The sequence below is a fragment of the Dasypus novemcinctus genome, chromosome 21 (assembly GCF_030445035.2).
Source record: "Dasypus novemcinctus isolate mDasNov1 chromosome 21, mDasNov1.1.hap2, whole genome shotgun sequence".
NCBI classification, from domain to species: domain Eukaryota; kingdom Metazoa; phylum Chordata; class Mammalia; order Cingulata; family Dasypodidae; genus Dasypus; species Dasypus novemcinctus.
In genome coordinates, this window is record NC_080693.1 from 14438015 (window position 1) to 14573519 (window position 135505).

Here is a 135505-nt window from a genome sequence, read left to right on the forward strand (position 1 = left end):
CCACCCCCGCACACGCCCAGGGGTGCCCCCGGCCCCCCCCCCCCCAGCACTGCACGCACTTGCCCCCGCCGCCCGGGGTGAAATCCAAGGCGGCCCGCGCGGGCGGGGGATGAATTATGGATTCACCGCCCGGGAGCCGCGGCCTCGCCGGGCGCGCCCCGGGCCAGTGTCCGCCGCGCCTCGCCCGGGGAGGCCGCGCGTGCGGCCGGGTCCCCGCGCCTCCCAGCCCCCGCGGCCGTCGCCCCCCGGCGGGCCCAGCGCGCGGCCGCCATGGCGAAGGAGGAGGACGAGGAGAAGAAAGCCAAGAAGGGCAAGAAGGGCAAGAAGGCGCCGGAGCCCGAGAAGCCCAAGCGCAGCCTCAAGGGGACGTCGCGCCTCTTCATGGGCTTCCGCGACCGCACGCCCAAGGTGTCCAAGAAGGGCCAGTTCCGCAGCGCCTCGACCTTCCTCTGGGGCCTGCACACCGGCCCGCAGAAGACCAAGCGCAAGAACCAGGCGCGCGCCGTGCTGCGCTCCACGTCCAAGCTCATGACGCAGATGCGGGCGGGCAAGAAGAAGCGCGCCATGCGCGGCAAGAAGCCGTCCTTCATGGTCATCCGCTTCCCGGGCCGCCGCGGCCACGGCCGCCTGCGCCCGCGCGCGCGCGCTCCGTCAGCAAGGCCTCCACGGCCGTCAACTGGCTCACCAAGCGCTTCCTGCTGCGCCGCGCCCAGGAGGCGGGCGCGGGGGCCGCCTGGCCGCGCCCCGCCGACGCCCGCGTGGGCTCCCGCAGGCTGCCCTTCCCGTCGGGGGCCGAGATCCTGCGGCGCGGCGGGCGCCTGCGCAGCTTCCCCCGCGCCCGCGGCCCCGCCGAGGCGGCCGAGCCCCTCGGCTTCCTGCCCTTCGCCGACGCCGCGCCCTTCCGGGCCTCGGGCTCGCGCCGCTCGCTCTACGGCCTCGAGGGCTTCCAGGACCTGGGCGAGTACTACGACTACTACCGCGAGGGCGACGACTACTACGACCGGCGCTCGCTGGACCGGTACGAGGAGCACGGGCCCTACCTGGACGGGCCCCCCGCCTGGCCGCCCCACGGCGACCCCTACGGCGCGTACCCGCCCGAGGGCCCCTACGACGGGCCCCTCTACCCGCCCGACGCCTACGGCCCCGGCTACGGCTACGACGACTACGGCCCCCCCTACGTGGCCCCGGCGGGGTACGGGGGCCCCTACGGCTACTACGAGGATTTCGAGGACCAGGCGTACCCCTACGGCTACTACCTGGACCCCTATGCGCCCTACGACGAGGTCTACCCGCCTTACGACACGGTCTACCCGCCCTACGACGCGGTCTACCCGCCTTACCACACGGTCTACCCGCCCTACGACGTGGTCTACCCGCCCTACGACCTGCCCTACGACGGGCCCTACGGCGAGCCCTATTACGACCCCTACGGCGTCCCCTTCGGCGTCCCCTACGCCGACAGCGTCTACGGGCCGGGGGACGAGGCCGGCTACCCGCCCCGGGTGCCCTACCTGTCCCCAGAGGAGCCGGCCCTCCCGTACCCGTGGGTGCCGCCACCCATGCCGGTGCCCCACAACCCGTACGCGCACCCCATGGACGACATCGCGGAGCTGGAGGAGCCCGAGGAGGGGCCCACGGAGCCGCCGCCGCCGCACGCCTCCTTCCGCCTGCCCAGCGCCGCCTTCTTCGAGCAGCAGGGCATGGACAGGCCGGCCCGCTCCAAGCTCTCGCTCATCCGCAGGTTCCGCCTCTTCCCCCGGCCGCAGGTGAAGCTGTTCGGGAAGGAGAAGCTGGAGGTGCCGCTGCCGCCCTCCCTGGACATCCCGCTGCCCCTGGCGGACGAGGAGGACGAGGAGGACGAGGAGGCGGCGGCGCCGGCCGCCGGGCCCTACGCGCCCCCGTTCTGGGGCTTCCTCGCGCCGCGCCAGCGGAACCTGCAGCGGGCCCTGGCGGCCTTCGGGGCCCCCGGCGACCTGGGCTTCGGGCCCGGCTTCGGCCGCCCCCCCCGCCCGGCCCGCCACCTCGCTGGCGCGCTTCCTCAAGAAGACGCTGTCCGAGAGGCAGGCTGTGCAGCGGCTCGGGGGCGGCCGGGGGGCCCGGGCGGGCAGGCCGGCCGTCAGGGAGGCCGCCTACAAACGCTTCGGCTACAAGCTGGCCGGCATGGACCCCGAGCGGCCCTCCACGCCCATCGCGCTGCGGAGGGTGCAGCCGCGGGCCCGCAACAACAACAACTCCCACCGCCCGCCCGCGGCCTCCCCCTGGGCCGCCCTCCTGTCCCCGCCCGCCGCCCGCCGCGCCCCCGGCCCCGCGCCGCCCGCCCACCCGGGCCCCAGCCGGCCCGTGTCCCCATACGGCTCCCTGCATCACCACCCGCCATCCTGGGCCGCCCTCCTGTCCCCACCCGCTGCCCCCCGCGCCACCAGCCCCGCGCCGCCCGCCCACCCGGGCCCCAGCCGGCCCGTGTCCCCGTACGGTTCCCTGCGCCACCACCCGCCACCCTGGGCCGCCCCTGCCCATGTGCCCCTCGCACCCCCCCAGGCCAGCTGGTGGGCCCTGGTGGAGCCCCCTCCTGGGAGCCCCTGGGAGCCCCCTGACCTGCTGGGCCTCCCCGGGCCCCTGGGCCCCCCGTGGCCCTCGCCACAGGCCTCGCGCAGGCTGGCCTGGGCTCCGAGCCCTCACGGCCCCGGCTACGGCTCGCCCTGGGGGTCCCCTCGGCCATCCCTCCGCGCCGGGCCCCCCTTCCGGCCGCCCTTCTCGCTACCGCCGCCCCGGCCCCGCTCGCTGCGGGAGCCCCCGACCCCGCGCCGGGCCTCGGGGCGCCTGGGCCCGCCCCTCTCCCCGGGCCAGTCGCGGCCGCCGTCGCCCCCGCCCCTGCTGGGCCGCTGCCTGCGGCGCCACTCGCTGAACCTGCCCCCGCGCCTGCCGCGCGGCTGGAAGCGCCTCAGCGAGCCCCCCACGCGGGCCGTGAAGCCGCGGGTGCGCCCCTTCCGCCCGCCGGCAGCCGCGTCCCCCGGGCGCGCCGAGGACCAGCGTGAGCCGGGGGACCCGGGGACGCCCTGGACGGTGCCCCAGCTGGCCCCCAGCTGGGACGTGGACCTGCCTCCCTCGCCACGTCCACCCTCCCCCTGGCCTGGGGGCGCCGGCACCCGCCGAGGCTTCTCCAGGCCACCCACTGTGCCCGAAATCCCCTTCCTCCAAAGCGGGGACCTGGGGCCACCTCCTGCCCCCCAAGCTGAGGAGCCCCCCACAGACTCGCCCGGCGTCTTCCTGGGTAGACACCGCGACCCCGGGCCCGGACAGCTCCCCAAATCGGCCAGCCCCAGCCCTGAGAAGGCAAGAGAAGACCCCCAGGCACCGGCCGAGCCCCCCGGGCCGACGCCGGCCGACGATGCCCCCCCAGAGCGGAGAGCGCTGGGACTCAGTTTCTCGTACCCACTGGCCGCCCACGACCAGACGCGGGCCATGTGGCCCCCCGGGCGCCGCTGGGGGACGCTGCCCAGGGCCCCTGCCCCCCTGGCACCCAGAGGAACCCCAGGGCCCCTGCCCGAGGGGAGCGGGCGGCGCCGGCCGGGCCCCGGGCGTTTCGCCGTGGTCATGCCTCGGGTGCGGAAGCTGAGCGCCTTCCAGCGCGCGGGACCTGCCGCCCCGGAGACCCCCGTCCAGGCCCCCCGGGGCCCGGAGCCCGGCCCCGAGCCGCGAGCCCGGAGGCTGCCGTGGCCCCGCCTCTGGCTGCTGGCGCGGGCACGCCGACCCTGGCCGCCGGCACAGGCCCAGCTCCCACCCGCCTGTCCAGGCCCCAGAGCCACCGGCCTGCCCCGCGGGGGTCCCCGCGAAGAGATGGGCCCTGGGAGCTGGCGGAGCAAGGTATGGGGCCCGGGTCAGAGGGAGGGCCTGGAGATCGGGGCGGGAGACACCTGGTGGGGGTGCCTGTGTGCACCTGGTGCGCTGCTCCCCATTGGGCCTCAGTTTGCCCCTCTGTGACTTGGGGAAACAGGCGTGGCCTCACGGAACCGCGGAATGAGGGTTGCAGATGTGACAACTCCCGGGTCCTTTGGGAAGAGAGCTTGTCTGTGAGCCCCAGTTCGGCCTCTGGGAGGCTAAAACCCCAAAGTTTTGGCAAAACTGCAGGACTTGCTTCTCTGCCCCGTCTTACCTCCATGCCTGCATCCCTGTATGTCCTTCGAACCCTCCCCTAAATTGGGGTGTTCTCTTTCTCGGAGCCCCTGCTCCCTTCGTAGACCCCTGACCGCACTGAGAGCGAGGGTCTGAGGACCCAGCCTCCCAACCTCCTCCCTGTGGAGAGGGAGACAGAGGCCCAGAAAGGGCGAGTCCTTGCTCGAGGTCACACAGCGAGCCAGGGACGGAGCCAGGAGGGCGCCTGGGCCCTGCCACGGGGTGTCTGGCTCCACACCCGTGGTGGAACGCGAGCCTGGACGCCCTGGGCAGAGGGGCACGGTCACCGGAGCCTCCCCCGGGACACCCGGGGTGGGCGGGGCTGGCAGGGGCGGCAGGCGCCTCTCAGCCTGCGCAGACGGCGCCCGGGAGAGCGGGCAGCCGGGGGGAGCAGGCAGCTGGCGGGCCCGGCCATGGCGACGGGGGCAGCCTGGCTGCTGGGGGGACCCTGGCCCCGGCGGCGGGTGCCCCGCGCAGTGTGGGCCGCGGCGCTGCGGGAGCGGGCCGCGGGGCGCCCAGGGGCGAGAGGCAAGGACGCCTGGGCCCTCCTCACCCTGGAATACGTGAGTGGCTGAATTATTCAGGGCCCGCGGCTGCCGGCGGGCACGTGGGCAGGCGGGCGGGCGGGAGGCCAGGCGCAGGGGATGCCGGCCGTGCCCCACTTAGCAGCACCCGCGATGGGCACGCCACGCCCGGGGCCTCCCTCCCGGTGTCCCTTTCCTCGCTGCGCCGGGGAGGGGCGGGCGCTGGGACTCGGAGGGCGGGAGAGGCTGGCAGCGGGCCGGCCTTCCTGTGGCCTGTACGTGCTCCTCGAAGAGGACGGCGTGCGCACGTGCATGCAGACAGGGCCGCGTGGGGGCCGGGGCGCTTTGTGCACGCCGGCCATGTGCACGCACATGTCACGGACGGGGGTACGGCTGCACGCCCAGCGGCTGGGCCTTCCTTTCCAGGAGCCGCAGGGGCTGGCAGGGTAGCCCCAGCAGTACACGTACACGTGAGCGTGGCCCCCGGGCACGCGAGAGTGCGGGCCCGACACGTGTGCTGCCCTTCGGGTCCCACGGGCGTGTTCCGGGACCACGCGTGCGAGCGTGGGCCGCAGGTGCTTGTGCGTCTGGGTTCCCGTGCCGCCTGCGGGCCAGGCGCAGGGCTGTGGTGCTCCCTGGAGGTCCCAGGACACAGCTGACCACGGAGCTGTCGCCCTGCACACGCGCTGGGCGGGCGAGGAGGTGTGGGAGCCGTGAGAACGACAGGCCCGGGGCTGGGAGGGCTTCCCTGGGCGGGGAGCTCCTCAGGGGCGCGGGCGTGCGGGTGCCCACCGCAGCAGGTCACGGGTCTGCGCGCCAGCTCGGGCGGGCCACAGCGTCCTGCCCCGAGCGCGGCCGAGGAGACCTGCAGGACGCGCCCGGCCAGCCTCGGCGTTCCCGCCACGACCATGGGCGCAATGCTCCCTGCTCGAGGGGCCGAGGAGGGACCGTGAACCCCCCGGGGTGTCCCCGCGGGGTGGCCTCCCACCCAGCCAACCCACACGTCTCCCGCAGATGCACTCTATCCGCAACCTGCCACGCGGGCGATTCCGTGAGCAGCGCCAGGAGGACGGCGTGGAGGATATGACGCAGCTGGAGTGAGTGGGGGCTGGGGCAGGCGGGGCGGGCTGGGCAAGGGGTCGCCACATGCCCCCCTCGACACCAGGAAGTGACTTTTCACCTCCCGGGACGTTTTCGGAGCCTCGGTTTCCCCATCTACATAACGGAGTGTCGAGAAGACTCAGCTCTGAGTCAGATGGGCCCAGGCTAACCCCGTCATACCTCTGTGCCTCGGTTTCCCCATCCATAAAATGGGGGTGGCGATAGTCCCTCCCTCCCACCGTTATCATGAGGTGCCCAAAATGTGAGGGCCTCCCCACCACCCCCCGGGAAGGCAGGACTGCCGTTTCACGGATGAAGAAACGGAGGCACCGAGAGGCTCAGTGGGTGGCCCCAGGTCTCTCCCAGCTGGTGGGGGTCAGCGATGGGTCTTGAACTCGGGCCCCGTCTGACCAAAGGCCAGCGCGCCACGGAGGGCCCTGGAAGCAACGGGCTGGGGCCCTGGCGGCCCCTGCCCTCACCGCCGCCCCCTCCCACCCCTCCAGAGACCTCCAGGAGGCCACCGTGCTAGCCAACCTGAAGAACAGATTTGAGCGGAACCTCATCTACGTGAGTGCGGGCGGGGCCCTGCGCTGACCCCCTCGCCGGCCAGACCCCGATTGCTCCTGCCAGCACCAAACCTGGCCTCTGGTTTGAGCACAGGAGCCGGGGCTGCGAGCCCTAAAACTGGAAGTCCTGGCACACAAGCGCCGTAGACCAGTGGGTGCGGGAGGGGCCCAGGAAGCCGGAGATGCGTGCTCCCACCGGGCACCCGGCCTCCCAGGGCCCAGGTCGGGCAGGCCAGAGAGGTGGCACCCCCGGGGTGCGGAAGGCAGGGACCCCCCAAGTAGCCCCCAACTCCCTCCCCACTCCAGGGAGGGGAGGTTTGGCCTCAGCACGAGGAAGAAGTTTCCGGAGGCAGCGCCCGACTGTATGAATAAACGTGGCTCGATCGGGGCCAGTGATTCCATCATGTGTTTCGAGGGACCAGGGCAGCGGATGACCGTCCTGATGGCCCGGGGCTCTGGGAGCGGGGGTGCGGGGAGGGCCGGGAGGAGCCGCACACCGAGACCCCCGCCGCCCCCTCCCACCCCAGACCTACATCGGCAGCATGCTGGTCTCCGTGAACCCCTACCAGATGTTTGGGATCTACGGCCCGGAGCAGGTGCAGCAGTACAGCGGGCGGGCTCTGGGAGAGAATCCGCCGTGAGTGCCCTGGAGCTGGGGACGTGGGGGTGCCCCGGGGGCTCTTGGGTCCCACTCCCCCTAGCTTGGCGAGTCCCCAGCGGTCCCTTGGCCTGACAGCCCCTTACTAGGTGGGCCACAGCCCTCGCTGGGCCCAGGGCCCCTCCTCACCAGGGGCTGGGGGCCCCGGTGGTCAGACCAGGATGGGGCAGGGAGCACGTCCCCCGGGGGTGAGGGCTGGGGGCAGGGCCTGCTGCTGGGCTCCCCAGAGATGCCCCCGCACCCCTGGAGGGCCTGGGAGGGCCAGGGCAGGGCCCGCTGCCCCACCACAGCCCCCAGCCTCTCTCCCCAGGCACCTCTTCGCGATTGCAAATCTCGCCTTCGCCAAAATGCTCGATGCCAAAGAGAGCCAGGGCATAATCATCAGGTAAGCGGGGGGAACGCCGCGCGTGGGTGCCGGTGAGCGTGTGCGTGGGTTGCCTGTGCGCGCGTCGTGGGGGGGTGCTCCCGTGTGCATATGGGCATTTGTGGGCGTGTGTTAATTGTGGGTATTTGTGTGTGCGCGTGCACGTGTCTGTGCGTGCATTGCGGGGTGTGTGCACACATGCGTGTGAATGGGCATCTCGTGAGTCTGTGTGCGCATTGCGGGTGGGTGTGCTGATGGGCGTTTGCTTGTCTGTGCCTGGGCGTGCACTTGGGGGGGAGGGGGCGAATGGGGGGGGGCCTCGGGCACCAGGCCGGCCCTGCTGTGTGGCCTGGGAACGTCTCTGGGCCTCTCTGGACCGGCACGTGGCCCGTGGCCCCTTGCCTCCCCAATCCCGGCTCCACGGTGGGGTGGAGGGCGCCCAGAGGAGGCCGCCCACAGGCGAGGCTCACTGCCCCCTTTGCCCGGTCCAGCGGAGAAAGTGGCTCTGGCAAGACCGAGGCCACCAAGCTGATTCTGCGCTACCTGGCCGCCATGAACCAGAAGCGCGACGTCATGCAGCAGGTGAGTGTGTCCGCGCGTCTGTCTGCCTGGGAGCCCCGGGTGAGAGCCCCCCGTGAGCATGCCCCCTACGCTCCCCCAAGAGGCCCCACTTCAAGGACGGGGAAACTGAGTCCCCGGGGGCCGGGCTTGGCCGGGGGCTGCGTGGGGAGGGGTTATGGGACCCTGAGCTCTTCCTGCCGCCGCCCCCAGGACGCGCCTGGGATCCTGGGAGCAGCCAGGGTCTCGCTCCACAGCCTCACGCTGGGGGCCCGCGGGCTTCGGGGACAGGAGGGGCGGGCCTGAGTGTCGGGTGGGGACCTCACGGACAAGCAGGGAGAGGCGGGGGACCCCGGGGGGCCGGGCCGGCATAGGACCGGGGCTTGCTGACAGGCCAGTCTACAGCCCCTGAGCTCCCAAAGTCAGACCCCCACCCTCACCCTCAAGAAAGGGCAACGGAGAACCGAGTGGAGGCCGAGAGCCGCGACTCAGACAGACAGACGTCCCTGCCCTCACGGAAATCGCTTCTTTGTCGGGGAGACAGACGGAAAGCAAAGGATGAGGAGTTGGGGTGGAAGGAAAGGGGGGGGACTGGGGCTGGCGGGAATTTTCCGCGGGGTGGGCAGGATGGGCCCTACCGGGGCCCACAGGGGAACAGTGACCCAGGAGAGCGAGTACAAAGGCCCTGGGGTGCAAGCAGGCAAGGAACCCGGGAGGACGGCGGCCCGGACCAGGCGGCCGTGACGAGGGGCGAGGAGGGACTCCCCCAGCTCAGACTTCACAGCCGCACCCTCGGGCTTCGCCACGAGGTTTGGAGTGACACGGGGTCCCTGCCAGTAGGGCAGCCAGGAGGGGCTCAGCCAGGCCCCCTTCGAGGCCCACCCTGGCCCACCAGCAGCCCTCCCTTCCCAGCTGGGCCTCTGGGTGGGCAACCGGGCCAGCCCTCTCTGTCTCCAGGCAAGGTTTTTCAAAACCTTTAAGGGTAGACTTCCGGAAGGACTGGCTAGGTAGGCAGGGAAAGAAGTAAAGGCACGTCCAGCCCCGACTCTGTGCCAGGGGTCCTCGGCTGTGTCCTCACACCAGATCCTCACAGCAATCCCGTGGAGTAGGAACTGTTGGACCTACTACACAGAAGGGGAAACTGAGGCTCGTGAGGACGGGGGACTTGCCCGAAGTCCCAGATGAGGTGGCGGAGGAGCTGGGCTTTGAAGTTCTTGGTCAGAGAGCTCGTCTGGACAGGGGTCAGGGAGATAGGCGGGCCGTGGGACGTGGCTGGACACAGGAGAGCTCTGTGCCAGTGCACAGTGGGCTGAGGCCACCTCGGCTAACCGGTGCCCACGGGGCTTGCCTTCTAGCCCCTGCTCTGGCCCTCCTCCTGCAACGGGTCGGTTTCGGGCATGGCTGGATCCAGGTTCTTAAAGAGCGCCCCATCTTCGCGCCACCCTCCCCTCCTGTCTCCTGTTGGTGGACAGGCCAGAATAAGTCTCAGCATTCTCTCTCCTTGGGCCGCCTTTGGTCAGTGCCCTCAGTCGAACCAATCGCGTCACAGGGGGAGTGAATGCCAGGCCCTGATTGGCCGAGGCCTGGGTCACAGGCCCCGCCCCCTGGGCTGGGTGTGAAAAGGGCTCCTGTTTGGGGGGCGGGGTGGGAAGGCCCCCCCCCAGGTGCCGGAGGGTCACCCAGTTGGGGCCCTGGTCCTCACACCGGCCCCCCGCTGGGTGTCCCGCCCGGAACACAGAAGCAGCTGCCCCGCCCTCGTGGGCACTCACGGGGCTTCCAGACTAAGGGACCGTGCGGGGAAGGCCTTGGGCAGCCTCGGACGTGCTGAACAACGCCCCCAGGTCCCTGGCCCTTTCTGGGCCCAGAATTACCTGGACCAGGTGGGAGTGGGGTGTGACCATTGTCCCCAAGATCACAGATGTTATTTCTCTTTTTTTTTTTTAGATTTATTTTATTTATTCCCCCCCCCCCAGTTGTCTGTTCTCTGTGTCCATTTGCTGTGTGTTCTTGTCCGCTTCTGTTGTCAGCCGCACAGGAATCTGTGTTTCTTTTTGTTGCGTCATGTTGCTGTGTCAGCTGTCCGTGTGTGCGGCGCCATTCCTGGGCAGGCTGCATTTTCTTTCGTGCTGCGCGGCTCTCCTTACGGGGCGCACTCCTTGTGCGTGGGGCTCCCCTACGCAGGGACACCCCCGCATGGCACGGCACTCCTTGCGCGCATCAGCACTGCGCGTGGGCCAGCTCCCATGGGTCAGGAGGCCCGGGGTTTGAATCGCGGACCTCCCATGCGGTAGGCAGACACCCTGTCCATTGGGCCAAGTCCGCTTCCCACAGGTGTTATTTCTGCCGTGACAAGACCTCCTCTACTTCTTCCCTAAAAATTTTCTACTTTTTTGTGGTGACATCTATAGAAGACAGCATTTCCCATTTCAACCACATTCAAGTACGCAGGGTATTAGCAGAACTTCTCCATCACCCCGAAGAGAAACTGTGCCTATGAAGCCCGGGCTCCCATTCCCCATTCTGCACATTCTGACAAGTTCATGTACGTGTGAGCGTACGACAGTGCACCCTCTGTGTCTGGACTCGTTTGCTCGGCATCATGTTTTCAGGGTCTATCCATGTCGCGGCGTGCTTCAGCACTTCACACCTTTTAAAGGCTGAATCATATTCTATCCTATGGCTAGACCACATTTTACTCATTCATTCATCCATTGTGTTCATCCGCGGACACTTGGGCTGCTTCCCTCTTTGGCTGGTGTGCTAACGCTGCTCTGAGCACACGTGTTCAAGCACCTGTGTGAGACCCTGTTTTCAACTCTTTGGGCTATAGAGCCAGAAGGGGGATTGCCAGAAGCCTCCAATAGCAAAGTCTCAACCGGCCCCGCTTTCTGCCGGAGTCTGCAGCTCTCTGGCGCTGGCTCGCGGCAATCCTTCGAGTTCCGTGGCTTGCATCTCTGCCTCCGTCCCATGGCCGTGGTCTCCTCCTGCGCATCCCAATTTCCTCTGTCTTATAAGAGCTCCAGTCGTAAGGATTAGGCCCACATGGATTTAGTTTAGCCTCATGTAAATAGGATCTTCAAAGTTCCTGTTTACAATGGACTCCCATAAATAACATCTGCAGAGGTCCTGTTTAGAAACTCATGTTCTAAATTAGAGGACAAGGATCCACAGGAACGTGGATTAAGACTTGGGTGTGTCTTTGGTGGTTTGTGATTCAATCTGTATATCTGATTATGTATGCAGATATATTCAATCAGCAGCTAGAGCAATCAGCGTACACAGTATACTCAGTGTGTTAGTTTGCTAAGGCCTGCCAACGCAATATACCAGAAGTGGGTTGGTTTTTATAATGGGAGTTTAGGGTAAACGCTTATGGCTCCAAGGCTGGGAAATTGTCCAAATCAGAGAAGCCGGCTCACACAGGCCAGCTGCTGGCGTCCTGGCCCCTGGCATGGCGAGGCACGATGGCAGCCTGTCCTGCCGCCTCCCCCAGGCCCCGGTCTCCCTGCTCTGCCGTGGGCGCTCCGGCTCGCGGCTGGCCTCGCCGCCCGCCGTGGGCGCTCCGGCTCGCGGCTGGCTGCCCGCCTTGGGCGCTCCAGCTCGTGGCTGGCTGCCCGCCGTGGGTGCTCCGGCTCGTGGCTGGCCTCGCTGCCCGCCCGCCGTGGGTGCTCCGGCTCGTGGCTGGCTGGCTGCCCGCCGTGGGTGCTCCGGCTCGTGGCTGGCCTCGCCGCCCGCCCGCCGTGGGTGCTCCGGCTCGTGGCTGGCCTCGCCGCCCGCCGTGGGCGCCCCGGCTCGCGGCTGGCCTCGCCGCCCGCCGTGGGTGCTCCGGCTCGTGGCTGGCCTCGCCGCCCGCCCGCCGTGGGTGCTCCGGCTCGCGGCTGGCCTCACCGCCCGCCGTGGGTGCTCCGGCTTGTGGCCTCACTGCCTGTCACTGGGCCTCGCTGCCTCAGCCTCAGCTGCTCCGCCCCTGGCCCCGCTCAGCCTCTGGGTTTCCCTGACTTTCCGCGGCCCTAGGTGGCCCTGGTGCCCTCCCGCGCGGCAGGGTAGAAGGCGGCGCCTGCTCTGTGTCCCACTCACGTAAGACTCCAGGGAAGGACCAGGCTGCACCCCGGGCCCACCTCTAACCAAAGGTCCACCTGGATCTAAACGTGCAACAGGCTGACGCCACGGGGATGGGTTAGCCTGAGGATGTACTTTTCTGGGGTCCCAAAAGACTCAAACCAGGCCACTCAGCATTTCAATAACTTAAGCATGGGTGCTCATGGCCGGGGGGGGGTGTCTCCATGAGCAGGTGACAGGTGTGCAACGTCCCAAAGGAGCGGGAGCATGAGCCACCCAGGTATAGAAAGCCCCGGTTCCAGGCACAGGGACAGCAAGCGCAGCTGCCCAGAGGCAGGAGGGGGCCTGGGTGTCTGGGTGCTGCGGGGAGGGCCGTGGGGCTGAGGGCAGAGCCAGGGAGCGGGGAGGTGGGGGAGGGGCCGGGGGGGGCTGGGTTGTGCCGGGCCTCGAAGGTCACGGCGAGGACTGCGGCTTTGGCCCTGAGCGCGGTGGGAGCCCGCGGGGAGCCTGGCCTGGCACGGCTTGGAAAGGACCCCTGTGGGTGCTGCATTCAAGGCCACCCTGTAGGGAGCGAGGGCGAACCTGGGAGGAGCCGCCCACGCGAGTCCAGGCCGGTGGCGGCAGTGGGGGTGGGGGGAATCCACCCAGCAGGTCTCGCGCGTCCTGCGGCCACGCCACGGGCCCCGCGCCTGGACACCTGGGCTCCCGGGTCTGCCCTCGTCAGGCGCTCCCCCGCCTACCGCGAGGAGCCCAGAGGGGCCCCCGATCTGGTCCGGGGTTGGTGGCGGCCAGGCCGGCCGGTGACCGCTTCTGGTCTCTCTCTCTCCTTCTCCTCCGGCCCGGGCGTTCCTGAAGATAAAGGTACTCGGGTGTGCGTGCCCGCGTGCGCAGTGGGTGGTGGGCGCCCGAAGGCCGCTGCTGGGCGGGGGCTGAGGTGGGAGGGAGCCCCGGGGTGATGGGGGGCCGGAGGGGGTAGCCCAGGGCTTGCGGGGAGCCCCCAGGAGGGGTAAGTCGAGGCAGTGGGGGCATTAGGAGGTGCTAGGGAGCCCATCTGCGGTCACCCCTCGCGAGGGGGTCCTCGGGGAGATCTGCATCTGGGGAAACCCCAGAAGGGCCCCCCCAATCCCCAATTCCCACATCTCCAGATCCTGGAGGCGACACCCCTCCTCGAGTCCTTCGGGAACGCCAAAACCGTCCGGAACGACAACTCCAGCCGCTTCGGGAAGTTCATGGAGATCTTTCTGGAAGGGTGAGGGGCCAGTGGAGGGGCCATCCAGGGGGGTCGGCCCAGCCCCCAGAGCCCAAAGGCTAACAGCAGCTGCCCCCTGCCCCCCCCACCCCTCTCGAGCCGACCTGTGCTCCCCCCACCCACAGGGGCGTGATCTCTGGTGCCATAACCTCCCAGTACCTGCTGGAGAAGTCCAGGATCGTGTTTCAGGTGAGCCACCCCCCCCCACTGGGACCCTCGTGTGCCGGGCGCGAAGGGACAAGGCTCAGAGCCGGGCGCCTGGCGGTGCTGGGGACGCGTGTAGCGAGTGAGCGAGCACCTGTGTGTGGGCTGTGCATCCATGTGTGTCTGTGTGTCCAGCGAGCAGACGGGCTTGTCCGCGCCCCTACCCTGCTCCCCTCCGGCCACACTGACCCCGCATTCCAGAAGTACCTTAGGCAGGCTTCTACCCCAGGGCCTTTGCACCTACCCAGCCGCCTCCCGGAACACTCTCTCCCCAGCCGCCCACGTGGCCAAAGCCCTCACCGCCTCCGAGCCTGCCCTGGGGTGTCACCCGCTCTGCGGAACTGCCCCCACTTGAGAGCCCAGCCCCCACTCCCACCCTGCCGCACCCCCACCCCTCCCTGCGCCACTTCCGTCGGGGCACGCATCGCCCCCCGGCGTAGTCGATGATCTACCCAGGGCCTTGCGGAGCGTCTGCCTCCCCGGGAGGTCGGGGGTCCAAGGGACTCGCGCACAGCCGGGGTGCGTCGGAGGTGCTCGGCCAGCCGGGCCGGTGGACCTGGCAGGCACCGTGTGCGCCCGTGCGGGCAGGTGTGTGTGTGTGTCTGTGAGCTTGCACACGAGAGAAGAAAGGCAACTTTCTCTTATTTCTCCAGACAAAAGAAATCCTAGGGGAAAAAAAAGGATAAAGCCCAGCGCGGAGCCCTCGCGTTCCCGGGGTGCCCCTGTGCCAGGCTGGGGCCCCCCTGGTCCTCCCAAGGGGCGCGCCTGGGCCTGTGTGTCTAGGGGGTCACCTGGGTGGGGTGTGACCCCGCAGGCCAAAAACGAGCGGAACTACCACATCTTCTACGAGCTGCTGTCGGGGCTGCCCGCCCAGCTCCGGCAGAGCTTCAGCCTCCAGGAGGCCGAGACCTACTACTACCTGAACCAGGTGGGGGCGGCGGGCGGCGGGGGGCACGCGGGGCGCAGGGGGGACCACGGGGGCAGGGCGGCAGGGGCGGGGCCCAGGCTGCACGGCCAGCACCTGGGAGCAGCATGGGGCACCCCAGGGCCCTGGCCGCCCACCCCTCACCCTCATCTGCTCCTCGCTGACCTCGACCCCCTGGCCCGGACTTCCCGTCCACGCCCCCTGCCCGCTCCCCCCGCCCCGGGCAGGGCCGAGAAGCCGGGTCCCGCCGTCCTGACCGCCGGGCCGGGGACCCCGGGGCTCGGGGAGCGCGAGTTTGGATTGAAGGCAGCAGGCGGGACAGAGAGCGGCACGGGTCAAAGCAGGGCCAGGCAGGCACCTGCCTCCTCCCCTCTCCGGGGCTACAGATCCCCGCTCTGTGCCTCAGTTTCCCCATGTGTAGAAAGGGGCTCGGGGCAAGGGTGAGGACCAGCAGCACCCGCTCCAGGCCTCCGGCACGGGCCCACCAAGTGCCCTGCCAGGCCCCTGACCCCTGACCCCTGACCCCAACCCCCGGCCCGGCCCAGGGCGGAAACTGCGAGATCGCGGGGAAGAGCGACGCCGACGACTTCCGGAGGCTGCTGGCGGCCATGGAGGTGCTGGGCTTCAGCGGCGAGGACCAGGACGGCATCTTCCGCATCCTGGCCTCCATCCTGCACCTGGGCAACGTCTACTTCGAGAAGTACGAGGTGAGGGGACTCGGGGGCCGCCGGGGCGCCCCGCACCCGGCCCCGAAGCCGCGGGGTCCGCTCTCAGGTCACCAGACACGCTCGTTGTTCCGCCTCTTCGGTTCCGTCGGGGCGATCGTCTTTTCCTCGCTGCTGAGTGAGAACTCCCTACACGTGCTCAAGAAAGCAGCGCTTCTGTCTGACAGGGCACATACATCTTTCCGTTTTCCACTGACGTTTTGACTATTTACAGGGCTGGTTTTCTGCCATGCCGATTTCTAGGCGGTTCGTTTATCCATGTGTTCTTGTCTGCGTTTTGGACTTTGTATCCTCTTTAGACACTGAAATGATAACAGCCTTCTCCCATAGGCTTTTCGTTTTGCTCTTTTCTTTAAAAAAATTATCACGGTGACATCTATATAACATAGCGTTTCCCATTTTAACCACTTCTCCAACAGTTTTTTTGAAACCTTTCATGGTTTTGTTTCTACATTTAAAATCTTTGATTTTAATGACATTGTTTTTTTTTTTTTTAAGATTTATTTTATTTATTTCTCTCCCCTTCCCCTGCCCGCCCCGGCTGTCTGTTTTCTGTGTCCATTCGCTGTGTGTTCTTTCTTTGTCCGCTTCTGTTGTTGTCAGTGGCACAGGAATCTGTGTCTCTTTGTCGCATCATCTTGCTGCATCAGCTCTCTGTGTGTGCGGCGCCATTCCTGGGCAGGCTGCACTCTCTTTCACGCTGGGCGGCTCTCCTTACGGGGCGCACTCCTTGCGCATGGGGCTCCCCTATGTGGGGACACCCCTGCTTGGCAGGGTACTCCTTGCGCGCGTCAGCACTGCACATGGGCCAGCTCCACACGGGTCAAGGAGGCCCGGGGTTTGAACCGCGGACCTCCCATGTGGTAGACAGACGCCCTAACCACTGGGCCAAGTCCGCTTCACTTTAATGACATTCTAAAGTTGAAAAAAAGAAAAGATATTTGACTTATCAGGAAGTTATCCTAGTTTAAAGTGTGAGATAGGGATCCAATTTATTTATTTGTATTTTTTTTATTTTTTAAATATTTTCTATTGAGGTCAAATTTACGTAACATAAAATCAGTCATTTTTTTTTTTTTTTAAGATTTATTTATTTATTTAATTTCCCCCCCTCCCCTGGTTGTCTGTTCTTGGTGTCTATTTGCTGCGTCTTGTTTCTTTGTCCGCTTCTGTTGTCGTCAGCGGCACGGGAAGTGTGGGCGGCGCCATTCCTGGGCAGGCTGCTCTTTCTTTTCGCGCTGGGCGGCTCTCCTTATGGGTGCACTCCTTGCGCGTGGGGCTCCCCTACGCGGGGGACACACCTGCGTGGCAGGGCACTCCTTGCGCGCATCAGCGCTGCGCATGGGCCAGCTCCACACGGATCAAGGAGGCCCGGGGTTTGAACCGCGGACCTCCCATATGGTAGACGGACGCCCTAACCACTGGGCCAAAGTCCATTTCCCAAAATCAGTCATTTTAAAGTGAGCAATTTGGTACCTTTTAATGCATTCACAGTGTTGCACAGCCATCACCTCTATCTAGTTTGAAAACATTTTCATCATCCCAACATAAAAGCTCATTCCCAACAGCTATCACTCCCCTTTCCCTCTCTCTCCAGCTCCTGGCAAGTACCAGGCTGCTTTCTGTTTCTGTGGATTTGCCTATTCTGGACATTTCATATAAATGAGATCACACCAGATGTCATCTTTGCATCTGGCTTCTTCGCCTCAGCCTAACGTTTTCAAGGTTCCCCGTATGGCGACGTGCTTCAGAACTTCATTCTTTTTCACAGCTGTATTGTATTCCATTGTATGGACATCCCACATTTGTTTATTCCTTCATCCATTGTTGAACATTTGGGTTGTTTCCCCTTTTTAGCTATTGTGAATTGTGCTGCTATGAACATTTGTGTAAAAGTGTCTGTTTGAGTCCCTGCCTTTGGGGTATGAACCTAGAAGTGGGATTGCTGGGTCATGTGTAATTCTATGCTTAACTCCCCACCCCGATGGCTCCTTCATCTGTCTGCTCGTTGTATCTGCTTGTTGTCTATTCGTTGTCCACTCACTGTGTCTGCTCGTTGTCTGCTCCTTGTGTCCACTCGCCTGCTCGTCTTCTTTAGTAGGGACCAGGAACTGAACCAGGACCTCCTGTGTGGAAGACAGGCACCCAACGGCATGAGCCACATTTGCTTCCCAGTGCTCAACTTTTAAGAAACTGCCAAACTGTTTTCCACAGCTGCACCATTTAACAGTCCCCAGAGCCATGCATGAGCGTTCCAGCTTCTCCATGGCCTTGCCACCACTCGTTATTTTCTTTTTTTTATGATAGCCATGCTTGCAAGTGTGAAACAGTGTCTCCCTATGGTTTTAATTTGCACTTCCCTAATAACTAAGGATATTGAGTGTCTTTTCCTGTGCTTGGCAACCATTTGTATGTATTCTTTGGAGAAATGTCATGTTATTTGAGTCCTTTGTCCATTCTTTAAATAGGATTGTTTGTCTTTGTGGTGTTGATCCAGTTTGTTCTTTTCCAGCTGGTTATTCAGTTGTCCTCTTCTCTTGATTTGAAAAATACGTATTTATCATGTATGAAATTCCTATGTACTTTTACATCTAATTCCAGACTTTCTATTGTGCTTCGTTAGTCTATTTATACATTGGTTTCACAATAATTGTAGCTTTATGATATGTTTTTTCTTTCTTTTCCCATGATACGTTTTTTAATAAATCAATTTTATTAATACATATTAATAGAGCATACAATTCATCAAAAGTGTGCAAAATTTGGTGTAATCACAGTTGTGCCTTCTTCACTTCAATCATCATTAGAGCATTTTATTATTTCAGTGATAATAATAATAAACAAAAAACCAAAGAAGAAAATTCTTCACCCCTCGATCTCCCGATGCTTCCCCTGCTATACATAGCTGTTATTTCTGGCTATTCTTATATAATTACTTATTTATTTATTAAGCAGTTTTTATTGAGATATATTTATATACCATATGCTGTATCCAATGTGTGTAATCAATAACTTTTAGTATAATCACAATGTTAGGCATCCACCACCTCAAAAAATTTTGGAGCAATGTCATTACTCCAAAAAGAAAACCTCCACATCCCTTAGCAGTCCTTCCCCAGCCCTACATAACCACTAATCTAATTTCATCTTTATGAAACTGATTTTATTTACATTTTATATAAATGGAATCACCATTTGTAGTGCATTGTGTCTGGTTTCTTTCACGTAGTATAATGCGTTTTTTTGTTCCGATATTAACATCTTGTAGTATTAAATTACACTTATTCAATTTCAAAGAAAAAGTCTTTTCTTAAAGAAAAACAGTCCTATATATGCAATTTTACACATATTCATATTTTACATGTGGTTTTAGTATGCTGTACAGTCCCATATTATATTTTTTAGCTTTCCTTTTAGTAATATACAGAATCTTAGACTTTCCCTTTAAACCACTTTCATATCCACATAATAGGACTGCTATTTACAGAGATTATGCTGGGCTTTTACCTTTTCTAATCATTTCCAAAGATTAACACGCACCCTTTTTACCAATGCTGCACAAGTTAACCCTCAGCTTTCCATTCTCTAGCGTCACTCTATTTTCTGGTAACCCATATTCAAGTTATTAATTCCATGAGATTGCACAGCATATTTAGTATCTTTAATTCATAGTAGCACAATCACACAGTACTTGTCCTTTTGTGTCTGGCTTGCTTCACTCAACATGTCTTCCAGGTTCATTCGTGTTGTCATATGTTTTACGACTTCATTTCTTCTTACAGCTGCATAATATTCCATTGTGTGTATACACCACAGTTTATCTCTCTGTTCACCAGTTGATGAAACCTGGGTTGTTTCCATCTTTTAGCAATTGTGAATAATGTCGCCATGAACATCAGTGTGCAGATGTCTGTGTGTGTCACTGCTCTCAGTTCTGGGTATACACCGAGTAGTGGTATTGCGAGGTCACACGGCAAGGAAGTCTACACTCAGATTCCTTAGGAACTGCTAAAAAGTCCTCCACAGGACTTTTGGCTGTACCATTCTGCATTCCCACCAACAGCGAATAAGTGTTCCTATCTCCTTGCCCTCTCCAACATTTGTGCTTCTCTGTCCTTTTAATAGTGGCCATTCTGATAGGTGTGAAACAATATCTCATTGTAGTTTTGATTTGCATTTCCCTACTTGCTAGTGACATTGAACTTTTTTTATGTGTTTTTTGCCATTTGTATTTCTTCTTTGGGCAAATGTCTATTCAAGGCTTTTGCTCATTTTAAAAATTAAGTTGTCTTTCTGTTGTTGAGTTATAGCATCTCCCTATATGGACATTAAACCCTTATCAGATATGTGATTTCCACATATTTTCTCCCACTGAGTTGGCTGCCTTTTCACTCTTTTGACAAAGTCCTTTGAGATGCAAAAGTTTTGTGAGGAGGTCCCATTTATCTAATTTTTTCTTTTGTTGCTGGTGCTTTGGATGTGAGGTCCAAAGAAACCATCACCTACCACAAGTCTTTAAGATGTTTCCCCACATTTTTTTCTAGTAGTTCTATGGTCCTGGCTTATTACATTTAAGTCTTTGATTAGTTTTCTTTTCTTTTCTTTTAAGCTTGTTTTATTTTTTTCCTTTCCCTCTCCCCTGCTGTGCTTTTTGTTTTTTGTTTTTTGGTTGTTTTTTTTTTTTGCTGTGTCCATTTGCTGTATGATCTTCTGTATCTATTTCTCTTTTTGTCTTCTTTTCTCATCTTTCTCCTCTAGGATTCACCAGGATTCGATCCTGGGTACCTCTGATACGGAGAGAAGTTCCGTGTCAATTGTACCACCTCAGTTCCTGGTCTCTGCTGCACTTCACCTTGACTTTCCCCTTCGTCTCTCTTTTGTTGCGTCATCACCCTGCTGCGTGACTCACTTGTGGGGCACTGGCTACTGCACAGGCACTCGGCTTGCTGCGCAGGCACTCGGCTCACCACGTGGCACTTGTGCAGGCACTCGGCTCACTGCGCTGGCACTTGTGTGGGCACTCGGCTCGCCACGTGGGCACTCAGCTCACCACGTGGGCACTCGGCTCGCCACGTGGGCACTCAGCTCACCACATGGGCACTCGGCTTGCTGCGCAGGCACTCGGCTCACCACGTGGGCACTCGGCTCACCACGTGGGCACTCGGCTCGCCACGTGGGCACTCGGCTCGCCACGTGGGCACTCGGCTCACCACACGGCACTTGTGCAGGCACTCAGCTCACTGCGCTGGTACTTGTGTGGGCACTCGGCTCACCACGTGGGCACTCGGCTCGCCACGTGGGCACTCGGCTCACTGCATGGGCACTTGACGCACCATGCAGGCACCGATTTGCCACATGGGCAGTGGCTCGCAGTGCAGGCATACTTTTCCTTCTTCTTTTTTTACCAGGAGTCCCCAGGGATTGAACCCGGGCCCCCCCATGTGGTAGGCGAAGGCCTTATCACTTGGGTCATAGATAGGGAGTGAGACGGGCCCTCTTTCATTCTTTTGGTAATGGATATCCAGTGTTCCCAGCGCCATTTATTGAAGAAACTGTTTTATCTCATTAACATGGCTTTGGTAGGTTTGTTGAAAACTAGTTGGCGGTTCTATGCCACTGACAAAAGTGTCTTTCTTTATGCCAATAACATGCTATTCTGATCACTGTAGCTTTGGAATATGTTTCAAGTTCAGGCAGTGAAATTCCTTCCACATCGTTCTTCTTTTTAAACTGCTTTTGGCTATTTGGGTGCACTTTCCCTTTCAAATGAAATTGGTAACTGCCTTTTGTAATTCCGTAAAGTAAGCAGTTGGGATTTTGATTGGTATTGCATTGAATCTATAAATCAGTTTGGGTGGGGTTGACATCTTCACTATATTTATTCTTCCAGTCCATGAACACAGCATGTCTTTCCATTTGTTTTTAGGTCTTTGTTGATTTCTTATAGCATTGCTTTGTAGTTTTCTGCATATAGGTCCTGAATTTCTTTGGTTAAATTGATTTCTAGTTTTTTTAGTCTTTTTGTTGCTCTCATAAGTGGAAATTTTCCCCCTGATTTCCTCCTCAGATTGTTCAATACTAATATACAGAAACATTACTGATTTTTGCATGTTGATCTGGTATCCTGCCACTTTGCTGAACTTGTTTATTAGCTCAAGTAGCTTTGTTGCAGACATTTCAGAGATTCCTAAATATAAAATCATGTCATTTGCAAATGGTGTTTTACTTTTTTTCCTATTTGGGTGCCTTTTTTTTTTTCTTGTGTTATTGCTCTAGCTAGAACTTCTAGCACACTGTTGAATAGCAATGCTGACAGTGGGCATCCTTGTCTTGTTCCCGATCTTAGAGGAAAAGCGTTCAGCCTTTCCCCATTGAGTACTGTGCTTCCTATGGGTTTTTCTTTTTTTTAATTTATTTTATTTTTTGAATTTCTCTCCCCTTCCTTCTGCTCCCCCCAGTTGTCTGCTCTCTGTGTCCATTTGCTGTGTGTTCTTCTGTGTCCACTTGCATTCCTGCCAACGGCACTGGGAATCTGTGTCTCTTTGTTGCATCATCTTGCTGCATCAGCTCTCCATGTGTGTGGTGCCACTCCTGGGCAGGCTGCACTTTTTTTGCATGAGGTGGCTCTCCTTCAGGGATGCACTCCTTGTGCGTGGGGCTCCCCTATGCGGGGGACACCCCTCCATGGCACGGCACTCCTTGCGTGCATCAGCACTGTGCGTGGGCCAGCTTATCACATGCATCAGGAGGCCCTGGGTTTGAACCCTGGACCTCCTATATAGTAGGCAGAAGCTCTATCTGTTGAGTCAAATCCTCTTCCCTGGGTTTTTCATATATGCCTTTTATCATATTGAGGAATTTTCCTTCTATTCCTATCTTTTGAAGTATTTTTATCAAAAAAGTATGTTGGAGTTTGTCCAATGCCTTTTCTGCATCAATCAAGATGGTCATGTGTTTTTTTTCCTTCAATTTGTTGTTGTTTTTTTAAAGATTTATTTTTATTTCTCTCCTCTTCCCTCCCCCCTCGCACCCCCGAGTTGTCTGCTCTCTGTGTCCATTTGCTGTGTGCTCCTCTGTGACTGCTTCTATCCTTATTAGCAGCACTGGGAATCTGTGTTTCTTTTTGTTGCATCATCTTGTTTTTATTTCTATCCACAATGTGGTTTTTTGTTTGTTTGTTTGTTTAGGAGGTACCCAGGATTGAACCCAGGACCTCATGCATGGGAAGCAGGTGCTCAACCACTGAGCTGCATCCGTTCCTCAGTGAGAGTTGGTTTTTTCATTTTTTTAAATTTATTTTTGTTTGTGTGTTTTTAGGAAGTACCAAGGATCAAACTTAGGACCCTGTACGTGGGAAGCAGGTGCTCAACGACTTGAGCTACATCTGCTCCTCCCACGATATGTTTTAATATCTAGTAAGGTAGCCTTTACTCATCTTCTTATTCAGAATTTTCCTGGCTACTCTGACTTTTTCTGTTTATGTATCTATGAACTTAAAACTCAGCTTACCTAATTTTTAAAATGCCCTGTTAATTAGAACCTTTGTGCATTGCCGGTGGGGATGTAAAAGAGTATACCTGCTTTGGAAAACAGGTTGGTGATTCCTCAAAAAGTTAAATGTAGAATTACAAGTAAAGACTCAAAAGAATTGCAAGCAGGGACTCACACAGATACTTGCACACCAGCGTTCACAGTAGCAGCGTTCAGAATTGCCAGAAGGTTGAAGACAGCCCTAGGGTCCCTTTGCAGATGAATGGACACACAAAACGGGGTCGAGACACACCGTGGAGTGTTGCTCTGTCCTAAAACGGGATGGAGGTCTCGTACGTGCTGCATCAGGGACGGAACTTGAGGACACCGTGTGGAGCGGAACAAGCCAGACAGAGAGGGACAGACAATGTATGACTCTGCTTATGTGAATTAAGTATGTAAATTAATAGAGACAGGAGGCCGGAGGGGACCAGGGCTGGGGGAGGGGAGGGAGGATGGGGCGTTATTGCTTAGTGGGTGCAGAGTTCATGTTGGGGTGATGGGAAAGTTGTGGTGACGGGTGGTGGTGAGGGGCGCACTCTGCTGTGAGTGTAATTAATGCTGTGGAATGTAGGCTTAAAAAGGCGAAAAGGCATGTTTCATGGTCTCTGTATGTTACCACAACACAACTTTCTTAAAAATCAATTTTATTGGGGGAAATGGACTTGGCCCAGTGGTTAGGGCGTCCGTCTACCACATGGGAGGTCCGCGGTTCAAACCCCGGGCGTCCTTGACCCGTGTGGAGCTGGCCATGCGCAGCGCTGATGCGCGCAAGGAGTGCCGTGCCACGCAGGGCTGTCCCCTGCGTAGGGGAGCCCCACGCGCAAGTAGTGCACCCCGTAAGGAGAGCCGCCCAGCGTGAAAGAAAGAGCAGCCTGCCCAGGAATGGCGCCGCCCACACTTCCCGTGCCGCTGACGACAACAGAAGCGGACAAAGAAACAAGACGCAGCAAAAAGACACAGAAAACAGACAACCGGGGGAGGGGGGAATTAAATAAATAAATAAATCTTTAAAAAAAAAAAGAATTTATTGATACGTATTAGTAAAGCATACAATTCCTCCAAGGTGTACAATCAATGGTATTTGCTATAATCACGTAATTGTGCATTCATCACTTCAATCATTATTACAGCATTTTCATTATTTCAATAATAATAATAATAAAACAGACAAACAAGAAAATTCCTCACCTCTCAATCTCTCTATGCTTCCCTCACTGGACATAGCTGCTGTTTCTGGCTATTCTATTCAAAGTGTGTAATCAATGGTTTTTAATATAATCACCTTGTTGTACATTCATCACCTCAAAAATTTTAGAACAATTTCATTACTTCAAAAAAGAAAAGACTCCAAACCCCTTAGCATTTCTTCCTCGGACCTACATTACTAGTAATTTTTCATCTTTATGAATTGACTTAGATTTACATTTTATATAAATGGAATCATATAATACGGAGTACTCTGTTTCTGATCTCGTTCACTTAGTAATGTTTTTTTTTTGTCTGATATTAACATTGTATGGTATTAACTTACATTTGTTCAGCTTCAAAAAAAGTGGTCTTATATATGCAATTCTACTCATATTCACATTTCACATAATGTATTTGGTTTATAGTAGCACAAGCATACAGCATTTGTCCTTTTGTGTCTGTCTTGCTTCACTCAACATAATGTCCTCCAGGTTCATCCATGTTGTCATATGCTTCAGGCTTCATTTCTTCTTCCTGCTGCGTAATATTCCATTGTGCGAATGCACCATGGTTTGTTTATCCATGCATCAGTTGATGGACACCTGGGTTGTTTCCAACTTTTGGCGATGGCGAATAATGCCACTATGAACATTGGTGTGCAGATGTCTGCTCGTGTCACTGCTCTCAGTTCTTCTGGGGATGTACCTAGTAGTGGCGTTGCTGGGTCACATGGCAGGTCCATATTCAGTTTCCTTAGGAACTGCCAAACAGTCCTTCACGGTGGCTGTACCATTCTGCATTCCCACCAGCAGTGAATAAGTGTTCCTATCTCTCCACGTCCTCTTCAGCATTTACAGTTTTCTGACTTTTTAATAGTGCCAGTCTAATAGGTGTGAAATGATATCTTTGTATAACAGTTTTGATTTGCATTTCCCTAACTGCTAGTGATGTTGAAATTTTTTCATGTGTTTCTTAGCCGTTTGTGTTTCTTCTTTGGACAGTTGTCTTTTCTAGTCTTTTGCCCATTTTTAAATCTGATACTTTGTCTTTTTATTGCTGAGTTGTATGATCGCCTTATATATCATGGACATTAAACCCTTATCAGATACATGATTACCAAACATTTTCTCCCATTGAGTCGGCTGCCTTTTCACCCTTTTGACAAAGTCCTTCGAGATATAAAAGTGTTGAATTTTGAGGAGGTTCCATTTATCTATTTTTTCGTTTGTTGCTCATGCTTTGGACATAAGGTTTGAGAAACTACTGCCTACCACAAGATCCTGAAGATGTTTTCCTACATTTTCTTCTAGGCGTTTTATGGTTGCTGTTCTTATATTTAAATCCTTGATCCATTTTGAGTTAATTTTTGTATAAGGTGTGAGGTAGAGGTCTTCTTTCTTCTTTTTGGACGTGGCTGTCCAGTTCTCCCAGCACCATTTGTTGAATGGACTGTTCTGTCCCAGCTGGGTGGGCTTGACAGCTTTGTCAAGGATCACTGGACTGTGGATGTGAGGGTCACTTTCTGAGTTCTCAGTTTGGTTCCATTGGTCAATCTGCCTGTGCCTATGCCGGTAACACGCTGATCAGTTTGGGTAGCGTTAACATCTTAACCATCTTTATCTTCCGATCCGTGAACACGGAATGCCCTTCCCGACACAACTTTTAAAACAGCCACGCCCTGCCTGTGTCCCCTAGACGGACGCGCAGGAGGCGGCCTCGGTGGTGAGCGCCCGGGAGATCCAGGCGGTGGCAGAGCTGCTGCAGATCTCCCCCGAGGGACTGCAGAAGGCTCTCACCTTCAAAGTGACGGTGAGTCTGCGCACCAGGACTCGGGCAGAGCTTCCCCCTGGGATCTGGGCTCCGCTGCCTGCGCCCCAGCGCACTCTCCTGTCGACCGAGTGGGGCCCTCTGCAGGCCTCTGGGGAAGGAACCTCGAGCCCCAGAGCATCAGGTTCCCATACCCCCAGGCCTTCGCAGAGGCTGTTCCCTCTGCCGGAACGCTCTTCCCCTTTTCACCTCTACTCACATGCCAAGGCCCAACTCAGCCACCCCCTCCTCCAGGAAGCCTTCCATGATCTCCTCTGGACTCACAACCCCCAGGCCCTCCCCTCCCTTCCCAGGGCTGATCTTCTGTTGTCAGGCCTGCTTATGCCTGCTTCCCCCGTTAGACCAGGAGCCTCCCAACACACACACACACCCCCCAAGCAGCCAGGCAGAAGGGAGGCGCGGGTGTCCCTTTCCTGTGCATCCGCCCAATTCCCTGGGACTACCTGAAGGCGAGGCGGGCGAGCGCGCAGCTCAGGGCCCATGCCCCTTCTCAGGAGACCATGCGAGAGAAGATCTTCACGCCCCTGACCGTGGAGAGCGCCGTGGATGCCAGGTGAGCCGCGCCCCGTGCTGCCAGACCCCGGGCCCCCACCCGGGCCGCCCCCGTGCCCGCCCCGCCCTCGCCCCCGATGCGCCCCGCCCACCGCCCCACTTCCGCCGCAGGGATGCCATCGCCAAGGTCCTGTACGCGCTGCTCTTCGGCTGGCTCATCGCCAGGGTCAACTCGCTGGTGTCCCCGCGGCAGGACACGCTGTCCATAGCCATCCTGGACATCTACGGCTTCGAGGTGGGGGCCCCACGGCCGGGAAGGAAGGGGTTCCCTGCTTGTCTCCAGGACCCGCCGCCCCGCGCAGGCTCAGGGTCTCTTCCTGGATCCCCTTCCTCACTCACGCGCCCTCCAAATGCGGGTGCAGACCCGGGCCCAGCCTCAGCACAGCCAGGGAGGCCGGGTGGGGTGGGACACCGACGCCGACAAGCCCGTGTGGGGTCAGAGCTAAGGCAGCGTAGCCCCCAGGGGAGGGGCAGCCAGCGGAGGGAGGCTTCCTGGAAGAAGAGGAAAGAGCCCTGAGCTAATTGCTTAAGGATCAGTAAGGGCATTCCAGGTGGAGGAACAGCATCTGCAAAGGCCTGGCGGGGTCTGGGGTCAGGGGAGGTGGGGGACGGTGACTGCTGTGCTCCCCACAAGTGGGGGAAATGGTGGGGGACCAGGCAGGATCCTAACGGAAGTGAGAGCAAACGCTTATGGAGCACTTCCTCTGTGCCAGGGACGGCCCTCAGCCCTCTCTGCTTATTAATTCACTGCGTCCTCACAACAACCCATTCTACAGATAGGGAAACTGAGGCACAGTGCGGTTGCCCTAGATCACACAGCTTAAACGTGGCAGAGTTGGGATCTGAACCCAGGCAGAAGGCTCCAGAGCCCGTGCCTTTAGCTACTGCCTCTGTCGGGACCCTGAGCGGCGGGCTCTACCCTGTGCACAGCGGGAGCCACGGAGGGTTCCGGGCAGGGGGCTGTGGGCAGAAGACAGGAAGGGCTCCGGCCTGGGCTGGAGGAGATGGGCAAGGCCAGGGGCTGGCACAGGTGGGCTGCTAACCCTCGCCACCCCCCTGGCAGGACCTGAGCTTCAACAGCTTCGAGCAGCTCTGCATCAACTACGCAAACGAGAACCTCCAGTACCTGTTCAACAAGATTGTCTTCCAGGAGGAGCAGGTGCGCAGAGCCCCGCGCTCTCCCGTCCTGGCCTCGCCTGCCCAAGAGGCCCTGCGGGGCTCCGCGGAGACAGACCAGGCAGCCCTGGCCCCTTGCGGGACAGATCCCACCTTGTCAGCAGGGGAACGGGGAAGAGGCCCTCCAGGGCAGAGGGAAGGCAGTGAGGAGGCCCGACCTGGAAGGGAGCGTGAGGGGCGCTGAGCTCAGAGCGGAGCCCCCCCGGGGGGGCCTTCTCGCCCTCTGCAGGGCTGTCGCGGGTGGGAGGGGCAGCGGGGGCCCCCGAGATGGTTCATGGAGTCTGCTAGGCAGGGAGCTCCCTGTTCTGGGAGGTGTGCAAGCAGGGGGGTCCCTGGCCAGGCCCCTCCAGAAGGATTCAGCCCCCGTGTGTCTGGCGAGGGGGAGATAGGGGGTGCAGGCCCCGGGCAGGGCAAGGAGCCAGGGCCCCTGCGCCCGCCGCCCGCAGGAGGAGTACGCCCGGGAGCAGATTGCCTGGCAGGAGGTGGCCTTTGCCGACAACCAGCCGTGCATCAACCTCCTCGCGCTCAAGCCCTACGGCATCCTGCGCATCCTCGACGACCAGTGCTGCTTTCCCCAGGTGCGTCCCTGAGCCTGCGCCCTCACCCCGCAAGGCGTCCTCCGTTCCTCTCTGATCTGGCCTGGGGGCGGGGTTTGCCACTGACCGGCTGGATGGGGGTTTGGGAGACTCCAGAGGAGGGGCCACATGAGCCTGGCAAGTCAGAGAGAGCTTCCTGGAGGAGGTGACCTTGAGATTGGAAAGCAAAGTACACATGTATGGGTCGTGGGACTGGAGCGGGCAAAGGCAGCTGGGCTGGGGGGGAGGCAGCTGGGAGCTGAGGCAGCCATGCCTGTCTGCAGGGGTCCACTTAGGCCTCAGGTGCCTCACCTTCCCTCCCCACCCCCACTCCCACCCCAGAGCAGTAGGCAGACCCTGGGAGCTGTGAGTTTGTTCTTTCCTGGGGCCTGCTGGGAACCAGTCAGGGCTGGGAGATTTGCCACCCGGCCAGGAACAGGGCGTTTCCCCCAAGCGCCCAGGTCCCTGCCTCCCTTCACTGACCCCTGCCTGCCCCCAGGCCACAGATCACACGTTCCTGCAGAAGTGCCACTACCACCACAGCGCCAACCCGCTCTACTCCAAACCCAAGATGCCGCTGCCCGAGTTCACCATCAAGCACTATGCGGGAAAGGTCACCTACCAGGTGAGACCCAAGAGACAGCCGGCGTGGCCTCCCAGGACGGCAGCCCCCTGCCCCTCCCCATCTGTTGGAGCCCTAGAGGCCCCATGTGGGCTCCAGACGCTCAGTCCCGGGTTCCAGTTCTGGCCCTGCCATGTCTGAGCTGTGTGACCTTGGGCGAGCTGCTTACCTTCTCTGAGCCTCAGTTTCCCCACCTCGAAAATGGGGATCATGACAGGGCCTGGAGTGAGTATGATACAGACTGGCCCTTAGCGGTGGTGTTACACCGTGGTCACCACATCACTATTACGGGAAGCACCTCCTCGCCCTGGAGGTGTCCCAGGCCGGGTCTCTATCTGGGACTTGTTTTCCGTCTCTGTAGAATGGGCACAGGAGAGTGAGGACAGGAGCCGAGACCCAGGCAGGTCGTGGCTAATCACCCACCCCCTCCAGGAGTGGGGAGAGGGTGGCGGGGGCCCGAGGGGGGAGGGCCCAGTCCTTCCCGGAACAGGCAGCGAGACGGAGGCCCAGAAGGGGCAGAGCCGGGGTGCCCGGGGCCGGGCTGTGAGCCTCAGACCCTCCCGCGGGACGGAGAGAAGGACGAAGGGAGGGGAGAGCAGGCGACGTGGGCGGGGGCGGGATTGGCCCCTACCCCGCCCGCCAGGCTGCGTGGGACGCGGGAGGTCCTGCGTGAGTTCCCCGCGTCTCCTTTTCTCAGGTGCACAAGTTCCTGGACAAGAACCACGACCAGGTACGGCAGGACGTGCTGGACCTGTTTGTGCGGAGCCGAACGCGGGTGAGCGCGCCCCCAGTGGCCCCGCCCCCAGTGGCCCCGCCCCACACGGCCCTCGGGACATGGCCCCGCCCCCAGTGGCCCCGCCCCCAATGGCCCCGCCCCCAGTGCCCCCGCCCCCAGTGGTCCCGCCCCACACGGCCCTCGGGACATGGCCCCGCCCCCAGTGGCCCCGCCCCACACGGCCCTCGGGACATGGCCCCGCCCCCGGCATGGCCCCGCCCCCGCCCCGTTCAGGGAAGGGGGAAAGGACAGTCTGCCCCTGGCTCACCCCACTCCCAGCCCTAACCCTGTACCCACCCAGCCTTGCAAGGCCTTGGCCTCCCTCCTCCTGCCCCGCCCCCTGGACGACCGGCCCCAGTCCGATGGCCCCGTCTCTCCTGCCGAGCCCACCCCAGCCCTGCCGGCCCCTCGGGCCGCAGCTCCCCCTTCCTCCCCTCCTGCCAGACTCCTCGCCTAGCTCCTCCCCCCAGCCACGTGCCGACTGAGTCCCCCTTGTCTGTGCAGAGCCCTCCCCAAAGCTGCAGGGAGGCCGCGGGGAATCTGGGGGAGCCCCGGGGGGTCCCCTGGAGGTTGGCCCTGTGAAACCGCAAGCCTGGTTCACATCCCCACTCCTCCACTCCCTTGGTGTGTCCCCTCCCCTCTCTATCAAATGGGCACCCACCTCCTGAGGTCAGTGTCCAAATTCATGGCCACGTGTAGGACAGGCCACCTCCGGGCCAGGCACGCAGTCAGGGCCAAGCTGTGTTCTCCGGACCGAAGAAGGAAAAAGAAACAGGAGCCACCGGGTCACAGGAGGGGTCCCTTTGGAGGTGCCGAGCACCCCGTCTTGAGAGGCATGCAAGCGGAGGCCTCGCAGAGAGCGCTAGGTGTTGGCTCTCTCTGGCCCAAAGCCTTGCTCCTTTTTCTCTTCTCGTCCCCTCTCACTGTCTCTGTGTCTGTCTCTTGCCCCCCCCCATCTCTCCTCCTGGGTCTCTCCCGACTGCCTGGCGCCCCTCCCTCGGGGTCTCGACCCCTGCCCAGGTGGTGGCACACCTCTTCTCCAGCCACGCCCCGCAGGCGGCCCCTCAGCGCCTGGGCAAGAGCAGTTCCGTCTCCCGGCTTTACAAGGCACACACAGTGGCTGCCAAGTTCCAGCAGTCGCTCCTGGATCTGGTGGAAAAGATGGAGAGGTGGGCGTGGCGGGTGGGCGGCACCGCCCTCGGCCGTGAGCGCCGTGGCCGGGGCCTCACACTGCGCGCTCCCGCCCCTGCCCAGGTGTAACCCCTTGTTCGTGCGTTGCCTGAAGCCCAACCACAAGAAGGTAAGTCACGGCCAAGGCCCCTGGCAGAGCCAAGCCCTCCTCCCCATGCTGTGTGACCTTGGGCCGGTGGCTTTGCCTCTCTGGACCTCCAGCCTCCCAGCCTCCCAGGGGGACCGTTCGCCACCGATAGCGCCGTTTGCACACGGAAAGCGTGCAGACTTCCTGTGTGGGCCCTCCTCCCCCAGGAGCCGGGCCTCTTTGAGCCGGACGTGGTGATGGCTCAGTTGCGCTACTCAGGGGTGCTGGAGACCGTGCGTATCCGCAAGGAGGGCTTTCCGGTGCGGCTGCCCTTCCAGGCGTTCATCGACAGGTAACTCGGCAGGTCGGGGTGCTTTCTTAGCTTCCCAGACCCCCCAGGAACACGCAGCCCAGGCAGAAGAGGGCCTGGGGCGTAACTGCGCATGCGTGCCACGCTGTCCACAGCAAGTGCACATGTGTTCTTCTAAACCTCCCCTGCCTGGGTGAATGCATTGTTTAATATCTGAATCATATCTTGGTTGATTCCAAATAGGGGTGATTTGGTAGTTACCGTGACATGTGTCCAGCCGGTGGCAGCACAGTGTCTTCTTGTTCTACTGAAATCACCTATTAGGACAGTTTGCTGTCACCCAGAAGTAAAGAGCCTTGAGAACAAAGTGCTTTTCTTTTCCGATGAGAAGGCAGGAGTGGAGCTCGGGGACCCGGGGCCTCCTAGAGACAGGGGCCCTGGGGAGGCGATCGCGGGGTCTAGCAGGCCCCCGGGGCGGGTGCCTTGGGCGCAGGCTTAGCTCGAGTCCCGCAGGTACCGCTGCCTGGTGGCCCTCCAGCACGACCTGCCGGCCAACGGGGACACGTGCGTGTCGGTGCTGAGCCGCCTGTGCACGGTCATGCCCGACATGTACCGCGTGGGGTTTAGCAAGGTGAGCCCCCCCCCACTCACCCACCCCCGCAGGCCCCATTTCCAGGCCTCCGGCCAATCCAATCGGAAATGCCGGAGCTAAAGGCAGGCGGCCACAGCGGCGCCCAGGCGAGCACGCTGCCCAGAGCCCGCCTCCCGCCTCCGGGCCCCGGCTGGAGCCCGATGGCCCGCCGCCTGGCCCGCCGCCGTCCCCTTCCACCTGTCGGAGCCCCAGCCCTCCTTGCGCCCAGCTCCGGGGGGGCCTGTCCTGTTGCTGGGGATCTCTAGGGCGGGGAGGGCCCCCGTCCCGCCGCCTGGCCCTTACCGGCCCCCTGGGGCCTGCCTCCTGTCCCCAGCTCTTCCTTAAGGAGCACCTGCACCAGCTGCTGGAGAGCATGCGGGAACGCGTCCTGCATCTGGCAGCGCTCACACTGCAGCGCTGCCTCCGGGGCTTCTTCATCCGGCGCCGCTTCCGCTCCTTGCGCCACAAGATCATTCTGCTGCAGAGCCGGGCCCGGGGCTACCTGGCCAGGTGCAGCCCAGAGAGGGCAGGGCTCCCTGGGGCCCTACTGGCCGGGCTTGGGAGAGGCTGTGCACAAACCCCAGAGAGTGAGCTCCCTGTCCCTGGAGGCATGCAAGCCGAGGAGGCGGGCCTCTGCAGGGCGAGTGACCGGCTTCGCTGGGTCTCTACTTTGGGAGGCCCTTCCCACCCACCCCTTAGGACTGGTGGGTGGGAATCAGTTCAGTCAGGGGGACCCCGGGACACCAACTTTATGAGCAGGACATGGCCGGCAGGTTTAGTCCTTGCTGTGTGACCTCAGCTAGGTCAAGCCCCCTCTCTGAGCCCCCGGGTGGAGTGTGGGCTCTGGCTCCCAGGCCAGGCGCGGCGGGCATCTGTGCTCTGCCCCCCTGAAACGGCTGCCCCCCCTCAGGCAGCGCTACCAGCAGATGAGGAGGAGTATGGTGAGGTTCCGGGCCTTGGTGCAGACGTACGTGAACCGGCGGCACTACCTCAAGGTACAGGCCGGGGCCGGGCCGCCTGCCTCGGGGCCCCGGGAGCGGGAGGAGACCGCGGGGGCCTGAGTCCGCATCCCCGCTCTGCCGCCCTCAGCCTCAGTTTCCCCGTCTGCCCTTGCGCGGTGGAGGGAGCGAAGTGGGGATAACCGGGTCTGGACGCCAGGACACGGCCTGGCGCGGGCTCGCGGCGGGGCCTCGGGTTACTGGGCGCGGCGGCGGCTCAGCCCGCTGCACATTCGGGAGGCCGGAGCGCCAGCCCGCCCCCCCCCCAAACAGCACCCGTGGCCAAAGGCGGGTCTGACCGCCAAGCGCCCAAGAAACACGCAGCTTTTTTTTGGAAGACTAAGTATATTTTATTTTATTTTTTCCTACAATCCCTCTTTTTTTTTAAATGTTACATTCGAAAAATGTAAGAGGCTCATGTATATGATATACTTCAATAAAAATAAAAACTAAAAAAAAGTTTTAAAAATAAATAAATAAAACATGAGGTTCTCACATCCCCGCCCCCCCACTCCTCCCGCATCAACAACCTCTTTCCTCATTGTGGCACGTTCACTGCATCTGGTGAGTACGTCTTGGAGCGCTGCTGCACCACATGGATAGCGGTTTACATTGTAGTTTACACTCTCCCCCGTCCACCCAGTGGGCCATGGCAGGACATGCAATGTCCAGCATCTGTCCCTGCAGCACCACCCAGGACAACTCTGAGTCCTGAAAACGCCCCACAGCACACCTCTTCCTCCCTCCCCCGCCCTCGGCACCTGCCGTGGCCGCTGTCCCCACACCAACGCTGCAGTTTCTTCCATTGCTAGTCCTGAAGGTTTCCTGGTGCATCAGAGGAGGGTCCGTCCCTCGGCCACCTCCCGGAAATCTCCCCCCCCCACCCCCACCCCCACCACCTCTCTCGTCCCTCCAAAGTCTTGCTCCCGCTGCCCTTGGCCGCCGCCTCCCTCTCGCTCTGTCCCTGCCCCTCACCCCGGTTCCCAGGCACACGTCTGCCTCGCCCTTCCCGCCTGTGAAGGGGGACAGTGGCCGCGGCTTGGCGAGCAGGCTCGAGGGGCCGCCACCCGCTCTGGGCCTGCCGCGGCCACCGCCGGCCCTTCCCGGCCTTGACCGTCTGCTCTCCTCCAGCTGAGGGCGGAGCGGCGGCGCCGGGCGGAGGAGGCGCGGCTGCGGGAGCAGGAGGTGGGTGCGGCCCTGGGGGGCAGCGCGGGCCGGAGGGAGGCGGGCGGTGAGGGGGGAGAGGGAGGCTGGGGGAGGTTGGGGGAGGCTGGGGGAGGTTGGGGGGGGCTGGGGCGGGCCTGGCCCTCACCGCACTCCCCCCCCCGCCCCCCAGGAGTTGAGCAAGCGGGAGGTGGTGGCCGTGGGGCACCTGGAGGTGCCGGCGGAGCTGGCCGCGCTCCTGCGCGCCGCGGCAGGTACGTCCCGCCGGGCGGTGGGGGGGGCCGGCTAGGGAGCAGGTGCCCCGACACCCCCCTGCTCTCCGCAGACCTCAGGCCGGCCCCGGCGCCCCGGGTGGCACCCGTGCGGACGCCCCGGCTGCAGGTGGAACCCCGCGTCTCGCTGCCCCTCGACATCAACAGCCACCCCATGGCCAAGTTCGTCCGGTGCCACTTCAAGGTAACGGCCGGCGTAGGTGCGAGGGGCCCTGGCCAGGGGGGCGCCGGCCAGTCCCAGCCGGCCCTGCCTCCCCCTGGAGCAGGGTTCTGGCGGGTCCCGTGGTTCCAGGTCTGGCCCCTTGCGGCCGGGCCTCAGGGGAGTCCGGGGCGGGCTCTCGGGTCTCGGGCGATGGCAGCTGGCCAAGGTGGCTGGAAGGTTCTCAAAAGCCGAGGAGTGGGCAGAGCCCCGCGTGCCGGACCCGCCCCGGCTGGCCTGGGGCTCCCCCGGCTCCCCCCACCGGCGCCTAAGGGCCAGTGTCTGCCCCGCTCCGAGCCTCAGTTTCCCCACCCGTTTGCTGGGGACCAGGCCCCACGCGCCCGCCCTCGCCCGCAGGAGCCCGCCTTCGGGATGCTGACGGCGCCTCTCAGGAAGCCCCTCACCTGGCTGCCCCCAGAGTTCCACGCCGAAGCTGTGGGCGTCTTCAAGCTGGTACGGGCCGGCCCAGGCCACCCCCACGCCGAGAGCCCCGCCTCAGGCCAGGCCGCGAGGGCCCCGCCCGCCCTCCCGGGCCCCCCAACCCCCACATGCGCGCCCTGTGCCTCCTCCTTGGGGGAGGGGCTGTAACACCAGCCAGCCGGCAGGGTGCCTCAGGGCCTCCCTGGAGCCTCTTGGGGACACCAAAAAATAAGTCCTGGTCCAGTCTGATGGGGGAGGCAGAGCAGTCCTGGCCAGTGAGAACCCAAAGTGTGGACAGAGGGAAGCACAGGGGCTTCTAGCCCAGCCCTGGGCAGTCAGAGAGGGCTTCCTGGACGAGGGGGTGTTGGAGCTGGACTGGAAGGAGGCATCAGAAATTTCCAGGCGGGGAGAGTGGAGAAGGCACAGAGAGCAGAGAAACCGATGTGGCCAGAACAGAGTCAGGTGGACAAGGGTGAGGGGTCAGCGAGGCCACCGTTGACAGACTCCAAGCTCAGATTTCATCCCAAGGGCATTAGGAAGCCAAGGAATGCGCTTAGCATGGGAGGGATGTGGTCACATCTGAATGTTAGAAAGACCCCTCTGGGGCCCAGAGCAGGAGGCAGGGGCTGTGGAGGCCCGCGGTGCAGGAAGGGCCTGGGGCGGGAGGGGAGCCACGGAAGGGAAGAAAGTCATTATTGACTTTGGATCTTGAGTCATCCCAAAGCTGGGATGAATCGTCTGATCATTTGGCATAGAATATGGCAATTGTATTGTGACATGGGGGGGGGACTTTTATACGGGTGGGGGGATACATGTTAAAGAGTACAGGGGACTTTTATATGGGTAGGGGGACGAATGTTCGAGTTGGGGGGCCTGCCAAGAACAGCCTTCCGAGAGCCCCAGGAGAACCCCTCTGTGGCCCAGATCCTGCGTTTCATGGGGGACCCCCAGCTGCGTGGCGCGCAGGAGAACATCTTGGGGAACTACATCGTGCAGAAGGGGCTGGCGGCGCCCGAGCTGCGGGACGAGATCCTGGCGCAGCTGGCCAACCAGGTGTGGCGCAACCCCAACGCCCGCAACGCCGAGCGCGGCTGGCTGCTGCTGGCCGCCTGCCTGGGCGCCTTCGTCCCCTCCCCGCGCCTCAGCAAGTACCTCCTCAAGTGAGCGGGGCGGCCGGGGCCGGGCGGGAGGACGGGGGCGGGGGCAGCAGGGCCCGGGCAGGCCGGGGGGCAGGTCTGCTTGGACGCCCCCCCAGGGAGGCGGGGGCTGCTCTCTGTCTCCGTGGGGCTCAGGGCAAGGGACACAAGGAGGACCCCACGGCAGAGGGTGGGTCGGAGTCAGGCAGACTGGACGAGGACTTCCAGAGCCCCGAGGACGGCAAGGTCAGGATGTAGGAAATTTGGAAAGGTCATAGGAGAGGAGTTCAGTGCATTGGCTGTGGCCTCCAGCAGCCGGGGTTCAAAACCCAGCTCAGCCGGGTGTGAGCTGTGTGACCTCGAGTAGATTATGTAGCCTCTCTGGGCCTCAGTGTCCTCACCTAAAAAATGGGCTCATGATGGTACCCACTTCCTAGGCTGCTGTGAGGCTTCAACACGGGAAGTACTGGGAACAGAGAAGAGCTCGGGCAGGCCCAGGGGCTGCAAATCCCAGCTCTGATCCTTACCAGCTGTGTGACCTGGAACGAGTCCCTGGCCCTCTCTGTGCCTGCTCCCTGCCTGGCCGGGGCGCAGCAGGCGGGCAGCTCATTTGGCCAGCCTTGTAAAGACTCTCGTGGCAGCTGTGGCTGGCTGTCGGGCACCTGCCTGTCTTCCCGGGCCCTCCTGGGCCCGGGCCTGAGGTTCCCTGTGGTAGCCACCCAGGCACCTGTCACCTGCTTCTCCCTCAGGGGTCAGGACAGAAGCCAGGCGTCGGGAGTGCCTGCCCCTGGCCAAGGTGGGGCTCGTGGCCCTAGTTCCCCAGCCATCTCCCACTGAGGCTCGGACAGGACAGATGGCCCACCCAGGGCTGCCTGGTGAAAGAGGGAGACACACGCCTGAGCAGGTCTGGTTCCAGGGCTCAGGGTCTTGTCCAGTGTGGCTGCAGACCCCACCCTGCCAATGACCTTCTGCTCCAACAAGCTTAGCTGGGCCAGCCTGGATCTGCTTTGGTCTATCCTTGGACCTCTGTGTGGCTAGCCTGGGAACCCCTTCAGCCCAGCCCTGGAGCTCCGGGCTAGCCTGAGACCCTCTTTAGCCCAGCCTGAGCCTTTGGAACCTCACCTTAGAGCTTTGGGCTAGCCTCAGCTCCCTCTTCCTCCCAGCCCCAACTCCTTTCCCCCCAGATTCGTGTCCGACCACGGGCGAGATGGCTTCCAGGCCGTGTGTCAGCACCGTCTCATGCAGGCCCTGGGCCGGGCCCAGCAGCAGGGCCCCGGCGCCGCCCGCTGCTTCCCCCCGACCCAGCTCGAGTGGAGGGCCACGCAGGAGAAGGCCGCCATGGCGCTGGATGTGAGCTGCTTCAACGGTGAGCCGCCCGCTCCCCTACCCCTCCTCCGCTCCTGGGATCAGAGGGGGCCACAAGCAGCTCTTGAACTGGCCCAGAGCTGGGGAAGAGCCCGCTCACACGCGCCTCTGGAAAAGAAGATGGGGGGGCTGGAGAACCTGGGACGGAGGAGGGGCCAATAAGGACACAGGGTCCAGGCGTCCAGGACGAGCGTGGGGGTGCCTGAGAGGAGGAGGAGGGAGAGGAGCTGCGAGGCCAGGCTTCAGACGCCCCAGAGCGAGCCGGCACCTGCCGCCCCCAGGGGACCAGCTCTCCTGCCCCGTGCACTGCTGGAGCACGGGAGAAGAGGTGGCTGGAGACGTCCTCAGGCACAGGTTGGCGCCGGGGGTACCCCCAGCCCAGCGTCCACCCCCGTGCCCCTGGGGGGCGGGAGCAATCCCCTCGTTCCCCAGGGGGGTCCACCCCGGCCACGCCCGGGGCTGGCTCACCTTCTCCGCCCGCGGGGCGGGGGGGGGGGGGGCCGCCCCCTGCTCCCGCCCGCCCCTCCCGGCTGTCCCCAGGGGCCTGGCGGACGGCTGGCGGGGCTGGACGGTGGCCCTGAGGCACGGGCTCCAGTGGGCGGAGCTGGCGGGCCACGACTACGTGCTGGACCTGGTGTCCGACCTGGAGCTGCTCGGCGACTTCCCGCGGCAGAAGTCCTACTTCATCGTGGGCGCCGCGGGGCCCCCGGCCGGCAGGGGGCGCCCCCGAGCGTAGGTGGCTCCCCGGGCGCCCCCTCGCGCGGACGGCCCCCCACCCTGGGCCACGGGCTCCGCCCTGAGGTTCCAAAGGGGGCTCCTCATAAAGGGAGAGAGTCGCCCCATTCCCGGGCTCAGGGGAGAGCTGGATGGGGGTGATGTAGGGGGTTGTGGGTCCCTGGGGGGGGGGTCCGCCGCTCCACGCCCCCTTCCCCACAGGGTATTTGGGAGCAGCTGGGATTCAGATGAGGAGGCAGCCCCCGGACCCCAGCCTCAGGAGCACACGCCCAAAGCGGCGCCCGGCCCCGATGGGTCCCGCAGCCACAACGAGGACAGTACAAATGGGGAAACTGAGGTCCAGAGAGGGACGGCAACCCACCAAGGTCACCCAGCCGCGGGCGGCCGCCTGGCTCGTGTGTGACCCTGGGGGCCGGGCGGGGGGGGAGTCCAGCGGGAGGAAAGGGCTTGACTTTGCTGTGTGCCCCCCGCCTCGCCCCACCCGCCAGGCTCAGACAGCTCTGGAGAGCCCCCCACGCCCCCCAGGGCGCTGGACTGCTACCTGGACAGCCTCTTCGACCCCGTGTTGTCCTGCGGGGATGCGGTACGGCGGGCAGGGGCCTAGGTACCCGCGCACGTGCCCGCGCAGGGTGGTGCGTCCGCGCAGCAGGGGCCATGGGGGGCGACCTCACCTGTCCCTTTCCTGGAGCATAGGCAAAAAGTGGGGGGGCGCTCACGGTTGGAAGGGCTCCTGGCTGACCCCAGAGGGACCCCCCACCCTGCCTGTGGGCGGAGCCGGCCCCCGGGCCATGGAGACCTAGCTGGCTGGGACGGGCCTTGGTCTCCAGGCTCTCGGGTCCCAGGTTTCAGAGACTCCCCAGGTGTCCTTGCCCACTCCAGGAACCCCCAGGGACCCCCCCCCCCACGACCCTCCCAGGGGCCCCCTGACACGCTGGGCATCTCTGAGCGGGACCCAGCCCCCCTGTGAGCTCAGTTTACACCCCGTGGAAGGGGGGATGGGTCAGAGCTTGCAGGGCTGTGAAGGGTGGGACGCACCCCCCCCCCCCCCCGGGGCCTGGGAAGGTGGCCGGTGTCAGATGCCCGTTGCCATGGACCTCGGGAGTTCAGGAGGAGGACACTCGAGCCACCCGCCCTCCGCAGGACTTGGAGAAGCCCACAGCCATCGCCTACCGCATGAAGGGCGGAGGCCAGCCTGGTGGAGGCGGCGGCGGCAGCCCCAGGGACGCCCCCAGGAGGCCCCCAGAGCCGAAGCCAAGTCAGTGCCCCCCCCCAGGGTGGCCCCAGGGTTGGGCGGGGCTGGGGCTACTTGCCCGTTCTCAGGTGCTAGAACGGAGGCCAGGATAGGGGGGACCCAAGGCGGGCAGCGTGGATGGCCTGCCACACCCCCCTCCCCCGTGCCCTCTCCTGTCCCCTCAAGTCCCAGGGCTGGACGCGTCCACGCTGGCTCTGCAGCAAGCCTTCATCCACCAACAGGCCGTGCTGCTGGTGAGCAGGCGGGGGCCCGGGGGGAGCCCCGGGAGCGGGGGTCGCCCCTGCCGCCAGGTCACACCCGCCGCCTCTCCCCAGGCCCGGGAGATGACCCTGCAGGCCCTGGCGCTCCAGCAGCAGCCCCTGAGCCCCGCCCCGGGATCCGCGCCCCCCGAGGTGAGCCCGGCCACCCCGCCAGGGGCCGAGGGGGCCCTGGAGAGCCGTACGGAGGCGTGCTGGGCCGCTCTGGGCGTCTCGGCCCCTCTCTGAGCCAGGACCGCCCTCGCCCTCTGCAGAAACCTCTGGCGCCAGAGGCCCGGCCCAAGGCTGTGGGCACTGGCCCCCCTGCCAAACCCGTGCTCCTGCGCCCCGCCCCCAAGCCCGTGGCCCCGGCCCCCCTGACCAAGGCCCCACGGCCCCCCGCCAAGCCCGTGGCGGCCCCCATTCTAGCTCAGGACTGCGCTGCTTCAGAAACCAGTGAGTCCCCGGCCTGGGGGGTGCGGGTGGGAGCTGGGCCTTGGGGCAGCGACTGGTGACTGTCACTTCTCTCCTTCCCTACCTGCCACCCGCAGCCTCGCCCTCCCCAGAGCTGGTCCGGCACTCGACACTCAACTCCCAGCACTTCCCTCAGCCCACGCAGCAGATCAAGGACATCGTGAGGCAGTACCAGCAGCAGCCCCGGGGCGGGCGGCCCGAGGCCCGCAGGTGAGCTCCAGCCCTCCAGCCGCTTCTGCTCGGCCTCAGCGTCCCATGCCGGTGCCAGCTGGTTCCTCCAGGCTGGGCCCAGCCTCCTCTAGCAGCCGATGAGCATCCTGGGACAGAAGGAGGCCCAGACACAGAGGTCTGTGCTGTGTGACCTCAGGCCAGTCGCAAACCCTCTCTGGGTCTCCCCCGTTTCCTCCTCGTTTATAATCACGGGGGATGGGGGCAGACGTTCCCTCTTATGGGAAGTCACGGCAGGGAGGGAGGGGGAGGCTCAGTGTCCAGCGCACCACGGCATGAAAACGTCTTGCAGGAAGGACGGTGGGAGGGTGTTTGTGAAGCGGCCAGACCCCCACGAGGAGGCCCTGCTCATCCTGAAGGGGCAAATGGCGCACGCGGTGGCCGCACCTGGCATCCAGGTGAGCGGCGTGGGAAGGCGGGGCCCGGGGTGGGACAGAAGACAACGCCCGGAGCTGGGGCGGCCTCGGAAACCAGCTCTTTCAACAAACCCTGCCCCCGCCCCCTGCCCCTCCGTGGGGCCCACCTGCCACGCCCTGAAGACCCTCTGTGGGGTGGGGACAGGTACCCAGCGAGGCTGTAGCTCTGGTGAGGCCGGTGACCAGTACCCCGAGGCCGTCTGTGGGGCCCACCCCAGGTGAGGGGCCCAGGAGGGGGGAGGGGCGAGTGGGCAGGGTGTTTGGGTGTCTGTGGAAGTTGGTGTGAGCACAGGTGAGCCCCACCTGGGTGCCAGTGGTGTGTGTACTTCGGGATGCCTGAGAGTTGTGTCATCAGAATATCAGCTCCTAGCACTGACTGCAGGCCAGGTCCACCTTGGTCTATACCACCGGCATGTTACGATGGAAGCACAGAGAGGTTAAGTGACTTGCCCAAGGCCACACAGCTCTGGAGTGTCGGAGCGGGGCTATAAACCCAGGCCTCTTGGTACAGAATGGGCGCCCTAACCTCTACCCCTCTGTTTCGCAGCAGCCACAATGACCTTAAAAGATATAAATCAGCTCACATGATGGCCCTGCCAAAAGCTCCTCAGCGGAGCCTCTGAGCGCCTGCGTGGTCTGCTTACCTCCCCAGCGTGGCTGGTCTCCAGCGCTCAGCCTGGCCGTTGCTGGCTGTGCCTGGAACGCGCCAAGCCCACGCCCGCCTCAGGGCCTTTGCACTTGCAGTCCCCACCGCCAGGAATGCTCTTTCAGCCCCTCTCTGCGTCCTCCTCATTCAGGACTCAGCTCAAACGCCCCCTCCTCAGAGCCCCGGACCACCCTGACGGGAGGACCCCCCTTACCACGCGCCCGCCTCCCCCCACCCCACTTCTTAGCGCCATGTGGTCGTTTCTGAGTAGGCTGTGCTCCCCACACCTTCCGTGAGATGCACACCGGCGGGGCTTGTATACAGAAGGCGCATTATAAGTGTGGAATGAAGGGGCTGGACCATAGGAGTGTGTGTGTGGATGAGGGGGGCGGGGCTTGTGGCCCGGCCCCCTCCCCAGGCTGCCCCTCCGGGCCGACGCGCAGCCCTGCCCCCCAGCCCCGCCGTCGCGGTCGCTGGAGCCCCCGGAGGAACCCGTGCAGACGCGGCTGCACCGCCTCGACAACCCCACCTTCTACGGCTACCAGGACGCCCCCTGGCGGATCTTCCTGCGCAAAGAGGTCCCCGGGCCGGAGCCAGGGCGGGGCGGGGCCAGGGGGCGGGGCCGAGGACGAAGGGGGCGGGGCTGAGGGCGGGGCTGGCGCTGAGGGCGAAGGGGCGGGGCTGCGCCCTGGGGGCGGGGCCTGGCTGGAGCCCGGCGAGGTGGCCGCTGGCAGGTGCCCACTGAAGCGTCCCCCGCAGGTGTTTTATCCCAAGGACAGCTACAGCCACCCTGTGCAGCTAGACCTCCTGTTCCGGCAGGTGAGGCCCCGCCTTCCCTTTCTGCCTCGGTCTCCCCAGCAGGCAGTCCACGGCTCAGAGAATAGGCTGGCTCCAATTCTGCCTCCTGCATTCTGGGACTTGGGGGCCTTGCCCGGGGTGCAGGGCTGCTCTCCTGAGACCCTCGGCCCCGCAGACAGGGTCAGCAGCCCCCCGATTCGATCTAACCAGAGTCACAGCTTGTGCAAAGGTTCGCTGGGGCCCGAGGTCAAATCCGAGCCCCACTGGATAGTTTGGGAGTCTGCAGCCTGGGAGGGGTGGCATGCCCCTGTGCGGATAAGGAGACGAGAGAGGCTTCCTTGAGGTGGGAGCTGATGGACACGGATGCTTGGGTTTACAGGTGGTCATCTGCATAAACACTGTTGCATAAACAGGATCCCCCCTCCCACGATCCCACCTACCCCAGAACAGCCCAGCCTGGGCCACCTGGCCCACCTGCGCCGTGCCCGTTCCCACAGATCCTGCATGACACGTTTTCAGAGGCCTGCCTGCGGATCTCCCAGGACGAGAGGCGCCAGATGAAGGCCCTATTTGGTATTGCAGGGGGAGGGAAGGCGCGTTGCCCCCCGGGGGGCAGCCAGAGCCTCAGCCTGCCTCCACTTTGCCCCCAGGCCCCCTGCTCGCTGTGCCCTGGCCTCTCACAAGGGGCCAGGCATGGGCCCCGCCCCCGACCTGCCGGTGGGCCTGGCCACCCTGCCCGAGCCTGGGTCTCAGTTTCCCAGCATGCCCAGCGAGAACACACTTCCTGCTGGGTGCCGGGGTGCGGTGGGGAGAGGGTCCTGACCCCCCGCTGGCCTCCTGTAGCCCAGAACCAGCTGGACACGCAGAGGCCCATGGTGACGGAGAGTGTGAAGCGGGCGGTGGTCAGCGTCGCCCGCGACAGCTGGGAGGTCTACTTTTCCCGCCTCTTCCCCGCCACGGTGCGAGCCGCCTGCCCTCCTCCCGCCCGCCCACCTGCTTGGCAGATTCGGGGATGAGGCTAGAAGACCCTCACGTGCCCCCCTTCCCCACCCCCAGGGCAGCGTGGGCACGGGCGTGCAGATCCTAGCTGTCTCCCACAATGGCGTCAAGCTCCTGAGGATGGCCAAGGGCAGCCGCGAGGCCAGCGGGCAGCTGCAGGTCCTGCGCACGTACAGGTGACCGGCACGCGGCGGGAGTCGGACTGCCCGGAGCCTGGGACCACGGGACCTTGGGGCAGCTGCTGACCGAGAGCCTGTGATGTGCCAGGGCCTGTGCCAAGCCCTTTCATGGAGCCCGTTTTAGAGAGGGGGGAAACTGAGGCACAGAGAGTCTTGACTCTCACACAGCCAGGAAGGCAATGAGTGAGAAGCGCACGCCCCCATCCTATCTCTGAGACCCCACCCCAGCCTGCTGGCGCAGTGGGACAAGTGCGCTGTAAATTACCGAACTTTGGTATAATCGGCCAGCAGCCCCTTTTTTTCTTTATAACCCAATGACAGGGGAGGAAACTCGCTCATCCGCTGGGCGAAAGCTTGGAAAGATGGAGAGGATTTGGCCAATGGGTGAAAGAGACAGACTTGGGCAGGCAAAACCTGGGAGGGTGGCCCACACGGCAAGGGGTGAGAGGGGCAGGAGCGTGGATTCCCAGGGCGAAGGGCAGTGAGGCTGGGGCCACCAAGGGGTAAGAGAGGAGAGGTCGCACGGGGGCTGGCCTGATGGGGCTGAGAGCACCGGGAGGCAGACAGGTGAGACCGGGTTGGCGGGTAGGGGCAGAGGGAGGGCAGGAGCAGCGGGGTGGGGGGCCCCCTCTGGCCATGGAGGCCGCGCCCTCACGCCACCCTCCCGGCCTGCAGCTTTGCGGACATCCTGTTTGTGACCCTCCCCTCCCAGAACATGCTGGAGTTCAACTTGGCCAGCGAGAAGGTCATCCTCTTCTCAGCCCGAGCCCACCAGGTCAAGGCCCTGGTGGACGACTTCATCCTGGAGCTGAAAAAGGTCAAGGGATCCCCTGCCCAGGCCCCCACCCCCACCCCCACCAGGGGTCAAGGGCACCCAAGAACAGGGCTCTCCCACCCTGGACGTACACCAGCCACGCCTGCTTAGGGACGTGTGCACGCGTGAGTGTGGGCCGGTGCCCGCTGCTTAGACTTGCTGATGCCTGCGGGCCTTTGCTCACGCCTTCCACCAGGAATGCCCTTTCTGCCTTTGCTCCTTCAGCAAACCTTTCTTTTATTTTCTCCCCCTCCACCTCCCCTACTCCTCCTCCGCCCCCACCCTGCTGTTTTTGCCATCTGTGTCCATGTGCTGTGTGATCTTCTGTTTCTATTTCTCTTTTTGTCTCCTCTTCTCGTCTTTCTCCTTTAAGATTCACCGGGATTCGATCCTGGCGGCCTCTGATGGGAAGAGAGGTTCCCTGTCACTTGCGCCACCTCACTTCCTGGTCTCTGCTGTGCTTCACCTTGACTCTCCCCTTCCTCTCTCTTTTTTGTTGCGTCATCATCTTGCGGCGTGACTCATTTGCGCGGGCACCAGCTCACTGCCCAGGCATTCGGCTTGCTGTGCGGGCACGCAGCTCGCCGCGCGGGCACTTGCGCGGGCACTCGGCTCACCATGCAGGCACTCATGGGCACTCAGCTCACCGCGTGGGCACTCGGCTCGCCATGCGGGCGCCCACACAGGCGCTCAGCTCGTCGCACAGGCGCTCAGCTCTCCATGTGGGCACTGGCTCGCCGCTCAGGCACGCTTTCTCGTCTTCTTTTCCACCAGGAGGCCCCAGGGTTCGAACCCGGGTCCTCCCATATGGTAGGGAGAGGCCCTTTCACTTGAGCCACATCTGCTTGCCCAGCAAACCTTTCTCTTTTTTTTCTGTTTTTCTTTTTTTCTTTCAGCAAACCTTTCTTGGTGCCTCTGGGAGGGGTGGGCAGAGCATCTCCTCTGAGCCCAGTAGCTAGTTGCGTCCCTCACTCGCCAGCACTGATCACACTGCCCAGATTGGGCAGCTGCCCCCCAGGCCTGACGCAGGCCCCCTCTGTCCAGCAGCTGGCCCAGGCAGGCCTTGCTGGGGGAGGTTGGATGAGCGATTGGGGGGTGAGGCGTTTGGGTGTGTCCTGCTGGCCTCCTGCCCCCAGGCCTGCGCCAGGCTGTTCCTTCTACCTGGAATACCCTTGCCCCTACTGGCCTAGGGAATGCTTCCTCCCCTCCCCCTGCCGATGATGGACGAGCCCACGGGAGGGGCCGGCGAGTGGCGCCGGGCCTCGGAGGGGCCTGAAGCCCCTCACTCTGCGCCCTGGCTGGCCCAGGACTCGGACTACGTGGTGGCTGTGAGGAACTTCCTGCCGGAGGACCCGGCGCTGCTGGCCTTCCACAAGGGCGACATCATCCACCTGCAGCCCCTGGAGCCGCCCCGCGTGGGTCAGCGCCGCGTGGGGCGGGGCGGGCCCTGTGTGTGTGTGTGTGTGTGTGTGTGTGTGTCCGCGCTGACGTAAGCCCCGCCCGCAGGCTACAGCGCGGGCTGCGTCGTGCGCAAGAAGGTGGTGTACCTGGAGGAGCTGCGGCGCAGGGGCCCCGACTTCGGTGGGCATCCTGGGATACCCCCAGCTCTGGAAACCCAAACAGGGCTCCTCCGGGCTCCACGCATTTACACCGCAGACACCTCCGGGGGGCGGGGATCTCGGGGCCCCAAAGGGACCATCTCCTAAGATGCCCTCCTTGGCCCGCCTGTCCCTCCTGGTAGCCATCCAGTCGGGCCCCCTGCCTGCGTATTTGGGGGTTCACTGCGGGCTCAAGCCTGTCCACGTTTGTGGTCTGAGGCTTTTTCTGGTTCTTTGCCTATCACCGCTCATAAAAGCTGCTTTATCTTTTGCACCATCTCCCCCTACCGTTCTGAGCCCTGGGCCTCAGTGTCCTCATCTGTGAAGTGGGCTCCAGGGACGGGTGAAGGAGACACCGGCATGACCCTAAAATGCCCCCAATCCCAAGACAGCCCCCCCCCCCCCCCCGTTTGCTCAGGCCCTTCCCCCGCCCCCTAGGCTGGCGGTTCGGGGCCGTCCACGGGCGCGTGGGCCGCTTCCCCTCCGAGCTGGTGCAGCCCGCGGCCGCCCCGGACTTCCTGCAGCTGCCCGCAGAGCCGGGCCGGGGTCGGGCGGCCGCCGTGGCCGCCGCCGTGGCCTCCGCCGCCGCGGCCCGGGAGGTGGGCCGCCGGAGACAGGTGCGGCCGGGCGCGGGGTGGGGGCAGTCCTGGGCGGGCGGGGACGGCGAGGGGGCAAGCGGGCCCGCGGGAGGCGGAGGGGCGGCCGCAAGGTCAGCCCGGGCCCCTGGGGCGGCGAGACGGGGTGGGGAAGAGTGCGGGGCAGTGGAGACCAGCCCCCTCCAGGTGAAGCCACCAGGATGGGGCGGGGCCAGGTGAGAGGGCCAAGCCAGGCTTTTGGGGTGCAGCAAGTCAAACTAAGTAGGGACGGCGGGGTCAGCGGGGACAAGGACGTTGGGCAGCCAATGGGGGCAAAGGAGGCCTGGGTGGTGGGCGTGGCCAGTGGGACGGGGCGTGGCCATCCGCAAGCGGGTGTGGCCAAGCGGAGTGGGCGGGACCGGCTGGACGGGGCGTGGCCATCCGCAAGTGGGTGTGGCCAAGCGGAGTGGGCGTGCCCGGCTGGACGGGGCGCGCGGGGCCAGGTCTGCAGCCCCTCTCCTCCTTCCCGCAGGGTCCCCTAGCCAGGGCCGACTCCGCTGACCGGCCTGAGGACGGCCTGGCCCCGCCACCGCACACGATGCTCGAGTTTGCCCAGAAGTATTTCCGAGACCCTCAGAGGAGGACCCAGTGAGTGGCGGGGCCATCTGGGGCTCCTTGCACCTCCCACGCTGGGGGCGGCCCGGTGGTCCCGCTTCCGGTGGGCGGGAGACGAGACTCCCCTGGGTGTGAGGCGCAGCCGCAGCTGCAGCCTCTGGGGGCGCTACCTGCCTGGTTGACCCGCATGGGGTCCAGAGCTCTCCGGCCTTCCCCGCTTGGAACGAAGGATGAGGCGCCGGGCAGGGAGGCAGGACTGGCCAGCAGCCTCCACCTCCTGTCGCAGGGATGGCCTCAGGCTGAAATCCAAGGAAGGCCGGGAGTCCAGAGCCTTGGAGGACATGCTTTGCTTCACCAAGGTGCCCTGCCCTGGGCCTCGATTTCCCCACGTGGAAAATGGTGATGCCAGATCCCCCTCCCGGGCCCTGTCCTCCTGGAGACCCCCTCCTCCCCAGCTCTCAGACCCAATCGCAGCACCCAGAGGGGCCCGGACTCCTCGCAGGCGTCGGGCTTTTGGTGGCATGCACCCTCCTGTGATTATCTGGCCTCGAAACACCCTGCACGCCCCTCTGTCCTGACCTGCTGCATCACAGCCCCTCCCCCGCCCCTCAGACCCCGCTCCAGGAATCCCTCATTGAACTCAGCGACAGCGGCCTCAACAGGATGGCGGTGGACATGTTCCTAGGTGGGTGGGGGGCGGCGGCCGGGGCCCTGGGCTGGTGGGATCCCGGGCTGGGTGGCCGCGTCCCATCACCACTGCTGTCTGGTTCTCAGGCCGCGGGGCCTCTTGAGGAGAACAGAAGCTCCCTGCTGCCCCTTGCCGGAAGCCTCCCAGGGAGGGCCCCCCGGGGGCGGGGAGGGCGGGGCAGGCCTGAGTGGGAGAGGTCTTCCCACAGCTGTGATGAGGTTCATGGGCGACGCCCCGCTGAAGGGCCAGAGCGAACTGGATGTGCTGTGCGCCCTCCTGAAGGTGGGTCCTGCCCGCCCGCCTCCCCGCTCCTGCTCCGCGACGCCGCGTCCCCACCTGCCACCCAGAGGGACATGGGGGCGGGAAGTCTCTCCTGTGGTCCAAAGAGGAGTGCCTCCCGTGGGTGGGCCCCGTTCTCATGCACCTGCTATGTGGCACGCCCTCCTGGCACCTCCTGGCCGTGTGACCCAGCCTGTCCCCTCTCCAGCTGTGTGCAGACCACGAGGTCATGCGGGACGAGTGTTACTGCCAGGTCGTGAAGCAGGTCACCGGTAACACGAGCACCAAGCAGTGAGTGAGCCTTGGCACCCGCCTCCACGGTCCACAAGCTCCGGGAGGGGCCTTCCGTGCCCGGGCCTGTCCCAGCCCAGCTCCTCTCCACCTCGTTCTCTTCTTCACTCACATGTTCTTGGGCACGTGGGGCAAGTCATTCCTGCTCTCGTTTGTATATTGTTTTTTATTTTAGGAGGTACCGGGGATTGAACCTGGGACCTCGTACATGGGAGACAGATGCTCAACCATTGAGCTATACCCACTCCCCATTTCTGTTCTCTGAGCTTCAGTGCCCTCCTCTGTGAAATGACAATGATGCTGTGTAAGCCGGGACTCTTGGTTGCAAGTGACAGCAACCCAACTCGAGCTGGTTTAAGCAAAAAAGGAAAGTGAATGGTTCAGGTAACAGAAAACTCGGTGAGCATGTGGCTTCAGGCATAGCTGGACCCAGGTGTCACAGGAAGCAGCCTTCCTTCATCTCTTGGTCCTGCTTTCCTCTGCACTGGTGTCATCCCCAGGCAGCCTCTCCATAGGCTGGCAAGGTGGCAGTTCCAGGGAGGCATCTGAGCTAGCAAACCCAGGGGAAAGGAAGATAGCCAGAACAAATATTTACAACAAAAGTCCCCAACCCACCTGACTTTCTTTGGCCTGGCTTGGTCACCAGCCCTCCCTGAACCAAACACAACAGGGGAGGTACAGCATTCTGATTGGCTAGACCCAGGTCACATGCCCATCCTCAAACCAATCACTATAGAGGGAAGCTGTGCTCTAATTGGCCAGACCTGGATCTTTTGGCCATCCCTAAACCAATTGCTGTGAGTGTTCTAATTGGCAATGGTCCACGCCCATCTCCACAACAGTTTGGGCAACTACTTAGAGAGGGCAGTTTCTCCCCAAAGGAAGTGCCCAGACACCAGAAGTCCCCACATATGACACCCTCATCCCCAGGGCAGTGTGAGGACAGGTTACTTCATCTCCCACAGGGCCAGCATACATTAGGTGCCCAATGTGTGCCCTGCTCTTGTTACCACCAGGCCCACTTCCCTCTACTTCTTGCACTTGCCTTCCAGCCGCTCAGGACTTTTTGAACCGCCGTGCTTCTCCCTCCCCTCGTCCCCAGGCCAGCTGCCTCTGCGCAGCCCGGCAGATGCCAAACCCGTGGCCTCCTGCAAGGACCTTCACCCAGAAATGTCCCCAGAGATGTCCTCCCCCGGGGAAGATCAGTTTCTTTCCCCCAGCCCTCTTCCTTCCCTGGCTTCCCAAGCGTAGCTCGCCTTCTGCATGCCTGGGAACTGGAGACCCCCAGACCCATCCCAAGAGACCCCTGGCCCGGCTCTCCAGTGCATGGCCACGTGTGACATGGCCCTGTGCGTGTGTCCCCGCAGGGACAGCTGCCAGCGAGGCTGGAGGCTGCTGTACATCGTGGCTGCCTACCACAGCTGCTCGGACGTCCTCCGGCCCCACCTCGTCCGCTTCCTCCAGCACGCCAGCCGGGCCCCAGGCCTGCCCTTCCAGGGTGAGGGCTCAGCGAGCGGGATGCACAGCTGGGCGTCTCTCCGCCCGGGGCAGCTGGGTGGGCCGCCAACGGGAGGGCGGCCTGCGCCGGGTCTCCTCATCCGAAGTCACTGCTCAAACATCTGTTAAGTCACTGCTCATCTGTAGAGGTCCCATGGGTGCGGGGCACGCGGCGGGCGGGGGGAGGGGGGGCTTCCTGGTGGAGGAGGTTGCGCCTGGGTCCTGGACACGTGGGAGCGGCCTCCAGGTGCAGCAAGGGTCAGGAGCGCAGGCTGGAAGGTGGGAATGGGGGGTGCGAGTGAGAAGGGAGAGTGAGGCGGGGGAGAGCCTGCAGCGCTGGGCTGAGCCCAGCTCCTCTGACTGTGGGGCATTGGCAAGGCTTCTTTTTAAAATTCAAACGTTATTTCAAATTCAAACATTAAAATAAGAGGCAAAAGGCAGCTTAGCAAGCTGTGGACCCCTCATAGACCCTGGCCACTCCGTCCCACTTAGAACTCTTTCCGGGGTCAGGGTAACCCTAACAGGCCTCCCATTGGACCCCTGAGAACTAAGAGGTGGGGCTCGTGAGGTGACCAATCAGAAGAGCACACAGCTGGGCCCCCCACCATTAGGAAAGGGAGGGGGGAGGGTCCCAAAGGCCCCACCCGGGGCCCCACGTGCATCTCTCTGCCCGTAGCACGCTGGGACCCGTGGCTTGGGTTGTGGACTTACCTCTTTTCTCATTTCTTCATAATCTCTCTATTCCCTCGCCTACCCTAAAAAACAACAACAAAAACAAACAAAAAACTACGGAAGCCTTACTCTAAAAAGTTCTGTCGGGGCGCTTTTACCTCATCTGCCTCTAAACCCAAACGCAGGGGGAGCGGGTGGAGAGCAGGTGGTGGAGCGCCTGGCGGCCACGTCCAAGGTCCTAACTCCAGCCTCCGTACCTCCTGAAAATAAACCAACAAAAACAAACTCAGTGTTCCCGCCGGTGTTCAGAAAGATGCACAGGTGAACACGGATTGGTTAAATAACATGTTCAAGGTCTCCTTGCTAATGAGGGAAATGAAGAAGAGAAAAAAAATCATATTCACGTCTCATGAAACCCAACCCCATTTTTTTTTTACCTTTAGCATTAATATAGTACCTTCTTTGCTTTTGTGACAAAAATATTACAATGTTGTTGTTATTTATAGTGTCTAGGTTGTACTATTTTTGCAGCAAGGCTTTTGAGTGGGTCTGGGCAAGGGGAGCCCCAAAGCTGGTTGACAGAGTGTCCACCTTCCCCCACCTTGGAGTATGGAGGAAGGGGCTGCTCCCCAGGTCCCACACCCAGCCCTGTTTCCATAGCAACCCCTTCATTCACAGAGGCTGGGGCTCCTGCAGGCTGCATGGAAGCCATGAAGGAAGTAGGGGTCCTCGTCCCCTCTGCCATTGAATCAGCCTCTTTGATTCAATTAGCAAACATTCCCAAGCCCAAAGAGGGGCTCCCAGCTCCGTGACGGCAGCAGAAGGGCCCTGACCCCTCGGCTCGTCCCCTTCCTGGTTGAAGCCCCATTTCAGAATAGTCATCGGGGAGGACACTGCTCACCCCAGAGAAATGGAGCGGCGAGGGTGGGCTTCTCGGTCCTGGCGTGTCGGGGCGAGGGAGGGGTTGGCTGGGGGCTCCCCAGCTCAGGGCCAGCCATGGCGTGCAGAGCCGGGGCGGGAAGTCGGCTCGAGACAGGACCCCCCTGCCGAGGCTGCCCCCCCTCGCATGCACGTGGTCCTACCTGAGCATGCCCGGGATCCCCCCGGCTTGGGGACCGCCAGGGCCCCGGGCCCAGCCTCTTGTCCCACGGCATCAACGTGGGCACCAGCCGTTTCCAGAGCTCACAGGCAGCCAGGGGGACTTGGGAGCTGGGCAAAAGGCCTATCCATGCAAGGAGTGGAGGGGGGTGCTCTGAGTTCGAATCCAGCCCTTCGGCTCTGCTCATGCCCTGGGGCGAATCTCTGTACCTCCGCTCTAAAATGGGGGAGAGGGTGTGGTGGACTCAGGACTGCAGCCCACCACGGGCGAGGATGTGACCCCCTGTCTTTGCAGGGATCGCCAAGGCCTGTGAGCAGAACCTGCAGAAGACCCTGCGCTTCGGGGGCCGCCTGGAGCTCCCCAGCGGCATGGAGCTTCGGGCCATGCTGGTGAGCCCTGGCCCGGGGCGGGGAGGTGGCGTGGGACCAGGCTTCCCTGGTACATGCCTGTGGCCCTGCACGAGCCTGCCCTGGACTCCTGGGCTTGGGAGCCACCAGCACCCTGGGCTCATGACCCAGCCTCTCTACCCTCCCGCTCCCCCAACGCCCAGGCCGGCCGAAGTTCCAAGAGGCAGCTCTTTCTTCTTCCCGGAGGCCTCGAACGCCACCTCAAAATCAAAACGTGCACCGTAAGTTAGGCCCTTGGGCGGGCCGCCGTGGAAGGGCGGGGGCGCCCCAGCCTCCTGCGGTGGGGGCGGGCCCCCAAGGGTGCCCAGCCTCTCCCGGGCTCTCACACGGCCCCGTGGGCAGGAGTTGTTTCGCAAAAGCATGAACCGAGGCTCAGAGAACTTACGCCTCCTGTCGGGCGCAGAACGGGGGAGGTGGGACAGAATTCGAACTCACGTCTCAGACTCTCAGGGCCATTCTCTGTCCCTGCATGAGGCTGGTTTTCAGAGACCTTGGGGGGCTTGGTTCTCCACCTCTGTGAAGAAGGGGTGAGGAGCTCAGGGGGAACAGAGTCAGCCCCCCCTGCACACCTTGCCCCCCCCCACAGGTGGCCCTGGACGTGGTGGAGGAGATCTGTGCAGAGATGGCTCTGACGCGCAGCGAGGCCTTCGACGAGTATGTCATCTTCGTTGTCACCAACCGAGGTGAGCGGCTAGGGAGACCGAGGCTGCTGGGCTCACTCTCACCACCAGGCTTTGCCCGGGAGGCCCCTGGGCCCCAGCCCGCCTCCGCGTGGAAATTCCTCTCTGCGCACCAAGTCCCCCCAGCCCTCTGACTCCTGCTCTGCCTTGTTTGGGCTACGAGCCTGTCTCACCTCCCAGACGGAGTGCATGGAGGGCAGGGGCCCTCCGATTCCTTGTTCGGTGCCGTTGGGGCTGGGGGGGATGTGGGATGACATCACCCTGCCCTCCAGGAGCTTACATCCTGGGGAAGGTTTCCCTTAGTAGGCCGAAAAGTCTGAGCACTTTTCCAGCATCCTAGTTCTTAATTGTGGCTACAGGACTCCCCTCCTGTGGTCTCACCAGGGCCCGCTGGGACCCTGGGGGACCGCCGGGCCATCCAAGCCCTGTCCACCTGCTGCCCGCCCCCTTCCAGACCTTGGCCTTGCCTCCAGCCGCCTCCGACCAGCTCCTCCCACTGCCATCTTCATCCCCCAACCGTGCACCCTCCAATCTGCAGGAGTGGGTCCCCAAAAGGTCTCCATTGCTGACATTTCCGGGGGCAGATCCTATGTCCCAGCAGGCCCAGTCCACAGCACATCATTCTATGAGCTGTATTTTTTTATTTTTTAGATTTATTTTATTTATTTATCCCCCCCCACCCTTGCCTATTGCTTGTGGTCTGCTGTGTCCATTCACTGTGCATTCTTGTCTGCGTGTCTCTCTTTGTTGCGTCCATCTTGCTGCACCAGCTCTCTGCGAGCGTGGGCCATCAGCTCTCAGCGGCACATGGGCCAGCCTGCCTTCACAAGGAGGCCCCGGGACGTGAACCCAGGGCCTCCCACATGGTAGACGGGAGCCCAGTCGATTGCGTCGCATCCGCTTCCCTCTATGAGCTCTTTTTTTTTTTTAATTTCTCTCCCCACCTTCCCTGTTGTCTGCTCTCTGTGTCCATTCACTGTGTGTTCCTCTGTGTCCGATTGTATTCTCATCAAGCGGCACTGGAGATCTGTGTCTCTCTTTGTTGCATCATCTTGCTGCATCAGCTCTCCGTGTGTGTGGCACCACTCCTGGGTAGGCTGCAGTTTCGTGCGAGGCAGCTCTCCTTGCACAGGACCCACTCCTTGTGCGGGGGGCACCCTTATGCGGGGACGCCCCTTGCGCGCATCAGCACTGCATGTGGGCCAGCTCACCACTCGGGTCAGGAGGCCCTGGGTTTGAACCCTGGACCTCCAATGTGGTAGGCAGACGCTCTATCTGTTGAGCCACATCCGCTTCCCTCTATTGTGGGCAGCTGCGGGCCTCTGGGAGGGTCGACGCGGATGGCCGGGTGAGCTCTCCGGACGGGGGCTGCCCCACGGTTAAAGGAGAGGAGGGGAGTCGGCACGAAGCCGTTGGGCCCTCGCTCTCTCCGCTCAGGCACGAGGGATGCGCGGTGCAAGCAAAAACACCACGGAGACGAGGTCTAGGCACAAGTCTGATTTATTGTAGAAGGGGACATGGTTTTATAGGGTCTAGGGATACGTAAAGGGACTTGATTGGTGCCGGCGGGTGCTGTTGCTTGCGTAGGCGGTTACTGGACAGTAGGCAGTTACTGGACAGTAGGCGGCTAAGGGGTTAGGAGCAAGGGAGGGGAAGGGGAAAGTGTGGGCTGTCTAGATAACGGCTAGGCGGAAGACGGAGAAGGAGAGAAGGAGGGGCAGCGCCGGCTGCCATACTGGGCGGGAAGGAGACGGAGACACTCTATGAGCTCTTTTAATCGCCATGACAACCCTGTGACGTGGATGGGGAAACCGAGGCCAAGGAGGTTGTATTAGTCGCCTATCGCCACTCCAACAAATGCCGGCAAACTTAGTGGCTGTAACCACAGGTTGGTGTGGAGGTGAGACCTCCTGCAATTCAAGTGAGGGCAGGGCTGCCTTCCTTCTGGGGCTCCAGGGAAAAGCCGTTCCGGGCGGCTGCCCGCGTTCCTCGGCTCGTACCTCTCTCTCCATCCTCGCAGCCCGCAGCCCGGCATCTTTAAATGTCTCCCTCTTTAATTTAAGGCAGGATTTCTCTATAAGCCTACAACTTTTCTTGAAAATAGGTATCTCCCTCCCTCTCTCTGACTGCGGCTTCCGTGGTCACATCTTCCTGCCTCCCTCTGCTCGAGTTGCCGCATTTCCTTCTCCAGCCCCGACCGGGCGACAACCCTCATGGTGATAGTGGGACCCCTGGGCCATCCAGGATCATCTCCCCACCTCGCGGCCCTTCAGTTAATCCCATCCGCAAAACCCCCTGTTGCCGTGTAAAGTCACACCCACAAATTCCGGGGGTTCCGGGATTCGGATGCGGGTATTTTAGGGGGCCGTGATTCAGCTGAGACAGGCCAGGCGACTTACTGGAGGTCTCACCGTTGGAATTCGCGCCCGGGCCGCGTGGCCTCCGGAGCCTGGGCTCTTGTCATCTCACCGTTTTTCCTGTCTTCGGTAAAAAGTTTCCGAAGGCGTGGGGCGGGGGTGGCAGAAATGTCGGTGCGGGACGGGAAACCCGAAGCCTCCCGCAGGCGAGCACAGCGCCGGTGCCAGACGCGGGCCTTCCCACCCCCTGGTGCGTTCAGACCTCGCCTCGGGCACCCCTCCGGAAGGAGTTTCCCCGGAAGGCACCCCCTGGTCCCGGGACCTGAAGTCCCTCGTGCTTCTCTTTGTCCCTGGTCTCCTCTGGAAGGAGCTGGAGCTTTCTCCGAGCATAACCCAGGGCCCTTTCCCAGACACAGGCTGGCCTCCTCCTCGAGCCAGAGGAGTGTGGCTTGTGGCCCTGAACTGTGACCCGACGCCGGGCACCCCCCGCCACAGCGCCCCTTTCATAAGGAGACCGGCGCCCCAGGCGAGGCGTCACCTCGGGGGCTGGCCGGGGTCCGCCCGCGCCGCCAGCCCTCGCCCCGGCCCTCCGCAGGCCAGCAGGTGCGCCCGCTGGGCCGCCGCGCCTACATCCTGGACGTGGCCGCGGAGATGGAGCGGGTGGACGGCGGCTACACGCTGTGGTTCCGGCGCACGCTCTGGGATCAGCCGCTCAAGTTCGAGAACGAGCTGTACGTGACGATGCACTACCACCAGGTCAGGCGCTCTAGAACCTCCCGGGCCCGCAAGGTCAGACCCCTCAGCCTCGGCGTTCGAGGCCTTGGGGATCCGGGCCCGCCCCCCCTCCCCGGAACTTTCCCTAGAGACCAGTCAAGTCTCTGTCCCCTCCCCGCCTGCCCTCTGGCCTCTGCACGTTGTCACCTCCAGTGGGTCTGCCCTGTCTGCTCTCCTGTGTCCCTGCTTTTCTCAGTGCCCCCTCACCCCCCCCCCCAAAAGGCTTCCTACCAAACAGCTCCTCTTTTCCTCTTTTCCTCCCTTCCCCAGATGGCCTCTTCCTCTGAGCCCTTGACCTGAGCTGGGTGTGGCTAGGATTGTTATTTTTGTCTTCCTGTTCTTTTCCTTTGAGACTTGCCAGTCCTCTAAGTCAGGATCAAGGGTTTTTTACAAAATCGCCTCCTGTCTTGCAGAGGTTGGGTCTTTCTATAGGTAGTCAGGTGTGACGAGGACGAGTGACCCCAGGGACGTGTGAAAGAAAGGTTTATTAGGACGTACGGCTCCTAGGACAGACCAGAGCCGCCGGCTTCACGGGGTCCCCCGGGAGACGCGTCAGGAGGCTGGTGGTGGCAGGAGCCCAGCTGGGATGCAGGGAGGAGCGAGAGAAGCTGCTTACCTCGTGTTAGCAGGTGTCAGGGGTGGTCGCCCCGGCACCAAACAGCTGGGTCTAAGATGCCGAGGCAAAAAAAACAACAACACAAAATTAATTCACCAAATGCAAGGAATGTGCAGTGATGAGGGAGTTGTTGATGTGGGAGGAGTAGGGGGTGGGGTATGTGGGAACCTCTTGTATTTTTTAATGGAACATTTTTTGTGATTTATATATCTCTTTAAAAAAAGACAATTTAATAAAAATATATATAATAAAAATACAATTTAAAAATTAAGTATTTAGGAGGGAGGCATGCGACAGGGTGACAAGCCCCTCATTTTCATCCACCACACCCCCTGTGCCAAAATACGCGGCAGGCACTTGGGATGGAGCGCAGGTGTTTCCGTGTAACTGGCGCTTCCTTTTATGGCAAGTCCAGGGACCAATGAGAGTCACTTCACTTTTGCGGCCACATGGTGTCGCTATGGAGACGCGCCCCGGGCAGCCGGCTCGGGCGCCACGCCGTGTAGGCTGTGGACTCAGCGGCCTCCCAGCGGGAACTTGTTAAGATGCAGATTCTCAAGTCCCACCCCAGATGTGCCGGATGAGAATCTCTGGGGTGCAACCCTGCAGTCCCCTGGGTTGTTGGTTTTTTTTTTTAATGGAGGTAAGATCCACAGAACATGAAGGTAACCATTTTAAAGTGCACAATTTCGTGGCTCTTCGTATATTCACAACGTTGTGCAACCATCACCTCTATTTAGTTCCAGAACATTCCCATCACCCCAAAAGGAAGCACCCATGAAGCTGTTACTCCCATGTCCCACTCCCCAGCAACCACTGCTCTGCCTTCTGTCCCTGCGGGTTGACCAGTAAGCTGTAGTCCCTAGCCCTGTAGGTGACTCTGTGATCTAGGTGACAGCACTGGCTTGGTGCACCTGCTGGCACCAGCCTAAACCCTGCCCGGGAATGTGACAGGCCATCTCACCTGCAGGAGCAGACTGGAGCTGGCGCAATTAAAACCGCCTGTCTCCAGATGGCCTCCAGTGGGAGGCCCGAGCTCGTGCGGGCCAGCCCTCACCTGAGTGACCCCCACAGGTGCTGCCGGACTACCTGAAGGGCCTCTTCAGTAGCGTGCCGGCCAGCAGGCCCAGCGAGCAGCAGCTGCAGCAGGTCTCCAAGCTGGCCGCGCTGCAGCACCGAGCCAAGGACCACTTCTACCTGCCCAGCGTGTAAGCACCGACTCCCCGGCTGCCCGCCTGCCCGAGCCAGGATGGGTGGGCAGCCCAGCGCACCCCCACCCCTTGCACTGGAGCTGCCCGGCCCTCCATGCTCCCCTCTCTGAGTGCTGAGCTGTGGGGCTGCACTGACCTTGGGGCCAGGTCCTTCTCCTCACCAGATGACCTTGGATCCTGCCACCCTTGCTGGGGCAGATTGCTTCTGGCTGGTACTAAAACCTCAGAGCACATTTAAGTATTTTTAAAAAACGACACAAAAACTTTCGAAATGTGCATACCCTGTGATCCAGGGCAAAATGCTCATTACGGCGTTATCAAAAGCCGCAAAAGATTGTAAATAACCTCAATATCCAAGCATAGGGGATTCGTCGAATAAATTATGGGGAGTTAGGTGGCCTTTAATGGATATTCTCAAAGATGTGATTAATGCTAAGGGTATATATCAGTCATTCTCAAACTTTTAGTCTCACGATATATATATATATATTTTAAGATTTATTTATTTCTCTCCCCTTCCCCCCGCCACCTGGGTTGTCTGTTCTCTGTGTCTATTTGCTGCGTCTTCTTTGTCCGCTTCTGTTGTTATCAGCGGCACGGGAATCTGTGTTTCTTTTTGTTGTGTCATCTTGCTGTGTCAGCTCTCTGTGTGTGCAGCGCCATTCCTGGGCAGGCTGCACTTTCTTTGGCGCTGGGCGGCTCTCCTTACGGGGCGCACTCCTTGCGCGTGGGGCTCCCCTACACGGGGGACACCCCTGCGTGGCAGGGCACTCCTTGCGCGCATCAGCGCTGCGCATGGGCCAGCTCCACACGGGTCAAGGAGGCCCGGGGTTTGAACCGCGGACCTCCCATGTGGTAGACGGATGCCTCAACCACTGGGCCAAGTCCGCTGTATTTTTTTAAACACATGTATTCTTTTAAACACAACGATGTACTTTTTAAAACACAATATTTAATTGTCTTATTTTACAGGATCCAAGGAAATAGAATTTTTCAAATATATATTAAAGAAATATATACTTGTGAGATACTACTCTAGAAATCAGTAATATCAAAGTTCAATAAGAACATCAATTAAATGACAGCAATAAAACTAAAATGAGATTAATCAAAATTACTTTTTCTTTTTTTTATTATTGAAGAAGCTTTACATTATGTAAATGTTGCATTTAGAATATAGGGGATTCCCATATATACCCTCCCCTCTCCCCCCTCCCCCACTTCCCCCCATTAACAACATCTTTCATTAGTGTGGTACATTTGTTACAGTTGGCAAACAATATTGAAGCATTGCTGCTAGCCATGGCCTATAGTTTACATTTGAGTTTATACTTTGCCCCCCACCATTTTATAGGTTTTGACAAAATATGTAATGGCCTATATTAGTCTTGGGATCTTTTTACTCTTAAAAATAGGACCCCAGAGAGCTTTTATTTGTGTGGGTGACAGCTATAGATTTTTACCCTATTCAAAATGAAAACTGGAAAAAAAATGTTAAATGTTGATTTATCAATTCAGTTAAAATAACAATAATATACCCACCCCACATTAATAACTCATATTTTTATGAAAAATCACTATTATTTTTTAAGTGGTTTAATGAGAAGAGTGGGACCATTTTATTTTTTGCATGTCCTTTTACTGCCTGGCTTCATAGAGGCAGCTGGATTTGAACATCTGCATTCCATCTGTTTTGATATCACACAGCGTGTTGCCTCTGGAACATTCCACTGTACACTCAGGAGAGAACGAGACTGACAAGGGAAGATGACGTCCTAGGGTTGTCACGAAAATGGCTTTAGCCTCCCAGACCCTTGCCCACATTTGGAGAGCCGCTGGAGTCAACAACAGTAAATGAGAGAATGTATGTTTCAGTGTATATCCCAGCGTCTCTGACAGTCAGGGCTCAAAATGTAAGGCTCTTTCCGTGTTATAATTTTAAAATTTGGAACAGTTCTAGGTTTACAGAAAAATCATGCAGAAGGTACATAGTTCCCATATACCTCTCACCCATATACACATACACAGTTTTCCTCATTTTTTTTTTAAAGATTTATTTATTTATTTAATCCCCCCCCTCCACCGTTGTCTGTTCTCTGTGTCTATTTGCTGCGTCTTGTTTCTTTGTCCGCTTCTGTTGTCGTCAGCGGCACTTGAAGTGTGTGCGGTGCCATTCCTGGGCAGGCTGCACTTTCTTTCGCGCTGGGCGGCTCTCCTTACGGGGTGCGCTCCTTGCGCGTGGGGCTCCCCTACGCGGGGAACACCCCTGCATGGCAGGGCACTCCTTGCGCACACCAGCACTGCGCATGGCCAGCTCCACACGGGTCAAGGAGGCCCGGGGTTTGAACCGCGGACCTCCCATGTGGTAGACGGACGCCCTATCCATTGGGCCAAGTCCGTTTCCCCACAGTTTTCCTCATTATTGAAATTTTGCGTTAGTGGGGTACCTTTGTTACAATTAATAAAACAATGTCACTATAATTTTGTATTATTAACGATAGTCCATAGTTTACCTTAGGGGCCACTCTTTGTATTATACAGTTCTATTTTTAATTTTTATTCTGGTAACATGTATATGACATCACATTTCCCATTTTAACCACTTTCAAGTAAATAATTCAATGGTGTTAATTCCATTCACAACGTTGCGCTACCATTACCCCTCTCCATGACCAAAACTTTTCCATCACCCTAAACAAAACCTCTGTACCTATGAAGCATTAACTGCCCTCTCCCTGCCCCCACCCTGGCCCCTGTAACCTGTATTCTAATTTCTGACTATGGATTTGCATATTCTAATTACTTTGCATCCGACAATATCTGTCCTTTCCTGTCTGGCTTATTTCACTCCATGTGATGTCTTCAGGGTTCACCCATGTTGTCACATGGCTCACAACTTCACTCCTCTTTACGGCTGAATAATATTCCATGGTGTGTCTCTCCTGCACTTTGTTTACCCATTCGTCGGTTGATGGACACTCGGGTTGCTTCCACCTTTTGGTTGTTGTGAATAATGCTGCTCTAAACCTCCGTGGCTCTTTTTGTGTTTTTGTTTTATTATTTTTTACATTTTGTTTTAGTTTTAAGTGAAAACAGCTGGAAGCACACGAAGGTATCGTCTGAATCCTGGATAAAAAGCCATCGAGTTCCTTCTTTCCTGCAAAGCACTGTGCATGCACTATCTCAGTTAATCTTCCCAGCCACACTTTGTTTTCCCCTTTCAGAGATGAGGAAACTGAGGCCCAGAGAGATCATTTGGCTGACCCAAGTTTACCCCACTAAGAGGTGGGGGAGGCAGGATTCAACCCTGGGGGGCTGGGTCCAGATGCCAGGTCTTCCTCTCAATGAGCAGAGAGCGGAGGGGAGGCGTGCCCGGGGGCTGTCTGCAGGAGATGGCTCTTCTCCTGGCTCCTCCCGGCACTGCTGCCCAGGGCAGCCAGGACCCGGGGCCACTGGTGAGATTTTCCAGATGCTCAGAGAGGGAAAGGGGCTGCCTTGGGGGAGACAGCGTGTGTCAGAAAGAAGGACCTGGACCTGGAGAGGCCCAGTACCCTCCCACCAGCCCGGGGCGGTTGCTCTGCCCACCTTGAAGTCCCCCCCACCCCACCCCATGTGCTTCTCACTGTCCCAGCTTGGGTTTCTCCTGGGGGACAGGACCTACAAAGGACAAACTCACCTTCGGTTCAGGTCTCGGCTCCCAGCCTCAGCCACTGCAGGACCCCCGCCCAGGCGGGGTGAATTTCTCAGAGCCTCAGTGTGCCGCTGGTGGTCCCAGCCAGCGGCGATTGAGCACCTGCTGTGTGCCGAGGCCCAGGTGGGCCCATTCCACTGATGCCTGCGCAAACTGTAATCATTACACCGCGTCTTGCAGGTGACGCTACTGCCTGCCTCACAGGTGACCCTGTGGGGGGTTGACTGAGGCCGGGCTGCAGACCAGCCGCCGCTGTGACACTCAGGAGTGGTTTTCTCTCGCCTTGCAGGCGGGAGGTGCAGGGGTACGTCCCGGCCCAGCTCTTTGGCACGACAGCGGGCTCGGCCTGGCTCAGCCTCATCAGCCAGCACCGGCAGCAGACTCAGGCGCTCAGCCCCCACCAGGCGCGGGCCCAGTTTCTGGGTAAGCGTCTCAGAGCCTCGGCCGACGGGGCTTGGTGGGGTCCTGGGGGCTGGAAGCTGGCAGGCGGGCCTTCTGTGGGAAGGGGCTGGAGGCTATCAGGCCAGTGGGACGTTGTGGGAGCCCAGCCTGTGACTGCAGCTGCTGGCAGGCCTCGAGCGCCGAGCCCAGAGCTTTACCCTGGGGGCTCCCGGGAGCCATGGAAGGACGTAAGTAGGGGCAGGGGTCTCATTGGGTTTACACATGGTGGGGAGGGGCCAGGGCTAGGGCCCCGGGGTGCAGCCATCCAGCATGGAGAAGATGGGGGCTGAGCTTGGACAGAGTCCCCATGACGGGGGGGGGGGGGGGGGGGGTGGTGAATGGATGGAGTCAGGAGACCGTCAGGAGACAAAATGGACATGCCTTGGAACAGCTATGTTGGGGGAGGGAGGAGGCCGGAGGAAGGCCCCAAGAACTGGCCTGAGGATGGGGTGAGGCGAGGACCGGTGGGTCCCTGGAGGCAGCCGGGTCTGAGGCTTGGTGCCACGTCCGGGAGGGAGATTGGGAATCCTCAGTGCACAGATATCCCTGCAGCCCTGGGGACGGGGAGGGCTGCCGTGGACAGTGGTGCAGGTTGAGCACTGCACAAGGGCCCCTGAGCAGGCAAGTGGGGGCTGAAATCCAGTTCACCAAGGGCTGTGTTTGCTCAGGGCAAGGTGTCCCCCGAGAAGGTAACTTTTTCTACCTCTCCCATCCCAGAAGGATTTCCTTTTTCTCAAGTCACTTTTCTCTGCCAGCCGATGTGCCCGGAGAGGGCACTCTCGCCCAAGTGCTCATCCAGGCTTCCCCTAGACTGGGGGTGGCCCTGGGCCGAGCGAGCTGGAAAAGAGACACAGAGCTGTGCTTGGGAGAGAGGAAGAGGCGGAGGTGGGGAGGCCGGCGAGGTGGGGGCCCCGTGGGGGGACCGCGGGCGCCCTGCCCGGCACGGCGGGTGACCGCAGCCCGTTCCCGCCCAGGCCTCCTCAGCGCCCTGCCCACGTTCGGCTCCTCCTTCTTCTTCGTCCAGAGCTGCAGCAACGTGGCCGTGCCAGCCCCCTGCATCCTCGCCGTCAACCATAACGGCCTCAACTTCCTCCACACCGACACCCATGTGAGTGGCCTCCCCGGCACCCCACTCCATAGGACACCCCTCCCACGGGGCGGCCGAGGCCTCCGGCCGTGGGCGCCCGGGGCCACCGCGCAGGGCCTTGGGCGTGTCTCCTCCCCTCTCCCAGCCTCACTTTTCCTCCTCTGGAAAGCGGGGGGAGCCGTAGCACTCCCCTCAGAGCAGGGCTTCTTAGCCAGGGCTTAGCGGTGAGCTGGAACTGCAACTGAGAACATTCTCCTCGTGGGCGCGTGTTGGCGCGGCTGTGACGTATTTATTAAAATGTACACAGCACAGCGTGGCCTCAGGAAGGGGTCCGGGGTTTTCGCCTGACCGGCAGAGGGCTCCGTGGAACAAAGAAGGTTCAGGGCCCCTGTCTTGGACGGTGGTCTTGAGAGTAAACTGAGGCAACGCACTCAGTCAGCGCTCAAACGGGACCGTTACCCCCGTCCCAAAGTGGGCACTGAGATAAGCATTCCAGGGCAAGGGATTTATCTAGAGGCGATTTTAGAAAACCTAGAAGGGGAGTGAGTCAGGGAAGGGATGGGGCGAGCAGGGTGTGTTAGCCCAGTTTCCGCCCTGGGCAGCTGGAGCTCAGGCTGGCTGGGGGTCCCCAAGGGGCAGTGTGGCCGTGCGCCTCACAGCTACTTCACCCGCAGGCCGAGGGAGCTGGGGCGTTGATTCACGTGTCCCTGCCTGTCGCTGGTGGAGGGCTCCTTCCTGGGGCGTTCCTTAGCTCCCCACCACTCGGGCTTGCCCTCCGTGGCGTCCAAGTCTGCGTCTAGGACCGGGAATAAAGGCCCTGGACGGAGAGTTGCAGGTGTTCCTCAGAAGCAGCTGTGACGTGTGGAGGTGACTGTCAGGGCCCCAGCAGCATCTCCAGGTCCCTCTGGATCCCAAGCATTTAAAACCATGCCTGGCGCATTGGGGATCCGCCGCCAGTATATGTGGAATCACAAGTGAGGAAACTGAGACCCAGAGAGGCTAAGTGACTAACTCGAGGTCACACAGCGTGCCGTTGGGGAACGAGTACCGAAACCGGGGTCGCCTGACTTCTAGTGATCTGATTGCAGGGGTGGGGCGTGGTTGAGAGCCCTGGGCCAGAAGGGGGACAGTCCCACACCCACCAGCCTGTCTTGGCTCGGTTCCCCCACTCCCAGGAGCTGATGGTGAAGTTCCCCCTGAAGGAGATCCAGTCGACACGGACCCAGCGGCCCACGGCCCACTCTAGCTGCCCCTACGTGGAAATCGCCCTGGGCGACGTGGCCGCGCAGAGGACCATGCAGCTGCAGCTGGAGCAGGTGGGCCCCGCCCCGCCCACCCCGTCCAGCCAACCCTCCTGGCCCCGCCCCTCCTGGCCCCGCCCTACGCCCTACTCCCCTCCTTCCAGTCTATCCCCGCCCCTCTTCCCCCGCCCTGCCCACCCAGCCCCTGGACGGCCCGCCCCACCTGGCCCCCCTCACCTGGCCCCCCTCTGCCCAGTCTATCCCCGCCCCTCCGGGCCGCCCCGCCCACCCCGCCCAACCAATCCAGCCAACCTCTGCCTGGCCCCGCCCTCCGCCCATCCACGCAGTCTATCCCTGCCCCGCCCACCCTTCCCACCCAGCCCCTGTCTGGCCCCGCCCCTCCTGGCCCCGCCCCTCCGCCCGCCCACCAGCCCTTCCCCCCCCTACGCCCCGCCCCACCCACCCAGCCCGGGCACTGCCCCGCCCCGCCCCCGCCCTGCCTAGTCCCTCAACCCTTCCCTCTCATTCAATCGACCTCCACCAGGGTTCTCTGAGCCTGGCTCCAGGAAAGGTCAGCTCCTGGCCGTGCCCCCAAGGACCGTCCAGCCCCAGGGGACAGACTAACCCCAACGCCATACATTAGGGTGATCTTCCAGGGGAGCACCTTGATAAGGGGGTCATGGGAAAGCGTTCAAGATGTTTGCAGACTAGTGGGGAGTCTGATGGGAGGCATGGCCAGGGAAGAGTAGGTCTTGGAGGGCCTCCCATGCCAAGTGAGGAATCTGGGGCTTTCTCTGGAGGGCGCTAGGGAGCCCTGGAAGGCTGGAGAGAAGGGAGGGACCTGCAGGTTTAAGGATGCTTCCCCGGCCCAGGCATGGACGTGAGACTGTGGCCTGGGACTGAGGTCCTCATGTGACAGACAGGGAAACTGAGGCTCACCTGCCCTGCCCCTTTTCACCCACTGTGGCTGCTCAGGTGATCCCCAGAGCCCCTGTCCAAACCTTGTAGCCCTCGGTGCGGGGCGGGGAGACAGGAGCAGAATTTTCACCCCATCATAGAGGGCCCAGAGAAGGGGTACAACTGGGACTGGAGCTCACCCACATCTGCCCTTTCCAGCTGCTACAGCACCTTGAGATCTGGGCCCAGCAGCCCACCCCCAATGCCCCCCTCCAGGGCCTGTCTGGGAGGGGCTGCTTTCCCAAAGCATGAGAGAAAGACGTTTCCACTTGCGCAGCCCTGCCTCTGAGGACAGGCTAGCACAGAGCCCCTGGGCCCCTCCGCGCCCCTCGGGGGACCTGAGACTCAGTCACGCCACCCCAGTCCCCTTTCCACCAGGCCCAGGCCTGCTTCTGCCGGGCCGCCCGCCTCCCTGACGTCCTCTCCGGCAGTGCTGGGCACGGGGTCCTGCCCCCTCCCTGGTGCCCTCCCCTTGGCCCCCCCTCCCGCTCTCCTCCTTCCACCTGGCCTCCCCTTTGCCTCTCTCCTCCGGCACTGCCTCCCCTGGCTGATCTCTAAACGTCACGGAGCTGGGACTTCTTGCCAGGGTACTGTGTGTGGCCGTGAGACTTTCAAAACTGTCCCTGTCAGGACAGCCCCCTATTTCTCTCTCTGCCCTGATCCTCTGAACCCCAGGCCCCCTCAGCACCTCCTCTGGAGGCCAGTAGGCCTCTCCACTGTGCCTTCCAATGCCCCAAACCTGCTCCTCCCCGATCCCATCGTCCCCAGCTTCCCAGACCCAGGAGTCCTGGTTCCCCTTCCCTTCGGTGATTCTCTCCCTTCTGGCTCATTTCTTTCTAGCCCCTCTGGCCAAGTTCGCCCTCCCCTTTCCTCCCCTGCCCCAGGCCCTTTGCACTCACTGTTCCCCCTTCCTGGACTGCTCTGCCTTGATTCCTCACAGGGCTCCCTCCCTCCCTTCACTGGGGTCTCAGCCCAAATATCACCTCCTCCAGGAAGCCTTCCCTGACCGTCCTCCCTACTAATTCACTCTCTCTGCCTCCCTAGCCCGCATCGTGGCTTGCAAGTCCTGCAGATATTTGTCTTTTGCATATTGTCTGTTGGCCTGGCCAGAATGTCAGCTCCAGGAGGGCAGGGCTGCACCTAGCAATTCAACACTGTGACCACAGCACAGGGCCCGGCCGGAGCAGCTCCTCCGGGCACGCCTGTTGAGTGGGGGGCGGGAGGCCCTCCAGGCTCCCTGCTCCTGCAGCCACTCTGGCCTCCTCCTGCTGCTGCCTCTGCTTCCCGTCTGTCTGTCTAGAGGGACGTGTTCACTCGTTCATTCATTCATTCACACATTCCTTCAAAGTGAGCAGCTTCATGTCGCCGGCTCTGCGCTGGCGGCAGGGAGACTGAAGTGACTGAGCCTCCCCCCACCTCAGCCCTCACCCTCACAGGGCCCCGAGTCTCAAGGGCGAGACAGATGTGAAAAAAATGTCCCGAATAAGGGGTCAGTGCTGAGAGGGTGCTTGGGGTGGGGTGAGGGGGCTGGGCTGCCTGGGAGGTCATCAGGGAGGGCTTCCAGGAGGAGGTGATGTCTGCATGCAGCAGCATTGCAGCTGGCAGGCCTGTACCCCATCCACCTCCCCCCACCCCCCCCCGACAGACTGTGTGATCTTGAGGCACCCCCACCGCTCATGGAGCCTCAGCTTCCACACTGGCCATGTGGGACAAGAGCCCCCGAGGGCCTGGGCCAAGCAGCATGTGGGAGAGATGAAGGATAGGCTGGGGTGGGGGGCAGACGCTACCCCCCGCACCCCGAGGCACATCCTTGGATTTAATTAGCCAAGGTGTCCTCCTCCCTGGAGGGGCAGGGGCAGATGCAGCAGACCTCAGCCAAGAGCATTTCAGAGGGTAGCCTGGGTTCAAATCCCGCCTCCTCCTGGCTGTGCCATGTGGGGCACGTGGCCTCCTTCTCTGGCCTCAGTGTTTCCACCTGTCGAATGGGTGAAGAGAACCTGCTCAGAGGGACGCTTGAGACCTCTAGAGCTCGCTTAGTAGCTTCCCTGGGCCCCCAGAGAACCCCTCCTCCTGGACTGTGTGCTTGCCAGGTGATAACCATGGCAACGCATAATTAGAAACTGTCACCCTGTGTCATTGGCTGATATTTGACTATTCCGGTTTTCAACTCCCAAGGAATTACGCACAGTAAATGCTATTTAATCCGCACAAGTAGACCCTACGGGGGAAGCTGCCATGGTGTCCTCAGCGGGGGGGACGTGCTGGCTCGGGGGCCCCCAGCTTCACTGGCAGCGAAGCGGGCAGGTGCTCCCCTCTTCCCCCCGGGGCCCCACCCCGCGCGCAGCCCGCCTCGCGGGTCCTCAGGTCCCAGACGCGCCGCTTGCCGCCAGCGAGCGCGGGCTCTGCTGTGTCTGCCGCAGGGCCTGGAGCTGTGCCGCGTGGTGGCCGCCCATGTGGAGCGCCTGCTCAGCGCCCGCGAGAAGCGGCTCACGCTGCCGCCCAGCGAGATCACCCTGCTCTGAGCTGCCCTCCGCCGGAGACAACGCGCGGCCTCAGGCGGAGGCAGGGGGCCACGCGGGGCCAGTGACCTCTGTCGGGCCTGGAGCCTTGTGGGAGGGCAGGAGGAGGCAGGTGGAGTGACCCAAATCTGCGGGAACCCCGACAGCCGATCCAGAGGCTCTGGGAGGGAGCCGTGGCGTGGGGCTGGGGGTCAGAGTGCAGGGGGGATTCCAGTGCTGTCCCGCAGTGCGTGGCGTGGCAAGCAGGATCCGTGGCGTGCCGTGGACCACTGCACACCCCACCCCTGGCTCCTGCCTGTGGCGGGGAGCGCCGCATTGGTGGCCCAGGGGACCCGACTTCGCAGTTGGTTTTCCCCAGGGTCTGATACCCGAATGGGCTCTGGCTCCAGCCCCCGTCATGTCTCCTTAGGTGCCCCCCACCCTGTGTGCTCCTTCTCGCCTGGATTTGAGACCCTTGGTCATGTCTGTGCAAAGAAAAGGTGTGCCCAGCAGGCATTTCCTTCCTGGGTTGCTAAGTGGCTGGAAAACAAGCTGGAGGGAGGAGTTAGAGTCCCAGTTGTGCCCGTGGCTCACTGCTCATGAGCAGAGCTTCCAGCAGAAACATCTGTCCTTCCTTCTTCCTGCAGACTCCTGTTGCCCCACTCTGATGCCTCTGAGCAGCCCCTATCCCAGGCCCCGTCGCTGAATGGGCCGCACATAATTTGAGAGTGGTGCAGTTCCATCCCTGGGGCTGGGGAGGAAAAGTCTGGGACAGGGCTTCCTAGGGAATGGGACACTGGGGCTGGGTTTTGAAGGATAAAAAGGAGTTTGCTATGAATAAAAGAACAAGGGGGGGACGGACATTCCAAACAGAGAATATAGTGCTGGTTCCCTGCCCTATCACCCAGAGCCTAGGGCGATGCCTAACACAGAGTAGGCCCTCAAAAAATACTTGTGACCTGAATGAAAGAATAAATAAAAGAATTTGACGGACAGTGTTGTCGGTGCTTTGGGGAGCTGGTGGACTAAGGAAGCGCTAGGCCTGGGGGTGGGAGAATGGTGGGCGGGAGCATGGCTGAGGGGAGCCCTGGGACAGGCTTCCTTTAGTCAGTCATTCCACTCCTACTGAGCCCTACTGTGCACCAGCAAGGGTCAACACACAAAAACCAGGGGTGTTTTCAGCCACCGACAATGAACAATCTGAAAAGCAGATCAAGAAAACAGTTCCGGGAAACGGACTTTGGCCCAGTGGTTAGGGCGTCCGTCTACCACATGGGAGGTCCGCGGTTCAAACCCCGGGCCTCCTTGACCCGTGTGGAGCTGGCCATGCGCAGTGCTGATGCGCGCGGGGAGTGCCGTGCCACGCAAGGGTGTCCCCCGCGTGGGGGAGCCCCACGCGCAAGGAGTGCGCCCCGTAAGGAGAGCCGCCCAGCGTGAAAAGAAAGAGCAGCCTGCCCAGGAATGGCGCCGCCCACACTTCCCGTGCCGCTGACGACAACAGAAGCGGACAAAGAAACAAGACGCAGCAAATAGACACCAAGAACAGACAACCAGGGGAGGGGGGGAAATTAAATAAATAAATAAATCTTTAAAAAAAAAAAAAAAAAAAAAAAAAAGAAAACAGTTCCATTTACCAAGCAACTAAAAGAATAAAATAGCTAGGAATAAATTTAACAAATGATGTAAAGGACCTGGACATGGAAAACTTTGCTGGAAGAAATTAAAGACCTAAATCAATGGAAAGTCATTCCGTGAACATGGGCTCGAATACTTAATATCCTTAAGATGTCAGTACTGTACTACCCAAAGCAATTTCCAGATTCAGTGCCATTTCAGTTGAAAATCCAAGGGCCTTCTTTGCAGAAATGTAAAAGTCAATGATCAAATTCATATGGAAGGGTAAGAGGCCCCAAATAGCCAAAAACCATTTTGACAAAGAATAATGGAGTTGGAGGACTCACACTCACCCAAAACTTTATGGAGCTACAGTGATCAGAAGAGTGTGGTGCTGGGAGGTGAACGTGGCTCAGGCGACCAGGCTGCCCAGCTGCCACGTGGGAGGTCGCTGGTTCCAATCCCAGTGCCTCCTAAAGAAGACGGTGGGCTGGCACGGCGGGCTGACGCAGCAAGAGACGTGGGAAGGAAACACAGAATGAGAGACGCGACAAAGCGGGGAGCGGAGGTGGCTCAAGCAATTAGGCGCCTCTCTCCCACATTAGAGGTCCTGGGTTTGACTCCTGGTGCCTCCTAAAGAAAAAAGGAAGACGAACAGACTCAGGAAGTGAAAAACAACAAGGGGTGGGGAGAAATCAATCAATCAATCTTAAAGAAGACACAAAGACAATGGAAGAGAAGTGAGAGTTTAGAAATCAACCCTCACATCTATGGCCAACTGATTTTATCACAAGGGTGCCGCGTGCACTCAGCCGCGGAAAGGAGTTGCTTTAACAAATGGTGCTGGGAAAGCTGGGTCTTCACATGCAAAAGACTGAAGGTGGACCCCAACCTCATGCCCTATACAAAAAATAACTGAAAATGGATCAAAGACCTAACTAGAAGAGCCAAAACTTTAAAACTCCTCGAGTAAAACATAGGGAAACATCTTTAGGACATTGTGTTAGGCAATGGTTTCTTAGATTTTATACCCAAAACATAAGCAACAAGAGAAAAAAATAGATTACTTAGACTTCGTCAAAATTGAAACCTTTTGTGCATCAAGGGGCATTATCAAGAAAGTGAAAAGGCAACCAAAAGAATGGGAGAAAATACTTGGAAACCATGTATCTGGTAAGGGCTTATCATCCAGAATATGTAAATAACTCCTACAACTCAACAACAAAGTAAGACAACCCAAATGAAAAATGGGCCACGGGCTTGATTAGGCATTTCACCAAAGAAGATATGTAAGTGGCCAACAAGCACATGAAGAAAGGCTCAACAGCAACTACTGGGGAAATGCAAGTCAAAACCAAAATGAGATACCACCTCACATGCACTAGAATGGCTAGTATTCAGAAAGAGAAAATTACAAGTGTTGACAAGGATGTAGTGAAATAGGGACCCTCGTGTGGCTGGTGGGAATGTTAAATGATACAGCTGCTATGGAAAACAGTTTGGCAGTTCCTCAAAACTTAAATATAGAAATACCATATAACCTGGTATTCCCACTTCTAGGTATAGACCCCAAAGAATTGAAAGCAGGGACTCAGTACCTGTACACCAACACAGCAGCATTATTCACATGAGCCAAAAGGTGGAAACAACCCAAGCGTCCATCAGGAGGTAAATCGGTAAACAAAATGTGGTCTAGCCATACAAGGGAATGTGAGTCAGCTTTAAAAAGGAATGGAGCTCTGACAACTCTACAGTGTGAATGAACCTTGAAGACACAAGTTGAAGGAAATAAGTCAGACACAAAGTCCCTTAAGTGAAATACTTAGATAGGCAAATTATAGAAGCAGAAAGTAGATGACAGGTTTCCAGGAGCCATGGGGAGGGGGAATAGGGGGCTGGTGCATAATGAGTGCCAGGTATCTGTGAGGGTGATGGGAAAGTTCTGGTAAGTGGTGGAGGTCAGGGTAGCACAATATTGTGAATGTGATGACTTCCACTAAATGCTACGCTTGGGACTGGTTGAGATGGGGAAGTTTGTGCTGTATATCGAGAAAGACTAAAGAGATGACAAATAAATGCCACACATGATCCTGAGCTGGATAGAATAGTAGAGGAGAAAAGGTCTTATTAGTCAGCCAAAGGGGTGCTGATGCGAAGTACCAGAAATCTGTTGCCTTTTAAAAGGGTATTTATTTGGGGTAAAAGCTTACAGTTACAAGGCCCTGAAGAGTCCAACTCAGGGTACCATAAGAGGTCCTTCCTCACCCAACGTCTGTTGCCACATGCTGAAGCAAGATGGCGGGCGACGTCTGCGAGGGTTCAGCCTTCCTCTCTTAAGGGTGTGGGGTCCCAGCTCCTTCTGGTCTCAGCTGTAGGTTGGAGGGCTCGTTTCCTTCCGGGCCCAGCTACTCTGTTCTCTTCACAAGATCAGCTATCAACTGTCAGGCAAATGGCCCATCTCTCTTCCCAGGGCCTCTGCCGTGTCCATGGAGCTGCCTCTCTTCCTCTCTGTGTCTGCTTCTGTGAATGTCTGTTCATACAGCCCACCAAGGGAGCGGGGACTGTTAGACTCTGCTGATGTGGTCGAATCAAACTAATGTAATTTCAGCTGAATCTAATACAATTAAAGGGTATCATGCCCAGAGGAACAGACCAGTTTACAAACATAATCAAATATATTTATTTTTTGGAATTCATAAATAATATCAGGCTGTCACAAGGCCCAAGAGGACACCACTGGGGCAACTGAAAAACTGGAATAGACAGTATGCTTTATATCAATGTTAAATTTCTTGATCTTGATAATGGCATTTAAGGTGGTAATATAAATAAATATCCTCGTTGTTTGGAAATATACATGGAAGTATTAAGGGTTCAAGGAGTGTGATATACTGAACCTACTCTCAAATATTTATAATAGAGATACATAGAATGATCTAACAAATGTGGCAAAATGTTAAAAGTTGGTAAATCTTGGTTTCTGGGTACCATATATTGGGTTTCTCTGTATTGTTTCTGTATTATTTTTGCAACTGTTCTGTAGGTTTGAAATTATTTGCACACACATACACAAACACAAAATAGGAAGGAACTCACTACTGCCTCCATGTGGGACAGCGCCTAGGGCTTGGCTAGACTCGGGGTCCACATACTCGCCCCCCTCACTTTTCCCTACCAAGGGTGCCTCCTCCTGCCCAGGACTCACAAGACTCTTAAGGGAATCTTGCCCTGGTGGTTGATAGCCCAGGCTCGAGCCAGGGGCCTGGGTTCAAATTCCACCTGTTTGCTGATTGGCTTGTGTGGACAAGTTGCTCATCCTCTCTGAGCCTCTGCTTCTTTCTTTGTAAAGAAGCACGGATAGAAGTTTTACCAAAAGGATTGGTAATCATTATGGTCCAGCACATCATGCAAATGGATGTCTGGGGTGGGCGTCAGACGTTTTGTAAAAGCTAATTCTTAACCTAGCTTTCACTATGTGCCAGGCACTGCACTTTATAAGTACTAGCCCATTTAATCCTCAGAACATCCCATTAAGGTACAGACTATCATTCTCGTTTTATATATGGGGAAACTGAGGCCCAGGGAGGGGAGATGGAATCACCCAAGACCACACGGCCAGTCCATGGCCCAGCAAGGATTTAAACCCAGACAGGGGGTTCCAGAGCTTACTGCCAGGGAAGAGGCTCAGAGCACACAGTGAGGGAGGAACACATGAAAGCTTCCGGATGGGTTCCTGGGATGGGAGGGGCTGTCTCAACCTGGATTAAAGGCAATACCCATTTTTGCCTGGATGAGTGCAGCTGGGCTGTGTAGGAGTCTTTGGGAGGACTTTCTGGTTCTGGAGGTAGTGAGTTCCCTATCAAGCAGGTATGTGGGCAGAGTCTGGGGCTCCCCAGTTGGAGAGAAGTTGAGATAGGAAGGTGGACACTGGGCCCAGGGTGTTTGGCCTTGGCCTTTCTCATTGCCTGCAGTTGCATTTCTCTCCCCACGGCCGCCCCCCTCCCAGGCTGCACCATAAAATGGGAGGAGCCAATTTTACTGCAGGTTTCATGCCTGCCCCATTTTCCCCTGCTCATTCTGCTTTTGGGAGGAGAGGGGGTTTGGGGACAGCGTAGCCCAAGGTAACGGGTCTGGGCTTCCCCACTCCACTGGCCTGGTTTCCAACAACCACCACCGCATTCCAAGACTGGGGGAGCCCTCAGTTTATAGATGGGTAAACTGAGGCCCAGACTCCAGATCGGCGATACCTTCTGCGTAACATACTCATTCCATCCGAGTGAGGTGGGTACTCAGGTCACCCCCTTTTCACAAAGAAACTTGAGGTTCAGGGAGACGAAGTCACTTGTGCAGCGTCATACAACCCGTCCTAAGGTCGAGACACCCACCCACGGCTGTCAGATTCTAGGATCAGAGCTTGGGCCAGGACAAGGTGGGCGGGATGGTGGTGGGGACACCGGCCGGGAGGCAGGGAGCCAAACGGCCAGGGGGATGCGGCTGAAGGCAGCCGCAGGAGTTGGATCAATAACGAATTTCACTTCAGCGAGAATCTGGGACGGCTACTCCGAGGTGAAAAGCCGAGGCTCAAGGAATCAAAATGAAGGCGATGGGTGGAAGGGAGCTGGCTTTTCGGTGGCCGACGCAGCTCGGGCAAAGGTCCGGAGGAGAAGCAGTGCCTGTTTGCAGACCTGGCGGTGGAAGGGCGAGGCTAGGGCTCAGGGTACGCGGCAAGAGGGCAGAGGGGGCAAGGCAGTGAGGGTCTGAACAAAGGCCCCGAGCTCCACGCAGAGCAGCAGGACTTGTTCATGGGGAGCCTCGAGAGTTTTCCGAGCTGGAATCCCAGGGCCCCGCCCCAGCGCACCCCCGGCGCCAAGGCAGCATGGCTTCAAAACTTTTCAACCGTCTGCAGCAATCATCTCTAGATCTGCCTCATCCGTGCGTCTGCTGCTCGGCTCGAGCTTCTTCCTGCCCTTCCCGGAAGAGAAGCCCACGTCGTCGTCTCCAGTCCCCGCCCCGCCCCCAGCCAGGCGCGCGCCTGCTCGTCGCCCGGGGGACGTGACTCGTGGAACGTCCGCTCCCCAGCGGCCGCGGCTGCGGGAGGGGCGCCCCGGACAATGCGTGACCAGCTTCTGCGGCCGCCGCCCTCTTGGTCCGCAGCTGGGGCCCGGGGCTCTCGGTCCCGCAGTCTGAGAAGTTCCCGCTGGTTTTAGAAGTTTGCTTTAGCGTCTCCACGGCTTCCATCCGGCCGGGTATTCCTTCAGGCACTTACTTAGCCATCTGCTTGCCCTTCAGGGGTCCTCGCAGCCCTCCCCGCCGCTAATGAAGTGACGGACGCAGTAGCCAAGGAGACCGCCTGATTGACAGGCATCATTACCAACCGACTTCCGGGAGCTCCCGTCTGGGCCCGCCCGGCGCTGGGCCGGCGACCCAATTAAAGAAATGGAGGCGCCAAAGGGGGCGGGCACGGGGCAGCCTAGGTTGTGGCGGTTCCCCGGTGATTGCTTGCGGGGGGCTGAGGCGTCTACGTGCATTCGGGCAATGTCGTGACACGGCCCAGCGACAGCATCAACGGCGTGAGCACACCCCCGCGGAAGGAGCCCCTAGGCTCCGTAGGCGTCGCGGCGTTGAGGCGGGCTGCTGTTGGGGGGTGCTCCCCCGAAGCCCTTCGACGAGTGGGGGAGGGGCGGTGGACGACGCGCGGCGGGGGGGAGACACCCTTCCGCGCCTGCGCAGGCCTTTCTGCCGACTGGCCCCACCCTCCCGCGCATGTCCGCAGCGCGCGGAGCCGCGGTGGCCGGCGGCACTGCGCGTGCGCGCCGAGGAACCCGCTGAGGAGCGGCGCTGGCGGACGTCGGCGGGCGGGCGGCCCGTGACGTCGTGAGGAGCGCTTTAAAGTGCGGGCCGGGCCGGGCGTCCGAGGGTCCGGCCGGGAGTCGGCCTGAGCCCCCCGCGGCGGCCCTGCGCGGCATGAGGCGCTGCCGGCGCCCCTGCCCCCCGGGACGCGGAGAAGGCGGCGGCGGCGGAGGAGGAGGAAGCCCGGTAGCCGCCACCGCTGCCTGACCCGCCGCCCCTGAGGCCCGATCCCGCGCCCGACCCCCCTAAACGCCCCCCCGCCGGTTCCTCCGGCCACGCATGGGGGCCCGGCGCTGAGGACACCCTCCCCTCCGGGGGCGCCGGGGCGCGTCCCCCGAGGGCCATGCCCGCCCGCCCCGCCCGCCCGGGAGGACCCTAGAGCAGCGGCGCGGGGGCCATGGCGGCCGCCAGCGGCTACACAGACCTGCGGGAGAAGCTCAAGTCCATGACGTCCCGGGACAACTACAAGGCAGGCAGCCGGGAGGCGGCCGCCGCCGCCGCCGCTGCCGTGGCAGCCGCCGCCGCCGCCGCCGCGGCGGCCGAGCCCTACCCGGCGCCCGGGTCCAAGCGCAAGTACCAGGAGGACTCGGACCCGGAGCGCAGCGACTACGAGGAGCAGCAGCTGCAGAAGGAGGAGGAGGCGCGCAAGGTGAAGAGCGGCATCCGCCAGATGCGCCTCTTCAGCCAGGACGAGTGCGCCAAGATCGAGGCCCGCATCGACGAGGTGGTGTCCCGCGCCGAGAAGGGCCTGTACAACGAGCACACGGTGGACCGGGCCCCGCTGCGCAACAAGTACTTCTTCGGCGAGGGCTACACGTACGGCGCGCAGCTGCAGAAGCGCGGGCCGGGCCAGGAGCGCCTGTACCCGCCGGGCGACGTGGACGAAATCCCCGAGTGGGTGCACCAGCTGGTGATCCAGAAGCTGGTGGAGCACCGCGTCATCCCCGAGGGCTTCGTCAACAGCGCCGTCATCAACGACTACCAGCCCGGCGGCTGCATCGTGTCCCACGTGGACCCCATCCACATCTTCGAGCGCCCCATCGTCTCCGTGTCCTTTTTCAGCGACTCGGCGCTCTGCTTCGGCTGCAAGTTCCAGTTCAAGCCAATCCGGGTGTCAGAACCTGTGCTTTCCCTGCCGGTGCGCAGGGGGAGCGTGACTGTGCTCAGGTAACCCGCCCGGGAGGAGGGGGCGGCCCAGTCCCCTCCTGCCTTTAGCTCCCCACCTGGCCCGGGAGGCAGCAGCCAATCGGCGCCCGGGTTCCTCACGGTCCCCACCAACTCTGTGTTCTTGTATTTGTAGGTGGTGGAGCACGGCGGGCAGGGGGAGGGAGGGGCCGGTGTCACCCGAAAGGGTTGGGGAACCGATTTGGAATTCTGTGTCCCCCAGGCAGGTTTGACTCCATCACGGATTTGTCTGAGAGTTCATGCAAAGGCATCTCTCCCGAAGGCAGGCAGCCTGGGAGGGTATATCGGAAGTCCAGGATTTTAGGCATCTTTCTTGTGAGATTTTTTTTTTTGCAAGTCATTTTTCCATTATGGGCCTTCATTTCTAAATGTTTTTTGTTTTTGTTTTTTAAAAGAGAGTTGAACTTAATCAAAAGCCTTCCATGCTATGATTCTTTGTCTCTTTAACAGAAAACGCTCATGGATTCCTTAACAGAAAGTACACCCAGGCGAAGGCCCCTGAGAGCGCTTAATTGATGCACGGTCTTCTTTCCCCAGAGACAGCGTGCCTTCCTTCCCTGGAGTCTCACAGCTTAGTGATTGAGCCAGGAATAGGGTTCAGCACACTTTTAAAATTATCCCCTCTTGGTTGCAGAAGAGCCCATAGGTCCTTCAGAAGAAAATCACGAGCGACTCAAACCACATAAAGTTGGGCTTTTGGCCTGGTATCTGGCCTGGAAGTCATATTGGTGGCAGAACTTGGGTTCTTGGCCTGTTTTGGGTCTCAGACCCTGCAGAGAATTAGCTCAGTGCCCTGGCCCAAGAGGAGAAGGCCTGCTGGAGAAGTCTTTGTTTATTTGAAGCAGAAAATTTATTTGCAAGCTGTCTTCTTCCAGGCCTGAAACAGGTAAACCTAGGCGTATACTTTAATAATCCCTCAAACCTCTTAGGAGTCTAGACTGCAGCCATTCAGAACAGCTTGGTTGACCACGATATTAAAGTGTAGGATTGGGACACACCGGGGATTTGTTCTGAGCAGCTTAACCTCTGCAGCACTGTCGGTTCCGTGCTCTGGCCACAGCCATGGGGAGAGGCAGTCCCTGGAGCCCTCTTAATACGTGCGGCAGGTCGGCCGTCTCATTTGAGTAGGACAGCTGAGGCTGCTTTCCTGCCTGCGGATGGCAGCAGAATGTCTCAGGTCTCCTGATGGGAAAGACGGAAGGCTGGTGGCAGCAGAGACAGCGCTTAGGCTTCCTTATGCATCTGAAACACGGCACATGCCCACCTTGGGAGCCTGGAGGGCTGCTCACCAGTCAGGCCCTTTGTCACCCTTCAGAGCTCCTTGCAGCTACATGCTGCTCCCAAGTCCGTGTCTTCTCAGAACCCTTTACAGTGGGATTTTCAGGGCAGCCTTCCTCTGGCTGCTTTATCTTCTGCTCTCAGTGCTACAAGGAGCTCACACCAGAACCAGTTGGTTTCTTTCTTAAAAAATTTTTACTTAATTGCTTTTTTAAAAAGATACATAGATCACAAAAAATATTGCATTAAAAAAATATGAGGTTCCCATATATCCCGCACCCCACCCCACTCCTCCCACCAGTTGGTCTCTTTAACAGCATTAGTTTTCCACTCAGTTACAACTCCTCAGGATTGTGTTCAAGAGCTATAGCAGTGACCGTATATGTAAGGGGGAGATCAGGAGAGGCAATCTGTGACTTTGAGGCACCCCCACCCTGCAATACACACGCTCCTGTACCGAAGAGCAGAAGTTTTAAGTTTTTAAGATACAGGTCTGTTAGCTATCAGCAACAGAATTGCATCATCAGGAAAATTCTCTTGGTCTTTTCCTAGGAATAGTCAAGTCCCAGGGCCTTCCCAGCCTCTTCCAGCGCCTGCTGGGTTCAGCCTTGGCTGTGGAGTTGGTATGGGAGGCCCAGCCAGGTCCTGCAAGCACTGCTGCAGGCTCTCAGTCCAGCTCTGCTCTCATTGGCTTTGAGACCTTGTGGGTGTTCCTGGGCTGATTTTCACATCTGTCAGGTGGGGGTGATGCCAACTTCCTGGAGCCTTTTAGAGTGCAACGTGGAGGTTTTTAGTGTCTTAACACAGAGCCCGGCACAGGGTGGGCGCTTGAGTAGGTATCTACTTTCACATACCACCTTTCACCCATCCTCTCTCTCGTCAGCTAAGGGGCTAGTGAATGCAGTGGGACATGAAACGAGCTCTCTTCCTGGAGGGTGACTGCAGGAGCACAGTGAGGGGGTCATCTCACCCACTGTAAGCTGGAACTTGAAAGGTGACTAGGAGTTGGCCAAGTAGAGAAGTGGGGCAGGGGAGTGGGGCAGCAGCAGCGTCTTGGACGGCAGTAGCAGTGGGGCAGGGGTGGGGGTTCCAGCCACAGGGAACAGAATAGGCAAAGGGAAGGAAAGGGCTGACTTGCCACTGATGGAGTTCATTGTCAGTCCTCAGAGCCTACCTGAGGCAGAGGCCTTGGTGGAGGATCCCCGGATGAAGCTAGGTCAGGGCTGCTCAACAGCACCACTATTCACATTTTGGGCTGGCTAATTCTTCGTTGTGGGGGGCTGTCCTGTGCGTTGTAAGATGTTTAGGAGCCTCCCTGGCCTCTGTCTACTAAATGCTAGTTGTACTTTCTGTGACAAACTAAAATGTCTCCAAATATTGTCATGGGGGGTTGGGGTGGTGGTGGCAAATTACTCGAGTTGAGAACCACGCTGTCGGGTTCTGGGCACTGTCCCTCATTTAAATCTCTTAGCACTGTCTGGGCGCTCTCAGCTTGCTTGTGTGCAGGTGTTAGTGATATCCCTTTTCAGATCCTGCCGGGGCTCTTCCCCCAGCCGGGAGGAGGGATGGAGCTTACTCTTCCTTCCTGTACTGATCCCAGCCCAGCGCTGGTGAGCTATGAAGGGAGAATTGGAAGGGAGGGACTGCTAAAAGACAGCCCCGCTTTGCAGAATGGGGAGGGAGTCTACTGAATTCTGACTTGACTTCCCTTAGCTTTGAGTGTGGGGGTGTCTGTTCCTGTCCAAGGCGACATGGCAGGAACACAGTTTGGTATTTGAGCTTTGTCAGTGCGAATGTTGGTGTGTAGCAAACATTGACTCAGCAGTGTCCAAGCCTGGGCATTTAGAGCAAGGCCTCGTAAACCTTTCTGGAAGTGCTTTCAGACTCTTTTCCTTTCCAAGCCTGGTTGGCAGTTATTTCTTTGTAACCTTCCTATGGTGGGCCTGGATAGTCCCTCTAAATGCTGTTCTCTGGGGAAACATCTTTACCTCTACTTCATGTCAACTCATCCCACACACACACTGCCATTCTCTGTAGGGTGAATGGGGAAGATGAAAACAGATTCCAGTTGGATTAGCTGCAATAATTACCTCAGGGCTAATTGCTTACTTGCTGTTGCTTTTAATCGCTGCTTCCTGGTCTGTAACTGTGGTGGCCGTTTTCCCAGAGACCCGGGCCTTGGCTGCCCATCTGGAAATGACTCAAGTCTCCGTAATGCCTGTGCCGGGGGGCGTGTGGTGGTGAGTTCAGCCAGTGGCTCTCCAGTTGAGAGGTGGTGTTGGGTGGAGCAGGTACCCCTGTCATTTCTGGGCTAAGGGCTTATCTTGTTCAGCTGGATACAAGCAAAATTTAGCTGTCTGGCTTAAAATAGTTGGGAAAGTAGGGCAGGTAGGTCCTGGGCCACATCTCCTGGGTGGAGTATTCTGAGTCCACGGGAGGGGGAGGCACGACAAGAAGAAGGCGGGCTGCGCAGTCTCAGGAGGGGCCCTGAAGCAGGGGCTGTGGCTGCCCTTGGCCTGCCAGGCCTGCCGAAGGCAGAGGGCAGCAAAGGAAGGAAGCTGGCAGGCGAGCCGTGGTCTTCATCAGGAAGCTCTGAGCAAGCAGAGCATAAATAGGTCATAAAAATTTCAGGGCTGCTAGCCATTTTAGGCTGGGCAGTTGGTGTGCAGCCGTTGCCGAGATATGGTGCTAATGCAGGGCGCGGGCTTCTTCACAGGGCGAGTGGTTCCATTCATGGCTTCTGCGGAGACTAGCGAGGCCCCCCCCCAGGACATAGTTGGACCTTGTCACCAGAAACCCCAGGTTTACTCTTCCTACCCCTCATTTCATCTGCCCCATAACACACAGCCGAAAAACAGTGTGGCATAGACACAGAAACCAGGAGCATGGTATAAAACGTGGTTGAAGTTCCAGCACCACCACGTTTGCTGTTTGACCGTGGACAAGTTACCTAACTTCTAAACCTCAGTTTTCCTTGCCTGCAAAATGGGCCTACAGGCACTGTATAGAATTGTTAGAGAAGATTGAATCTTTCTTACCCTACTGAACACTTGAAAGTGTAGCTGAAATTGTCTCCAGAGGTGAGCTGCCTTCTGTGCTCAGCTACCGTGTATTCATGCTTGAATGCGCACAGAACTGGAACTCTGGGTGGGTTCCTGGATTTAGAAGGCCCCAGGATTTCTCATCGTCAAGTTAGGCCTCGTGTCTTCTGGGAGGCCGGGGTCTGAAAGTAACTTGTTCCTGAATTCGTGATTACGCCCTGCATCCAACTGGCTGGCTCCTCGGCTCTGCGGCCGGCCAGTGGGGAGGCAGACAGTGGGGCTGCCCCGGCCAGGTAACCCTTGCTGGAGGGAGGCTGCCTGCGGGCTGGGATCCTGGCCAGTCTCCCCATCTCTTGTTCCCTCCTGCCCTGGGTGGGGCCCGGGGAGATGGTGTGGTGGCCATCTTGGAAACGTTCCTTGACAGCTCGGTTCCCAAGGCTGGCTGTCCCCTGGAGGAGAGACGTATAGGGTTTTTCAGACTTCCCATTTAATCTCTGAGGAAGGGCCTGCTGCAGTCTCTATTTTGTAGATCTAGAACTGAGGCTCCAAAGCAGTAGAGAAAAGTTCAGCTCCACCGTGTGGAGAGATGGGAAGGCTTTTGTGGAGTCTTCAGTGGGAGATGTGATTTCCTTGAGGCCAAGTATAGTAGAGAGGCATCGCTGGATGTGGACTGGCAGTTGCGGGCGGGCGGGGGGGGGGGTACCCAGCAGGAGCGGGGGGCGTGGGGAAAGCTTCCCAGAGGAGGAGATGGACATGGACATGTCCGCTTCTGCAAGAGCCATTTTAAAGGTATAAAGCTGGTGGGTTACCCCTGCTCTTCCTGAATATGTCCCTGATGCTTGGTGTGAGAGGGGGAGCTGCAGGGGGCTCTGCTGGGCAAGGGGCGGGCTGACTGACCCGCATGAGGTACTTTCTTTCTTGTTGTGAAGACGAAAGAACAAGAGGCACTGAAACTTTTCTTCTTGCCAAGGTTAGGGCTGGGCCCAGGGCTTATTAAGTTTCAACCTGGCCGGTTGGGGCTCTCAAACGGTTTCTCTTAACAAGTAGGTTCCTTAGCAGTAATATAACCTTCTTCTGCTCTGCTGGACACTTGCAGCTGAAGGCTGGACAAGAAAAACTTCCCATGTTCAGAACTTGGTTTCCCCACTCCCTGTAGTCTCTGAGGAGGGGTCATTTGCCTTTGTTGTAGTTGCCAGGAAGTTCTGGAAGACCAGTACTAGTGAGTCCTTCGGGTGGGATCAGTGCCAAGGTCACTTTCATGGGCCTGTAAAGCCATCCCTCTACACTGGTTTTCCAAAGGCCTTCTGGACTTGGTGGCAGGAGCCCAGCATGGTATGTTCTCATTGCTAGAGCCCTTTGGAGAATGGGGGCAGGGGATTTGGAGCAGTTATACAAACATCTGGATTTGCTCCAGAACTGCATTAGGAGGAGAAGTTCCTTGTTGGAGATGAGAAGTTGGGGCTTTGGGTACTGCCTGGAACCGTGTTACACAGATTGATAGTACTGTTTGAATAATGGGGAAGGGTGCCTTTAGCCAGCATCATGGTCTCAGGCCTTAGAAATGGGTTTTGGAATGCGTTTGGGGAGCTTGGACTTAGCTCTGTAGGGAAGTCGTATGTGTATATATGGGACTGTTGTGCAGCCTTGACCCCCTCCCCTGTGGGGAGTCTCAGGAGCACAGGATGAGACCAAGCCAGAGCTTCCAGCCCTGGGAATGGGGCCCAGGAAGCCTCTGCTGCTGCAGGGAAACCCAGCTCATGCCTAGTTAGTAGAGGCTGAACCCAAGGCTCTGGCTGGCCCTGGGACGGTGCCTGGTGATGGAGGGCTGTGCCAAGCCTTCTGTACTGTCCAACAGTTCTCAGGTAGGCCTCCCACTGCCCTGCTCCAGGAGGGCTAGCCATGGTCATATAACTTTTTTTTAAAGATGTATTTATTTATTTGTCCCCCTTCCCCTCCTCCTGCCCTTCTGTTTTTTGCTGTCTCTCCTCATTTTCTGTCCTCTAGGATTCACTGGGATTCCATCCTGGGGACGTCTGATGGGGGGAGAGGTTCCCTGTCAATTGTACCACCTCAGTTCCTGGTTTCTGGTGCACTTCACTTTGACTTCCCCTTGTCTCCCTTTTGATGCATCTTCATCTTGCTACATGACTCACTTGCACGGACACTCACGCGGGCACTGGCTTGCCGTGCAGGCACGCTCTTCTTCTTTTTCACCAGGAGGCCCCAGGGATCGAACCCAGGTCCTCCCACATGGTAGGCGGAAACTCTATCACTTGAGCCGCATTCACTTCCTCCATATAACTCTTGATTCTACCTGGAAGGGAGAAGGTGCTTTCCTTTTAAAATCTTGTCGTCTTCAGTAGCCACAAACAGAAAAAAAAACGGCATTGCTGAGTATCGCAAAACGAACACCCAAGAATCTACTGCTATCCTTAATACAGATGAAGAAAGAAGTTTAGGCTTGGCAAGTGACTTAGTTGAGGTAACAAAGCTGGGGCTGGAGCCCAGGGTTCTTCCCCATCACTTGGTGGCAGTTCTCACTGTGTGCTGAAGGACATTAATAGGTACTGTTTGAGAAAAATTTCCTTCATTGGCGCTCACTTAAACAAAGCCAGCAGGTCTTTAGTAATGCTCAGAACCTTTAACATACTACTAATGTTTTTAAATATGCTCTGTTATTTTCCAAATTGATCTGACTTTGGGAGTTTGTCCATAGTCTCTCATGGGACTGGTGTTCACAGAGCAAACGCTGGAAAAATTCTCCTATAGGAGCAGCGTGGGGGAAAATCCCTAAAATAAAGGCTCTTTCCCCTATCCCAGCATGGCTTCAAATCAGATTTCCAAATTAGAAGTGCTTCCATCTTGGAGCTGGGCCAGAAGTAGCGTGGCTTTTTATCTCTCATTTGCTTTTGCATCTAACTCTTGCCCACAGTTGGACCGGCCTGGCCACTTTGAGGGGTCCTTCCTAGGCCCACAGCGTTTCTGGCTGTTAAATGTGGGTCTCTACGGTCACTCTTGAGAAAGGGAGCTTGTTAGCAGCAAGCAGAGAAGAATTTGCGGTCCAGGGTGGCCAGGTAAATCCTGAGCAGGTGGGCAGGCCACAAAGGTGCTCGTTTCCCACCAGGCCTGGGGCCGAGTGTTTCTGGCTGGGTAGAACTGCCGTGGCTCAGTGAAGGGACTTGGGATGGGGGTGTCTTTTGGGTGCCAGGCTCCCACTGAGAGGCAGGGGGCTCAGGAAGGTGAATTGGTTTTCAATTTCAAATCAGAGATGTCAGCTGTGAAGAGGACAGTCTACCTACCCATGTTCTTTGGTCCGTAAGCGATTTAAAAAATCACGGAACTTGTTGAAAATAAATGCTTAAGTGTGGTGGAAATTCTTAAAATATACCAAACACAGCTGTCTTCAAAAATTTGGATCCCCCAAATGGAGGCTTTTGAAAGCTTTTTCCAAGTAGGCAAATTTTTCAAATATTGGAGTCTTAGATTACCCTGGTGACTCAGTGCTGTCAGTGCCTGCCTTGCCTGCCGCTGGATGCTGAAGGGGGGAGGCGGGTGGGAATCAAGGTCTGGTCTCAGTAGCTCCAGCTGCCTCCAGAGGGGCTAAAGGTGTTCCTTCTCGAGGCCCCTTTAAAATGGAGCTCTTAGCCTGGTGCGGGAGATTCCTGCTTTGGCCGCTGCCTTAAGAGCTGTTAGGTCTCCTTTCCATCATCCCAGATTTTTCCCTGAGTGTTTTGTGGGTGAAAGCTTCCTGGAGTGTAACATGGTATTTCCCTCCCATGTAGAGCCTTGACCCTCTCAACTTGGGCTGTCCCCTTGCAAGGGGAAGGACCAGAGGTGGCTCTGAGACCTGGCCATGTCCCTGGGCCCTGGCTCCAGGAGCTCTGGTTGCATGTACACCCTCCACACTCACATGCCCGTGTTTCTTTTCAGTGGATATGCTGCTGACGAAATCACTCACTGCATACGGCCTCAGGACATCAAGGAGCGCCGAGCTGTCATCATCCTCAGGAAGTAAGTGCTTCTCACAAGTGGCACCTTCTGCCTCACCTGCAGGCCTGTCTAGGGATGGAGGGCTGGTTCCTGAGAACTCAGGGGACCACTGTGGCAGTGGCCTCACTGGGTGAAACCTCAGAGAGGAGAAGGCTGTATGTTCTCTTATTTTTAAATTTGAATTCTATGAGGATAAAATGGTTTTGTCTTTTCTTCAGATGGAATCTAAACTAAGTTCTGGGGCTACTGAACTAAGACATTTAGAGCTCAGCAAAAGTATATACTTCCAGTGTTTACAGGTACAGCCTTAGGATTTGGGGAGCATCTTCCAGACCCCCTCCCCTTCCTCAAGAGGAAGGAGGGATATTGGATCTCCTTTTCCCCACCTCCTTGGTTCTGATTTGTTACATGTGCTCTCACTGGATATTTTTAGACTGTGCCTTAGCAGCCTGCTTTAAAAATGCCTGGGTTTTCACTTCTGAGAGGAGCAGCGGGTGAGAAGAGGAGGCGAAGGTGGGATGTTGGATGCAGCATTCAGCAGGCTCACAGCTTGTGGTTGTCCCTCCTCTCTCGGGAGGGAGTTGGGGAGGTATACTGACGAACAGCGCCAGACCTGACCTTCCAGCACCTCCTCTTTCTCTTGGTGTGGTGAGTTGACTGAGACTGGTCAGAGGCCAGAATGAGCCCTCTTTGGGTTAAGATCAGCCTTCGTTTTGCATGGAGTTCCAGAGAGGATGGGTGATTGATTGCCCAGGGTCACAGAGGAGTTGGTGAGCAAAGTGAGACCAGTGCTGAGAGCTAGCTCAGATCAGGACACTGTATAGAGTTTGCCCTCTTTTTATTTTTTAAGATTTAATAAACTATTTTTTAGAACAGTTATAGATTTACAGAAAAATTGCTAAGATGGTAGAGAATTCTCATAAACCCTGCACCCAGTTCCCCTTATTATCCGAATCCTAAGTTAGTGCAGTGCATTTGTCGTAATCATTGAACCAGCATCGACACTTTATTAACTGGTATGTACTTTATGTACATTTCTTGGGTTTTTACTAAATGTCTGTTTTCTGGTCCAAGAGCCCGCACTACACTTAGTCATCATGCCTCCTCAGACTCATCTTGATTGTGACAGTTCTGATGGCCTTGAGAGGTGGACTGGTCAGGTGTTGTGTCGCTCTCCCTCAGTTAGGATTTGGTTTGTGTGTGCCCCTGCTTATCCCGGGGCTGCTGGTTTTGGGGAGGAGTGCTGCAGTGGGGTAAAGTGCCATTTTCTTCATTCCGCTGCATATCATGGGTACATGCCGTGTGAATGGTTTGTCCCTGTTGATGTTGACCTTGATCGACATCAGCAGCTGAGGTCGTGTTTGTCAGGTGTCCCCACTCTGAAGTTCTTTCACCTCCTTTCCGTGGAGGGGAAGGAAGGAAACCACTATGAATAGCCCACGCCTAAGTGGTGGGGAATTACACTCCACCTCTGTGAGGGTGAGTGTCTACATGAGCTATTTAGAGGTTTTCTGCATGGCGGATTTGTCTCCACTTACTTATCCAATCCTGTATTTATATCAGCATGGACTCATGGCTATTTTGTACTTTGGGTTTTAATTCAATACTCCTTTATTTTGTGCCTCAAATTAGTTCCCGCTTTGGCCACTGGGAGCTCTTCAGTTGGCTCCTGTGTCCTTTGGACATGCCTACCTCAGTTTGCTTGCTTGTTTGTGAGCACTTCCTTACTTTCTGGCTGCCATCTTTTTAACTTTAATAACTTTGGCATCCTAGCCCTTTGGGGCCAGAACTCCTGAATAATGTGGTGGTAAGTCTCTTTGGCATGACTCTGTCCCTTGGTCAGGTCCAACCTGTGGGACAGTTCTGGCAGTTCAAGGCATTGGTGCAGGCAGAGCTCTGAGCTCATATTGGGAGCTCCAGACACTTGGGTCAGCTTTGCTGCTGGCATTCTCTCTCCTTTGGCCTAAAAATATTCCCAGAATTGACCAGAGGAAGGGTTTTTTATGTGTCTATCCATATTATTTTCCTGCAATTCCTGGGACAGGCCAAAGCCCAGAACCTGGACGTGAAGGATCCCAGAGTGCGGCACTTTCCGGCCCCCCTCCTGGTCATTTCTTCTTGGGCTGCATCTGGCACCTCCTCCTGCAGCCAGGCCAGGAACCTGGGTGGAGCTCCCGGGATATGTGGAACCAGAGCATTAACTTTGCAGGTGTTCCTCCCTGCCTTGAAATCTTAGCTGGAGGTGCTGATGGGGTAGCCGTAGCCCAAGTATTGGTTCAGTCTGCTCACTGCTGCTCTCCTCCTGAGTGGTGGCTCCAGTACTCAGCTGTCCAGACTGTCTGAGTCGGGCAGTCCTCGAGGAGCTAGGAGTCTGCACTGGTAACTCGCTCCCCTGTGAGCTTTTTGGCTACCTGGGTGAAGCCTGGGAGAGGAGAGGTGGCGCCTGACCCTAGGGAATGGCTGTTGGGTGTCACAGGCTCTACAGCCTTTTTTGACTTGAGCACGTCCAGGAGCTAACTTGGTTCTGGGCCAGAGGGCAGAATGACAGAGCTTTGGGGGGAGGGGGCTAGAGAGGAGTGCAGTGATATCCCCCAGCTTCACCAGGCAGCTGAACTGGGAGAGTTCCAACTCTGCGGAGCCAACCCAGAGGAGCAGAGCAGAGGCATGGTATCTCTTTTTGGCCTGCAGGGTAAAACCCAAGCTCCTCAGGGGCCTTTTGAGGGCCTTGCCTGGCCATCCAGCCCAGTGTGATGCTTCTTCCTTCATTCCTTCATCTTCACTCTTCACCTGTGGTGAAGTATGTATAACTCTAGCCAGCCCTGGGACCTGGGCTCATGCCACCATGTGGCTTCTGTGGGGAGCACCTGCCTGTGGAATGTGTTCGTCTTCTGACCCTGTCCCCCTCCTTCGCCTCCCCCAAAGTGGAAGTTGGTTAGCCTGGTCATCCTTCAGGGCTCGGGCGCTGACCATTGACATGCGGGAGTACCATGTGCACCCTGGGGCCCTTAGTGTACTACATAGGGAGTCTCATCTGGCCCGTGTACTTGCCATTGCAAATGCTCACATCTGTGTTCTGTGGGGGCCAGCATGAAGCTCAGCCTGTGTGTGGAGGACAACTCAGGCTGGTGAGAGTGGCTCAGAGCAGCTGCAGGGCATGAAATAGAAGGGGAGCCTCCTGACGCAGGCCTGCCTCTGAAATCAGCAGAGTGTGGCCTTGCATAGGCAGTGGGGAATGGGGGTGGGGGACACCTGGGTGCTTTGGTATTCCCTGGCGAGGCCATGTTTAGATGGGTAGATACCATCTGCACATTGAGACTGGCCCTGTGCCTGAGCCAGTCCTGCCTTCTCTCAAGTTAGGGTAAAGATTGCACAGGCTGCTGAGGGCAGGCCTGGGGAGCCTGTCACTGGCTTAGCTCAGTCAGAGTGGGAGGGTTTTTCTAAGGGCCTAGGGAAGGAAATGGGTGGCCAGCTGTCCGGTGCCTTCTGGTTCAAGATGCAGACTCTGTTGGGTGTTGACGGTGTTGCGTCTTCATGTGGTGCTATCATTTCTCACAGGGAGGATTGGGAGGCTGGGAGTGGTTTTCTGAGTGGAATCCCAGGCTGCAGCTTGGTGCTCTACTCCATTTCAGGTCCCAAGCAGTACGTGGCTTAGCAAGACCTTGAACCCAACTCCCAGTGCTGGGGCTGGTGGTGGTCCCTTATGGTTTGGCATGGTGGAACAGCCCAAGTCCCCCCCCACCCCTGCCCCGATGTGACTTGAAGAAACTGGAGCTCAAATACAGCAGGACTCCCTTGCCTCTTATGCAACTAGACCACTGATTGGTGAGAGTGCTTAAAGTAGCAAGGGAGGGGACGAGGCAGGAGGTGGCAGATTGTTCAACTCCTTGAGGCCCCTCAGCATCCCCCAGCTGTCCCTGAATGTTGCTGCCTTCCAGGCTGCCAAGACCAGCGGCCCACCATGCATCTTATCTTGATCCATCATTGGTGCCCCTGGCAGGGAAGCTGGACCATAGTTGGGAGGCCTTTGTTTGCTCCATTATGAGACGTCACTGGTGCCTGTCTCCTGTGGGCATCTGTTCTTGTCTGACCATCCCAGGGCTGGGAGGATATAGTTGGGGGACTTGGGTGAAGGAAGAACGTGCGTTCTATCATGTCCCTGAACCTAAACTTCCTAGAAGTGTGGTTAGTTTAAAATAACTGGTGAGATAACCAAAAGGCTGACTAACTTCTGGGGTGTAGCAGTTCACCTGCAAGTGCCCTCCATTTTCCCATGATACCCTGGTGCGCAGCCCCTGCTCTTCCTGCAGGACCTTACTGGCTGCCCATACGGGCCCCACCTCCTACGTGCCAGGTGCTGGGTAGTGTGTTGCTCACCCCTTAATCCTAAGAGCGATGCCTTTGGCCACCTGGTTATCTCTGAATTATCTCTGAACGGGGATTTCTGGGGTTTGGTTGGATTCCTTGGAAACATCACCATCTGTTCTGTACATGGCACTTGAGCTAGGCACCTCAGGAAACAGTGCTACCTCACTGTCTTATATGGAGTCGGCTGTACTTTGTGTGCTCGTACGACACAGGGCAGATGGAGCACTGTAAAAAGCACAAGGGTATGTCCCTGAGGGCCTAGCAAAACAAAAGGTTACCTCCCACTCAGGAGGGTCAGTGCAGGTAGAAGAACCAGCTCCTGAGCTAGGAACTGCTGACCAGACAGAAACTTGCAGGCTGGAAGCCAGTGGGTACTGGGGACCTGTGCAGGGGGTGGGGGGGGCCCTTGGGGCCCTGCAGTTGGTGACCAGGGCACTATCCCTCAGCCTACAGCTCGGCTCCTGTGGACGGCTGCTGGGGGCCTCCAGTGCTGTGCTGAGTCCACCCATAAGCCTCCTCTTTCTGAGATGGGTTAATAGTTAACCGTTCCAGTTAACCACATAAAGTGGTTCAAGGCATTGTAAATAGCCCACATTTTGCTTTTGGTTAAGTGGAACTCAGCTTAGAGTGATCCAAAGCTGGGAAAAGAAGCTAGAAACCCCTTGGCCAAGTGCTGACCAAGGCCAGTGTGTGCTAGGTTCTGTGCTGGTGCTAGGAGAACGGTCAGTGTGGCCTCTCCTCACGCTGCTTTTCAGTCAGGGCAGGCATCTAGCAGCCCACCAGGAACTGGGCACGCAGCTTTCCAGAGGAGGTGCCACGTGGGTGTTAGCCGGGGCTTCGGGGGGCTTGGGGGAAGAGACTTCAGGCAGAGTAGGTGCTCTTTGCAGAGGTTGGCAGGTGAGAAGAGGGGCGGCCCTGGGGGATGGGAGATCACCCAGTGTTCTGGAGCTTAGAGTCTCGATGGGGTGGAGGGCTAGATAAGGATCAGAGATAAAGGCCTCCTGCTGCGCTGGGGCATCTGGAGGGCAGTGGGATGGCTGGAGGCCAAGTGCTTAGAGAGGAGGGGTTGTGGTCAGGACTGCCCGGGTAGGTAGGTAGACAGAGCGGAATGGCTTGTGTGGTCGCTCAGGGGCCGGGGGGAGATGCTCGGTGAAAAGCAGGGCAACCTGAATGTGGGCTCCCCATGTGGATAAGCAAAAGGTTGACGGTGGCGGGTGTACTCTGGGTTCTGTCCCTCCTGGTGGGCTGGGGGGTAGCAGCCAGCTCTGGGTTTCCTGAGCCTGGCAGCCTGGCCTGGCCTGAGGCACTGCCCCCACCAGGGCCTTGGCCATCACCAGGCCTGGGTGTTGCTCCTCCCTCCATGATCGCTGTGGGACTGTTAAGGCTTCATTTGTTCCCTGGTCCAGCGACTGTGCGTGCACACGTGGCCCTGCTCGTTCTGTGCTGTCTGCAGCTCGCCTGAGGAGGAAGGGGGCAGTGTGAGCTTGTTATATACCTGTGCTCACACCTGGAAGGTAGGGGCATTTAGGTGTGGGGGCTGCTGCTTCTAGCCCCTCATCTTGATGGTCAGGGGTTAGGGATGGGGAAGGCTGTTCCTAGTGGGTGTGCTGAAAATAAAGGCACCTGACTGGGAGGGAAGGGAAGCGCGGAGGGCTGGGCCTCATTGGCCCTGACAGGGGGAGGTATACTTGGCCTCAGACCTTCTGGTGTCTTGGAAGATGACCCCAGGTCTTTCTCGGGTGCAGGCTGGGGGGCGCCCTGGGCCCCCAGGGATGGTGAGCCTGTTGCCTGGCTCCTGGGGCTTGGGTGTACACGTGTGGTGTCACTTGGCAGCGACCACACTCCCCTTGGGGCCTGGGTGTGTGTGCAGTTGTCTGGGCTTGTCTGCTGGGAACCCCTTCTGTGAGTGAGACCCCTCATGGGGGCTTTTAGGTGTTTCTGACCATATCAAGCTGCTATCTGATGCCAGAACTGCTCTGTGGAGAGTTAGAGAGAAGCAGCAGGTTGGGGAGAGGGTGCTATTGCAGGAGAGGCATTGGGGTGCAGCTTTGTAGGAGTCTGATGCTTCGGCTGGAGCCCAGAGTGAGACCGAGAACCCAGGTTCCCAGCTCTACAAGGGAGGCGCTTGGATAGGCCTGTCTGTCACACTGCCCCTGTCTTCTTGCTCCGATGGGAAAGCTAGGCTTTGTAGCACAAGGGTGCTTGGTGAGGGGGGGAACACGAGGTTGGGGGGCTTGTTGGCAGAAGGGTGGGGTGCTGCCTTCCCCAGGGTCAGGCATGGTCACTGGCCTTCAGTGCAGGCTGGTTCCTGCCCCTGGAAATGGTGGAGCTGCCTGCACAGCTCTGCGCTGCTGCAGAGAAGAGCTCATCTAGATGTAAGAGGCCCTCCCAGGCCAGGGGCTGGGCGATTCCTCATTGTCCTCCCCAGCAGCTCCTCTGGAGGATTGAATGAGTGATGATACCTGGGTCCAAGTGGGCTTCCCTCAGCTCGCAGAGGCTGCAGTCAGCAACCTTTGTTCTGGCTTCCCCTGTGCCCAGGGACCCCGCTTTGTTCTGGGGCATTCCTGCCATCCTAGGGGACCTCGTCTCTGGGTATGATGGGCTGCCTGGCTGACCCTCACCCAGAAGGTGCTTTTCTTCTCTAGTACCTGCGGTGGTTCGCGGTGGCCCCTGGATACGAACTCATCTCTGTAAGGCAGGTCTTCATTCCTCTTCTCACCTGGGGAGGCCCAGACTTTTGACTCCAAATTTGGGCCTCCCTGCCCTAAGCCCTGAGGGCCCTGCTCCCTAGGAATTGGCTGTCTTTTCAGAGGGGTTGGCCTGAAGTTAGGCTGCTAGTGGGCTCTGGGCTTGGGTTCTAGCCCTGGCCTGGCCTCTTGAAGCTTGGTGGCTTCTTAGAAAGAGGGTTGGGGCTGGATAGCAGGAGCTTCTCCAGTTGTTGTTAGATGTACTTGAAACAGCCCCAGGGGGATGTGTGAGGAGCCCAGGAGCCCTGGAGCTTGTCCTGTCCTCAAAGTAGGATTGAAAGGCTGGGTTTCTGGTAGGGCTACCGCTGACGGCAGCAGGGCTATCATGTTGTGGGAAACAATCCCTTCCCTTCCTTGAACAGCCAGAGAGAGAAAAGTGTCAGTACCCCCTGCCTGGCTGCCCAGAGTGGGGAGGACTGGGGCCAGCCCCAGGGCTGGGCATGGCGGCCGAGGCGGTGTCGGCGTGGCAGGGTGTGCGTGTGTTCACCAGCCCTGGGAGGTGTGTGCGTTGAACTGAGCACAGACTCTTGCCTTGGTGACTGCTGATCCGTTGCTCCCCTGAGAAGACGGCTCCGGGCAGCTGGGCCCTGCCCACCAGTGCTTCCTTGGGACTTCTTGGGCACCCTGGGGCCTTTTGGCCCTGACTGTGGTCTCCTGCTCCTGTGCGTCTTAGTGTTGGAGTTAACCCTGTGCGTGCCAGCGGAAGGGCTTGCCTCGAAGTCCAGCTTGATGGCTGGTGTCTCGTGGGTCTGGTCTCTGCTACCTGGACCCCTCCGGAGGTATGAGGCCTGGCACCGAAAAGGTCCTGGGGCTCCGGTGGTTCTGATCCACATCCTCCTGTGAGGTGTTGCCCAGCTCTACCTCTTGCTCTGTGTCCCTCCAAAGGGTGCCAGCCTTGAAGAGGTGACTTGTCTTGGATTCCTAGATCCTCGGAGCTGAAAGAGCACTTGGAACCATTTGCGTTTCTCCCTTCTCTGCTCAGGACAGAAAGTGGGGCCTGGAGAGGGATGGTGACCAGGCCTGGATCTTCATCCTTCCTGCTTCCCTGAGCCCCCCCAGCACCCAGAATGGAGGCTGAGCCTGATAGACACGTAGGTGTGGCTGGGTCCTTCTGGCCTCCCCACCTCTGAGGCCAAAGCCAGGTGATGGTTGCCTTGCCTGCCAGGCCTGGGAGTCTCATCTGGACTTGGTGCTTCTTCCCCGGCCCTCCAGGAGGTGTGACTTGGAACCTTCCAGCCCGTTTCCCTGGCTCTTTACAGCAGGGCCAGTGAGGGTCTGCAGTAGGGGATGGTGGTACTGCGAGGCAGCCCTTGGGCTTCCCTCCTGCTGCCCCCCGCCCCGTCCTGGTGACGGCTGCCTTTTGGGTCCCACCCTGATCACCACCTGAGCCCTCAGAGCCAGCTCACTTCGTGGTGCCCAGTGGTTTATGGAAGAGGTGGCTGGCCCCATCCTGTCACCCACCAGCCCTTGCTACCCGGGCCTTCATGCAGGCCCCTCCTGGCCCTTGTTCCCACCTGCCTGGCCTGCGCCACACGAGAAGCCCTGGAGCTGCCTTGAGGTGTTCCCAGGCCAGCTTCCTCCCTGCCAGCTTCATGAAGGATTCCATCACTACCCTGAACTCTGCCTGGCTTCTCCATCCCCTCTTCCCTGACCATACTCGAGTGTTTTCCCTTCACTAGCCATGTGCTCCTTGAAACCCCTGCTCGGTACAGGGTGGGCAGTACAAACTGGGACTGGGGCATTTGCCTTGGAAAGCCCTCTGGCTTCTGCTCAGCCAGTGTCCTGGAACAAGTAGCAGCTGCCTGTCAACTGGCAGGGCTGGAGCCTGTCCCTTCCTCCTGCAGTCACAGCCAGGCTTGTGGATATGGAGTTGGGTCTGGGCTCAGCTCTGCCACCCCAGACCCTGTTCCCCAAAGCCTTTCCACAGGCCTGGGCAGGGCAGGCTCCCTGTTGCAGTGTTTAAGGCAAGGATGAGGTGTCCGTTGGAGCATATTTGTGCCCTCCAGTTGGGCCCTCTGCTCTCGGGCAGATGGAACAGATGCTGCAGAACCTCTGGGCCTGAGGAGCGTGAGCTGGTTGGCTCTGTTCAACTGCTTCAGTCTAGGCCAGCCCTTGGGTCTTTCCCTGGGGCTGCAGATCCATATCTTTGGGAGCCTCCAAGCAGAAGGGTCTAAACTTAAGGCCTAAACTTAAGGAGGGTATTTATTTATTTTGAAATTCTTTTTCTCTCCTCCTCCCCCCCCCCCATTTCTGCTCTCATGTGTCCATTTGCTGGGTGTTCTTCTGTGACCCCTTGAATTCTCGGTGGCACCAGGAATCTCTTTAAAAAAAAAAAATTTCTCCCCGTCGTCTGCTATCTCTGTCCATTTGCAGTGTATTTTTCTGTGCCCATGTCTGTCCTTATCAGCAGCACCGGGAATCTGTTTCTTTTTGTTGCATCATCTTGTGTCAGTTCTCTGTGTGTGTGGTGCCATTCCTGGGCAAGCTGCACTTTCTTTCCCACTGGGCGGCTCTCCTTATGGGGCGCACTCTTTGCGCGTAGGGCTCCCCTAAGTGGGGGACACCCCTGTGTGGCAGGGCACTCCTTGCGCGTATCAACGCTGCGCATGGGCCAGCTGCACACGGGTCAAGGAGGCCCGGGGTTTGAACCGCGGACCTCCCATGTGGTAGATGGACGCCCTATCCATTGGGCCAAATCCGCTTCCCTTGTGTCTCCTTTCTGTTGCATCATCTTGCTGTGTCAGCTTTCCGTGTGTATGTGGCACGGGACGGCTCTCTTTGCGGGGGCACACTCCTTGTGCATGGGGCTCCCCTACGCGAGGGACACCCCGACGTGGCATGGCACTCCTTACATGCAGCAGCACTGTATGTGGGCCAGCTCACCACACAGGCCAGGAGGCCCTGGGTTTGAACCCTGGACCTCCTGTATGGTAGGGGCCGCTCTATCGGTTGAGCCATATCTGCTTCCCTTAAAGACGGTCTTTAAAAGTCTGCTAGACCAGTCCTCAGTTGAGCAGTGAGGAGACTGAGGTCCAAAGCCAAGCCAAGACTGATAGACCGCAGAGCTCACTGGCCTCCACTAGGCCTGGCCCAAGAGTCTTGGACAGTTTGGGGCCAACACTCTCCCCAAAGGCCCATCAGTTCATGCCACGTGTGCTTCCTTTGCAGGACAAGATTAGATGCACCCCGGCTGGAAACAAAGTCCTTGAGCAGCTCTGGGTTACCACCCAGCTATGCTTCAGATCGCCTGTCAGGAAACAACAGGGACCCTACTCTGAAGCCCAAGAGGTCCCACCGCAAGGCAGACCCTGATGCTGCCCACAGGTACTCGCTGAGGCCCCCACCAAAGGTCTGGAAGGTAACCCTGTGGCTAGGGAAGCCTGAGGCAGGCTGGCTAGGGGCCTGGGGTTTCCCACTTTTCCAGAACCCCATGTCGGGTCTTCCTCTGGATTGGTGGTGTTTCCACCTGTCCCCTGGCCTGCTGCTTAAACCCCCAGAGAGGAGGAGTCCAGACAGACTCAGGCGGATGGGAATGCTTTGTGGTATGTTCAGTCCCACTGGATAGATGTTCTCGTGGGTTTATACTGCAGTGTCAGGAGGGAAATTAGCACACAGAGCCCAGTGAACCAGGGACCTATAGCTCAGGGGCTGGGAGAGGGTCCTGAGGCGGTCACAGTTCAACTGAGACCAGAGGATGAGGAGGATGTGCAGGAGGGCATTCCAGGCTGGAGGTGCTTTGGAGTTGCTGGGTGAGCTAATCACCCAAGGCAGGAAGGAGCGCAGTGGTTTTAGGGCCCGTGGCATTGGAGAGCAGAGGAGGCAGAGAGAGAGCCAGTGGGGGCCGAGTCTGAGGGGGGCAGGCCACACCAGGCAGGGTCTCGAGGCTGTGGTAGGGCTGGCCCCCTCTGTCCTAAGCAGACCCAGGCTCAGCCAGGGGCAAGACCACTCCCCAAAGGGTCATTGGAAATCCGTGTCCCAAAGACCAGGGATGGCTACCGGCACTTGGTGGACAAGGACACCTGCCCATACCGTTCTCGTTGAGAGCCACGGAACCAGAGTGGCCTGTTGCACAGACGAGGTGTCTGGGCCAGGTGGGGCAGGCAACAAGGCTGGGCCCCTCCTGCAGCCTCCGAGGTAACACATCGCCCTTCCTTGCAGGCCACGGATCCTGGAGATGGACAAGGAGGAGAACCGGCGCTCAGTGCTCCTGCCCACGCACCGGCGGAGGGGCAGCTTCAGCTCCGAGAACTACTGGCGCAAGTCCTATGAGCCGGGGGGGGACTGCTCAGAGGCGGCAGGCAGCCCTGCCCGGAAGGTGAAGATGAGGAGGCACTGAGGCCGCCGGGTGCACCCTCTGGGGACTCTGGCTGATCTTCGCCTAACTGCCCCTACTCTTCATTTGTTTTGTTTTGAGGGTTTTTGTTTTTGATTCTATATATTTCTTTCCTTGGTTTGTTGCCTGTTAAGGCTGAAGAAGAGAATTGGCCAGGACCTGGGTTCTCGTGTTGCTGGTTTTCCTTCTCAGTGGAAAGGCTGTTGGCATCGTAGGGGACAGAAACTCACACTGGACTGGCCAGTAGAGGCTTGGGAGGCAGCCGCATTCCAGCAGGGCTGTCAAGCTGGGTTTATTTAAAAGCAACAAAGTGTTTTGGTTAAGAGAATTCTTGTTTTGCTTTAAATGTATATCTTTCAGTGTTCTAAACAAAGTTCAATCTCCTGCCCCATTCCTTCCCTTCCTCCACTGACGTCTGCGCTTGGTTGAGGTCCCTTGGAGTTAGGCAGGTTCCGCGCAAGGCCTGCTCAGCCCCGGCCTTGCTGTCCCCCCCCACCCCTCACTTGGTCTCCAGGCTCTGGAAGCTCAAGCAAACACCTCTTTTTCCTCCTGTGGCCGAGTTGTTCAGGATGGCTGGACAGGGGCTTAAACAGTGCCAGCCCCCTGCCATCCTAAAGCTGTTGCTGAGCACCGCCCGCCTGGGCTTCCTTCACGCCCACCTGCTCAGCCCACAATTCCTTGGGGCTGCCAAGGGGCCCTGACCCCTTCTGCCAGGCGTATGCCCCTTTGCTGGGTTGCTGTTTTCAGGCATATGACTGTGAGTGTATAAAACAGACTTGCCATGTTGGGTCAGTTTTAGGAATTGTTTCTAGCTAGAGGGACTGTTGTCCTTCTAGGTCTAGTGTTTGGGATATGGAAAATTGTGGTGTGTGGTAGGGTTTTTGTTTTGTTTTGAGTTTTTATTTTTTCCTTTGGTCTCTGGCATTTTCCTTTCCCTCCCCTTTCTCCTGCATTGGCCAGCTTGGGCCTTCTCCCCACGTTGGCCCCTCTGTCCGCCTGCAGCATGCATCTGAGGCCCGCGCTCAGGCCTTCAGACTAGGTTGGTACCTCCTCCACCGTGGAGTGGGAGCTGGGGAAGGGTCTTTAAAAAATAATAATAATAATAAAAGAAAAAAGTAGTGTAAAGTCTTTAGTAGTTTCTCCCCGTTGACATCCTTGAAGGCAGCAGGTTTTGCTAATTGGATTCACTAGGAAGTCGTCCTTGCCAGGCCCGGGCCTGCCTGGGAGCAGAGACCCTCCCAGGGCTCGGCCCGAGGCTGCCAGGCCCACAGAAATCCGGGGCAGCCACCCTCAAGAAGCCCCTCTCAGGGGCCAGAACTCCTTTGCCAGAGTGGATTCTCAAGTTGGGACTGCATAACTAAAGCAGTTGCAGTTTTATTTTTTTTTACAGCTTTTTTCCCAAAAATGATTTGTAGTTGTGTGTGCAGCACTTTGCCCTGATATGTGTGCGCTACAATAAAAACCAAATCTAATATATTTTGAAACAGTTGTCTGATGCTGTCGTAAGAGAGGGCGTATACTCTGGCACTTCCTTAATCCTTAAAGTTTTCTCTTTGAACTTTGAACCAGGGTGGTAGGGGGCCAGAGCCTGTTGCCCACCAGGATCCCAGAGGAAGAGATGCGTACTGGACTCTCGTGCCTTGGGCTGAGGCTGGAGGGGGACCTGCTCTCTGCCCACTGCCCTCCTACCCACAGAGGACAGGCTTCATGAACTTGGGGTGCCCCAGGAGCCAGGATCACACCCTGCTGAGTTTCTGAAGCCCCTCCTTTGGGGGTGATCAGAGAGGCTGCATGCCAGTGGTAGGGGGAATAGCATGAGCAAAGGTGGGAGCAGGCAACCTGGCTTTTGTAGAAACTGCAAGTGGTTTGGTTTTGCTCATTAAACAGATTCTTGAGTTCCTCTATGCTGGGCTCGAAAGATGCTGGGTATACAGGCGGAAGCAGACACATGTTATTAGGTTGGAACCTAGAGGATTTCTGTCCCTCCAGATCTCGGGCCTGGCCAAGGACGGCATTCTGGAGCCTTCCTTACTCCCAGGGCTCATCGCCAGCTCGCTTGGGCCAGATTCTTGCTGTGAAATGTGGAAACCTGGGCAGGCGGCTTAATTGCCATTTAACAGGAGGAGAGGCCAAGAGGGGAGGCAACTGGCTAGGGCTTGGTCTGCTGGCCTGTGCCAGGTTATGAAGGGGGGCCTGAGCTCAGGCTGGGCAGCCAGCGGACCCCGGGTCCTTGGACTTGGCAGAGGTGGGCAGCCCCCACCCCATGCCTGGGCCCTGACATGGGTTGGGATGGGGGCACAGGTGGAAGGTGGGGAACTAGGAGGGACCCCATTTTGTGGCTATAACAAAGCCAGTCTTAGGCTATTTTCAGTTCCTGGGTGGAAGGTGCTTCACCCTGCAGGGTTGTGGGGGTCTGAGAGGTTGGAGGAAGGGGGTCTGGCCATAACCCCCACTAGGACCTTAAGGACACACGGGGCACCCCAGGCTCCCTGAATCTACCTGTTCTGGCTGTCCCCTGGGCACCAGCTCTGGGGGCCAGGGGCCGAGTCCCAGCCAGCCTCTGACATAGTAGGTAATCTGGCTGGCACCATCCCCATTGCCTGGGAGCCCAGCTCATTCCTCCAACCCTTTGTGTGGAGGGGGAAACCAAGGCCCAGAGGTCAACACGTGCGTTCGTTACAAAAATAGTTAGTGCTCTGTCCAGGTGCTGTGACAGCAGACCCACTGGGCTCTGCTCTCCTGGAGCTGCCGGCCCAGCAGGGCACACAGCAGCCATTCTGACAGGATGCCACAGCCCAGGCACACACGGTGCCACCAAGATTACCAATGTAACAGATGTGTAGCACATAAAATTTCCAGATAATAAAATATACAATATTCTTTTGTAAGTTCCACATAGCCCATTGTTCTTCTCAGAATTGCTTTTGCTGAATTTTTTTTTCTGACTTGTATTAGTAGCCAACCTATGGTTGTAAGTCAACCACGATTTGACAAATGGAGTTGTCTCCCCATCTGCTTGTATCAGTTCCTGTGGCTGCTTTAAGAACAAATGACCAAAACCTGGTGGCTTCGAGCAACGGAAATGCATTCTCGCCCAGTTCTGGAGGCCAGGACTCTGTGGTCAGTGCCTCTGGGCCAAATCCCGCATGCACAGGATCCAGGGCAGGAGCCTTCCTGGCTTGTACCGCTTCTGGTGGCTGCCAGCAGTCCTTGGATGAGTGGCCACTCCCTCCAGTCTCTGTCTCCGAGGACTTGGCCGCCTCTGTGTGTGGCACATCACCCTCTGCCTCTCTTAAGGACACTTGTGATGGGATTTAGGGTCCACCTGCTTAATCCAGGATCATCTCCCCATGTCAAGACCCTTTTTCCTTAGGCAATATTGAGAGTCTAGGACCTGTCATCTTTGGGTGGCTCATGGCTCTTAAACACTGCTCTCTTTCCAATAAATTTCTCCTCCTCAAATTGGGTACCTGACCTGTTGATTTTGCATCCTGAGCAAATTAATTCAGTTGAAACTTCTTTTAGCTTCAGCACTACTTTAAAGTTTCATCTGGAATGATTAGCATTTTCTCCATCACTTAAACTCTAGACCTGCGCTGTCCAATGCAGTAGCCACTGGACGCTTTGGCAGTGAGCACTTGAAATGTGGCTAGTTTGAATTGCAATGTGCTGTAAATGTAAAATACCGGATTTTGAAGTTAGTATTAAAAGAATGGTAGATCATTAATAACTTTTTATATTGATTACGTGTTGAAATGATAGTATTTTGGACATTATGGGTTAAATAAAATATGCTATTTAAGCTAATTTTACCTGTTTCCTCTTACTGTTTTAAAGGCTACTCAAGAATTTAAAGTTACTTAATGTGGCTTGCATTATTTTTCTTTTGGACAGCACTGGTCTAGAAAATCAACAGATCAATAAATTAAGCTTGATTCATAGTGTCTGCCAATTTTCATGGTGTAAATACTTCCACCATGGCAGATTTCAGGCTACTGACAGGTTATTGGGCGTGGTGGGAAAAGTTGGACAGTGGCATGCCATTACATATTTTTGTCATAGAGGTACAACAGAAGTAGTTCATGTAAAGAACATAGCTAAAACTAAGGTGCAAAATAATTAAGACCTGATGAGTTTGGACTGTTACCTTTGTAAAGATTTAAGTCAATTTTTAATAACTGCTGTGCTTAACTAAATTCTTAAATCTTAAAATCCTTGCAAGTGACCCAGCACCACTGGGTTTCCCATGGGAGAGTTTTGAGCAGAGAGACATGTCTTGAGGACAGTCAAAATCACTACGGAAGCTGCTGAACTGGCGAGAGACGCGGGGGTGGGGGGGGGGGGGGGGTGGGGGGGGGGCCTCTGAGCGGGGAGGGGTCTGGAGATGGCTAGTTAGGTGGGGCGCTCATGGTTGTCGTTCCTCCTGTGCCCACGGTGTGGCAGCCGCGTTCGAGGGCGGCTATAGCGGTCCTTTGGTTTGAGTGGGGAACGGGCCCTGGAACCTGCCAGAGGTTATCCAGGGCCAGGAACTTAGGTTCCCGCTTCTGCCCTGCTCAGCCAGGGCCCGCGGGGGTGGTGGGTGTGGGGAGTGGCAGACGCCATTAGCCTCTTGGCTCCCTCTGCCGAGGACGTGCTGCCTGAGCTCCTGGGCTTCCGCCCTTCAGGTCCAGCCCAGGCAGCTCCTGCTTGGAGTCACCTTCTTGCCCGCCCCCCACCCCCTGGCCCCTGGCTTCATTTCACTCAGCCCAGTGGTCTACTCTGAGCTTCCACTCCAGCCCGGAAGACAGGGCACCCCACCCTTAACTCGTGCTGCGAGTTATGAGTCAGGCCCTTTACGGATTCTTTCATTTACACCTCACTGTGACCTCCGGTACCTGACTGGCTGTGTGACTGGGCAAATTACTTAGCCCCTCTGGCCTCGGCTTCCTTTGTCAGATGGGATTAAATGAGAGATCTTGGTGCCCGGCACAGATTAAGTGCTCGGGTGGTAGCAATTAATATTGGCTCCTGTCTACAGGTGAGAAAGTGAGGCCCAGGGAGGTGAATTGGCTGCGGTCCAGGATTAGAACCCGAGGTTGCCGAGGGGATGCGGCACGGAGCCCGGCCCTGCCAAATGGTGGCAGTGCCCACCTGCCCCACCCCGGAGCCTCAGACCTAACACTCCCTCATGGGGGCAGGTGCGCCTGGGTTCCCAGGTGCCGTGGCACAGCTCAGGACCCAGCTCCCGACCCAGCTCGGCGTGTCAGGGCAGCGGGTGCAGAGAAGGAAGCTTGTGCATCCAGAGACCACGTCTGCCCCCGCCGCCCCGGTGGCCTTGGGCAGGTCACTGCTCCCTGAGCCCGTTTCCTGCTCCGTGAAAGGGCCAGCACGCTCTTCACCCTCTGTGGATCTAGGTGTCCAGAGCCGCCACTCCCTCCCCTCTCGGCCCGGGATGCACTCCCAGCCAGAGGCATTCTGCACACCCCGCCGGCTGAGGCGCTCCTTCCCCCTGGCAGGGGCTGGCCTGCTCACCCCTGGCTGGAGTTCCGGCTCCCCGGTGGTCTCTGTCTCAGCCCCACCCCCCTGGACCTCCCTTTCTCCCCCTGCCCTGGTCCAGCCTGGCTTCAGCCCCAGCATAGTCTCCACTCCCAAAATCTCAGCCCACGAGGTCCCTGGAGGAGCAGCCAGGAAGAAGCTGTGTGTGTGGTTTGGGCAGCAGAGGGAGGTCACGGCCGCAGCCAGGATCTGGGCCAGCAGCGGCAAGGCAGGGCCTGCCTCCAGCCCCACTGGCTGCCTCCCTCAGCCAGGCTCTCCCGCTTTCCCTCCCACTCCCGGCTGTCCTCCTCAGCTCCCCTCACGGGCTTCCCCTTTCTAGAATCCCCCTCCCTCCCTCCCTCGCAGGCAATCTCGGGCTCTACCCTTGGCCTGCATTATGGCACCTAACCCTGGTTGAGGAATCAAGACAAAGCACAGGTACAGCATTTATTGGAGCGCCTGCCTCTGGGGATGCCCTCCATAAAGGCCAGCTGCTACCGTGATCCTCATCACCTCCACTCATTCAACTGTTTCTCACCTCATTTCCAAGGCCCCCAGCACCTTGATCCCAGCACCCACCAAACTGGCCTCTTTCCCAGAACATGCTCCCCAGCCTGGCATAGAGACATCCCTCTCCACCCACCTGCCCCCATATTGCATCTACTACCACTTCCTGTGGGCTCGACTCCTCACCAGTGTGGGTTGTTTCTTAAAATTTCTTAATGAACTATTTCAAGCACACTGAAAAATACAGAGCCAGCCAGTAAGCACCCATCACGTCACTCACACATTAGCATACTTCCTTATTTTCAGATTTTTTAAAAAAATTTATATATACTTTTAATATGTGTGTGTGTGTGTGTATGTGTGTGTGTGTGTATATATATATATATATTTTTTTAGGAAAGTAGGGTTCAGGAATTGAATGCAGGACCTGCGTGTGGGAAGCTGGTGCTCAACACCGAGCTCTCCTGAGTTGATTTTTTCGTTTGTTTGCTTGTTTTGTTTTTCCTTTATTTTAAATGTTTCATTAAAAAAATATGAGGTCCCCATATACCCCCTACTCCACCCACACCACCCCTCCCACATCAACAACCTCTTCCATTGTTGGGGCACATCCACTGCACCTGGTGAACACACTCTGGAGCACCGCTGCACCACATGGACAGCGGTCCACATTGTAGTCCACACTCTCCCCCAGTCCACCCAGTGGGCCACGGCAGGACACACAACGGCCAGCATCCGTCCCTGCAGCACCACCCAGGACAACTCCAATCCTGAAAATGCCCCCACACCATATCTCTTCTTTCATCTCCCGACCGTCAGCAGCCACTGTGGCCACCCTCTCTACATCACTACTACAATTTCTTCCCTTACTAATCATAATAGTTCCCCAGCAGAACACCAGTAAGTCCCCTCTAATCCATACTCTGTTCCTCCATCCTGTGGACCTGAGATGGCTATGTCCAGTCCCGCTCTACATCAGGAGGGGGCTTAGATTCCACGTGGGTGATGGATGCAATTCTGCTGGCAGCTGTAGGCACTCTTGGCTCCCTGGTGTGGTGGTTGACCCTCTTCACCTCCCTGTCAAGTCCAGGGTAAGTCCAAGAAACCAGAGGGTAGGAGCCGCAAGTCTGCTGAGGTCCAGGGCCTGGCTGTCACATGGACAGTTCAGAGATTCGGGTCTCCTGAGTATACACCAACCCAAACACCAACCACAGGTCCAGTAAAAGTAACAGAAGAGGCATGTGTAGAAAGGTTATATCTGAGTCCAGCTCCATCACACTCAGGAACACAAACTCCAAAGTAGGGCCAACTGACATTGCCCTGAACTCCAGAGCCATCTGCCTTGACCATAGAACCTGTGGGTCTCTGCAGCCCTCAGGAGCACCAGCACCTGGGTTTCTATCTACCTTGGCTGTCTCTGGTACCCTGCTGAGGCGTGCATAAGCATCAGATGACCTTCCAACTCTTTTTTGGAGACTCATAGCCATATAAACTCACTTGTCCTTTCCATTTCCCCCTTTTATCCAAAATCAAAACAGTTTTTAACATCTGATACTACATGTAGGCTGAGATATTCTGCCGGTCTGAGTTGACCTCTTTATTCAAGTTCTTTTTCTAGTTACAACATCAGCTGGTGCTTGGTAGTAATCCTCGGTGCCAGGGAGGCTCATCCCCGGGATGTTTGCTTGTTTTTTTTAGGAGGCATAAGGAGCTGAACCCAGGAATCCCATGTGGGAAGCAGGCGCTCAACAGATACATTTTTAAGAAATGTGTGTGGAGCACCTGTGTGCCAGATGCTGTTATAGGTGCAGCAATTAGAAGCTGCTGGCAACACACACGTCAAGAAATCACATAGGTAGTTGGTGAGAATAGGGAATCCATCCGAAAGAAAAAGCAGAAGAGGGGAGCACAACTTCCGGGAGGGCTGTCATTTTAGGGAGAGAGGGCAGGGGAAGGTTTTTGAGAAAGTGTCGTTTGTGTCAAGACGCAAAGGAGGGGAGGGCTTTGGCTCAAAGTGCTCTAGGCAGAGAAGACAACCAGTGCTAAGGCCCTGGGGCAGGAACTCTTGCCAGGTCTGCTTGAGAAATGGTGAGGAGACCAGTGTGGCTGAAGCCAGAGTCCAAAAAACAGCTGGCTTACCCTACAGACCCTACCAGGCCTGCTGCCCGACTCATTTTGAATCATTTTATCTTCTCGCTACATTTTACATATGAGGCCACTGAGGCCCAAGGTCACATAGCCAGCCAGCGGAAGTCTTGGGATTTGAACTCAGACCTGGCTTTTGCACACCAGAGTTGGGCTGGAGCCCTGGGGTGGCTTAGGAGGAAGAGGGGCCGCCCAGCCCAGGAAATGCCCCTCCCTGGCCCCAGGGCTTGGTGGCTGGTGGAGGAGAGACTGGCCTCACCCTCCAGTGCTGCTGACTCAGGTCCCATCCCTAGGATGGGGGGGGCACCCCAAATCTCCAGGGAGGACTCTGCAGTCAAGCCCTTGCCTGGGCTTCCCCAAACGTCAGTTTCCTGCTCCAAGTGCCTAGCCCTGCTCCCTGAATGCTGCCTGGCTGTGGCCTGACCCAAGCCTCAGTTTACCATTTGTGCTTCAGCATACCCACTGAACCCTCCCTCCCCCATTAACCTGATCAGATGGGAAGGGGCTGGTCTGAAATCCAGATTCTGGGGCCCCGTTCTGCAGACATTCCAATATGGGGGGGTCCCTGGAATCTGCATTGTTAACATGTCTGATACTACAAGAACCCTTGCTTGTCATGGAACCCTTCCCTGCCTGTTCCCCACCCCCAGATAAACTCACCCATGACAGCCCACCTTAATCGTCTCCCCTCCTGACCCCTGTGCACCCCTTCCCACAGCATGGCACATTCTGGGTGGTTGGGGGCTCCACTCAGCTCAGTCTCCTGATCAGGCTGTGGGTGGGGGCAGGGAGACGGGTTTGGCTGATGATGGAAGCCCCATTTCAAAGATGGAGAAATGGAGAACGAAACAGGGCAGAGATTTTCCCAGGGTGACAGAACAAAAATTCCAAGAGCAGTAAACAGCAGCCACGAGGACCAGCTTGCTCCAGCCCTCCAGCTTAAGTAACTTGCCTCAGGTAGCACAGCTCTCAGGGATGGCATTGGGACCCCATGTGAGGCCTGGCTGGGGCAACTTACTGCCTCATTTTGAGGAAGAGGCAACCCAGGTAGGGGCCCAGGCCTTGTCACTCAACTAGTCGGTGACGGGGCAGGGACCAGAACCTAGGTGTCTGAGCTGCCGGAAGCTGGGCCTGGGACGGCAGTGGCTGGAGGGGTCTGACCCTGCTCAGTCCAGAGCCTTGCCGTGGCCCCTGTGTGCCTCAGATCCGCAGCTGTGAACTGGGTAGGGCTGGGACTGCCCTCACAGAAGTCCCGAGCCTTAAACCAGCTGAAGGGGCTGGGACGGGCTGCCTGACACCCGGAGGCCCTCAGAAACGAGCTTGGCTCTTCTCTCGCCTCCTCGCACCTCCCTCCTCTACCCGCCCCTTTTCTAGGATTTGGCAGGGAGGGGCGGAACAGGGCTGGGTGCGGCTGGGGGGGGCGGTTGGGGGAGCCAGGCCCTTGACACTTGGCAGCTGCCCCGTGGGGGTCAGAGGTCAGCTGCGCCTCCTTGGACGCGGCTGGTGGGGTTGGGACTCAGCCCACCTGCCCCACCTAGGCTTCTGGGAGTTCTGACCTCACTCTGCGCAGACTATCCTTAGCCTGGAAGGAGAGGTCCAGCCTCTAGGCCATTTTCCAGATGAGAAACGGAGGCCTGGGAGATGGGTGGGGACAGGCCCAGAGTCCCTCAACTTTGTTTACCACTATTCCCTGCAAAGGGGAAGGCTCTTCCCCGTCACCGGAAACCCAAATCCCATATGAGGACCGTCCCAAATACCACGTCCTGCGGGAGGAAGAGCCTCCTCCCTCTTCTGGGTCTCTGTCCTCTCTTCGGTGGATGCTAAGAAACCCCTGTGCTGCCACACAGCCTTTTGCGTTAGGTTTTGAAGGATGTATAGGAGTTGCTCAGGGACTGAGCGTGGAGGAGCGCATTCCTGACTGATGACGCCGCCAAGGCGAAAGCACGGCGATGGGAGGCGTTCTGGCCACTGGAGAACAAGTGGTGTCCCGCGAAACTAGTAAAATATAAAGTTGGCACTCATCGAGCCAATGGCCTGGGGCACGGATGGGGAAACTGAGGCTCAGAGGGCCCAGGGCTCTCACGGCGTTCGGGACAGGGCTGCTCCACCACGTGGAGGTGCACGACGCTGAAGGAGGAAAGAGCCGCCCGCCCGGCTCGCCGCCGAGCCCCGGCCCGCCCCCGCGCGCGCGCGCCCGCGCCGGCGCGCGGACTACACTTCCCGGCAGGCCGCGCGCGCCGCCGCGCCTGCGCCGCAGCACGCCTCCTCGCGCCGGGCCCCGGCCACCCCCTTTGTCTGGCGGCGGGGCGGGGCGGGCGGCGCGGCGCGCGCGCTCACTGGCCGCGCGGCCCGTCCGTCGCGGCGCGCGCCCGGCCCCGCCCCCGCGGCCCCGCCCCCGCCCGCGCCGCCTGGCGCCCCGCCCGCGCCTCAGGAGCGGCGGGGCCGCGCGGCGCATCCTGCGGGCGGCGGCGGGGCGGGCGCGGGCCGGCGGCCGGGCGCAAGATGATGAAGTTTCGGTTCCGGCGGCAGGGCGCCGACCCGCAGCGCGAGAAGCTCAAGCAGGAGCTCTTCGCCTTCCACAAGGTGCGGCGGCGGCGGCGGCGGCCGCGGGCAGGGGGCGGGCCGGGCGGGGGGCCGGCGCCGGGGCGCAGCCACGTCGGGCCGGGGCCAGGGGGAGGGGGCGCCGCGCCGGCCAGGGGCAGGGGCCGGGACGCGCCCCTTCCCCGGCCCGGCCCGCCGCGGCCCCGGGCCCTGCGCGGTGCGGGTCTCTCCTGAGTCCGCCGGTCCCGGGCCTGCCCGGCCTGTCTCCGCACGTCTTTGCGGGACTCTGCCTCTCTCCGGGCTCTGCCCCTCTGGCCGTCGCTGCCTCTCGGTCCCAGCCTGGGTGCCTGGGGTGGGAGGAGTGGGGGGTGTCTCTGCGCATCTCTTACTGCCCTCCCTCCCTCTCCATGTTTTCTTGCCACTTTTCTGTTTCTGCGTCTCCGTTTCCCTGAGCGTCTCTCTCTGTGGGGGTCTCTCGGACCCTCTGTCTTTTTATCGCTCTTCTTTTTGGGTCCCCCTCTTCCCCCGGCTCAACCCTTGGGGCAGCCCAGGGTGCGGGTTTGTTTTGCTCTCGCACCCAGGAGGGGCGGGGAGGGGTGGGGAGTGGAGGCAGATATGGAGGGGTGGGGCTGGGAAATCCCTTCTCTGTTCTTCTGCTCCCTTCCCCCACCCGCGGCCCCAGGCTCTGCCCCCGGGGGCCTCAGAGTCCCCGGGAGATGCACTTAAGTTTCCCTCGCTGTGAAATGGGGTCGCTTCTCTCCCTGCTGTCGGCTCTGGCTCTCTGGGTCCCTCTGGCCAGCCTACTGCCACTTGGAGCCTCAGTTTCCCTTGGGTGCTTCTGGCCGAGGAGGAGGTGGAGATGGAGGGCTGCGCCTTCCTTCCTTTTCCTGGGTGGGGCAGATGAAGCAAGGGGGGCAGTGGGAAAGGAGCTGCCCTCGGCCCTGCATGGGCCCCCAGCTCGCCCCTTGGGGACCCCTCCTGGCCCTGTGGGTTGTGGCCTCAAGTTTATCCCCAAAGTGTCTGACCTCACAACCCCTCACTGCTCTTCCAGGTTAAGAGTTAGTGTTCCACTATGAAAGTGGAGAAGTTGAGGTTCGGAGAGGGGTGAAGACTTGCCCAAGGTCACAGGGAGATGGGGGTGGGCGCACTTTGTCCTCTGTCCCTTTATGAGTCGGACAGGCATTCTCAGAGGCTCTGCAGTGGTCCTGGGGCCCTGGGGTGGCCTCACAGGACAAGCCGGGCCCATGGTGGTGACGGGGAAAGGGGGCTGCCCTCAGCCTTGGTGGCCGCGCCCTTGCCGACTTGCCGGGGACCGGAGACTTGGAAGGGAGGCCGGTGCTCAGGGTCCCAGATACTGTCGTGCGCTGGCCTGGCGGTGAGGGCGACGCGGGGAGAATGGCCTGCCCAGGACAGTGACCGGCAGGCCCGGGGCTAAAGCGCCACTCCCTCAGCCCGAGACCAGAGGTGGGGGCTCACCTGCTGGGCCTGGGTGGGCAGAGGACTCCCTGCCGAGGAGGGCGGTGGCGCGAGGGGGCGGAAGGGGCTGGGCCACCAAAAGGGATGTCCCCTGGGGAGGAGGTCCTGGAGTCCAAGGGAGTGTGGGTCCTGGGTGGGCGTGGGCGTGGGGCTTGGGCAGTCTTGGATTCGAATCCCACCCCTGGCACGAGTTGCCTGTGGGATGTCCACTCTACGTCTGTAACCCATACCGAGCACCCCCCACCCACCGCATGTGAGGGCTCCTAGGAGCTGCGGACATAGCAGTAACCAAAAGGGACGGATCTCGGCCTGCAGGACTGACATTCCTAGGGGGGGTGGCGGACAGTGGACAGCCCAAACCGGAAAGTGGAAGTGGAGCCGCTGGGATGGTAGCCAGGCGGGGGAAAAAGTAAAGTCAGGTGAGGGAATAGGGGGTGGACAGGGGCGGTTCTGGGAAAAAGTAAAGTCAGGTGAGGGAATAGGGGGTGGACAGGGGCGGTTCTGGGATGCCGCTGAGGAGCTGGATCGCCAGTGGATTCCTGAGGGACAGGCACGAGCGCACCCTGGGGGCGTGGGGGAAGGGTTCCAACCAGAGGATGGCAGGTGCAAAGGCCCCGGGGCAGGCGCCCGTCTAGCGAGTTGGAGCCAAGCGAAAGGGCCATTGAGATGGCGTGGTGGGAAGAGATGAGAACAGACAAGGAGCAGGCTCAGCCGGCGAGGATGCTGGCTTCCACCAAGGGACGTGGAGGCAGGGACAGGGTCTGACCGAGGTTTCCACAGGCCCTGCGTGGTGGTGGCGGGCGGGCGGGCGGCACGGTGGGGCCGTGGGGCCGGCAGGAGACCGTGGAGTGTGGGAAGGCGCCTCTTCCTCCTCGTTCTCAGCGGAGGTGGCAGCCCCGGGGGCGTGGGGCTGGCGGGGAAGCAGGCGGGGCAGGTCACCTAGCCTCGCCTCACCTTCTCCTCTGGAGAACCAGGGGCTGCAGCCCGGAAGGGAAGGGAGCCAGGTGCTGTCCCCCAGCAGGCGCTCTGTCCTCATAGGGCCCCCTGCCCCCTGGAGTGCTGTGACCCGCCCAGGGGTCTCCTGGCGGGGCCAGGCCCAGTGACCAGAGTCCTGCCAGGTGGGGCCTTCCCGGGGCAGGGGCTCAGGACTCACCTGAGGCCCCCACAGCTGCCCTGCCCGGGGCTCTGCACTGCCTGGGCACCCGCCCGCACGCCTCCCACGGGGCCTACTGCCAGGCCTTGGGGCTGAGGCAAGGCGCTGTGGGTGCAAGCGTGGGATAGTGGTGTCTGGGCGCTGCCCCGTCCCCAGCCTGGGGCAGCCCCTTCACGGCATCCCCGCCCCACCAGGGGCTTGTCAGTCTTGGGGTACAGAGACCCGAATCTGGGAGGTGGGTGGCGTGTTCGGGGGCTGGAGGCTCCCTCTCTCGCGAGGTAGGCGCAGCCCCCGGCCTCGCTGGCCCCGCGTGGACCAGGTGCTGAGCCTGTGGCTCCCCGGGCCTGTGTCCGGGCTCCCTGGGCCCCAGGCAACTTGTCTTTGCCTCCAGGGCGGGGGCCAGGAGCCTCCTGGCCGCTGCACCCTGGAGCCCATCCCTCTCTGAGCCTGTCTGCTGCTCGTCGCCCCCCACCCCGCGGTCTGCCGCCCCCGCCCCGCCAGGAGGTGCTGTCGCCTGAGCCCTGGCGAGGCTCGGATGCTGGCACCCAGGCGCTCGCTGACCGGCCCCCCACCCCCGCAGAGCGTGGAGCACGGCTTCCCCAGCCAGCCCAGCGCCCTGGCCTTTGACCCCGAGCTGCGCGTCATGGCCATCGGCACCCGGTCCGGGACCGTCAAGATGTATCCTTCGGCCGGGACCTCGGGCCGGCGTCACGGGGGCGGGGTGGGCGCCGCGCGCAGGCTGCGGCAGTGCTGCCATCCTCGGCACACATGGCGGTGGGCGTGGCCTCCGCGTCCGTGGCGGCCCCTCAGAGTTGGGTCCTGTGAGGGGGCACAAGGGTACGGTTTGCAGTGGCCGCAGCTACGCGTCGCCCGCTTCGGCGGGGCAGTTCCAGGTGACCCTGCCGTCGTCGCGGTGTCCGCCGGGGGGTGGCTAGGAGGGGTCCCCAGAGGAGGTGCAGGCTGGGGTCCCGCGGCGGGCCTTTCCCGGTGGTGGGACACGTGTGATGCGAGGATGCGTGCGCGGCCGGGCAGTGCCAGGCTCGGCGCGCCCGGGCCCACCTGGGGGTGCTGGCGCTGCACAATCAGGCCGTGTGAGGCGCACAAAGCCGGCATTCTCCCTGCGGCGCGGGCCGGGGGGAGCGCGGGCGGCTGGGTGCCCCCGCCTGCTGTGAGGACCGCGCCTCGGGGTGCGCGCGAAGGCCCCTGCCGTGGAGACCCGGGTGCCGATGGGTCAGGGCCACCCCCTCCCCGTGTGCCCTCGGGGTCTTGGTCCTCATCAGGTTTGTGGGCGGGCAGAAGGTGAGTGGGTGCTGAGGACGGGGGCTGGAGTGGGAGGGTGCCCGTACATCTGGGCCTGTTGGATTGGGGTGCACCCCGCCCCCCTGCTTCCTGGACCCCTGGGGTACCCGGGGTGGTGGGGACAGTGGGATGAGGGCAACATGTGCCCTGGGCCCATGCCCCTCCTGCTCTGGGGGACCCCACTTCTGTCCGGCTGCTCCTGGGGCCCAAGAGGCTCTAGGGCACGAGGAGCTGCCCCGTGCTCCTGCACGCCTTGCCCTCCGGCCCTGACGGACAGGTGAGAACCCAGCCTCTTCCCACACACGGCCGCTGTCTGGACGCGCCGCGGGGAAACCGAGGCTCAGAGCCGCCCCTCCCCCGCGGGGCTGGCGCATCTCCTTGGCGACCCGGCCCCCGCCCGCCGCTCCTGCCCCTTCTTTTGTCTCCTCTGTGTTGCCCGCCAGGCTCCTGCAGGGGATCCCGGCCTAGGCTCCTGGCAACGGCTCCGGCCACGTCGCCGGGGCAACAGGGGCCTCCCCTCCCCCTCCTCGGGGGCCCCTCGGGCCCTGCCCGACCCTGGCCCTGCGGGTCACCTCGGTGGCTCAGCCCGGCTGGCAGCCTCTGGGCCCTCTGGAGCGGGGAGGCTGGGCCCTCCTTGCCCCGTGGGGGCTGCCCTGGCCAGGGCCCACGGCCTCTGCCAGCCCCTCCGCTGGGGCTGCTGGTCGCCCTGCCAGGCCAGGGCCCCAGGGGTGCTCTCGGGCCACTCACAGATGGGGGGACGCCGGAGCCTGTGGTGGCTGCACCTCCGCGAGCCTGGGAGCATCTTGGGGCCGGCCGCACCCGGCCTCTGGAGGACCCCTGGCCCCAGCGGGGTCCGTGGGAACAGCCCTGGGGCAGGAGCCGGCCGGGCCTCTCCCGGACGGTGCTCTCCCTCCCGGGCCTGCCGGTTCCTGCCCTTGACCTGTCGCCTCAGCTATGGAGCGCCAGGTGTGGAGTTCACGGGCCTCCACCACGACGCGGCCACCGTCACCCAGGTGCACTTCCTACCTGGCCAGGTGAGCCCCCCCAGGTGCCCTCCCCGGGGCCCCACCCTCCCCCGCTCCAGCCAGCCCGCCTTGCTCCCTGTCCCCCCCCCCAGGGCCGCCTCCTGACCCTGCTGGACGACAGCAGCCTGCACCTCTGGGAGGTCGTCCACCGTAACGGCTGCGCGCACCTGGAGGAGGCGCTCAGCTTCCAGCCGCCCAGCCGCCCTGGCTTCGACAGTGCCAGGTACTGGGGAGCTTGGCCCTGGGCCCCCGCCAGGCCCTGGGGGCCCCATGGAGCCTGCCGAGCCTCCCACCCCCGGGGGAAGCTGTCTGGGGCCAGTGAGCCGGCCACAGGATGGGGGTGTGGCCGCCCCGGGGCCGTGTGGGGCGTGGTGGGGTGAGCCCAGGCCTGGCTCCCGCACAGAAGCCTCTGGACCCGGCTGGACTGAGCCGTGCAGCCTGCAGCGTGTGGTGTGGACGTGGCGGGTGTTTGGTGGCGCTCTGGCTGGGTCCCCGGGGAGTGGGAGGTGCCTGGCCACATGACTGGAGCGTCCCCTGGGTCCCGAGCAGCAGGAGGCCCAAATGGGCCGAAGTGGGGGTGCCTGGGGGCTCGGGAGCACGTGGCCCTCGAGGTGGGGGCGCCGCTGTGACCAGGGCTAAGAGGGGGGTCCTGCAGGGCTGGCCGTGTGGGCTGGGTGGCCTGGGGGAGTGGCTGGACCTCGGGGGCACCTCTGTGCCTGGCAGCCCCGTGGCTGGAGCAGGCAGGGCCACCGCAGGCTGCTGTCCCCAGCACGCGGCGCGGGTCCCAGGTGGCCCCACAGCAGGTGGGAGGCATCCTGAGGGGTGCTGGGGCTTCCTGGCTGCGCCTGGGGTGCCCCCGGCGGGCGGGAGGAGCCGAGGCGCGGCTCCCAGACCCGGCGACCCTTTTTTCAGTCGCCTCCTGCCGACGTGCAGGTGAATAACTGGGCGGGCTAATCACGATGCTGCAGCCGCTGCCGCCGCCTTCCCGGCGAGCTGGCCTCCGGGGTAACCAGGCGCCGCAAGCGCGCAGGGCCGACCCCACGCGCCCTCCTCGCCGGCAGCGGCCCTCACCCGCCCACCTTGTCCACAGCGGCACCCCCAGCCTCTCACGCATCACCGTGGTCCTGCTGGCGCCTGCTGGCGACCGGGCAGCCCTGGGCACCGAGGGCGGCAGTGTCGTCTTCCTGGACGTCGCCACCCTGACGCTGCTCGACGGGCAGACCCTGGGCCCCGACGAGGTCCTGCGCAGGTGAGGGGAGACAGGCCCAGCCCCCGCCCCCTGGTCGGGAAGTGCTGCCACTGGTCTCACTCGAGCCCCTGTCTGCAGCGTGCCGGAGGACTACCGGTGCGGGAAGGCGCTGGGCCCCGTGGAGTCGCTCCAGGGCCACCCCCGCGACCCCAGTAAGATCCTCGTCGGCTACAGCCGGGGCCTGCTCGCCATCTGGGACCAGACTGCACGGCACGTGGACCACGTCTTCCTGGGCAACCAGGTACGGGGTGGGGGGGGCCAGCCCCGCCCCGGCACCTGGGCTCCCGCCTGCCCACCCGCGGCCCAGCTCAGGCACCCCTGCCCTCCGCCCCCAGCAGCTGGAGAGCCTGTGCTGGGAGCGCAGCGGCAGCACCGTCGTCAGCTCGCACAGCGACGGCAGCTACGCCGTCTGGTCGGTGGACGCCGGCAGCCTCTCCACGCCGCAGCCCACGGCGGCCACCACGCCCTACGGTGAGCGCCGGGGGGGCCGGGCCGATGGTGACCCCGGCCGGGGGCTTGCCCGGGAGGCTGTTGGAAGGCGGCAGGGCCCAAAGTGGTGCAGGGGGGATGGATTCGGGGTGGCTGGGGGCAGGAGCCGTGGTGGCCAGCGAGACCGAGCGCCCGTCGGGCCCCGTGGGAGCTGGTGAGTGATTCCGGTCTGCGCCACCCGGTCCTGCCCCTCCAGGCCCTTTCCCCTGCAAGGCCATCAACAAGATCCTGTGGCGGAGCTGTGAGTCCGGGTAGGTGGAGGGGGCCGGCCTCGGCGGGGAAGGGGGGCTCGGGGCAGGCACGGGGGCCCGTGCCCGGCAGCACGAGGCTCACAGGGCTCCCGCCCTGCGCAGGGGCCACTTCATCATCTTCAGCGGCGGCATGCCCCGCGCCAGCTATGGCGACCGCCACTGCGTGAGCGTGCTGCGGGCCGAGGCGCTGGTGACGCTGGACTTCACCTCCCGCGTCATCGACTTCTTCACGGTGCACAGTGCCCGGCCCGCGGACGGTAGGCGCCCGGCCCCCTCGCCCAGGCCCCGCCCGCCCCCGCGCCCTGAAGCCTGGCTCACCCCGCCCCCGCCCGCAGAATTCGACAACCCCCAGGCCCTGGCCGTGCTGCTGGAGGAGGAGCTGGTGGTGCTGGACCTGCAGACGCCCGGGTGGCCGCCTGTGCCCGCCCCCTACCTCGCCCCCCTGCACTCGTCCGCCATAACCTGCTCAGCCCACGTCGCCCACGTCCCCGCCAAGCTGTGGGCCCGCATCGTGAGCGCTGGCGAGCAGCAGAGCCCCCAGCCTGCCTCCAGTGCCGCGGTGTGTGCTGGGCGGGGTCGATGGGGGCACTCCCAGCTCAGGGCGCTGCTGGGGCCCGGGTGGCGGGGGCTGCATGGCAGGCGACAGGGGCGCTCCCGGGCGGCCTGAGCTGGGCCCACCTGCCCAGAGGGGAGCGAGGGGACCCCCGCCTGGCCTCGGGCTCATGTCCCACCTCCCCTCCAGAGCTGGCCCATCACCGGGGGACGGAACCTGGCGCAGGAGCCGCCGCAGCGAGGGCTGCTGCTGACCGGGTAGGGCAGGCCCCGCGGCCGGGTGGTGCGCGTGGGGGCTGCGCGAGGCCCTGCCCTTCCAGGCCGCCGTGTGAGGGCCCGTCCTGGGCCTGTCCTGAGCCCAGCGGGCGCTGACGTGCCGCATGACTCAGGCCCAGCTCCGGGGGGCTGGTTGCACCCCTGACTCCAGGGTGGGTGGGATGCTGCTTTCCTAGACCCGGGTTCAGGGCCCTGCTCCGCCCGCCCTCTTAGCCTGGAAGTGAGCTCAGCAGTCTTCTGGGTGCCGCCCACCGGGCCTGCCTGAGACCGGAAAATCCGGCTGGCCCGTGCCAAGCTGCCCAGGGCAGGTGCGGGAGAGCCCGGCCAGTGCCTGGCACGCCCGGGACTCAGGCCCCGCCTCCGGCCCCGCCCCGCCATGCTGGGACCCTCTGGCCTCTGGCTCCAGCGCCCCTCCCCCTTCAAGACCTCCAGTGGCCTTTGGGGCTGCTGAGTGAGATGGTCCTACCAGCTCCGGTTCCCCCAGAGGTCCCCCGCTCAGCTTTGCAGTTGTGTTTTAAGTTTGTGCCCCGGATTTGTCCACTCCCTTTCTGCCCCTCCGGCCTCCCAGTCCCCCGCCACTCTGCCCCCTCAGGCCTGGCTGCTTACACTCCACGGGGCCATCCACTGCTCTGTGACGGCGGCCCAGCCGCTTTGGACGCCTGGTGCAGGCAGGCCCTGGCCCTCTGTCCCAGCACTGCCGCCTGCCACCTCGCCTGGCAGAGTGGCTGTGTCTTCCCACCCTCCCGCCCTGCGAGGGGCTCGGGGCCACAGGGCACTTGCAGCCTGGTTCACAGCAGGGGCGCAGTGCACAGTGGGGATGCCGCTGTGCCCTGGCAGCTGCAGTAGGCGCCCAGTGAGCGTCGATCTGAGTGCGGGAAGGGTGGGCCGGCCCGCGGGGCCTGACGCCGCCTCCCCGCAGCCACGAAGACGGCACTGTGCGCTTCTGGGACGCCTCGGGCGTGGCGCTGCGGCCGCTCTACCGGCTCAACACCGCCAGCCTCTTCCAGACGGATTGTGAGCATGCCGACGGCGCCCAGGCCGCCGAGGACGACTGGCCGCCCTTCCGCAAGGTACACCGGCCCAGGCCCCCCCCCCGGCCCCCCCCCGGGCCCCCCCCCGGCCTCACACCCGCCATCCTGTCCCCCAGGTGGGCTGCTTCGACCCCTACAGCGACGACCCCCGGCTTGGCGTTCAGAAGGTGGCGCTCTGCAAGTACACCGCCCAGATGGTGGTGGCCGGCACTGCAGGCCAGGTGGGCCAGGGACGAGCCAGGACGGGGCCGGGGGGCGTTCGGGGGTAGGAGGGGGACTGGCTTTGGCAAGAGCCCAGAGGTGGGAGTGGGGTACATCAGTGGGCCCGGCCCTGGGGCCTCGAGAGCCCGGGGACGCCAGGAGGGCTGGGGTTGGGGTTTGGTGCTCCCACCCGGCTCTGAGTTGAGCGCCCGCCAGCTCACAAGCCTGGGAAGGCAGGAACTCCAGAGTCTCGGTTACTACCATGCCCCTGGCTTTTTGCATGGTATATAAGAGGTGCTTAATGCGTGCTGGTTGCTAAACGGCAGTTGTGAGTGCAGGAGGTTGGGGCATTTGGCTCCAGGAGGGCAAGGACCCGCGGGTCTCAGGCTCCCCTGTGCCCTTGTGTTCGGTGTTGGGCCCTGGTATACAGTAGGCATTCATTAAGTGCCCGAGCAGTGCACCAACTGAAGATCGTCTGGGGCCAGCCAGCGGCCTTGGGGTGTGGCAGCCAGGCTCGGGGGGCCCAACCCCTGACCCCTCGCTGTGGCCGCAGGTGCTGGTGCTGGAGCTGAGCGACGCCCCCGCCGAGCGCGCGGTCAGCGTGGCCAGCGTGGACCTCCTGCAGGACCGCGAGGGCTTCACCTGGAAGGGCCACGACCGGCTGAGCCCGCGCCTGGGCCCGCTGCCCTGGCCCGCCGGCTTCCAGCCCCGCGTGCTGGTGCAGTGCCTGCCGCCGGCCGCCGTCACGGCCGCCACGCTGCACGCCGAGTGGGGCCTCGTGGCCTTCGGCACCAGCCACGGCTTTGGCCTCTACGACTACCAGCGCAGAAGCCCCGTGCTGGCCAGGTGCGCGGAGGGGCGGGCGGCTGGGGGCGGGCGGCCTGGACCTCCCAAGGGACCTCGGGTGACCCCCGCCCCTGCCCGGGCCCTGGCTTTCCTTTGGAGGGTGGAGGGACAGGGAGGTCGTCAGAGCCCTTTCACCCCCGTCCTCCTGTAAAAACGACGGTGCACCCCGGGCGGGGCCTCAGAGCGGCCGCTGACCTGGGCGTGCGACTTGGGCCCTGCTCGCCCGCCCAGGTGCACCCTCCACCCCAACGACTCGCTGGCCATGGAGGGGCCACTCTCTCGGGTCAAGTCGCTCAAGAAGTCGCTGCGCCAGTCGTTCCGGCGCATCCGCAAGAGCCGCGTCTCGGGCAAGAAGCGGGCGGTCGGCGCCAACAGCAAGGTGCGCGGCGCGCGCCGGGGTCCCGGGGCTGGGGCTGTGGCTGCGCGTGGGGCGCTGCGGGGCGGGGGCCGGCGGGTGGAGGCCGCCCGGGCTCAGGAGCTGCGCCCCCAGCTGCAGGAGGCCAACGCGCAGCTGGCCGAGCAGGCCTGCCCCCCCGACGTGGAGCTGACGCCCGTGCAGCGCCGCATCGAGCCCCGCTCCGCCGACGACTCCCTCTCAGGCGTCGTGCGCTGCCTCTACTTCGCCGACACCTTCCTCCGAGACGGTGAGGCCCGGCGGGGACGACGGCGGGAGGGCGGGCTCGGGAGGCGTGGGGACCCGCGCTGCCTGGCCGTGGACAGGGCAGGCAGGCAGCGATTGAACTTGGGGTAAGGGAGGCTTTCACACGTCCCCAAGGACAGAGCGGTCACCCGGTACCCAGTGCCGCCAGCCGGCTGCTGCTGCTCCGCCTGGCAGGCGCCCCGCGTGCGCAGTCTCCTCTGCTGTCAACATGGTGGCATGTGCCGGGCCGCACCCTACCAAGGGGACGCTAATCTCTAACCTCTGGCGCTCCGCCAGCGGCTCCTCCCGCCGTCTCGGGGCACCTGCCCGCGTCCCGTCCGTTGTCTGCGTTAGACTGCGGAGCCGAGTTAGGGCGTCGCGCTGCGGCTGCGGCCTCTGGGCCTGGCGGCCTTTACTCATCGAGGCCGCGTGTTGCCCGTCCGTTGCTTCCATCCTGCCGCAGCCCCGGGTGGTCTGGCCTCAGCCCTGTCCCGGGAGAAGGCCGAGCGGCAGCTCCAGTCTCACGTTCCTGTTGGGTTGGGGCATCTCCGATGCGTCGAGCTGCTCGGTGACATCTCACGTCAGGGTTCTGGCTTCCACGGTTGTTGCTTGGGCTCCTTGGTTCAAAGACGGGGGCAGAGGTGACCCCTTGAGCTTCCCTCACGGTGCGCAGGGGCTCAGCGCCCACACGTGGCGTTGGTTCCTGGCGCGAGCCCGCGCTGTCAGTCGCTGCTGCCGTCCTGCCCTCTGGCCCCCCCGGGGGCTCCAGGGCCGTTTCCAAGCTCCTCTTCCAGTCTCGGGTGCGTCCCTGGGCCATCCCCCATGGCCGCATGGGCACGTCCGTGTGACAAAGGCTTCCCCGGGCTGCGTGTGCGCAGCAGCCCAGAGGGTGGGGGCAAGGCGGGGCCAGTGAGTGGAGGAGGGCCGGGTTCCCGCTGTGCTGGGGCGAGCCAGAGGCCTGGGTGATGGGCATGGGTGAGGGGACCGGGATGCCACCGCCCCGCTGTCCCTATAGAGGCCACGCAGAGGGCGGCCAGCAGCAGAGGGCCTCGGCTGTGCCGCCGGGCGGGAAACGGGCAGGTCCTGGGCACCCGCGGCGAGGGAGGGAGGCCGGAGGAGCCGGGCGACGCAGCCTGCCATGCGGCAAGGCCCCTGCGCGGGTGCCACTGAGCCACGCCCCGCTCCACAGCCACCCACCACGGGCCCACCATGTGGGCGGGCACCAACTCGGGCTCCGTGTTCGCCTACGCGCTGGAGGTGCCGGTGGCAGCGGGCAGCGAGAAGCGGCCGGAGCGGGCAGTGGAGGCCGTGCTGGGCAAGGAGGTGCAGCTGATGCACCGGGCGCCCGTGGTGGCCATCGCTGTGCTGGACGGGCGCGGCCGCCCGCTGCCCGAGCCCTACGAGGCCTCGCGGGACCTGGCGCAGGCACCCGACATGCAGGGTGGCCACGCCGTGCTCATCGCCTCCGAGGAGCAGTTCAAGGCGAGTCATTGCTACCTGACCCCGCCGGGCCCTTCTGTCCCCTCCCTGCTGGGACCCCCCTGTCCCGCCCCGATGCCCACCCACCCTGTCAGCCCTGAGCCCCACAGCAGCTCAGTGGTCGGGTACCGGGTAGAACCATCACCGCCACCTGCCACCTGTGGGTTGAGGGCCCTGGGAGGCTTCCAGGAGGCGGCATCCGGCAGCGTTGGGTCTGGAGGACGGGATGGGCCCGAGCCGGGGCGGCTCAGGGCCGATGGGGCCCCTGCTCACCCGCCGCCCGCCACAGGTGTTCACGCTGCCCAAGGTGAGTGCCAAGACCAAGTTCAAGCTGACGGCCCACGAGGGCTGCCGCGTGCGCAAGGTGGCGCTGGCCACGTTCGCCAGCGTGGCCTGCGAGGACTACGCCGAGACCTGCCTGGCCTGCCTCACCAACCTGGGCGACGTGCACGTCTTCTCGGTGCCTGGCCTGCGGCCCCAGGTGCACTACGCCTGCATCCGGAAGGAGGACATCAGCGGCATCGCCTCCTGCGTCTTCACGCGCCACGGCCAGGGTGAGGCGCCCGGGCCGGGCGGGCAGCAGAGGGCGCGCGGGCGCAGGCTGGTGGGACTCCGCAGGCCGGGCGCGCCCCCAGCCGCCCGCCCTCCTCTCCTGCCCGCTCGCAGGCTTCTACCTGATTTCCCGTCCGAGTTCGAGCGCTTCTCCCTGAGCGCCCGGAACATCACAGCGCCTCTGTGCGCCCTGGACGTTCACTGGCCCCGCGGGGCCACCCGTGCCAGGTGCGTGGAGGGCGGTGGCCCAGGGCCCTGGCTGGGGTCACCTGCACCCTCTGTCTCTGCGGGGAGGAAGTGGCCCCCATCACGACCCCCCGTCATGACCCCGTCTCTGCCGCCACAGGCTCCACGAGTCGCCCAAGCTCAGCCAGGCTAACGGGACCCCGAGCATCATCCTGGCCCCCCGGAGCCATGACGGGAGCCCGAGCCTGGCACGCAGCGCTGGAGCGGGGGGTAGGACACGGGGCTGGGCAGGAGGGCGCTGGCCGGCTCCGGCGGGTGAGCCACAGCTGGACACCTGCGGGCGCACGCTGGGCGCGGGTGGGGCCGAGCGCCCACCCTGTGGTGGCAGCCCGTCAGGCCCCCGGTGGGTGGTGCAGATCTGGGCAGGGGGCCTGAGGCTGCCTTCCCTGCAGACACCCGGAGCCGCCCGAGGCCACGCTCTCACCCGGGTCTGTTGACTCCGCCACCAGTGCCGACACCACCCTGGACACGACAGGGGACGTCACGGTGGAGGACGTGAAGGACTTCCTGGGGTGAGGCAGGCAGGGCTGCCCCGTCTCCCCAGCGCTCCCGCTCGGCCCTGGGCTGGGGAGGGCGTGGACCTGGCCTTGCTGCCCCTGACACCCCAGCCCTTCTGTCCGGGTGTAAGGCTGGAGGGATCTCCGTTCTCTGACCCCCGTGCCCTCCCCAGCTCTCCAGAGGAAGCCGAGAAGAACCTGAGGAACGTGGCAGAAGACGAGGCCCGTGCCATCCTGATCAAATGAGGGGCGCAGGCGGGGCCCGGGGTGCGGCTGGCACTCTGCTCTGCCGCCCCACCCATGCCTGCGCACCTGCAGCCGGAAGGCTCTGGGGCTGTTGGCCTCCCCTGCGGCCCGACTGCCTGCCTCCTGGGGGCTCGGGGGGGCTGCCCTGGACAGCGCGTCCCATGGCTCAGCATTAGATACAGGCAGCCCTGTGCACAGATGGTCACCAAGGAGCTCGTGCTGCGTGGGCCTGCCCACCCACCCTGCGTGGCTACGCGGGGCTCTGTCCACCGAGACCACAGGCCCCCAGCTTCTGCGGCCCCTGGCGCTGGGTCCCTGGCCGGCCCTGCCCGGGCGGCCTACGGCTGACCCCTCTCCCCTTCTTCTCCAGAAGGCCAGCTCTCCCGCCCCGGCTGCCCTGCCTGGGCTGGGCCCCGCGTCCCGGGCCCCACCTGGCCTGCCGTGGCCCCCCTCTGCTAACGGGCAGGCTCCTGCGGGTCCTGCCGTCCTGAGTGCGCCTTCTCTGGGCCTGCTGCAGCCCCAGGGTGCGGACACAGGCCCTGCCTCGGAGCAGACCCAGGCTGGCCCCCCACCAGGCCCGGGCACCCCGGGGGCCCACCCTTCCCCTCTCTTTGTAAAGAGTATTTTTCTAACGCCGGGCTGGGCAGTGGATTTCTAAAACTATTTTGGTACTTGCTCCTGGCCCAGCCCCCGCAGAGGCGCACACGTGTGTGCATTTATGTGATGGGGGGCTCCACTGGGCCCCCAAGGACAGGGCCCTGCCAGGGCTGCGGGTGGTGGGAGGGGAGGGGGGCGGGGCACTCAGGATGGATCACCCTGTAGATTGAACCTTGGAATTTTTTTTCCTGCCATTTTGTTAAAATTAGCACTGTTTTAATATTAAAAATACTGATTTTTAATACTGAAAATAAAAGCATTTAATATCTTAGAGCGTCTGCTTTATCCTGGGAGGGAGGGGAGGGGGCGTCACGGTGCTCACACTGCAGGAGTCCGGTGCCCGTTGGGGTCCCCCCAGTGGGGGCTGCGTGCTGCTGGGGGCCGTGGCGCTGAGGCTGGGCAGGCACCGTCCCCGTGCCCTGTCCTGGCGGCGGCTCACCGGGGCTGGGCGCGGGCGGCGGGCCTAGGCTGGGGCCTGGCGGAAGGCACTCCAGGCGTGGAAGCAGCGGGTGAAGGCGTGCTGCTCGTTGCCCTTGCGCACCAGGCGCAGGCGGCGCGGCGGCTCCAGCTCCTTGGAGCGCATGTGCTGGATGTACACCTGGCGAGGATGCGCGCCGCCGTGAGCCTGGGACCCCCAGCGACTGGCGCCCCCTCCTGTCCCCAGCTCACCTGGCAGGCCTTGAGGCTCAGCTTGATCTCCACCTGGCTGGTCTGGGTCCCCACCCACATGTAGACCTGCGGGGAGGGCAGCGAGGTGGTCGGCTGGGGCACTGCGAACGGGCTGCTTGGGCAGGCTGGGACGGGGTGGGGGGTGGGGGGCTGACCTCTTGGCCGTTGTCTAGTAACATGATGTCATCATCCGCCAGGTCATCTTGGCAGAAGTCCGAACATTTCTCTGTCACTGCAAAGTAGCCCTTCTCGTTGGAGCACCTGGGGTCAAGGGTCAGAGGATGAGGGTGAGGGTCCCAGGCACAGGGGTAGAGGCTGGGAGAGCAAGAGGGCCCGGCTTTGCCCTCACCGGAAGAGCCGAGTGTGCTTCATGTACTCGGCGTCCTCATCGTACGGCTTCTGTGCCCCGATGCCCACCCAGAAGAAGTTCTCAGGCTCCTCCCCTTCATCGATAACCTGCAGGGAGAGGGGAGGGGAGAGCTGGGCAGGGTGGGGCGGGGCGGAGCAGGGCAGAGCAGGGCAGGGAGGGCGGGGCAGGGCTGGGTAGGGCGGGGCAGGCAGGGTTGGGCGGGGCGGGGCAGGGCAGGGCTGGACAAGGCAGGTAGGGCAGGGCAGGTAGGGTTGGGCAGGGCAGGGAGGGGTGGGGTGGGGAGGGGTGGGGCGGGGCAGGGGCGGGGCAAGGCAAGGTAGGGCAAGGTAGGGCAGGGCAGGGCTGGGTAGACCTGCAGGCAGGGCAGGGCAGGGTAGGGTTGGACAAGGCAGGGTAGGGCAAGGCAGGGCTGGGTAGGGCAGGGCAGGGCAGGGCAGGAGCAGCCCCCCAGCCCAGGGCCCCTGCTCCCGCCCGCTGGCCTGGGTACCTGCTTTCTGTAGGAAGCATCAAACATGGTGTTGAGGATGTCCTCTGCCAGCTTGGCCTCGTCGGGGTCTGATGCCCGGCCCACCCATGCATACACGATGCCCTGGTTGTCCTCACTCTCAAAGGGGACCTGGCCAGGGTGCAGGGATGCGGGTCAGTCCAGCCTGCAAGCTCCTGGGCCCCGCACCCTGGCTCACCGACCCCCCCCTTGGCCCCCCCCCCCCCCCAGATCAGTGCCCACCCCGCGCCCACCTTAAGGATGAAGCAGAACTCGGAGTTGAGGAGACTGGAGTCGGTGTTGATCTGGATGCACCTGGGAGGCGGTGAGAGGTGTCAGCGAGGGGCTGGTGGGGTCCCTGGGACCCCCGCCCACAGCCCCCGCCCGGCCAGGCACCGCGTGCAGAGGGGCGCTCCCGTTGGTCCGGATCTGGTAGAGGCTGGGCTGCAGGGCGCCGTGGGCCGCCTTCCGCTTGCCGCGGTGGATGAGGAACTTCCTCTTGAAGTGGGACAGGAACTTGGCGTTCTCCTGCTGCTGCGTCATGCGCACCACCTGGGGGCGGGCGGGCGGGGGTGTGAGGGCGTGAGGGCCGGCCCTGGCTGCCCCCGCCCCCACACGGGCCGTGCCTGGGCGCGGGCCCCGGGCTCGTGGACGCACCTCGAGCTTGCCAGGGAAGAGGCTCTCGAACTTCTTCTGCAGGCTGAAGGTGAAGGTGAGCCAGCCCATGTTGGAGGCCTCGCGGCCCTGCCAGAAGTACACCACGCACTGGAAGTCCTCCTCTGGCTGCTTCTCCTCCGCCGCCGCCGCCTCGCCCGCCGCGCTCTCCCCCCTCCGCCTTCTCGTCCTCCTTCTCCTCCTTTTTCTTCTCCTCCTCCTCCTCATACTCCACAGGCACCAGTACCTGCCGGAAATGGGCGCTGAGCAGGGCCTGCAGGCCCGCCCTGCCCTGGCACCCAGCACTTGGGAGAACGGGGGTGGGGTGGCAGTGGGGGGGCGCGGGGGTGCTGGGGGCATGGTGGTGCTGGGGGCGCGGGGGCAGTGGGGGCGCGGGGGCGCTGGGGCGCGGGGGCGCTGGGGTGTGGGGGGGCCCCCTTGGGCGCACGGTGGTGCTGGGGGCCGCGGGGACGCTGGGGGTACGGTGGTGCTGGGGCCGCAGGGGCGCTGGGGGCACGGTGGTGCTGGGGCGCGGGGGGTGCGGGGGCGCTGGGGGCATGGTGGTGCTGGGGGCGCGGGGGCGCTGGGGGTACGGTGGTGCTGGGGGCGCTGGGGGCACGGTGGTGCTGGGGTGCGGGGGCGCGGGGGCGCTGGGGGCACGGTGGCGCTGGGGCACGGGTCACTGGGGGCGCGGGGACGCTGGGGGCTGGGGGCACGGTGGCGCTGGGGGCGCGGGGGCCCCCTTGGGGGCACGGTGGTGCTGGGGGCGCGGGGGTCTCCTTGGGCGCACGGTGGCGCTGGGGGCGCGGGGGGGCCCTTGGGGGCATGGTGGTGATGGGGGCGCCGGCGTGCTGGGGCAGCACCTGCAGAGGAAGACGTAGCAGTCCTGCGTGTAGAAGTGGCCGAACTCCTCCTCGGGCAGCCGCGCGAACTTCCTGCCCTCCAGCACGAAGCCCTCCATGCCGTCCAGGTCCTCGTTCCACTCCTCCATCAGCTGCTCGGCCTGCGCCGGGTGGGGGTGGGGGTGGGGGCCACCGCTGTCAGGACCGCGCCCTCCTCGGCCCGAGTGGCCCGCGGCCCCGCCCCCTGCGGCCCCACCCCCGCAAGCCCCGCCCCTGCAACCGAGCCCCCGCCCCGCGGCCCCACCGCCCTCCTCCGCCAGCCTCGGCCCCGCCCCCGCGGCCCCCGCGTCACCCCCTCCGCCACCTCGGCCAGCGCCTGGGCGGCTGCCGCGCAGGAAGAGCGCGGTGAGGTCGGCCTTCAGCTGTCCTTCTTCTCGGCGTCGCGCTTCACCTTCCCGGCCAGCCCCGGGACCTGCAGCACGGCCTCCGCGTTGCGCGTGTAGTCCACCGTCAGCACGTCGTCCCAGTTCTTGAACTTGGCCTTGAACACCTGCCGGGGGAGTCGAAACACCGGAGCTGGTGTTAGGCACGGTCGAGGTGGGCTCCTAGGAGGCGGGGCCGGGAGGGGGGGGAGGGGAGGGCACAGGGGCGGCCCGGGGAGGGGGTGGAGTGGGCGGGGCAGCTGGAGAGAGAAGAGGTACAACTGAGGCCCAGGGGTGGGAGGGGCGGTCCGGCGGGCTAGGGCGCAGGCCGCGCACCTGGGCCTCGGTGCCCTCGAGGCTGCGGCTGACGGCGGCGTGGCGGGGCCGGTGCAGCATCCGGCACAGCTCCTGGCCCAGCTTGAGGGCGGCGGCGCGCACCAGGCGCGGGGGACTTGCGGCCCAGCCAGATGAACACGTCGGACCAGCAGTCCAGGATGTACACGCAGCGCGTGTCCAGCAGGCTCTGCAGCTGGAGGCCGGGGCGGGCGCGGTGGGCACACGGAGGTCCAGGCCGGCTCCCGGCCCTGGGGAGGGGTCTCCGCCCCCTACTCCGTCCCCCCGGCACATCTCACCAGCCGCATCCCGGGCAGCAGCTCCACCTTGGGCCGCTTCTTGTGCTCCACGGAGAGCTTGTAGTTGACCTGTGGCAGCTCCAGGTAGCCCAGGCCCAGGCCCACCTGGCAAGAGGACGGGGCCCTGGGAGGTGAGCCCCGCCCACCTCGGCCACCTGACCTGGAGCCTGAAGCTCCCACCTCGCCGTGGGGCTCTAGTCCACTGCCTCTCTCTGGGCCTCAGTTTCCCCCCCACCCCACCCCCAAGGTCCTACCTGGGGAAGGGCTTCTAAGCTTTTCCCTCCCGCCTCTGCCTCGCCACCCTGACTTCTAGTCCTCTTCCTCGTCCCCTCCTGCTCACGAGCCCCTCCTGGAAGCACTCGTCCGCCGTCTTGCTCGGCCTCAGCCCCCGCGCAGGCCGCTCCTGTCCAGGCAATGGGACCCTCGTCCCAGCTGAGTCCAAGCAGGGCTCCACGGACCAACCCCGGGCAGCTCGGGGGAGGCGGGGTCTCCGTTCCCTGAAGGGTGACTCGCCTTGTACAGCTTTGGGCGGGTGGCGGCCAGAAGTCATCAGGCACGTGCCTCTTGATCTCGGGGGCTCCCCGCCCAGCACGTCCCAGAACTCGGGAGGCTCCTGGCCCTGCACCAACAGCGTGATCTCCGCCTTCCCCTTCCGCTCGTTCTTGTTCATTTTCTCGGCAAAGAGCCTGAGGGGGGCCAGGACGTGTTGAGGGGGGGCTGGCTCGGCGTGCCGCCTGGCCGGGGCCACCTGCCCTGCGGCAGCCCCCGAGACCCTGCCGGGGGCTGCCCTCCCACCTGGCCTTGGGTGGTGCTGCTCAGCGTGGCCTGCGCCCCCCGCCACACGTAGATGTCCAGGCCGTGGTCCAGCAGGAAGACAAACCTGGGGGGGATGGCAGAGAAACTCTGAGGGGGACCCCCCCGGCCCCCCCCCCCGCACCCATTACGGATCCCGGCCACCCTTCCTGGGCCGCGAGTGCCCCTGCCCAGCCTGTGGGACCGGGGGTAGGAAGGTCTGCCGAAGCTCCCCTCCCCGAGGCCCAAGCACCCCCACGCTAAGCCACAGAGGTCTCACCTGGGGTCCAGGGAGGCCCCCTTGAGCGGCACGGGCTCCAGCTTGATGTTCTTCTTCCCGTACACGCGGTACATCCTGGGGGCCGGGGAGGAGCGGCTCAGCGCGCGTACCTGCCGCAGCCCCTAACACCCTCCCCTGCTGCCCACGTCCTCTCCACCTTCCCCGGGTGAGCCAGGTCAGCACTATGCCCGCCCTCACCTGGTGACGTAGTGCGTGTCCTCCACCGTGTAGAAGCCGCTGGCAGTTCCCGCCCTCGATGTAGGAGATGTCGTTGTCACAAACACCTGTGGGTGGAAGGGGCGAGCAGCGACACGGGTGGATCTGGGGGAATCTTGGTGGGGTGTGGGGTCGGGGACTGGATGACCCAGCTCAGGAGTTTGTTCCCAACTGGCCTCCCCTGTGGGCGGCAGCTCCTAGCGGGTACCCCGAAGCCCTCGTGGTCCTGGCTCCCGGGCTCTCCTGGCCACCCCACTGGTCAAGCTCCCCCCTGCCTGCCCCCCTTCCCCATCACCCCAGCGGCTCCAGCTTCGTCGCTGGCTCCCCAGCTCTGGCTCCACCCCTGCCCTTGCCCTCGAGGTCCCCGCCCCGTGAGCCCTGCCAGTCGCCTGTGCCCCCACCCACCGCCTCCCTGCCCCGCCCCATGAGCCCTGCCAGTCGCCTGTGGAGAGCCCTGCCCCGAGCCTGTGCCCCCACCCACCGCCTCCCTGCCCCGCCCCGTGAGCCCTGCCAGTCGCCTGTGGCCCCACCCACCGCCTCCCTGCCCCGCCCCGTGAGCCCTGCCAGTCGCCTGTGGCCCCACCCACCGCCTCCCTGCCCCGCCCCGTGAGCCCTGCCAGTCGCCTGTGGCCCCACCCACCGCCTCCCTGCCCCGCCCCGTGAGCCCTGCCAGTCGCCTGTGGCCCCACCTACCGCCTCCCTGCCCCGCCCCGTGAGCCCTGCCAGTCGCCTGTGGCCCCACCCACCGCCTCCCTGCCCCGCCCCGTGAGCCCTGCCAGTCGCCTGTGGCCCCACCCACCGCCTCCCTGCCCCGCCCCGTGAGCCCTGCCAGTCGCCTGTGGCCCCACCCACTACCTCCCTGCCCCGCCCCATGAGCCCTGCCAGTCGCCTGTGCCCCACCCACCGCCTCCCTGGCCCCGCCCGAGCCCTGTGCCCCCACCCACCGCCTCCCTGGCCCCGCCCCATGGGCTGGCACCTGCAGGAACTCCTCGCTCTCGTCGCCCATCTCCTCCCGCACCGTGCGGGCACTCGGCACCCAGGTAGTTGCGCAGGTTGACGGCGTGGATGGCAGAGCAAGCCTTCTTGTCGAGGGTGGCCTCGCCGCCGATCCAGTAGTAGATCTCCCAGGTCAGGGAGCCGCTGTCGTCCAGGAAGGTCTGGGGTGGGGCCCGGCGCATCAGCCCTGGTCTGGCCCTCGCGGGGCGCCAGGCTGGGGCCCTGCCGCCACCGCTCCCCGCGGGGCCCCTCTCCCGGCCCTCCCGCCTCACTTGAGCACGATGTAGCAGTCGGCCTCGTAGAACTTGCCGTGGAAGGCTTCCTCCACCAGCACCGGCACGAAGTTCTCGATCTGCCAGATGGTCAGGCCGGGCAGCTGGCCCACGTCCTCCGTGAAGAACTCCGAGTAGTCGAGGCGCGGCTTCTCCAGGCCCTGGTCCCAGCGCCGCGCCTTGCCCCCGGGGGCCCGCGTCTCTGTGCTCTCCTGGGGACACGGGGACAGCGCGTGGGCTCGCCCGGCTGCCCGGGAGCGGCTCTCCCCTCGCACCCCGCCGCAGGGCCTTGCACGGGCTCTTCCCTGCCTAGGCCCGGCTTACCTCCTGCTTTTTGTTCTTCTCCTGGGCCACGTCCGACATGCCCTTCAGCACCTGCTTGGCCTGGTCGTCCTGGGCGGAGTCCTTGCGTCGCCGCAGTCGCATCTTCCGAGCCAGCGGGTCCTTGGGCCCGCTCCTGCTTTGGGGAGGGCCGAGCACCTGAGCCCCAGCAGGCCCCGTCCTCCTTGGTTATTTCTCGGGGCCCTGAACCCTGGACACACCCCAGCCCCGGGAGCTATTTCACACTCGCTGTATGGATGGGTAAGTTGAGGCCCAGAGAGGGCACCCGCTCACCAGCCGCGGCCGCCGCGGCCACCGTGGCAGGGGAGGCCCCCGCCAGCCGCAGCTGGTTCTGCAGCGAGAAGTCGATGTTGTACCACTCGGCCGCGCGGTCGACGGGCTTGGGCGGCATGACCAGGCTGGGGTTCTCCCGCACGTCCAGCACCTGCGCCGGGGCAAGCGGGGTCGGCTGAGCCTGCCCGGGGCCCGCCTCCCGCCCCCCGCCTCCGCAAGCCCGACTCCTCGCTGGGCGGGAGCCCGGGGGCGTTGGTTTTCCCTGGCTGTGGAGCACGACCTTGCGGGGCAGTTGTGAGGCTCTGATGACGCAGGGACATGGCCCACCTGCTCCCCCAAAGCCCCTCGGAAAGCTTGTCCAGGGCCGCACAGCACAACCACAAACCCACAGTGATTTCAGACGAGAGAGTAAGGGTCCCTACACTGTACCCCTCCAAATTCACCCCAAACACTAAGGTCAGGGTACAGGGTAGCCTGACCTCCGCAGCCCTCTAGGAGGCCTCTGCGGGGGCCCCCTGCCTCCCCTCTCCTGAGGGCCTACCCGCCCCTTGCCCCTCCCCCAGTCGCCCTCCCCTCCCCCTCAGCGTGCGGCCCCCTGGCGCCCCGGGACCTGGATCTCCGTCAGGAAGTGGATGGCCTCCGGGAGCGTCACCAGGCGGTTTTTGGTCAAGACAAGTTTCCTCAGTTTCGTGCACCTGTGTGAAAGGACCGGCAGTTCTAGGCAGGTGATGGCGGGTAGGAGACGGAAATTTCCGGGCCGGGGGAGGGAAGGCAGGCACAGAGGAGCTGGGAGTGCGGCGGGTTTAAAAACGCCAGGGAGGGAAATGGACTTGGCCCAGTGGTTAGGGCGTCCGTCTGCTACATGGGAGGTCCGCGGTTCAAGCCCCGGGCCTCCTTGACCGTGTGCAGCTGGCCATGCGCAGTGCTGATGCGCGCAAGGAGTGCCCTGCCACGCAGGGGTGTCCCCTGCGTAGGGGAGCCCCAAGCGCAAGGAGTGCGCCCCGTAAGGAGAGCCGCCCAGTGCGAAAGAAAGTGCAGCCTGCCAGGAATGGCACTGCCCACACTTCCCGTGCTGCTGACGACAAGAGAAGCGGACAAAGAAACAAAACGCAGCAAAAAGACGCAGAAAACAGACAACTGGGGGAGGGGAGAGGAATTAAATAAATAAAAAAATAAATCTTTTAAAAAAAAAATAAATAAATAAATAAAATAAAAACGCCAGGAAGAGTCGGAATTGCCTCGGGGCTAGCGGCTGGAAGTCCTTCTCTCTTTTAAAGGAAGTACCAGGGATGGAACCCGGGACCTCGGATGTGGGAAGCAGGCGCTCAACCACGGAGCCACACCCGCTCCCTGGCCGGGAGGTTGTGCGTGTGACTCCCGCGGGGCCTTCTGTACAAGGGCTCCCGGGTGGGAACAAGAGGGCCCTGGGACACACGGCCTGCCCTCGGGCAAGCTGGGACGCCAGCGGGCAACGTGCCCTCCCGCAGGGGCCAGGCGGCAGCACCGGCCCTCCAGCCGCGGGAGACCCCCACCCTGGGAACGGCGGGCTCGGGACTGCGGGGTCTCCACCCACCGAGCCCGGGGGAGGCGTCGGGCCCGGCCCCCGCCCAGGGCTGCCCGTGCCGGGAGCCCCCGCCCGCGGGCCGTGCCCCGGCACCTGCAGAGGCTCTCCGGGATGAGCTCCAGGTTGTTGTTGGCGGCCATGAACTCCTCGAGGCCGGCCAGCTTGCCGATGCCGGAGGGCAGCCCGTCGAAGTCCAGCCGGTTGGAGTTCAGGTACAGCTTCTTCAGCTTGCTCAGCTTACAGACGGCCGACTGCAGGGGCAGGGGCGGGCAGCGCGGTCACGCCGAGCCGGCGCCGCCCCCCGCCCCCGGCGCCCCCCACGCACAGGCAGCGAGGTGAGCTGGTTGCGGGAGAGGTTCAAGGTCTCCACGTGCACCCACTGGTCGATGCACAGGGACAGCTCTGCGATCTGGTTGCTACTGAGGTTGAGGCGGCGCAGGCTGGGGAGGGTGTACAGGCACTCGGGCACGCGCGTCAGATCATTGCAGGACAGGTCCACGTCTGGGGGTACAGGGAGGGGCAGGTGTCGGCCGGGCAACACAGCTCTGCCACCCGCAGGCTGTGTGGCCGAGGCAGGTGACTTAACCTCTCTGAGTCCCCATTTCTCCACGCGGAGGAAACACTCCTAGACTGGGATTGGCTGAATGCTCGCAGGTCAATGTTATTACCAACAGCATCATGGGGACAGGTTAATAGTGTAACCGCTGTCCGTTTCCTTCTGCAAGGCCATCGGAGAAGCAGGGCTCAGTCCGGCGCCTCAGAGGGAAGAGGATGCCCAGAGGGTCACCCCGGGAGCCGCTCACCTGCCAGGTTGCTCAGGCCCTCGAGGCTGGTGGGCAGGTTGCTCTGGGTGCGCTGTGTGTTGCGCAGGTGCAGCGTCTGCAAGGCGGTCATGGCCGGGAGCTGCCTGCGCGAGACGGCGGGCGGGGCTTGGGGGCGGGGCCGAGAGGGCAGGGGCGGGGCGGCCGCTGCCCAGGGGGGCGGGGCCGAGCGGGGCGGAGCCTGAGGGGCCCGCCAGGGGCCAGGGGCCCTGGGGTGCGTCTGGGACTGCCGGGCAGTTTCGGCTCGGGGGCGGGGCCGGGGGCGGGGCCGGGGCGGGGCGGGCGCACCTGAGCTGGGCGTGCAGCAGCGGGTTCCCGTTGAGCACCAGCGTCTGCAGGTGCACCAGGCGGCGCATCTGGGGCGGCAGGCTCTCCAGGCGGTTCTCGCTGAGGTCCAGGTACAGCAGGTCCGTGAGGTTGATGAAGAGCTGGTTGGGGATGGCGTCGATGCTGCGGGCGGGAGGGTGGCCAGCGGCCTGAGCGGGTGCGGGGCGCGCCCCTGCTGGCCCCGCCCCGGCCTCCCGCTCCCCACCCCCAGGCCCCGCCCCGGCTGCCAACGCACCTGTTGTGGCTGAGGTTGAGCACCAGCATGGTTTTGGCATTCTCCAGCTCCCGCGGGCACTCCGTCAGCTGGTTATAGCTCAGGTCCTGGGGGGGAGGGCCCGGGTCAAGGGTGGCAGGGCCCCGCCCCACCTGCCGGGCCTCTGCCAGGCTCTGGGAACCGGGTGTGGCTCTGAGAACCTCGGGCAAGCACTGCCACTCGGAGCCTCAGTTTCCCCCCTTGTGAAATGGATAAAAACATCCCCTGGAGCCACAGCTGTGGGGCAGGTGAGGAGTGAAAGGATGGAGCTGCCCGGCAACCAGGGGGGTAGACGGCCACTGACCAGGACCGAGAGGTCATCCAGCTTGAAGATGTCATCAGGGACCCCGGAGTTCTTCAGGCTGTTGGCTCGAGCCACGATAGCCTGCGGATGAACCGAGAGGGCCCTGTGATCCAGCTTCCACCCCCACGGAGTAGCCGAGAGGCCAGGGAGGACCCCTTCCTCCAGGAAGGCCGCCGGAGCCCAGGCCTGAGTGCTCTCACACCTCTGGGCCGGGGGGGCTCTCACTGGGTTCCTGGTGAGCTCTTACTCACACCTCAAAGCCCACCTCAAATGTGCCCCATAGCCCAGCACAGGGCCGTCAGGGAACCTTTATCCGGATGAACAACCCATCTAAGCGGCACCACGCTGGTGCGTCCTATCTTTCTACCCTGTTCGCACTTGTGGCCCCAGAAGGCTGAAGGGACGGCTCTGAGGTCACACGACCAGGAAGCAGCAGGGTCCAGACCTGACTCGGGCAGCCCCGGTCCTGCAGCCATGCCCTGACCGTCTCAGGTCTCTGGCCTGGATAAGTGGACCCTCCGAGGCCCACCACTCCCGGGTGTCCAGGTGCACCATGGGAAGCAGAGGGACAGGCAGCGCATGGGGACTGCCCGCCCCCTCTACCTGCCAAGCCCACCCTACCCGCCTCCACCACTGCCCGGCGGGACCTGACCTCAGGGGCCTACGTTTCTTGGCTATCGAAACAGGTGGGAATCAGGATTAAATGATGTATTATCACCAATAATTTCAAAAATGGATGATGGAGGGCCTCTTTTTCCCCACCCCCCTGGAATTCTCCGAGCCGCGTGGACGGCCTGGCACAGGGCGTCATCTTGCCTTTTCCCCTGACACCCAGGCCCCTGATGCTCCTGTGGGGCGGGTGGGGTCCCAGCTCAGCCTGGGGTCTGGCCTTGGCCCTGTTCTCCTGGCAGGTGCCAGCTCCCGTCCCTGCTCAATGCCCCTCCATGCCTGGTGGTCCCAGCCCAGCACCCGGTGGCTCCCTACCCCGTGCCCAGAGGCCCCCCAACCGTGCCTGGCACACCCCCACCCCTTGCCCAGGGGTCTCCCCCGCCATGCCCGGCAGCGCCCCCCACTACCCAGCACTCACTCGAAGCGACGGCAGGCTGGAGAGCTCCCCGTGCAGCGTGGTCAGGTTGTTGTGGCTCACCGACAAGTGCTCCTGGACGGGAAGCAGGGGCCCCGTGGGGCGTCCCTCAGATCCTGCCCACCACCGTAACCTTGCACCCCCCAATCGAGGGCCCCTCAGCCATGCAGGCCTCCAGCCTACCTCCGCAGTCTCCCTCCCTCCCCGGCTTCTTGCACACCTCCCAGGACAGGGTGCTCACTCCCTCTCGGCCACCTCTGATCACGGCTGTCGGAATGCTCCTCCCCTGTGCCAGCCACCCTCCACCCAGGCTCTGCCCGCCCGGCCCGGTCTCACCCACACAGACCCCCCACTGCCCGCCTGAAGCCCCTCACCAGCTTCTGCAGAGCGGCCAGCTCCTCGGGCAGGTAGCAGAGGCCCGTGCGGTTCAGCTTCAGCCACCGCAGGCTGGTCATGGATTTGACGTTCTCAGGGAAGTAGCCACCCTGTGCGGCGGGGGTGGGGACGTGACAGGGGGACTGGTCTAGGAGAAGCGAGGTACCCCCTCCTGGTGGCCCCCGGCCCACGGGAGCGTCTGGGGAGCCACAGGGCTGCCGCTCCCTGGCTGTCCCCCCACCCCACGGGGCTAAGAAAAGCCCCCAGGTGACAAAAGTGCCGTGCGGATGGACTGTCGGTGTGGCTGCTGGCCTGGGGTCTGTCTGTCCCACTGGGCTTGGTGCCTGGGGACGGAACAGGGCCTGGCCGAGGAATGTTCTGGTTTTGTCCCGTGCCCTGACTGAATCACCTGGGGGGGTGCCTCTGCCCCCACCATGCCACAGGCCCCTGGGCCACCCCTGGCCAGGCCCAGACTCCCACCGGCTGAAGTCTCAGCTCCCCGCCCTGGCGGCCTCGTTCGCTCCCTCGTGCCTCCCATGCCAGTGCCCCCACTACACCCCAGTCGGCGGGCTCAGGAGGGGCAGGGCTGGAGTGGCCACGCTCGGTGGAGGGCAGGGACGGCGTGTGCCCTTGATGCCCTTGGCCGGCGTCCCCTTTCCCTGGGGCAGCCACATTCCCGGGCGGTGACGCTGCCTCTCCCAGGCCAGAGAGGACGCGTGGAGACCCCGCGGGGCTGGGGGACAGTGAAGTGACCGTCTGGGCACGAGGCCAAAGGTGTGTCAGTAGGTACAGGAAGAACTGGCCTGCCTCCTGGGCCGTAGCTCCCCGCTGACCCTACCCCCAGCTAGAGCTGGGGCCCTGGGACCCCGTGGGCTGACAGGCAACACGGTACCCACTCTGTGCGGCTGACCCCCCACCAGGCCAGCTCCACCTGCTCCGACTGCCTTCCTCCCCTTCTCTGAGGTCAAGGGCACACACCCCCATGCCCCTTCCAGACTCCACTAGAACCACCTCCCCTTCCCCACCCACTGGGCCCTGTGGCTTGGTCCCCTGCCTCTGTCTGTCCAGCAGCTGCCCGCTGAAGCCCCGCCCCCGGGAGGCCAGGTGGGGGGTCCGGGGTGGGGGGGAGACCCGCACACCGCCGCCCGCCACGCCCGCCGAGCCGGTTCAGCCTCGCGCCCTCCCGGGCGATGACGCGCAGCTCCTTCCCCGGGGAGAAAACCCAGGCCTCGGCGAGGGGAAGTGACTTGCCCAAGGGCGGGGTGGCAGCGGCGGCGACGGCAGCGCGGGCCGGGAGTCAGGGCGCGGCCCGGCAGGGCGCCGCCGAGGGACGGGGGAGGCGGGCGCGGGGCTCGCGGGTGCAGCGGCGGCCGGCCCCCAGAGCGCGCGGGTCCCCGCGGCCTCGCTCCCCCGGGCCGGCCTGCGCAGGGGCCTCGCGGCCCGGGCCGGCGGGCGGCGCCCGGGCAGGGCTGTGCGGGGGCCCCGCGCGCCGGGAGGGCCACGCCCCGGCCCGGGCCGCGGAGGGGGGCGCGCCGGGCCGCTCACCTTGAAGTCGTTGCCGCTGAGGTCCACGCCGCGCACGAACGGCAGCACCCCGGTGGCCTCCATGGCGCGCTCTCGCCGCGGGCCGCGCGGGGCGCCGAGGGCGGACGCGGAGCGCGGCCGCCGGCTCCGCCCCTTTAACCCGCCCGCGCCCGGGCGCCGGGGCCGGGGCCGCGGGCACCCGCGGCGCGCGCCCGGGGCCGCGCCTGCCCTCGGGGAGCGCGGCGCCGGCGGCCTCCGTTTCCCCGTAGGTTCCGGCTAAGGCTCGGAGCCGAGGGCCCCGCAGGCTGGTGGCGCGGCCGGCGCTGGAGGGGGCCTGCGGCGCGGGCCGAGGCGCGGGGCCCCGAAGAGCCCCGCGGAGCCCCGCAGAGCCCCCGGCGCGCACGTCGCCTCCCGAGGCCCACGAGCAGCTCCCAGCACACAGCAGGCGCCCGGCGAGCGGCGCGGCACGGTCGTCCCCAACGCGCGTTCACTCCCGTCGGGCGAGTTCCCCGAAGGCGCGGGCTCGGGGCGCCTCCCCCGCGCGCCCAGGGCGCCTCCCCCGCGCGCCCAGGGCGGGCCGAGCATTGCACAGCTGTCGCTGTTCTCAGCCGCCCTGCGCGGGGCTTGGGGGGCCTCGGGCCCCTGCTTTACCGAAGGGGAAACTGAGGCCGCGGCGAGGGGACGCCTTCCCAGGTCCGCAGGCGGCGGGGCTGGGACCCTGGCCACAGCTGCGCCCGGTGGGCCAGCAGGTGATCTAAAATACCCCCAGGTGTCTGGCGGGTGGCCCTCGAAAAACCGCGGGCCCCGAGGGCTTTCTCCACCCCAAGGCCCGCGTCACAAGCGCACGGGGACCGCCGCTCCAGGCGCGAGGGTCCACTCCCCCCACCCAGCGGGAGCAAAACTCAGTCCTGCGCCTTTAAGCATTTCGGCATTCGATAGGTCCCGCCCCCGAGGGAAGGGCTCCCGCCGGCCACGCCTTCCCACTGGCTGAGCCGCGCAGTATTTTGGCACGTGAACCGGCCGCTGGGCGCGCTGATTGGAGCCCCGGCCTGCTCGTCTGCGTGCCTCCGGGGGCCGCCCCCGCGCCTGGGCGCGCGGTCCCGGGGCCGCCGCGTTCCAGACCCGGGCGGGCCAGTGCGCGGAAGCCGCGGCGCGGGTCCGGCCGGGAGGGGCAGGGCCTGGGCGCCTGCGACCCGAGTTCGAATCCCGCGCCGGGCACACCCCCTCTCTTCCCGGGACGCCGTTTTCCTCGTGTGAGCGGGCCCAGGCGCGGCCGGGGCGGCGGGGTTGGCGGCGCGGGGACGGGCGCCCGAGGGCCTGGCTGCGCTGAGTCGGGTTACGGTGACCCGCCCGGCCCTCCCCCCCGCGGCCCGAGATGGGAGGCGGCGGGTGGGGGCCTGCGCGACCCCCGGGGCCTGGGCAGACGCCACGTTCGGACCCGCGGGGGCGGGATAGTTAGCGCGATTTCCAGCTCGCAGCGTGGACTTCAGGTCCCGCTGGAGGCCGGCGACGGTACGGGGTCCCTTGTCACGCCTGGTGCACAGACGGGCTGCAGGGCGGGACGGGTCACCCGGCG

General features: G+C 61.4%; 4 protein-coding genes and 1 long non-coding RNA gene across 5 annotated transcripts; 3 read left to right on the forward strand and 2 right to left on the reverse strand.

The window, feature by feature from the left end:
- Positions 1-270: 270 nt before the first annotated feature.
- On the forward strand, positions 271-68184 carry MYO15A (myosin XVA). The gene is given in 68 exon segments (XM_058283351.1): positions 271-636; positions 639-1367; positions 1413-2000; positions 2002-2342; positions 2424-3864; positions 5712-5794; positions 6302-6365; positions 6892-7001; positions 7333-7407; positions 7878-7974; positions 13149-13252; positions 13378-13441; positions 14271-14384; positions 14927-15088; positions 25523-25636; positions 26149-26207; positions 26318-26441; positions 27270-27365; positions 27829-27960; positions 28457-28582; positions 29277-29354; positions 30375-30523; positions 30609-30654; positions 30840-30964; positions 31436-31553; positions 31888-32063; positions 32464-32548; positions 33683-33736; positions 33888-33969; positions 34041-34171; positions 34544-34639; positions 35531-35766; positions 36927-37108; positions 37389-37461; positions 37648-37839; positions 38044-38207; positions 38331-38425; positions 38983-39097; positions 39260-39327; positions 39409-39486; positions 39606-39786; positions 39882-40014; positions 40325-40430; positions 40594-40666; positions 41551-41672; positions 41854-41913; positions 42390-42465; positions 42736-42851; positions 42949-43067; positions 43746-43887; positions 45192-45303; positions 45391-45465; positions 45921-46099; positions 46590-46705; positions 46959-47031; positions 47285-47357; positions 47569-47642; positions 47848-47930; positions 49298-49428; positions 51493-51587; positions 51749-51826; positions 52192-52288; positions 55238-55398; positions 57107-57240; positions 61224-61357; positions 62350-62483; positions 63638-63778; positions 67081-68184. Coding segments are annotated over 68 exon segments (10452 nt in total). The 3' UTR covers positions 67183-68184.
- On the reverse strand, positions 30387-31987 carry LOC139437122 (uncharacterized). Its single transcript, XR_011646764.1, has 3 exons — positions 31857-31987; positions 31184-31239; positions 30387-30503 (listed from the first exon to the last, which is right to left on the reverse strand). It is a non-coding gene; the product is annotated as an uncharacterized lncRNA (long non-coding RNA).
- Positions 68185-74898: 6714 nt separating the features above from the next.
- On the forward strand, positions 74899-97037 carry ALKBH5 (alkB homolog 5, RNA demethylase). Its single transcript, XM_058283352.2, has 4 exons — positions 74899-75789; positions 84057-84137; positions 94397-94552; positions 95387-97037. The coding sequence occupies exons 1-4, from the start codon at positions 75020-75022 to the stop codon at positions 95562-95564; spliced, it is 1185 nt and encodes a 394-aa protein (XP_058139335.1). The 5' UTR covers positions 74899-75019; the 3' UTR covers positions 95565-97037.
- A 9136-nt stretch (positions 97038-106173) lies between these two features.
- On the forward strand, positions 106174-120704 carry LLGL1 (LLGL scribble cell polarity complex component 1). The gene is given in 22 exon segments (XM_058283353.2): positions 106174-106310; positions 109478-109575; positions 111149-111230; positions 111314-111444; positions 112312-112470; positions 112549-112711; positions 112806-112941; positions 113156-113210; positions 113313-113467; positions 113546-113769; positions 113953-114020; positions 114958-115108; positions 115186-115290; positions 115824-116116; positions 116348-116495; positions 116607-116760; positions 117946-118238; positions 118525-118789; positions 118902-118913; positions 118916-119015; positions 119134-119545; positions 119704-120704. Coding segments are annotated over 21 exon segments (3210 nt in total). The 5' UTR covers positions 106174-106229; the 3' UTR covers positions 119471-119545; positions 119704-120704.
- Positions 120669-134068, reverse strand: FLII (FLII actin remodeling protein). Its single transcript, XM_058283355.2, is given in 38 exon segments — positions 120669-121031; positions 121103-121168; positions 121258-121363; positions 121452-121558; positions 121960-122088; positions 122211-122271; positions 122353-122363; positions 122365-122508; positions 122614-122769; positions 122771-122852; positions 123468-123663; positions 123844-123876; positions 123879-124002; positions 124211-124321; positions 124323-124403; positions 124507-124611; positions 125020-125037; positions 125040-125080; positions 125083-125196; positions 125307-125386; positions 125579-125653; positions 125777-125826; positions 125828-125860; positions 126771-126818; positions 126820-126951; positions 127062-127274; positions 127387-127516; positions 127674-127828; positions 128288-128372; positions 129335-129492; positions 129567-129742; positions 130045-130148; positions 130351-130512; positions 130625-130710; positions 130947-131027; positions 132034-132105; positions 132405-132515; positions 133951-134068. Coding segments are annotated over 38 exon segments (3834 nt in total). The 5' UTR covers positions 134014-134068; the 3' UTR covers positions 120669-120896.
- Positions 134069-135505: the final 1437 nt, after the last annotated feature.

Coding starts and splice junctions, on each gene's coding strand:
- ALKBH5 (XM_058283352.2), top strand. CDS start 75,020: ATGGCGGCCGCCAGCGGCTACACAGACCTGCGGGAGAAGCTCAAGTCC. Junction 84,138..94,396: donor GCTGTCATCATCCTCAGGAA/GTAAGTGCTTCT, acceptor CTTCCTTTGCAG/GACAAGATTAGATGCACCCC. Junction 94,553..95,386: donor GACCCTGATGCTGCCCACAG/GTACTCGCTGAG, acceptor CCTTCCTTGCAG/GCCACGGATCCTGGAGATGG.